This window comes from Bubalus bubalis, chromosome 11 (genome assembly GCF_019923935.1).
Source record: "Bubalus bubalis isolate 160015118507 breed Murrah chromosome 11, NDDB_SH_1, whole genome shotgun sequence".
Taxonomy (NCBI): domain Eukaryota; kingdom Metazoa; phylum Chordata; class Mammalia; order Artiodactyla; family Bovidae; genus Bubalus; species Bubalus bubalis.
The window spans coordinates 37,718,709-37,850,008 of record NC_059167.1 but is presented as its reverse complement, the minus strand read 5'-3'; the positions used below and the strand labels follow the sequence as shown (position 1 = coordinate 37,850,008).

The 131,300-nt window shown below is 39.4% G+C and overlaps 2 protein-coding genes and 1 long non-coding RNA gene across 11 annotated transcripts; 2 read left to right on the top strand and 1 right to left on the bottom strand.

Annotated features, from left to right (window-relative positions):
• The first annotated feature begins 19,152 nt into the window (after positions 1 to 19,152).
• On the top strand, positions 19,153 to 19,906 carry LOC123464726 (histone H2B type 2-E-like). Its single transcript, XM_045162157.1, has 2 exons — positions 19,153 to 19,443; positions 19,889 to 19,906. Exons 1-2 carry the CDS (start codon positions 19,153 to 19,155, stop codon positions 19,904 to 19,906), a joined length of 309 nt encoding a protein of 102 aa, XP_045018092.1.
• An 11,350-nt stretch (positions 19,907 to 31,256) lies between these two features.
• LOC112587820 lies at positions 31,257 to 77,224 on the top strand. The gene is made up of 3 exons (XR_003112290.2): positions 31,257 to 31,368; positions 64,468 to 64,556; positions 77,001 to 77,224. It is a non-coding gene; the product is annotated as an uncharacterized LOC112587820 (long non-coding RNA).
• Positions 37,130 to 116,219, bottom strand: FERMT2 (FERM domain containing kindlin 2). Of its 9 annotated transcripts, none has more exons than XM_044924957.2 (18): positions 116,108 to 116,219; positions 112,229 to 112,394; positions 85,693 to 85,926; positions 70,814 to 70,948; positions 59,027 to 59,059; positions 58,473 to 58,698; positions 58,003 to 58,105; positions 55,532 to 55,639; positions 51,953 to 52,087; positions 51,199 to 51,248; positions 49,796 to 49,920; positions 43,570 to 43,676; positions 43,082 to 43,303; positions 41,106 to 41,129; positions 40,553 to 40,573; positions 39,833 to 39,957; positions 39,369 to 39,510; positions 37,130 to 38,409 (listed from the first exon to the last, which is right to left on the bottom strand). In XM_044924957.2, exons 1-18 carry the CDS (start codon positions 116,159 to 116,161, stop codon positions 38,236 to 38,238), a joined length of 2,184 nt encoding a protein of 727 aa, XP_044780892.1. In that variant the 5' UTR covers positions 116,162 to 116,219; the 3' UTR covers positions 37,130 to 38,235. The 9 variants fall into 9 exon arrangements, with proteins under 9 accessions (XP_044780892.1, XP_006076362.1, XP_044780897.1 ...); XM_006076300.3 differs by lacking the exon at positions 116,108 to 116,219 and adding an exon at positions 114,047 to 114,258; XM_044924962.1 differs by lacking the exon at positions 116,108 to 116,219 and adding an exon at positions 114,061 to 114,258.
• Positions 116,220 to 131,300: the final 15,081 nt, after the last annotated feature.

Here is a 131,300-nt window from a genome sequence, read left to right as displayed (position 1 = left end):
AAAACCAAAGAAAATAAGAATGTGAAATGACTTATGCACCCCTATTTTCAGAGCAGCACTATTTACTAGAGCCAAGACAGACAATCAACCAGCATGTACAGAGACTGAAAAAGGAAAACTAAGTGGGATCCAAGACACTGGAATACGCCTCAGTCATAAACCAAAATGAAATAATGCCATTGGCAGAAGAATAGATGGACTAAGACATTATCATACACAATGAAGTTAAATCAGAGAGAGAGAAAAAAAATATCCTAAGATATCACTTACAGGTGGAATTTATCAATCTATACAGATGAGCAAAACAGAAATAACCTCACAAACATCAAAAACCAACTTATGCTTATAAAAAATAAGTTAGGAAGAGTGATAAATTAGGACTCTTGCATTAACACATAAACACTAATATATATCCAATAGATAATCAGAAAAGACATACTGAGTTGCACAGGGAAAAATCCTACTCAACACACTGTAATAACCCATATGGGAAAAAGAACCCAGAGCAAGAAGAGACACACATTTACGTATATCTGAATCAAGTTCCTGGATACCTTAAACATAGGATACCTGAATAACAAAGAATATCTGGATACCTAAACAAAGACAACATTGTAAATCCACGCTGCCACAATATATATTTTTGTGTATAAATGAATTTTTATGTATAAAATGAAAAATACAACAACAAAAAAAGTAGGGCATGAAGAAAGCTGTTGCCTTGTGGCCATTTTTTGCAAGAGAGCAATTTAAAAGCTGCGCTGATGGGCATTTAATGTTCACAAGGCCTGTGGGGCTATCAGTAAAAAAACACCTGCCTTCAAGAAATGTCCTAGGCATGGTCATCAAAAAAGGATTCAAAACATGGAGATATTCAAGAAGCATGTTTCACTCACACCCGTTCCAAAAAAATCACAAGAAAAAATCTCAGTATCAGTATATATGCTGCTAAGTCGCTTCAGTCGTGTCCGACTTTGTGCGACCCCAGAGACAGCAGCCCACCAGGCTCCCCCGTCCCTGGGGTTCTCCAGGCAAGAACACTGGAGTGGGTTGCCATTTCCTTCTCCAATGCATGAAAGGGAAAAGTGAAAGTGAAGTCGCTCAGTCATGTCCGACTCTTAGCAACCCCATGGACTGCAGCCTACCAGGCTCCTCCGTCCATGGGATTTCCCAGGCAAGAGTACCGGAGTGGGGTGCCATTGCCTTCTCCGATCAGTATATATAGAGAATTGCAGATCTAAACTACACCAACGTATCACCACACACTGTTCACAATGGCTGTTGGTCAAAACTCTAGAAATGTAAGTGCTGGAAAGTGTGTGGAGAAAAGGGAACCCTCCTACACCAATGCTGGCAATTAAAATTGAGGACAGTGTGGAGCTTCCTTAAACGATGAAAAGGACGATGAAATTAGAATACTCCCTAACACCAAACACAAAAATAAACTCCAAACAGTTTAAAAATGTGAACGAAAGGACAGGGACACAACTCTTCAGGAAAATATATGCAGAAAACGCTTTGCATAAATCTCAGCAAGTTGTTTTTCAACTACCACTTAAAGTAATGAAAAATAAAAATAAACAAATGGAACCTAATTAACCTTAACAGCATTTGCACAGCAAAGGAAATCCTAATCGAAAGAAAAAGACAACCTTCAGAATGGGAAAAATTATCTGCAAATGAAATAGATTTCACTCCAAAATGTAGAAATAGCTCATGCAGCTCAATATAAAAAACACACACATACATAATTCAATTAAAAACACTGAACCAAAGATCTCAATGGACATTTCTCTGAATAAGGCAGACACAGGGCCATAAAACACATGAAAAGATGCTCAGCATCACTAATTATAAGAGAAAGGCAGATCAAGTCCAAAGTGATATCACCTCACATCAGTCAGAATGAATTAGGAGATAGATGGCCTCTAGGTTAGACATTTAGAACTGGTCTCTTGTTTACATTACATGGGCACGAAGAAGTGGGCTGCAGGCTGAACACTCGCAACTGTTAACATTTCCTGAGACAAGAGACAGGTGGGCTCTAGTTAAGGCATTTAAAATCAGCCTCCTCTTTGCCCTCCAAAATGGAAATAACAACAGAAACAGGGTAAATAGCCAGTGTTTGTCTTTTGTAAACACGTTAAGGTAATAGTCATGGCAGTAATCAAGGCAAAGACAAAGAGGGGACAAAGACCCTGTGTGAATAAAGGATTAAGGGCTCTCCCTACCCCCTCTTTTCAGACAAGGGAGACACTACACATGCGCAGAAAGGCTCCTTGTGGGTCAAAAGTCGAGGAACAATGCCAGGCCACAGTGAGTCTTGGCTCCTCCCAGAAGCCTTTGAGATCCATCTTGGCTGAGGGGTGCATGCACACCCAGGAGAAGGTCCCAGGGTAGGTCAGCTCTGGCAAAAGAAATCAGATAATTGGCCTGAAGAAAGACAAGGACCTGGAAGAACTGCTGTGTGTAAATGGCTTGACCGCCTCTTTCCTGCACCCCTCCCTAGGGAGGCCGCCCACTCCCTTTCTCTCTGGGTGTGCATCTCTGCCTTGCTTCTGTCTTACCAGTTTCTCTTTGTGCTCTCCCACTTGTTGTGCTATATCTCTAATGATAAACTTTATACCTGCATTTACAGTTTGTACGTCTGTGACAAACGCATTTTTTCATTGAGGGCAAAGATCCAGGGAAAATTAGCTTCTAACTTCTAGCCCTTGCTGGTCTAGTGGCTAGGATTCCTAGTTCTCATCCAGGCTTTCCAGGTTCAATTGCTGGGAAGGGAGTTAAGATCTCACTTCATGTGATTGCTCCTTCCTTGAGATCAAGAACTGCCATCTCAAAAAAATCTCCAACAATAAATCCTATAGTGGGTGTGGAGAGAGGCAACTCCCCACACTGTTGCTGAAAATGTAAATCAGAACATCCACTAGGGAAAATAGTATAAAGGTTCTTTAAAGAACTAAACGTATGAGTTCACGGGACCTAGCAATACTGTGCCTGGTCCTGGATCCTGTGGACACCAAAGTCTTAAAGGACACCTGCACCCCTGCAGTCACGGCAGCACTGGGTACAGTAACCAAGGCACGGGAGCAACCCAAGTGTGAAAGGACAGACGAATGGATGAAGAAATGGGGTGCATAGACACGATGCAATAGTACTCAGCCATCAGGAGGGATGAAATAATGCCATTTGCAGTCACAAAGGAGAAAACAAAGGTGATCAGGCTAAGTGAAGTAGAAAGACAAGAAAAGGCTAGGATTATGTGATATCATTTCTAGATGGATTCTAAACATGGATACAAATGAACATCTTTTCCAAAGAGAAACAGCCTCACAGACATAGAAAAGAAGCTTACGGTTACCAAGAAGGAAAGGGGGTAGGGAGAAATTAGCTGGTTCATACACACACTCCTAATTATAAAATAATCCAGGAGGACCCACTGTATAGCATGCGGAACCCTATTCAGCACTCTGCAATAACCTATATGGGAAAAGCACCCAAAAGAAACATATAGATGTCTATACATAAGTGAATAAGTGAAAGTTGTTCAGTCGTGTTTGACTCTTTACAACCCCATGGACTGCTGCCTGACAGGCTCCTCTGTCCATGGAATTCTCCAGGTAAGAATACTGGAATGGGTTGCCATTTCCTTCTCTAATAAGTGAATAAAGCTGCTGTCTATTGGGGAAAAAAATCCACAACATTGTAAATCACTTATATTCCCCAATTCAAATGATACCATTAAAAAAAAGAAAGAAAGAAAAATACATGGAAATGCTGACTCTAGGCCCCTCAGACATGGTGACCTAGGCTGGTGTTACATCCCTGGAACCTGAGCAGACTTGGGTCCCAAGGTTGGAGTGTCGGATCTGCGGGGGCTAGGAAGATGCGCCAGACGATGAGCCCTCTACCGAAGGACCTGGAGAATCTCCAGCTCTGGGAGTGGAGGAGGGTGTCCTCCTGCAGCCAAACCAAGCCTACTTCCCCCAAAGGATGTTGAAACTTCTGGGATGGAAGAGCTTTGAAAAGTCCCCTGTGCTCCAAGACTCCTGGTGGTGGGGATCCCAACACCAGCCTCCTTCTTTGAGGTCACCCCACCTATGGATGACATCATCCTCCGTAGAGTGGAGTTGCAGGAATTAGCATGTGTCCGGGAAATAAAGGTTAAGGGGGAAGAAATCAAGAGACACAATACTTCCTATACCGTTCGCCAAAACTGACAATCCCAGAGCAAGGCTCTGGTTGCATAAGCAGAGTTGGACAGGAAGAAATGCTGCCGCCTTGTGGTCATTTCCAATAACAACAACTTGAAAACAATATTCTTTGGAAGGACGGATGCTGGAGCTGAAACTCCAATACTTTGGCCACCTACTGCGAAGAACTGATTCATTGGAAAAGACCCTGATGCTGGGAAAGATTGAAGGCAGGAGGAGAAGGGGACGACAGAGGATGAGATGTACTTGATGGACATGAATTTGAACAAGCTCCAGGAGTTGGTGATGGACAGGGAAGCCTGGCGTGCTACTTCGTGGGGTCGCAATAAGTCGGACACGCCTGAGCAACTGAACTGAACTGAATTGGACGGCAAAGAGATCAGATCAGATCAGATCAGATCAGTCGCTCAGTCGTGTCCGACTCTTTGCGACCCCATGAATCACAGCACGCCAGGCCTCCCTGTCCATCACAAACTCCCGGCGTTCACTCAGACTCACGTCCATCGAGTCAGTGATGCCATCCAGCCATCTCATCCTCTGTCGTCCCCTTCTCCTCCTGCCCCCAATCCCTCCCAGCATCAGAGTCTTTTCCAATGAGTCAACTCTTGGCATGAGGTGGCCAAAGTACTGGAGTTTCAGCTTTAACATCATTCCTTCCAAAGAAATCCCAGGACTGATCTCCTTTAGGATGGACTGGTTGGATCTCCTTGCAGTCCAAGGGACTCTCACGAGTCTTCTCCAACACCACAGTTCAAAAGCATCAATTCTTCGGTGCTCAGCCTTCTTCACAGTCCAACTCTCACATCCATACATGACCACCGTCAATCCTAAAGAAAATCAACCCTGAATATTCACTGAAAGGACTGATGCTGAAGCTCCAATATTTTGGCACCAGATGCGAAGAGCTGACTCATTGGAAAAGACCCTGATGCTGGGAAAGACTGAGGGCAGGAAGAGAAAGGGGCGACATGGTTGGATAACATAACCAACTCAATGGACATGAGTTTGTGCAAACTCTGGGATTTAGTCAAGGACAGGGAAGCCTGGTGTGCTGCAGTCCATGGGGTTGCAAAGAATTGGACACAACGGCTAAACAACAATAAAAATGAAATTACAAGGAAGTAGGGCATGAAGACGGAGAAGGCGATGGCACCCCACTCCAGTACTCTTGCCTAGAGAATCCCATGGACGGAGGAGCCTGGTGGGTTGCAGTCCATGGCGTCTCGAAGAGTTGGACACGACTGAGCGACTTCACTTTCACTTTTCACTTTCATGCTTTGGAGAAGGAAATGGCAACCCACTCCAGTGCTCTTGCCTGGAGAATCCCAGGGACGGGGGAGCCTGGTGGGCTGCTGTCTATGGGGTCGCACAGAGTCGGACACGACTGAAGCGACTTAGCAGCAGCAGCAGCAGGGGCGTGAAGAAATGCTGCCGCCTTGTGGCCATTTTCTGCAATAGAAACTTTTAAGGTGTGTTTGTGGCTCAGTCGTGTCTGATTCTTCGCGACCCTGTGGACTGTAGCCTGCCAGGCTATCTCCATGGGATTTCTCAGGCAAGAATACTGGAGTAGGTATCCATTCTATTCTCCAGGGGATCTTCCTGACCCGGGGATCGAACCCAGGTCTCTGACACTGCAGCCATATTGTTTGCCATCTGAACCACCAGGGAAGCCCTGAAAAGGTGTGCTGATGGACATTTCATATTCACAAGGCCTTCGGGAATGTAAGTAAAATTCACCTGCCCTCAAGGAATGTCCTAGGCATGGTCATCGCTAAAAAATCCTATACACTGAAGAAATTCAAGAAGCCAATTTCAAGAGACACATTTCACTCACACCTTTTTAGAAAATCACATGACAAGATGTCAGCGTCTCTAAATATTAGAGAAGTGCAAACCAAAACTACACCGTGGTATCACGATACACTGGTCAAAATGGCCATTGGCAAAAACCCTGCAAAGGATAAATGCTGGAGACGTGTGGAGAAAAAGGAGCCTCCTACACTGATGCTGTTAGTGTAAATTGTGAACAGCCGCCCTGGAGGACAGAGCGGAGCTTTCTTAGACAATGAAAAGAACAGTGAAATTAGAATACTCCCTAATACCACACACGAAATTAAACTCCCAACAGGTTAAAGATCTAAACCTAAGAATGGGCACTATAAAACTCTTGAGGAAAATACAGGGAGAACACCCTTTGATGGAAATCACAGCAAGTTCTTTTTGGATCTACTTTTACAGTAACCAAAAATAAAACAAGAATAAACCAATTGTACCTAATTAACTTTAACAGCATTTGCACAGCCAAGGAAATTCTAAAATAAATTCATTTCTTCTCCTCCAGAAAATAATTTAGGATGCATTATAAATGCAACCACAAACTGATTCTAATGCTTTCCTTTTTTCCAGACAAAACATATCTTAAAGAATGTTTTCTGAGGATATATATATATATATATAAAATCTGTAACAGATATTCAATCATAAAAGAGCCCCCCACTTTATTTTTTTCCCTAATCCCCACCTTTACAGATTAAAGTCTTGGTGACCAGTGACTATTTAATAAATACATTTAAGAAGTTGTTGGCAGAGATGGCTCTTTTAAACAATAACTTACAGTTATATCTCAGAATATAATATACCTAAAAAAATCACTTTAAGTATCTTGGAAAAGATTGCTTCTGTTTCCCTCGGCTGCAGGGATGGCTTTCAGAGTGGGATGTAGTCACCCTTCACACATCACCCTGGCAGGCCTAACCCTTGGTCGCTTGCTGGAATTCAGCTGCAGAGGTGGCCCAAGGTGGCTCAAGCCTCTTCTGTCAAGGGGGATTCAGGCTCATGCTCCCCTAATAGCCCACAAAACATGTAGCCAGTAGAGCTCGCTGCAGACCCCAGGCATCGCAAGGTCCTATGAGGCACTACCGTGGGAACACAGGCGGTTCAGACTTACACTCCACACCAGTTTGATTTACCAACTATGATTTGTGTCCTGAACTGCTTTTCTTTTCTTCTTCTTTTTTAGAAAGCTATTTTTCTAGTTTTATTTATATTTACTTATTTATTGGTGTCGTCGTATGGATTGTGGGATCTTAGTTCCCTGACCAGGGATCATATGGTGCCCCCTGCAGGGGAAGCACCGGAAAAACCACAGAGGAACTCCCTGGAACTGCTTTTCTTGGGGTGATTCTGCTGTGTCTGTCCTTAACCTTTAATTTTAGATTATAACCATTAGAACCAGTTTGTAGTTAAAGACAAAAGGATGATTTTTCACTGGGAATGAGCTAGTTATTTTGAAAGTCCCTTGGGAATTTAAACACTGATGGGTATTTCTATTTGCAAGCAGTTACTATGCCAGACTAAATGCCATGTTACGTGCGTGGTTCGATGATGTCATCAGGCAGAATCCACTTGTATTCGACAACTTGCTCCTGGAAGGACCTGAAAATACCAGGCCCCCCTTGTCCCAAGCCCTGCACCCACTGAGGCTGGGGGCGTGTGGAGAGAGAAAGGTTTGTATACATAATTAATGCCATAACTGTTTGATACTATTGCTTGAATGAATGCAACTTATGCAATTTCACAAACTACAAATATATTAACACAATGGGTATTAAAATACCTTGAGTGACATGACTGTTCAAGAATTAATAGAGTTGCTCTAATGAATAAGGGTATTATTATTCACTCTAGCTATAGTTCAGAGGATATTAACTGGAATCTACATTAACACCCCTACAAAGGAAGCTGATATGATAGAATAATACTTGTCTTTACTAAAGGAACTTAACTATAAATTTAATCCCACTGTAATAATTCAACATTATATATTTTACTTTAAACTAATTTTCATATTTGGTCCACTCTAACCTTTTCTGTGTTCACTTGTGTGCTATATGTCCTGCTAACAGTAAAATTACAATTGGAACTATGATTACTATTGTTATTTTTTTTCCTTGGAATGCTAGCAGTAAAAGCAAAGGAAGGGCCATTTCTACATCAAACAGGAGAAATATAATTGACAGTAAACAATTTTATGTAATAACATTGCCATGGTTAAAAATGGACATTCAAAAGGACTTGATTTTTCTGAATGCTTAATTCAGAAACTTAGAATGTGATGAATACAAAAATAAAACTAATAATATAGTAATAAGTAATGCTAATAATATAAAGTTGATCATTCTTTTTCTATTCTAACAAAACTGATCTAGAAGTCAATTTTAATAACTACTACTAAAATAAGACCCTCATCAAGAAGTGGAGTTGTATAGGAAAACCCTACTTTCTTCAATTTCAGTCTGAATTTGGCAATAAGGAGTTCATGGTCTGAGCCACAGTCAGCTCCTGGTCTTGTTTTTGCTGACTGTATAGAGCTTCTCCATCTTTGGCTGCAAAGAATATAATCAATCTGATTTCGGTGTTGACCATCTGGTGATGTCCATGTATAGAGTCTTCTCTTGTGTTGTTGGAAGAGAGTGTTTGTTATGACCAGTGCATTTTCTTGGCAAAACTCTATTAGTCTTTGCCCTGCTTCATTCCATCTTCCAAGGCCAAATTTGCCTGTTACTTCAGGTGTTTCTTGACTTCCTACTTTTGCATTCCAGTCCCCTATAATGAAAAGGACTTCTTTTTTGGGTGTTAGTTCTAAAAGGTCTTGTAGGTCTTCATAGAACCGTTCAACTGTAGCTTCTTCAGCGTTACTGGTTGGGGCATAGACTTGGATTACTGTGATATTGAATGGTTTGCCTTGGAAAACGAACAGAGATCATTCTGTCGTTTTTGAGATTGCATCCAAGTACTGCATTTCGGACTCTTTTGTTGACCATGATGGCTACTCCATTTCCTCTAAGGGATTCCTGCCCGTGTAGTAGATATAATGGTCATCTGAGTTAAATTCACCCATTCCAGTCCATTTCAGTTCGCTGATTCCTAGAATGTCTCCTTATTGCCAAATTCAGACTTAAATTGAAGAAAGTAGCGAAAACCACTACACCATTCAGGTATGACCTAAATCAAATCCCTTATGATTATACAGTGGAAGTGAGAAATAGATTTAAGGGCCTAGATCTGATAGACTGAGTGCCTGATGAACTAGGGACTGAGGTTCATGACATTGTACAGGAGACAGGGATCAAGAACATCCCCATGGAAAAGAAATGCAAAAAAGCAAAATGGCTGTGTGGGGAGGCCTTACAAATGGCTGTGAAAAGAAGAGAAGCGAAAAGCAAAAGAGAAAAGGAAAGATATAAACATCTGAACACAGAGTTCCAAAGAACAGCAAGAAGAGATAAGAAAGCCTTCTTGAGCGATCAATGCAAAGAAATAGAGGAAAACAACAGAATGGGAACGACTGGAGATCTCTTCAAGAAAATCAGAGATACCAAGGGAACATTTCATGCAAAGATGGGCTCGATAAAGGACAGAAATGGTATGGACCTAACAGAAGCAGAAGATATTAAGAAGACATGGCAAGAATACACAGAAGAACTGTACAAAAAAGATCTTCACGACCCAGATAATCACGATGGTGTGATCACTCACCTAGAGCCAGACATCCTGGAATGTGAAGTCAAGTGGGCCTTAGAAAGCATCACTACGAACAAAGCTAGTGGACGTGATGGAATTCCAGTTGAGCTATTCCAAATCCTGAAAGATGATGCTGTGAAAGTGCTGCACTCAATATGCCAGCAAATTTGGAAATCTCAGCAGTGGCCACAGGACTGGAAAAGGTCAGTTTTCATTCCAATCCCAAAGAAAGGCAATGCCAAAGAATGCTCAGACTACCGCACAATTGCACTCATCTCACATGCTAGTAAAGTAATGCTCAAAATTCTCCAAGCCAGGCTTCAGCAATATGTGAACCGTGAACTTCCTGATGTTCAAGCTGGTTTTAGAAAAGGCAGAGGAACCAGAGATCAAATTGCCAACATCTGCTGAATCATGGAAAAAACAAGAGAGTTCCAGAAAAACATCTATTTCTGCTTTATTGACTATGCCAAAGCCTTTGACTGTGTGGACCACAATAAACTGTGGAAAATTCTGAAAGAGATGGGAATACCAGTCCACCTGACCTGTCTCTTGAGAAATCTGTATGCAGGTCAGGAAGCAGCAGTTAGAACTGGACATGGAACAACAGAGTGGTTCCAAATAGGAAAAGGAGTTCGTCAAGGCTGTATATTGTCATCCTGCTTATTTAACTTATATGCAGAGTACATCATGAGAAACGCTGGACTGGAAGAAACACAAGCTGGAATCAAGATTGCTGGGAGAAATATCAATAACCTCAGATATGCAGATGACACCACCCTTATGGCAGAAAGTGAAGAGGAACTCAAAAGCCTCTTGATGAAAGTGAAAGTGGAGAGTGAAAAAGTTGGCTTAAAGCTCAACATTCAGAAAACTAAGATCATGGCATCCCGTCCCACCACTTCATGGGAAATAGATGGGGAAACAGTGGATACAGTGTCAGACTTTATTTCACTGGGCTCCAAAATCACTGCAGATGGTGACTGCAGCCATGAAATTGAAAGACGCTTACTCCTTGGAAGGAAAGTTATGACCAACCTAGATAGCATATTCAAAAGCAGAGACATTACTTTGCCAACAAACGTTCATCTAGTCAAGGCTATGGTTTTCCCAGTGGTCATGTATGGATGTGAGAGTTGGACTGTGAAGAAGGCTGAGCGCCGAAGAATTGATGCTTTTGAACTGTGGTGTTGGGGAAGACTCTTGAGAGTCCCTTGGACTGCAAGGAGATCTAACCAGTCCATTCTAAAGGAGATCAGTCCTGGGATTTCTTTGGAAGGAATGATGCTAAAGCTGAAACTCCAGTACTTTGGCCACCTCATGCGAAGAGTTGACTCATTGGAAAAGACTCTGATGCTGGGAGGGATTGGGGGCAGGAGGAGAAGGGGTCGACAGAGGATGAGATGGCTGGATGTCATCACTGACTCAATGGACATGAGTCTGAGTGAACTCCGGGAGTTTGTGATGGACAGGGAGGCCTGGCGTGCTGCGATTCATGGGTTCACAAAGAGTGGGACACAACTGAGTGACTGAACTGAACTGAATCCATTTTTATAGCTGAGTAACACTCTGTTGTATATATACATAGCACATCTTCTTTTCCATTCATCTGTTGATGGACACTTATGTTGCTTCATTGTCTTGGCAGTAGTAAATAGTACTGCAAAGAACACCAGGGTGTATGTATGTTTTTGAATTAAAGTTTTGTCTAGATATATGCCCAGAAGTGGGCTGACTGGATCATATAATAACTACTTTTTTAAGGAAACTGTATATTCTTTTCCATAGTGGCTGCACCAATTTTCATTCCCATCAACAGTGTAGGAGAATTCATTTTTTCTACATGTACAGCATTTATTATTTGTAGACTTTTTATGATGGCCATTCTGACCAGTGTGAGGTGATATCTCATTGTAGTTTTGATTTGCATTTCTCTAAATTAGCGGAGTTGAGCATTTTTTCATGTGTTTATTGGTTCTCTATATGTCTTCTTTGGAGAAATGTCTATTTAGGTCTTCTGCCCATTTTTTGATTGGGTTGTTTGTTTTTTTGATTTTGAGTTGTATGAGCTGTTTGTATATTTTGGAGACTAATCCCTGGCCAGTTCCGTTATTTGCAAATATTTTCTCCCATTCTATGGATTGTCTTTTCTTTTTCTTTATGGTTTCCTTTGCTGTGCAAAAGCTTAAAGCATTTTTTTCTTTACTGTAGGATCAAGTTATCATGACTCTCTAATCTGGAACATTTCCACAGCATTTCTTTGTCATGTATGACATAGGAACCATCCATTTTAATGCAAAACTTCCATGGAAATTGATTGCTTAGCTAATGCTAGTTTTAGCAAAACTCAGGGTCAGAGATAAATAAATTTAAAATGCAGTTTTCCTCCTAGAACATCATTAGGATCACACAGAATTCTGAATATGAAACACTCACCCTAGGGATGCCTGCTTGAATCACTTCATGTCCCATTGTTCTGCCTATTACACTTTTCTAATCAAGGTTTTCTCTGCCCTGGGCATAGTCAGTGGGTAAGACAGACTTTGTGTCTGAAGTCCTATGACTAAAGCTTATTCTCAATTAGAGCTGGGTTTGTGAATTAGAACCAGATCTGGTTTTCTGTTAATTAACTCATAAGAGAAAACTAAGGGCCTGAGTTTAAAAAAAAAAATTAATGAGAAGACATTGAAGTCACTGGGAATAGGCTTTTCCAAAATATGTTCTCTTCAGCTTTATTTAATATATTTTATTTAAAAAAAAACTAATACAATTAAGCTAGATTTAGCCCATAACAAGCTCTGGCTTTTTTCTTTCTTTCTTTTTTTTTTTTTTAAACAGAGGGGAACATTTGATTAAATTACTATTCATCTGAAAATATTATTTAATGGGGAAAAACCCATTAGATGTATAAAGACAGACAACATTAAACAGTTAATTGGGAACAAAGAATCACATGATATAATGTAGATAACTGAGAAAGAGCTCTTGGCTTTGAAATACATTTTTATGCAATGTCATGTAGTTAAAATCGCTGTCATGGTACCTTCTTGTCCAAAAATGGAAGTCATGTAATTTCCTCACTTTGGCTGACTCGCTGTCTTGGCATGATTTTTGCTGCAGATGAATATAGAGCTGGTTCTTGTCATACTTTAGAAAAACGTCATTGGCAAATAGAATGGAAGCACAAGTAAATTTCTGAATTTTTAGATTTTTTTTAAATAGAGAATTTATTTAAAAATATATTCTTGTGACCAATGAAAGTAACTATTCTTTTTAAACAGGAAAAACATTAAAATTTGATGGGTGATGATGCAGACTGGGGAGGGCTGTACACGTTTAGGTGATTAACAGCTAATTATCAGCCAGAAATCCACCCCCACTGTAGATATTAGTTTAGTGAAAAAGAAAACTTTTTGTTTGTTTATAAAACTTAATGAATAAAATGATGGCCATTTAAAAAAACTGAATACCATTCTCATTCAGAGACCAACTAATTTTGGGGCCTATAACCAAGGTCAGGAAGTTAGTAATCAAGTTCATTAAGACAAATGGCTCAGTTATCGAATTTAGCCAACACCCCTTGCTCTGGAAACCAGAATGGCCTTGGGGCTAAGAAAGATCTGCCCATACTAAGGGTAAAGCGTCTATGATGAATCAAAGGTGTCCAGACGCATCTCTAAGACATTTTGCCTTACGTACTACCCAGAAGGTTAGGCATGATGCAAGCAAAGGGTAGTTATTTTCTGTTTGTGAGAGCCACCCACATTTCCCTGGAACGCCTTTCTCATCATTTAAAGAGAATAAATTGTTTCCTTCTGAATGGGTCTGTACCCATTTGGCTCAGTGCACAAGCAGTCGTGTGCCCTGGGATAAGTTCTGGCCTCCAGCTTCTTTAAGTGGTATTCTACCCCTTAATGTACCTAAATGGAATTCTGAGAGGCGGCTCCCCACTTCCCCCCAGAGAGACAACTTCTCCAGTGAGTCACGCAGACAGACACGCGCCAACGTCTTGGGCGTTTTCTCTACTGAGCAGCAGGCTTGTGTTGCACCAGCATCCCGCGCTGCCTCCAGCGTCAGCAGCCACCTCCCGTTTCCCAGACGAGGCTGCCAACTCTGCTTGGTGCCACGGCCCTGAGGAAGCAAGGGCTGGGTCTGAGGATTCAACAGAGTGGGAGGGGAAGGGGGTAACTGATTTCCAGTTCACAACAGGAGCAGCAAGGGTAGGTGCTGGAGGTGGGTAGAGGTGGATTGGTGTACACAGTAAGTGGGTCTAGGGGATTTGAGTGCCTGCAACAGTATTTTAAGCCCCGGGCACTGCTTTTTAAATCACCACGAATAATTTCTTTTCCATTCTCTCGGGAGACCTCGGATATGAGCACTAAATTTTCTTGATTTTAGAAAATTATGAACCTATGGGCTCAGCCACTGTTGGGTTTTAATTACCAGAACACAGTTAGATGATTGGGTAAATTACTGGTTATTTTGCCAGTAGCTTTGAACTCTCCCCGCCTCCATGGGATTATTGCCTTTAAAATGCTAAAATATTTTTAAGTTCCCAAATTTCTGCTGTTGTGTAAAAGAAAGAATGACTCTAACACTTGTCTAAACAGTAAGGAAAGCTTTTCCAGGGCTGTTGTAAGTTGGAGCGTTGCAGTAGGGAAGAGAGCCGAAGTTCAACTCCAAATACAATAGACAACTGGGGATTACAGCCAAAGAGCAGAGGGAGCTAGATGGAAAATTACTGAGAGGAGAGAGACTTCAAAGGTGGGGAGATTTACTAAACCGACTTGAAAGGATTCTTGCTGAAGGCAGGTCAAGGACACAAATGTCAAAGTTGGGAAATGAAGAACTTGATTGCAGCAAGGATGAGGGTTGAGCTCGAGGCTGGTGGAGGGCAGCTTTGTCTTGTGTGGTAAATTGTTTTATCCACTGCAGTGAGGGGCATAGGGGCTCTGGTACCATTAATCTGAGAGGGAAAAGGCCCTTCTCAGACTTGTACTTGGCAGGTAATAGACACTGGATTGCTCTGCAAAGCCCAGGACTTCCCTTCTGGGCCAGCGGGATCAGAGAGTGGGCCGATGGTTTTCAGGGGCCTGACAGCTTCCAGGCCTCTGCCCACTATGCACCATCTTCACCCAGTCCAGCCAAGCAATTTGTTGTTAAACTGGATCCAGGGAGACTTAGCAGTTTTTAGTTCTATGTTCCAGAGTCAAAATGGAAGAATCAGATCAACTTAAAAATAAATGTTTTTTAGATTATTTCCTTATTACAAAAAATACACCCATTCATAGGAGACAACAAAATTGATTTTAAAAATTAATTGAAAAATTAGAAAATACAAAAAAGATAAGAAAGACAATAAAGCAGATATCATCCCGCTGCAAAAGACATCCTCTTTTTTTCTTCATTCAGGTCAGGCTACATTGTGTTAGTCGCTCAGTCATGTCCAATTTTTTGTGATCCCGTGGACTGCAGCCCCCCAGGTTCCTCTGTCCATGGAATTCTCCAGGCAAGAATACTAAAGTGGGTTGCTATTTCTTTCTCCAAGGGATTTTCAACACCCAGGGATGGAACCTGGGTCTCCTGCATTGCCGGCAGATTCTTTACCGTCTGAGCCACTGGGGAAGCCCACAGGCTATGTTATGTTGTAGTAACACACAACCCCTGCTTTTTTTTATCATTTAAAACTGTAAAGATTTATTTCTCACTCACACAAAATGTCCTTGGTGGGTTGGCACGAGCTGGGTTTGATAAGCTCTCAGTCAGGGATGCACACTTGCCATCTGGAACAGAGCTGCCGGCCTCAGCTGAGGAACACCGCATGGGGAATCACACCTCAGCTCTTCAGGTTGGCCACCAGAAGGGATCATCTGTCACATCTTACAAGCCAGACACGTGCCTGACTTCTAGGGGATCAGGAAGTACGAAAAAGACTAGAGCGTTGGCGAACACTAAGGATTACCGAAGCTGTCCTTTCCTTCTTCCTCCCTTTGTTTCCTTCATTCCCTCCTTTTCTTCCTTCTTTCTTTCTAATTCAGGTGATGTATTTTACATTGGACATAATATTTTTACATTGAACTTAATTGATGGCCTGCTCGATCCTAGTGAAATAATATCAGATCAGTTTTATTAGTTTATATATTTAAAATATTGGAAACACAATTTTAGATTATAAACTTGAGCTTGTCAAGTAAAGCTTATTCCATTTTTTTTTAAACTGAGGTAAAATATACATAGAATACACGGAATAAATTTATCATTTCAACCCTTTCTGAGTGTACAATTCAGTAGCATTGAAGTATATTCATATTCATCGCTATCCATTTCCCAGTTTTCCATTATCCCAAACTGAAACTCTGTATCCATTAAACACTAATTCCCCATCCTCTGCCGCCCCTTAGCCCTGGGCAAACATCATTCTGCTTTTCTGTGTGTTTCTGTCCTCTGTGAGTCCTTCTATCTCAAGTGAGTCCTTGATAGAAGTGAGTCCTTCTATCTCAAGTGAGTGGAATCATGCAGTATTAGTCCTTTTGTGACTAACTTATTTCTTACTTCACTTAACATATTGTCTCTTTTCATCAAAGTTGTAGTATGTATCAGAATTCCCTTCCTTTTAAAGACTGAATAATATTCCAACACATGTATATATCATATTTTGTTTATTGATTTTTCTGTCAGCAGACACTTGGGTTACTTCTACCTTTTGGCTATTGTGAGTAATACCGCTATGAACATGGGTGTACCATTATCTGATTGTGTCCCTGCTTTCAAGGCTTGTGTATATACTAGATCATTTGGTAATTCTACTTTTTATTTTTTTTTTACAGTTGAGAGTTATGTTTTATTTGGTGATCAAAACTGAGGACTTAAGCCAGGGACACAGCCTCTCAGATAGCTCTGAGGAACTGCCCTGAAGAGGTAAGATAAGGATATAGATATCGAGGACATAGAGGAGTTTTTGCAACAAAGACCAGATAGTCCGACTTCAAAAGATTACTGTCAAATAAAAAGAACTGGTGCAGGGAGGAAGCCAATTCTGACTCCGTGTTGGAAACTGTTTCTTTGACTTGCTTTTATTATTATAATCAGACTCAGTGGCTTGCCTGGAGGACCCTGCCCCTCTGCTTGACTGTAAAGGAAAGTGCCTTTGTTCAGCTCAGGGAGAGAGAGTTTGTCCTGCCCACCTGTGAATAGAAGAGATTAACACACCCAGTCCATCCTAAAGGAGATCAGTCCTGGGTGTTCATTGCAAGGACTCCTCCTCTTGAAGCTGAAACTCCAATACTTTGTCCACCTGATGCGAAGAGCTGACTCATTTGAAAAGACCCTGATGCTGGGAAAGATTAAGGGCAGGAGGAGGAGGGAACGACAGAGGATGAGATGGTTGGATGCCATCACTGACTCGATGGACATGGGTTTGGGTAAACTCCAGGAGTTGGTGATGGACAGGGAGGCCTGGCGTGCTGCGGTTCATGGGGTCGCAAAGAGTTGGACATGACTGAGCGACTGAACTGAACTGAACTTTGAAGGCTGGACATTCCCTTGGAGATTTTTACAAGACTGAGGACCCTTTCACTCTACTTCCCCACTGCATCTCCCTCTCTATTGTGCCTTTTGACTTTAGTTTCTCATTGCTTCTTTCTCTCTGATCTATAAAAGAACCTGGCATCCAGATCCCAATAAGATGGTTATTTTGAGGTGCTAGCTTGCCATCTTCTCAGTCTGCCTGCTCCCTGATTAAAGTTGCTTCCTTGCCTCAGTACCTCGTCTCTTGGATTCATCGGCCTATCATGAGGTGAACAGTGAGCTTGGACTCCATAACAAAACCAAATATCTCAAGTTAATGAATTTAGCACTTGTCTATGTATGGGAAGATGCAAGAGTTTATTATGCTCACTGAGATCACTCCTTTGATGTACACCTTGGCTGTCTGGGGCCAGTGTCCTGTGCTTTTACTTTTCACTTTAGAGAAACTGTCGTACTGTTCTCCACAGTGGCTACTCCATGTTTATATTCCCACCAGCAATACAAGAATCCCAAATTCTCCATATCCTCACCAACACTTGTCTTCTGTTTCTTGTATATAGCATTCCTAATGGGTATGAAGTAGTATCTCATTGTGGTTTTGACTTGCATTTTGATTTCCCTTCTAATTAATGATGTTAAACACCTTTTCATGTGACAGTGGCCATTTGTGTATCTTCATTGGAGAAATGTCTATTCAGATCCTTTGCTCATTTTTAAATTGAGTCATTTGTCTTTTTGTTGTTGAGTTGTAGGATTTCTTTATATATATATATATATATATATATATATATTCTGGATACTAATCTCTTATCAAATATGTGATTTGCAAATATTTTTCCCATTCTGTAGATTGGCTTTTCACTCTGTTAATTGTGTCCTATGATACAGAAAAGTCTTGGATTTTGACAAGATCCAATTTACTTTTCATTTTGTTAGGTAGTTAGAATAGGAAAAAGGAGTCCAAAATGGCAGTGGCTAAAAGACAAGGAAGGGAAAAGTCTGCAAAAATAGAACAAATGAAGGTCTGAGGACCAGAGTGAGGACCTCAGGGAAAACAAACAGCCCTCCTGGCTAGCCCAGTTTACATAGGGCAGGCCCAGAGGGGAGGAGACAAATGTATAAAAGAGGAAGCCTAGAAGGATTGAGGCCTCTCTTTTGTCTTTTGGGTCGGCCTGGCCTCACTCCTTGAGGGTATACTGTCAAGGGTGTACTATCCTTTGCTTTTCCGAATAAAACTGAGCTATAACACCACTCTGTCTATTGCTTCAGATTTTTGCTGTGGCGAGACAGAACCAAGGAAATTACACACTTCCCTGACAATTTGTGGTCTGTGCTTTGATGTCATACCTAAGAATTCATTGCCAAAATCCTGTGTCATGAAGCGTTTCTCTCCTATGCTTTCTTCCAAGAGCTTTATAGTGTTTAGCTCTCACATTTAGGACCTATCTTGAGTTAATTTTTATGTATAGTGTAAGGTAGGGGTCCAGTTTCATTCTGTTGCATGTGGTTATTTGTTTCCAAGCACCATTTATTGAAAAGACTGCCCTTTTCCCATTGAATGGTCTTGGCACCCTTGTGGATTATTCAGTTTTATTTTACACTGAGAAGGGGAAACTGTTAGAATTACATCTCATCTTTTAGATTTCAGTCAGTTTAGTTCAGTCACTCAATCGTGTCCAACTCTTTGCGACCCCATGAACTGCAGCATGCCAGGCTTCCCTGTCTATCACCAGCTCCTGGAGCTTGTTCAAACTCATGTTTAAGTCAGTGAAAACATCCAGCCATCTCATCTTTTGTCATCCCCTTCTCCTGCCTTCAATCTTTCTCAGCATCAGGGTCCTTTCCAGTGAGTCAGTTCTTCCAGTTGTTGGGTGTTGTCATTATAGACATGCCTGAACCGGCTAAGTCTGCTCCTGCCCCTAAAAAGGGCTCTAAAAAAGCTGTGACCAAGGCCCAGAAGAAGGATGGCAAGAAGCGCAAGCGCAGCTGCAAGGAGGGCTACTCCGTGTACGTGTACAAGGTGCTGAAGCAAGTCCATCTGGACACCGGCATCTCGTCCAAGGCCATGGAAATCATGAACTCCTTCGTCAACATTTTCGAGCCCATCGCTGGCGAGGCATCGCGCCTGGTGCATTACAACAAGCGCTCGACTATCATATCTAGGGAGATCCAGACCGCTGTGCGCTTGCTGCTACCTGGGGAGCTGGCCAAGCACTCCGTGTCCGAGGGCACTAAGGCTGTCACCAAGTATACCAGCTCCAAGTAAATCTAATATGCCTAGCTGCTGTTAACTGAGAAGGCAATGGCACCCCACTCTAGTACTCTTGCCTGGAAAATCCCATGGACAGAGGGCCTGGTGGGCTGTAGTCCATGGGGTTGCTAAGAGTCAGATACAACTGAGCGACTTCACTTTCACTTTGAGTTCTTTTAGATTTGCATTTCACTTTTTCATAGGTTTTCAAAAATCTATCCATCTGCCAGTTTTCACTAGCCCTTTGCTTGAGAGTCAATGGGGGTAGTAACTACCTCTATTAAGTCTAACAAAACTCTGCCAGTCTAATGGTACTTGGATGGCTTGGGGAAACCCAGATTGCTCCAAATTTTCTCTGTTGGATGTTCTACAGACTGAGCTTTCCTTCTAAGGAACACATTCCTTTAGCTTAACAAACTTTACAATGCCAGTGTACATGGGAGGTATATAAAATATTCGTTACTCACATGCCAGAGTGAATTCATTTACAACATTGCTTTCTTTCTAGTTGATACTGAGAAGATGAGAATTTTAACTTTAACTTGATTTGAGGGTTGGGGCAAAGTAGGAGAGGGAGAAATACTATTTTAAGGACAAAGCTGCATTTCAAGGCTGGCAGGCCTGGGGATGGTGTCACCCTGGGCAACATGAAGTATCAAGCATCATGTATGGACCCAGAGAGAGTGCCGTGGCCCAGACAGGGAAGTAGGAGAATCTAAAGATAAATTTTGCCTACTCCACAGCTGGGCCAGGGAGGGGCTGTGGAAGTAAGCGTGAGTAACCCTGGGATGTGCAGAGCCAAGGCCCGGCCCATTTGTGGTTATTTTTAAGCAGTAGCACATTTTCCTGCAGGCCTGGAGACATTTCTTTTGGTGTTGTCTATCTAATCCTTCTTTTAAGGGACAAGTGAAAAGAGTGCAGTGTTGAAGAACATCTAGTAGAGAAATGGGGGCTCTGGGACAGTTAACGTTTCTGTGACCCTCACCTCCACCTCCCATTCATACACACAAGCACACAACTTTCTTGGCGATTTGTCCTGATTTTGTAATAATTGTAATGTGAAATGATTGCACATATTTATATAATAGATATTTAAAATGTAGACTACATTGTTGATGCTGGTGTACCTCTGGTGAGGACTGGGTATTTTAATAGTTTCATTCATACGTTTTGAGAATTAGAATGATTTTTTAATTATTAAAGATTGACATTTTATTCTGCAAACTCCTGTTTCTAGCCAACATCGTCCTTACTATACAGTAGAGAAAAGTAGTTTTACAATTTGGTTTGGTTATCTTTGAAGCACTTTTTATTCATAAAGGGAAAGATGTATCTAGATCACATTCAAAATTGCATTAATGCTTTATTAGTCTAATTAATTTGGCCACATAAAACTTGACCTTTGCTGTGTCTTAGTCCCATAGAAACTGCTGCTGATGTCACACCCTTAGCAGGGAGTTAAGAACTGCTTAGAGAGTCCCTTGAACTGCAAGGAGATCAAGCCAGTCAATCCTATAGGAAATCAGTCCTGAATATTCATTGGAAGCAACTGATGCTGAGGCTGAAACTCCAGTACTTTGGCCACATGATGCAAAGAACTGACTCATTGGAAAAAGACTCTGATGCTGGGAAACATTGAAGGCAGGAGGAGAAGGGGATGACAGAGAATGAGATGGTTGGATGGCATCACCGACTTGATGGACATGAGTTTGAGCAAGCTCCGGGAGTTGGTGATGGACATGGAAGCCTGGCGTGCTGCAGTCCATGGAGTCACAAAGAGTTGGACATGACTGAGCGACTGAACTGAACTGAACTCAACTGAAGAACTACTCATCTCTCACTTCTCAGTCTTTGTACTGTTACAAGAGAGTTGACTTGTACCACTAGAGTGCAGGATATCACAAAGCACTCCAGCCCCATCAAGACTTTTTTCTTTAACAAATCACACTTGACTGTTAACAAAAGAGGCTATCTTGTGCCATCAGCTAGGGCTTCCACTTTCCATTATCTTTTTGTCAGCATCTTTTTTTTTCTGACTTATGTTGTCCAACACTTTGTGTGTGTGTGTTAATTGCTTAGTTGTGTCCGAATTTTTGTGACCCCAAAGACTGTAGCCCGTCAGACTCCTCTGTCTGTGAAATTCTCCAGGCAAGAATACTGGAGTGCGCTGCCATCCCTTTCTCCAGGGGATCTTCCCGACCCTGGGATCAAATCCGCGTTTCCTGCACTGCAGGCAGATTCTTTACCAACTGAGCCATCAGAGAAGCCTTGTCTAACACTTTAGGTCCTCAAATTGTGTGACTAATTTCCCCTACTTTCAGGTAGACTGTGTGACCATCCTCTTATCAACTGCAAACACACACACACACACACACAAACACACACACATATATACACCAAACAAAGATATACTTGTTTCAGTAGTACACATGTTGTTTGATTAGCTCTTATATATTGCCTTTATTTACATTTTGGGGAACTCATTTTTTCCCTATTTGAAATTATTACTATCATTTGAGGTAATCTCTGACTAAAGTAATACAATAATTAGAAAGCTTTTGTGTAGGGTAGAATAGAATATAAAGCACTTTTAACCTTGGAATAAGATTTTTCTGATAACATTTTTTTTCCTTTTAAAGATTCCAGTGTGGTATCATGGGTGTACACATATGTCCAGACTCATCAGATTGCAACATTAAATATGTGCAGGGTTTTTAATGCATCAGTTATGCCTCAGTTGTTGTTCAGTCGCTAAGTATCCAACTCTTGGCAACCCCATGGACTGCAGCATGCCAGGCTTCCCAGTCCTTCACTGTCTCCCAGAGTTTGCTCAAACTCATGTCCATTGAGCCAGTGGTACCATCCAACCATCTCATCCCCTATCACCCCCTTCTCCTCTTCCTCTCAATTTTTCCCAGCATCAGGGTCTTTTCTATTGAGTCAGCTCTTCTCATTAGGTGGCCAAAGGATTGGAGATTCAAGCTGCTTTAAATAAAATAGCTTTGTTTCTGTTAGATAAATAGCGACTCAGTCTTGCCAAAAAAAAAAAAATTCCAATAAATGGTAAGAGATACCATATTATTGATTGGAAGCCTCAATATTGTTAAAATGTCAGTTCTCTCCAAAATAATTGTAGCAATTCAATATAATCTCAGCAGGCTTTTTAATATCAAAATTGACAAGATAATTATAAAAGCTACACAGAAATGCAAAGGACCTAGACTTGCCAGAATAATGTTTAAGAAGAATAAAGCCAGGAAATAAAAAGGAAAGTACAGATTAAGGGCAGACAGAAAGTCCAGAAATAGATCCTCACTGATGTGGTCAGTTGGCTTTTTTCAAAGAGTTAAGATAATTCAATGGGGGAACAATAGTGTTTTCAACCAAGGGTGCAGAATAACTGGGTATCCTCGTGGAAAGAAAACTGAATCTCAACCAGTACCTCACAGCATTTACAGGCTTAATTTAAGATGGATCCTCGACATAAATATAAAAGCTAAAACTATAAAGCTTTAGAAAGAGAACTGTAAACATTCATGAGGTGAGGGGAGGCAACTATTCTGATAGGACTCAGAAAGCAATAACCATAAAAGAAAAAATTATGAATTAGACTTCTTCAAAATGAAATACTTCTGTTTATTAGAAATACAGTAAAGAAAATAAATAAGCATCTATGGCCTGGAAGCAGGCAGTGGCAAATGTGTATCTAGTAAAGGATTTGTATCCCAAAGATGTAAAGAACTCCACAATTTAGTAATAAAGATAACCCAGTTTTTCTTTTAACCTCATCAGCATTTATTGAATTGTGAATTATTGCAGACACTGCTAATATCTCAGACTCACTCATTCTGATCCTTCTCTCAGCTTCCCCTTGAAAAGGAAGCCTGGAGCGGGACCACCCAAACACCAAAGGGTAGAAGGGAGACACAGAGGAATGCAGGGAGTTGCGGGGAGGGGAGAGGCAGGAAGCAGCCGGACCAGTGCATGGTTAGCCTCCTGGGACACACACACACACACACACACACACACACACACAAAGAGCAGGGGTGTCCATTTCCGCCCTCCCCAGCAGCCATGTGCGCATCAGGATGGCATCTATGAGACGATTCAGTCCTTCCTATCATGAAGCAAAACACAACCCATTTTTAATTTATTTATTTATTCACTTATTTTTGGTTGTGCTGGGTCTTTGTTGCTGCATGGACTTTTTCTCTAGTTGCAGCGAGTGGGGGCTCCTGGGGCTTCTCATTCTGGTAACTTTTCTTGTTGCTGAGCACGGACTCTCAGGGATGTGGGCTTCAGTAGTTGCAGCACATGGACTCAGTAGTTGTGGCTCCCAGGCTCTAGAGCACAGGCTCAATAGTTGTGGCACATGGGCTTAGTTGCTCTATGGCATGTGGGATTTTCCCAGACCAGGGATTGAACCTGTGTCTCCTGCATTGACAGGTGGGTTCTTTACCACTGAGCCACTTTTTGAAAGCCCCCAAGACAACCCAGTTTTAAAAAGATGGACAGAAATCGTAAACACACACTTTACAAAGGAAGATAGATGAATGGTCAGCAAACACATGGAAAGATGCTCAACATCATTAGTCATTAGAGAAATGCAAATTAGAACCACAATGAACTGAGACTATATACCCATTCAGTTCAGTTCAGTTCAGTCATTCGTGTCCGACTCTTTGCAACCCCATGAACTGCAGCATGCCAGGCTTCCCTGTCCATCACCAACTCCTGGAATCCACCCAAACCCATGTCCATTGATTCGGTGATGCCATCCAACCATCTCATCCTCTGTTGTCCCCTTCTCCTCCTGCCCTCAATCTTTCCTAGCATTAAGGTCTTTTCAAATGAGTCAGCTCTTCACATCAGCTGGCCAAAGTATTGAAGTTTCAGCTTCAACATGAGTCCTTCCAATGAACACCCAGGACTGATCTCCTTTAGGATGGACTGGTTGGATCTCCTTGCAGTCCAAGGGACTCTCAAGAGTCTTCTCCAACACCACAGTTCAAAAGCATCAATTCTTTTAAAGTCAGCCACTGTTTCCACTGTTTCCCCATCTATTTGTCATGAAGTGATAGAACCAGAGGCCATGATCTTCGTTTTCTGAATGTTGAGCTTTAAGCCAACTTTTTCACTCTCCTCTTTTACTTTCATCAAGAGGCTCTTTAGTTTTTCTTCACTTTCTGCTATAAGGGTGGTGTCATCTGCATATCTGAGGTTATTGATATTTCTCCCCGCAATCCTGATTCCAGCTTGTGCTTCTTCCAGCCCAGCATTTTACATGATGTACTCTGCATATAAGTTAAATAAGCAGGGTGACAATATACAGCCTCGACGTACTCCTTTTCCTATTTGGAACCAGTCTGTTGTTCCATGTCCAGTTCTAACTGTTGCTTCCTGACCTGCATACAGGTTTCTCAAGAGGCAGGTCAGGTGGTCTGGTATTCCCATGTCTTTCAGAATTTTCCACAGTTTATTGTGATCCACACAGTCAAAGGCTTTGGCATAGTCAATAAAGCAGAAATAGATGTTTTCCTGGAACTCTCTTGCTTTTTCCATGATCCAGTGGATGTTGGCAATTTGATCTCTGGTTCCTCTGCCTTTTCTAAAACCAGCTGGAACATCTGGAAGTTCGCGGTTCATATATTGCTGAAGCCTGGCTTGGAGAATTTTAAGCATCACTTTACTAGCATGTGAGATGAGTGCAATTGTGTAGTAGTTTGAGCATTCTTTGGCATTGCCTTTCTTTGGGATTGGAATGAAACAGACCTTTTCCAGTCCTGTGGCCATTGCTGAGTTTTTCAAATTTGCTGGCATATTGAGTGCAGCACTTTCACAGCATCATCTTTTAGGATTTGAAATAGCTCAACTGGAATTCCATCACCTCCACTAGCTTTGTTCGTAGTGATGCTTTCTAAGGCCCACTTGACTTCACATCCCAGGATGTCTGGCTCTAGGTGAGTGATCACACAATTGTGATTATCTGGGTTGTGAAGATCTTTTGTACAGTTCTTCTGTGTATTCTTGCCATCTCTTCTTAATATCTCCTGCTTCTGTCAGGTCCATACCATTTCTGTCCTTTATCGAGCCCATCTTTGCATGAAATGTTCCCTTGGTATCTCTATTTTTCTTGAAGAGATCTCTAGTCTTTCTCATTCTATTGTTTTCCTCTATTTCTTTGCATTGATCGCTGAAGAAGGCTTTCTTATCTCTCCTTGCTATTCTTTGGAACTCTGCATTCAAATGGGTATATCTTTCCTTTTCTCTTTTGCTTTTCACTTCTCTTCTTTTCACAGATATTTGTAAGGCCTCCTCAGACAGCCATTTTGCTTTTTTGCATGTCTTTTTCTTGGGGATGGTCTTGATTCCTGTCTCCTGTACAATGTCATGAACCTCCATCCATAGTTCATCAGGCACTCTGTATATCAGATCTAGTTCCTTAAATCTCTTTGTCACTTCCACTGTATAGTTATAAGGGGTTTGATTTAGGTCATACCTGAATGGTCTAGTGGTTTTCTCCATTTTCTTCAATTTCAGTCTGAATTTGGCAATAAGGAGTTCATGATCTGAGCCACAGTCAGCTCCTGGTTTTGTTTTTGCTGTATAGAGCTTCTCCATCTTTGGCTGCAAAGAACATAATCAATCTGATTTCGGTGTTGGCCATCTGGTGATGTCCATGTGTAGAGTCTTCTCTTGTGTTGTTGGAAGAGGGTGTTTGCTATGACCAGTGCGTTCTCTTGGCAGAACTCTATTAGCCTTTGCCCTGCTTCATTCTGTACTCCAAGGCCAAATTTGCCGGTTACTCCAGGTGTTTCTTGACTTCCTACTTTTGCATTCCAGTCCCCTATAATGAAAAGGACATCTTCTTTGGGTATTAGTTCTAGAAGGTCTTGTAGGTCTTCATAGAACTGTTCAGCTTCTTCAGCATTACTGATTGGGGCATAGACACACCCATTAGAATGGCTAAAATTTAAAAGACTGACAACATCTAATGTCAATGAGTCTATAACCAACACCCATCAATTGCTAGTGGAAATATAAAGAGAGTATGTCCACTTTGGAAAAAGGCCTAGTAGTTTCAGATAAAAATCAAACATACACCTACCCTTTGACTTGGAAATTCCACTCCCAGAGAGAAATGAATGTCTCCCAGAGAGACACATGTTCACAAAAAGGCTTGTATAAGAATGTTCACAGTAGCTTTATTCATAATAGCTTAAGAATGGAAACATCCCACATGTGCCTCAGTAGGAGAATGGATAGACAAATTGTGGTGTGTTCATACAAACAATGAGCTTGTGATATATCCAACAACTCAGGATAAATCTCAAAAAGCCAGACGAGGACATGCTGTGTTATTCCTTTTATAGAAATTCTAGAAGAAGAAAACCTAAGTTTAGAAAAACAACAAAAGAGTGGTTGCCTCTGAGGACTGGGAAGACATGGAGGCTCTTTCCAGGGAGACAAAAATGTTCTGAATTGTATGAGGAATGTGGATTACAGGTGTGAATCCATTTGTCAGGCTGTACAGCTGAGATTCATGCATGTCAGTGAACATAATAATTGAGTGAGGAATAGGAAGAGGTAAAGGAGATGCAAAAATGATAGGATATTGGTAATTGTTAAATTCATATGATGGATACATGGGAGTTCATTATACTGTTTTCTTTATATATGTTTGCATTTTTCCATAGTAAAAAGTTTTAAAAGTGTGTATAAAACTTAAAGGGCTTCCCAGGTGGCTCAGTGGTAAAGAATCCACCTGCAAATGCAGGAGATGCACATTCGATCCCTGGGTCAGGAAGGTCCCCTGGAGAAGGAAATGGCAACCCACTCCAGTATTCTTGCTGGGATAATCCCATGGACAGAAGAGCCTGGTGGGCTGCAGTCCATAGGGTCACAAAGGGTCAGACAGGACTGAGCATAAAATTTAAAAAGTGAATTGATGGATGGATCATGGGCTGTTCTGGTTGTTGCACTTTTCTAGGCAACGTCCAAATATCCATATTAATGGGGGAGAACGGTGGTTGAAGATTACAAGCTTTGGAACCATTTATTAGCTCTGTGGCTTTGAAAAAACTCCTTAATTTCCCCATAGTTCCGATCCATCATAGGGTTTTGTGAGGTTTAAATGAGATGAAGTATGTGTAAAGTGCTTGGCCAAGTTCTTGCTCAACAAATGTTAGTTATTATTAGTGGAGAAAAATGGGGCAGAGATCACATTTTAAAAATTTGTTTGTATTTGTCTTTGAAAAAACTTTTCTGTTTAATTCCAGTGTGACTGTCTCTGATATTTGGGGAATTGACGTGATGAGATCCCACTGGGGAAGGTTTGGCTGAAAAGAAATTAGAAAAGGGCTCCTGCCCTTTCAGTGAACTTGGAAGTTAATACCTTAATTTTATCTCCATCAGATTGGCTTCAAATTCCTAGCATGAAATGATAAACAACCCCCAAATCTTTTTTTCTTGTTTGCTTTTTTAATAATACTATTTATTTTTATTTCTTTTTTGTCTATCCTTATTTAGGCATAACTGACAGATAAAAATTGTGTATAATTTAAGCTTGATATTTTGATGTATCCATATAATGTGAAATGTTTGCTTTTTTAATTTTAATTTTTTTTTGTTTTGAGGCACCTGTCTCTGGGATATTTTGCTGGGGCCAGTGTTCCAATTGGCTCTATTTTGTAACTTCAAAACAGCTAGTGGTAGGGAAGAGAAGGCTAAGATTTTTGGACCTAAAAATAGTAAAATAAATAATCCCCAGCTGGCTAATAAAAAAAAAACCAAGTATATAACCATATTCACCCTCAGGCCTGGAGTACACTTCCTTCTGAGTATCTTTCCTTAGCAACTGCTACCTCCCAGGCTTCACATTGTTAAAAGATATCTTTCCCTTTTGTTTGGAATTCCTAACCTCATTCATTCAGGGAAAATGTTTCGAGCACCTTGTTTTTCCTAGTCCATCAGGCACTGGGGAGGCATAACCGGGCACCTCTCATTTCTAAGGCTGGGACTCACTTAGTGAATAAGGAGGGTCTTGGGGGGACACAGAGGATTGTCAGGGAAAGTGCCTCTGAGACTCATGGGCGCCCACCTGTGGGAAGAACAGGGCTCCGTTGGTCTCTTTTTCTTGTTTTACATACTGTTGGGGTTTGGTGTCATATTTCTTTAAAGGACCTAGATGGAATTTGCCAGAAAGAACTCTCTTTGAAGATTTATTTGTGGTGACAGTCTTTTCAGATCCCTTCACAGAAGCTTCTCTTAGCACCACAACTTGTAGAAAAACAGAACTCGGCCCATCTGCTCACGGTCAGAGTTCCCACACACTCACGTGAAGCAGGGAGGTTCCCACGCTCCACTCTGGGCGCCGGCCTGTGATTCCCTCCTGCCCTGGATCCCTGAGGACACTCACACGCTCTGGTCTGTTTCCGCTGTCTCCCTTCTCAGCCTGAAATGCGAGGACCATCTTTTCAGATGGATGTTGGCCTTCCCAGGGGTCTTCTCCAGGACATCTTGTTTTGGAAGCTTCAGTGTGCTATCCTTCTTCATGTTGTATTTTTATAAGACCTCTTTTCTTGCTCTTGTTGCCTTCTCATCTTCGTCCCTCCACTGCTTTTTGAAAATATGGATATTTACACTAAGGTTACAGTTGATGCTTTACATGTGTGTATTATTTCCCGTGTTTCCTCAGGATGATTTTGAAGGGCTTGTCTCCCTCACATTCTGGTTTCCCCATCTATACTTCTGAAACAGGTGGCTAAATTTAGCTTCATTTGAATAACCCAAACACCACATTATTCCACCCATGTCTCTGAGCATTTTAATCATTTTCTTTTTTTTTAATCCCTCTTTTAGGGTTTCACACGTATTTATGAAGCACCTACCATTTCCTCATGTCAGGATTGGGATTTTTCTCAGTCACCTGGAACTTTGCTTCCAACCCTCTTGCTTCCAGGGCTGCCCCCCTTCCCCCACCCCTGCACCCCCTAGGCTGTCTCCATGTCCTTCAAGGCCCCACCAGTGTCCCTGTAGTCAGGCATTGCTACTGGGCTGCTCTGGCCCGTGGCCTCCTCTGCCTCATGAACGCTTATCACCGCCATCGCTGGCTTGGCAGTTAGTCGTAAATAGTCATGTGACAGGTACCAAACCTCCTGTGCTGTCTTCCACGATTATTATAGTCTCTTCATTTCTGGACCCTATGTCACAATATAGTACTTTCTTCCTGATTTTTTTTAAGTTAATAGCTCTTTGCCTTCTACTTCTCCAGCTTCAATTTTAGGAATCTACATTGGTTTTCAGATTACCAGGAAAATTTCTCCCTTTTTCAAAACACTAGTCAACCATGTGGCTTTACCTGCCTCACTGAGGAACTCATCTGAATTTATAGATTCTTGGAACAAAATGAGCTGACTGGCCTCCAGTAACTTGTGACCTCTTACTTAGAGACAGAATTCAATTAATCATGTACCAATCAGTTATTACACACACATAATAGTGTGTGTAATAGTTTTTTAAATAGTTGCCTAACAGGTTGCAAAATACTGTGACCCAGGCTTTTATGGAATACAACTTCTTAGTGCAGTTTCTCGGAATATAAATCAAGGGCAAGGTTTATAATCACATTTCATAGGTTAGAAGTCATTCTTGCTTAAAAATCAACATAATTTGATCTCAGGCAATTCTTGGGACTAGAAGAAACATTTAAAATTCATTTTGTTTGCCTAAAAATACAAACAAACAAACAAAGAACCCTATAAAATTTCTGCATTCCACAGATTTATCTTAACCAGTGAAAGATGAAAGAAAACATCTGTCCAGTCCCCTCTTTAAAGATCTTCATAGGAGGAATTCTGGGCATGTGGAAGGAGTCAGGCTCACAGTGTAGGCCTCCATCTACGCAGTACAACCAGGCCTGGATAGGGCGTTGCAAGGAACTCAGTTCCAGCTTCCTGCTAAGGATAAGTAGAAGGCATTTACTCTTCATTATGTGGTTGCTTTCAACAAAATTTATGAGAAAGCAAAAGGAAGTTTCTAAACTACTGCCAGATGGCAAGTACTTGGAGCACTGAAATGAGACTGAAACCCAATCAGAAAGAAGCATAACCTATTTAGGGCAAGACATTCAGGCTGCTTTTGAAACTGAGGCGTTTCCAAATCTTCTGTAAAGACATATAGGCTGATTATACAAACTTTGAATAATTTCTTGAGTATAACATTTAGAAATAAAAGTCGAACCTGAGTGACAAAGATGACCTCATAACAGTCTCCAGTATTTGCTGTCTATTCTATATTCTTAGGTAAGTTTCTTCCCTGTTGAACCTACTTTTGAAGCTTCCTTTTCCCTGCCTTTGGTACAGATCAGCGGTATCATCACCCCCTAGTACAAATGATGGCTTTCCCAAATATACCCTTGAAAGAACACTTGATATGTATCTTGTTTAGTCCATGATTCTACGTGTCTTTTTCTATCCTCAATGAAGCAGCACTGAATTAGTCTTACTAAGCCATTATTTTTAAAAAGTCTTCTATCAGTTTTATTTACCTATCATCATTCCTTACTCTGGTACTTTCTGTATGAATAAGAACATTTTAAAAACAACAAATCAAAATAGATCCCAGGTATTTTCAAGACTGCCCTACTTACGTAAGCAGTGGCTTTTATCTTCATTCCTATCTTGTTGTCTTCCTGATCAGATATTTATAAAGCACTTTCCAATCATAACAGCCTAATTTCTTGAGAATCAACATTTCGTTCAGAATTGGTGTCTTATAAAGTCAGCACCCGTAGAAAGCTGGATTTCAAGGACACAACTTAATACTAAAGTAGGCATCAAGGGAAAATGTCAAGTAAGTTACCTGATTCCTCTCCTAGGACCTGGCTGGTTTAATAGGGTTTTGGGTTGACAACCTCACAAATGCTTAACAATGCTGGTATTTGTATTTTGACCAGAGCCTTGAGCTAGTTTAATGTTGATTTTCTGCTTGAACTGATTGATCTGTTCTTGGTCTGTTCATTGGTCTCACTCATGTGACTCAGCCTGCATGTTTATAGAACAATGGTGCTGCCTGTGAGCATGAAACAGAGCAAAGCCAACTGGGCCACATGGGGACTGAACCCCTGACCTTGGGCTCATTAACTCTATTCATAAACCAGAGCGGCACAACAGTCAACCAACTAGTGGTTCACTTGGCACGAGGGGCCACCATGTGCTGATCTAGTTCAGACCCAGGAAAGTCTATCAGAAGGACAGAGTGTCAGCTGTCAAGAGCAAGACTCACTTGCTTCCATTTTTCATGTTAAAACATCTTGCACATTTTAAAACTAGAATCATATTATGTATTCTACAAACTAGATTTTTGATTCATTAGGTTGAGATTAATCTGTTGTTTTGTGTATTGGAATGTATTCACTATTTTGATTCCATTTTATGACTGTATTATATTTTACCCATTCTACTGTGATGGACGTTTGATTTCTCCTGTTTTGCTTTATAAGTAGCTCTGCAATGTGTACTTGCATGTATGTCTCCTGGTTTGCACATGCGCGTTTCTCCAGGTTCTGCACACATTTAGGAGTAGAATTGCTGGCTTCGAGGATACATTGTCCATTTTACAAGGTGATCTCAAAGTGTTTGTGCAGGGCTCTGTTCCAGTTTATACTCCACCAAGTATTCTGGTTATTTCACATCCTGGCCAATATTTGATATTGTCAGACTTTGAAAATTTTGCCAGTGTGGTACGTGTGAAGCTGTATTTTAATTGTATTTAAATACAACCAATTTAATTTTGCTTTTTCCTCCATTTTCTAGAGTACTAGTAGAGTTGAACAGATTATAATTTTTTTTTTTGGTAGATTGGCCATTCAGCCTTCCTCTTTTGTCAAGTACCCATTCCAGTGTTCTGTCCAGTTTTTAAAAATAATTTTATTTATTTACTTTTGGCTACGTTGGGTCTTTGTTGCTGCATGGGCTTTTCTCTAGTTGCAGTGAGGGGGGGCTACTCTCTAGTTGTGGAGCACGGGTTTCTCACTGCAAAGGCTTCTCTTGTTGGGAAGCACGGGCGTTAGGGCTCATGAGCTTCAGTAGTTGTGGCTCCCAGGCTCTAGAGCACAGGCTCAATAGTTGTGGTGCACGGGCTTAGTTGCTTCATGGCATGTGGGATCTTCCTGGATCTGGGGTGGAATCCGTGTCTCTTGCACTGGCAGGTGGATTCTCTACCACTGAGCCACAAGAGAACGGACAGCCATCACCTGTCCATTTTTCTTTTGGCTTCATCAGTATGCATGTGTATTTATATGGTAATCCTCTGTCAACTATGTGTTGAAAATATCCAGTCCAGTGTGCCTTCGTAATATCTTAGTTTTCATCTTAGTGTAACTGATTTGTACTTTGTGTCTTAATACACAAATCTTTCCTCACTGAATGATCTCTTATGCTATCTTTTAACAGTTACATGCTTTCCCATTCTCTATTTAAATATTTAATCCATTTGGAATTCACCTGGACTACTACATTCACAGATGAGGTCAGTGGTCCAAATTCCTTCCCCAAACACCAGCAATGCTTGGTGGGAAGTCCTTCTGTTTCACACTGATCTGCAAGGCTGGCTCTTGGAAATTGTTTCCCTATGTGGGCATGTTTGCTTCTGGGGTCTATTTGGGATCTCTGTGCCAATGTGACACTTTCTGTCTAGTGTTACATATACTATAGTTATAGGACTTCTTGCTGTCTGAAAGGCCATACTTGTTGTTCTCTAGGAGTGTCTTGGCTATTCTTGGCCCTTTGTGCTCCTGGAATACAAAACATGCTGTTTTCGAAATATTCCTTCTAAATGCTAACTGAATTTATAATTAGGCAAGGATAGATGTTCCAATCAATAAACCTGATAGTTAATGTGTTTACTTGAATTTTACTTGGTCATAAAAATTAAGTTCATTAAATTTGGATTTGAGATGAGAATTTATGCTAAAAAAAGTGTTTTTAAAAAATTGTCCAATATCTGCAAACCATACTAATACAGGTATGCTAAACCTGTCTGGTTGGTTGTGGTGTTTTTATCACAAATTTAATTAACATTGAACTTGGACCATTTCCCTGAGTAGTAAGAGATAATGCTTGGCCAGTGAAGCTGAGATTATAATTAGATCTCAAGAAATAATGGTCTCAAATTATTTTAAGTGCTTGTAATTTTTAGTAATATGCAGGCCCAGGCACAGACATCAAAAGAGAAACTCAACTAGGTGTGTGTGTGTGTGCGTGTGCGTGCTGATAACTGTTTATTACGAGAATAAATAGAGAATTTTAATGTACACACTCGCCTGGGAAACTTAGTGTTGTTTATTAAATAAAGCAGAGAAAGCAAAAGAGGAATCAGCACAACGGGAAATCAGGTCACCAGATAAGGCTTTTTTGCTACCCTGTTTCCTGTTCTGGGTGGCTCTGCCATCCACTGGGAGAGATTCATTCCTCTTACCCAGATTGACAATTTCCCATTTCCTGTCACTCTCTCTGCCACCTCCCTCCCCCATTCTTGACCTGCCAGGCCAAAGCAGTTCAAACAGATAAAGTTAATTTGCTGAAGAGCACAGAGCTTTCAGTAAACAACTTTTTCCTGGGCAGTTCTGTGTGGAAATGACAGGAACTTTATCAGCAGAGTAAGACTTGAATCCACTTATTATTGTACATGTTTATTAGGCCTACACTCCCCACACAGCAAGTCAGTTCATCCCTGCCTTTCCTTTGCCAACTTTATAGCCACTAAAAAGGGGGAACAGCTATAGGAGCCACAAAAACATTTTGGGAGAGGGGGTGGAGGGATTATTTGGAACCAGCATCTGCATTTTTAGAATAAAGCATAGATGGTAGGCGGCAGCTGTGCAAGGTCATGGGTGGAGGAGAGGCATTCAAGAAGTATCAGTGATGATACTATGTCACAAAGGGATGGATCTCAGAAAGTCCTGTTCTTATTTTCTGAATTATCAGAGCAGTGAATGTTACCATGTTTTGACTGATGGTCAAACACAGCAGCAGCCCTTGTCAAACAATTATAGGGGGTAGAAACAATTAAAAGTATAAGATAAGGATGCAATCCAGAGTATTAAAGAAGTTTTGAGTTAAAAAAAAAACACCTAATATTTTACTGGGAAACTACTACATTTAATATAGGTAAATTGTTGTGTACTTGAAACATTTTCTTTAACTCTGTGCAGTTATCTCCCAGATAAATTAAAGGCCAGGAACCCAGATTGGTCTGATCCCACTACATCACTAACTGATAAATGATTAAAAGCACCTCAATAAGACTTTTAACATAAAAAAGAACAAAACTATGGAATACAAAATGAAATAAGCACTATCTCTACATTGGCCAAGAACTGCCAAGTGGCTTTCCTTCCACAAAGTTCATGTCTCTGAGGTGGTGATGTGTCGAGTGTATGATCTACATCCTTCTAGATGTAGATCAAATCACCACAGTGTACACTGTAAATATCTTAGTTTTGCAAATTATCCCTCTGTAATACCCGGGGAAAAATAAGTTCATGTCTCTAAGTCCTTGACTTTCGAAGTTCGAGGCTGCGTAAAAAATAATTTGTACCAAGTGAAGATTAGTGACCGATTGCATCAGGGACTTCCAGCTGGTCTTTAAACTGCTGTTGTTAAGAGAACGAGTTACAAGAGAGCTTAGTCTCTTGTCCCCTGTGCCTTCGTGTCTACCTGAAAATGTTACTGAGCAGAAACCAGAAGCTGTTTCTGGAGGCCCTGCAGTGTTCTTTTCATTGACTGCTGTCATCTCTGTAGAGACCACCATCAATAGGGCTCCCCAGGATTCACCAAGTACCACTGGATAGGGGGATGGAAATCAGGGCTCCACTTCTAGCTCTGCCTTGGCATCTGTCAGTTATAGCCATGTGACTTCAAACAGGTTACTTGGCCTCACTGAGCTTCATCTATAAAATGAGGAGGCGGAGTTGCATGAATCTTTTAAAAAGGGCTTTCCTGGTGGCTCAGATGGTGAAGAATCTACTTGCAATCCATGAGACCTAGGTTCTATCCCTGGGTCAGGAAGATCCCCTGGTGCAGGTCATGGCAACCCACTCTAGTATTCTTGCCTGGAGAATTCCATGGACAGATGAGCCTGGAAGGCTACAGCCCATGGGGTTGCAAAGAGTCGGACACGACCGAGTGACTAACACTTTTAGAAGAGATAATGTATGTGAAAGCACTTAGCACGCCTCTTAGTGCAGACAGTATCCAAAAAGTGTTTTCTCCATATTAAACTGAGGCTGAAAAGTTCGAAGTTGTAACAACCATCACTATATTCAATAAACAAATATATGTTAATAGATCCTAGGTAGAACCATGATGCTCAGATCCAGTTCTCAAAGAAGTAATAATTTATTAGGGGCAATAGGATATACTCAATTCTAATAAGGATGACTGCTCTTAAGTTCCAAAAAGGACCAAATTCAGTGGCAGTTCAGAGGAGTAAGAGAAAATGTTTGGCTACAAGGAAAGTTGGAAGTATTCATAGATGAAAGAACATTTGACCTCTTTCTAAAATTTCTAAAATGCTAGAAAGCTCAGATGTGAACAGGTGGCGACTAGAAGGTTTGGGGAATGAATGGAGATTGGTGAGTGCAGTGTGTCTGCAGTTGCCCCGTTTGAGCGGGGAACAGGCCACAGAAGACCTCTGAGCGTTTGACTGGGGACCATTAGCTTTTATGCTGTGAGCAACCCCAGGAGTTACTAGAGCTGAAATACAGGCTGGTGCTGTGTTGGGGCTAAACTAATCTCAAAATCCCTGGGAGGGCAGAAGGGCCACCAGAGGCCAAACAATCAGCACAGAGGCTATTCTCCCTTGTGGGGATGCCGTGGGACCAGCAAGGACGCAGGTATGTGCCATAGACTAAATACATTTGGGGCTTTTAGCAAGTGACTGTATAAATTGATGACCTGTACTTAAGATGAGGAATGGGAACATATTATTACATTTTTTTTTTTAATGGGAAGGAGCTTTTAAATTTCTGAGCAAGGCCTGTTATGACCTGGCCTTAGAGTACAAAGAAAAGCCACGGAGAATGTGACATAGGCCAAAGATCTGAATTCAGGGGACAGTGAGAGCAGTGATAGAAAAAGACACTGGGCTGCATGAGCGAAATATCACCAGGGCTTGGCCTTATTAATTGCAAGGGGTAAAGGAGAAAGTCGAGAACTGAAGTTTTGAGTCTGAGTGATGATGTGATAGCAGTAACAATACAGAGTAATTCATTTAAAAAATGTGTTTTCTTAAACGGAGTCATTTTGCTGTTTAAAGTCAGCTCTCCTCAAGCCAGCAGTGTCAGTTCATCTGTCGTATTTCTATGTATAGCTACATTTCTAGCATAAATATTTTACAGTTCATCCTTAAGTAGTAGCAAAAATGAGGGGTTTCAACTGAAGTGGAAGACTCCATCTTTGAGATTAAGTGCGCCTGTCTGGTGACACTGCAGAATACTGAGCACACCGTTCTCACAAGCTGCAGGTACAGCACTTACAAAAGCCAAAGCTCATGTCTACACAGTTAATGTCATGTGAACAGTAAAAACAAGAAGTACAAAAGAGACATTAAATAAAAGATTTTGCTTTTATTTAAAATAAAATGCATTTATACAGTCTTTAAACCATGGATTATTGAACAATACTGGTAATCTACCCCTCCCTGGCACCCTTTTGGGCTATGTGAGCTAGGAATTTTCTGACTAGCACCAATGCAGGTTGTAACAGCGCAACAGACTAGAACACGGCCAGTCCAGGCATTAGAGTTAAGGACATTGTGGCAAATCATGACTATAATGAAGTCATCCTTAATTTAGCAGATATTAAAACTGCACATTAATTATATTTTAAAGAGCATTTAATTAATGCAAAGATGCTACATCTAAGCCATTTGCTAGTTGTGAGTAGATTTTTAAAAAACTGTACAATTTTATAAAATTTGTGTTTGTACATTAGTTACACAAAATGCATACTTCATAGACCTTTACTTCATATTGTAATGCAAAAGTTGCATGTTTTAGGCAGACAGTGAATATGCTGGTGAATACTAAAAGTGTTGTAATACAATATGGTGTAAAAATAAAAACACAAGACAATATACATACATGCTTATTCAAGGACAAAAACAAACCAGGCATTAACGACTAATAGCATTTTCCTTCAAGATCAAACAATGACATTATTAAATACCAGGCACCTTTTGTAGGCCTAATTTATTTTGGGGTTGGGGGGGGAACGCATGACAGATGGCTACCAAAAGTAGGATATTTGAAAAATTATGAGGTCAAATTAAACATACATTAAAACACATGCATTAAACATGATAAATAGACTTCATATAGTTTAAGCCCTGGATAGCTTTAAAGTAGATGGCTTGAGTTTCTTACAGTTCAGCTAGCTTGAATCAGTGATGTTTTGTTCCTAACTTACCCACTACTTCAGTTTCAATTCCTGGCTCTAAGGAACATGTGCCATATTCAAGTCCGTACATTGTATCATGATAGCAGATTAATAGTCGTGCTTGTTAGTGCACATATTAACTGGTCTGGTAAGGCAAAAAAGTTTTCATGATAAAATAATGAATTTCAAGCTTACTTTATTAAGCAGCATATAACAAACAACAGCTTTTAAAGTTAAACAACTGTTATGGCCATGGAGTTTCATTACACAGCATTTCTGTTCACACCCAACCACTGGTAAGTTTGTAGAACATCTCTTCATCTAAACTCTCATTTTGGTCTTTTGCACGTGTTGAGAGAAATATGTAGCCACCAATGAATTCATGAACCACTTTGCAATCTACTTCAGTGCAAATGAAGGACAACCGTACTTCATCTGCAAACTCTACAGTGACCTAGAACAAAGACAGAGAACCATCAGTCCCTGCAGAAGTCCAGATGGCTGGGTCCAAGTGAGGCCACTATACTTAAGGTCTGTCCTGATCACAAAATACTCACTGGTCCTCAAAATTTTTTTTTTTTAATCCTAAACTAATATTGCCTTCAAGTCCAAAAGCGTAAGTAGTTTACTAGCCCCTCCCCTCCTCCTTTTTAATTTTCTTGTTCTGAAAAGGAAGGCTGAATGCAAGGGGCTTAGGTCATTAAGTTCCCAAAAGGTCTCTGGTGATTCAATTAATGAGTGTCTCCCTTCAAGTCCTGGGAGAAAACCTATTTCCTGTGTTTAGCTATTTAACCTTTAGGTTTCATGTTTGAATATTTCAGAAATACAAGATTCTATGAAGTAACTGAAATCAGTACAACAAATCCAAAGACCCTAAAACAAAGGACTTATTAGGGAAATATTCTGTTTAAGTGAGAGTCATGTACTCCAAGGCGAGGGGTAGCATGATGTGCCAGGCTTTAGAGCCCCAAGTATCCCAGTTTGAATCCTAATTCTCAGTGTGTGGTCATGGACAACGATGGCCTTCATTTGTACCATGGGGATAATCCATCTACCTTGCAGGGCTGGGGTAACGTTTAGAAATAGGGTACAGATGTAAAGCATCTAGTATCATGCTTGGCACAAAGTAGGCATTCACTAAAGAGTAGCTGCTATTTGTGAGTGGAAAGGGTTTATTCATTATAGAAAGACAACCTTAAAGATTAGCCAATATTGTAACATATTATGCTCTTATAAGTATTTGGGCTACTTATAAAATAGGCAAATAGGAAATGAACAACCAAGCATGTTTCATACTTTAAGAGGAAATGGCACAAAGAATCTTAAACATTTATAGGGCCTTTTCTTCTTAATTAATTCAGTTTTAGCAGATCGACTGTGTGTGTGTGTTCAAGAAGCATGGTTACAGCTTACCATTTTTATTTCCCAGTTTACATTCCACTGTTTCATGTTACTGAAACGCCAGGTTTTAATTGCATCTCCCGTGCTAGCGTCCATCCTAATCAGTCTATTGTATGCAATTCCAATAAGTTCTTCTTTTTTGCCCCCTTGGAACCTATAGAATTAAAAACATAAATACATGTTTTAAAACAGGGGTGGTAGGGGGACATGTTGGTCTGTTTTTCTTGAAGATATGTACTTTTTAACTCTTAAAGTGCTATTCTTGCCTGAGTAAAAAGAGAAATGAAATCACTTTAAATTTTTGATGAAAAAATTATAAGCATAGAAAATACATTCCAACATTCGTTAAATTTTACTGTGTAATAGGTTAATGGGTCTCAGTAGGTAGCTTTAAATGTTTAATTTCTAATTACATGAAGTCGATTAAGAAGGCACAGACTGAGGTTTACACACCAGTGCTTAGTAGAACCACTGACCTTGCAATAAAGTGTGTGATGCCGAATTCTGGTAATGATTGCCAAGCTTGAATAAATCTCATCTTGGCTTCAATTAAACTCATCTGAGCTACATTCTGATGGGCCTCCAAGATTCTTGCTGTTATCTAAACATGAGTAAACATCATATTTACTATCAGATATTATTCTTTCATGGTAGAATCAAGACAAAAAAAGATTAAAACACTGAATTATGTGTCCCATGCCCCAAAATTATGTATTGCGAGAGATGAAATTAGAAAATATCTGAAGCTACATTTGGGAATTTTAGTAAACTAATGACTTTCCAAACTAAACTTCAATACATAGTTTTTCTTAATTTTAGTTCCATATGTCAAGAAAGAATAAGTACTACTAGTACTTATTCTAGTAGGTATATATAATTGTTGAGACTTATTCAAGTACATACACATATGATAGCACAAGTTCTAATCCTCATATACATGATGGGTTTTAAGTTCAGTACCAAGATATCTGATCAGAATGAGTGCCTGCCATACAGGTTTCTAGCACTAGAAATCACTGCAATGATTTTAAAATTTTTCTAAAGGAGTAATTAGAAAGGTTAGTTTTTAAATTTACTCACTTTGGGGTGCCTATTTGCTCAAAGAGTAGAGGGAAATTAATTCATGAGGGGAGTTTGTAGCTAGGGCTGTAAATATTTTTAATTCTTTCTTTTTTTTTTAAATATGGAGAACTTACCAAATCTCTTATATAGCCTGGCTGTAGATGGCAATGCGAGGAAAAGAAAAAGGAAGCAGAAAGAAAAAAAAGGCAATCAGAAAAAATGGCAATGAAGCAAAGAAAAAGTTGCGGTAACCTGCAAACCAAAATTCCAGCCAAAAACCATGCAAAAAAATGACTTTAGGTGGAAACCAAGCAAAGTAAATGCAAGCATGAAAATGAAAATGAGAAAGCAGCGATTACTTTTCATTTAGAATACTGAGAAACACTCCACATTATTTTAGATTGTTAAGTGTTACTAAAGTTAAGGGTAGAAATTTGTAGGGAGAAAATTTAAAACGCAAATAACCTTTTCCCCTTCATGTACCAGTTCTTACTGATTAGGGTAAAGCTAATTATTTTAGTAGCAAGATAAAAAAAATTAATATTCAAAAGCCTTTAATCTTGTCTTATATTGAGTCAAATAATATGATCCATGCACAGCTTTTCAGAAAATAGTTGAAGGCATTAAATAAGTGCAGTGACCATACTGTTTCTTTATTTACAGAAGAAAAGCAAACCCCTCAATTACCATCTTTTTTTTGCATCCTTTTTCCTGGAAGGGAAAATAAAAATATGCCATACACTACACTAGGAGTGGAGGCTACAAATGTATCAGTTCATTTCAATTTGGATCAACATGAATAAAACGAAGAATAATCGTTTCCTCTAAAATGTAAAAATCCAGTTTGGGAGTCATAGTTATGTAAAAAATATCCATAGCAAGTTTAATAGATAGTCTTGGGGAATTAAAATAGATTGTAACAAAGGCTATATGCGCCTGAAGACTTTATGCCCTGGTAGGGCTGAATGACCCCATGGCCTGCACAGTTTAGACCTACCTGACTCCTAAGTGCTACTGGATTACATAGTTTAAAAAATTCAATTACTGAGCCACTAAGTCCAACAAACAGTACAGTACATGACACACAATAGCAACTAAACTCTGCTTATCAGCACTTACTAGGTGTCAGGGCAATACTTGACTCAACCTCCTGGTTAGGGAAAGGAGAATTCAAAATGAATGTGCATTTGATAAGATGACAATGTGGAAGACAAGGCTAGAAAGCTCCTTAACCTCAGACCACACACATACTACTATCCTGTCAGTTAAGGACAGCCACACATTCTTTGTCCTCAAGAGAATCTTCAGTTGACTTGTAGTCAAGAACTCACCAAAAGAAAATTTATCTTTTTACAGCTAAACCTATCATTTTAAAGGCTTCTGGGAAAACAATTAAGTACCTGTCTGACAGCTAAACTAACATTTGGCAATCTTCACAATTATAGTTTAAGATCTTTTATTCCTAATACCTGATGGTGAAATGGTAAAACTGCTAAGATTTGAAACTATTCATTGACTTTGAAGGCAAATGAATCTACTTTTAGAAACAAGTCTCTTCATAAATAACTTTAAAATGAATTAACCTAAGAATTAAAAAATGACATTAGTACTCGATTCACTTTCCCTTGTTAACTTACAATCTACATTCCACTCAGCTCCAAGGGCATTTCCTCCATTCCTCACTACTCCCACATCATATGACTATGGGATAAACAATTTCCATGTAGCTTACACAACTTCTGCAACTTAAAAGACAAATACTTGGTGATTAAAACTTTTGAACATTTCCAGCTAAGGGATTTCAGACCCATATGATATAAACACTGTATTTAAAGTTAAGAATTAACAAGTGTTCTGGGTATATCACTGGGCCTTTCCCGTAACGTTTTAAAATTATTCCTTAACAAAGATAAAAATGAAGTATTTATTTCAAAGTTCTTCTTCACCCCCTTCCTAAATTGGAGCCTTTTCCCTTTTAAGGCATGATGCTGGGTATCAAGTCGAGAATATTGGGGGCTATCCCAAGTGAAACTCCCCTGGCAAAGAACCTTTTGTGTTGGACCGAAGAACCATTTTCCTAAATCGCAATCCTTTTACGGTAGTCATTTCCAGAAAAGGAATTCTAAATAGAGGGAACAAAAGCAGTGAATTTCAATGAAAATTCACCAAATGTTGTCACATGCAAATCTGGCTTAGGTTTTCACTGTTAATGTTAAGAAAAGGCAATGTTAAACGTGGACTATAAACCATGTAAAGTTTATTTCCAAAGCTGGAAAGGTCCATTTCGACGGCAAGAAGAGTCATCAGAGATTTGGCTGGGAAATGCTGGCTGTGCTCTGTATCAGACTTACTTTATTTAAGGAATAAAATGGCATGAACTGTGGAACACAAAGCAGTAAGACCATATTCAATTCCCTGAAAAGAATATCCTGTTAGCAGAGTGATTTCCTCAGGTGGCTCAGAATAAATATGCTCCCAACTACTCTACCTCATTATCCATCCTATTAAAATAATAAGACTTTTCTTAAATGACCAATTTAAACTGACTGAAAGCTATTTTTTCCTTATATTTTAACCACTTGATACAAAATTAAGACTACCAATTAAGACTAAAAAGTTGTGTTTAAGAGGGGAAACTAAAGTATATGTAGAAAACCGTTTACCTGCTTGTTCTTGTACTTTTTTAGATAGCGAGGAGATACCAGACATTCAGGATTTATATCAGTTGTGATCTGCTCTGGTATTAACTGAGGATCTGGATTTAAATGCTGCATCTTCAGAAAGGAAAGAATATTTTGAACTTCTAAGTTGTAAGAACTGTCTGCCATGGTCTTGCCTTTGGAGGCCAATCTGCAGGCTGCCATCCAGTGTGCATACTGTTTTTCCTGTGAAAAGAAATACCGAGGTTTGGAATCCATCACATGATAAATCCTTTGAGTATAAAACATAAGAATGAATGGTCAACTCACTAAGGAAGCAAAGAAAACCTAGGTTTACTTTTTTTTTTTGGCTGCACTGTGCATGTGGAATCTTAGTTCCCTGACCAGGGGATTGAACCCATGACCCGTGCATTGGGAGCGCAGAGTCTTAACCACTGGACCCACCAGGGACATCCCCCAAATTGAGGTTTATTTTTAATCAGAAAACTTACATTGTCACAACGAAGCCAGATTTCATTCATGCCCTCTGCAACCGGAATGAGGAGTTTAATGTTAAATTTTTGGCCTGAAATATTCACATCTGGGGTAACTTCACACCCTGTATTTAAAAAAAAATAGATTAAAATGGTTAAATTTAGACTTAAGAAACCCCAAGCCAATACAGGCAGTTCCCATTTTATGGCATCTTAACATGCTGATATTGCTATCATGGAATCTACAAATCAGGGAATTCTTTATGTTCAGTAATTTCGTTGGGGGTGGAGCGAAGACTCAACTCAGACCTAATATACAAGAGATATAACTGCACAGTTTGTGGCCCTCACAATCACAAAACTTGATTGAGAAGAGAAGGAAAGAGTTCTATTAAAAGGATATTATACAAAGAAAACTTGCACTCCATTCCCACAAGTTTCACACATTATTATTTTAATATCATTCAGTTCTTTGAATCTTAAGTTTTCAGGGTTTTTTTGCTAAGTTTCTAAATGTACAGGGATTTAAAAATATCTTTCCATAGTAAAATTCTAAAGTGTGTTCTGGTCAGAATAAATGACTTTATGATGCCTTTTAAGAAAGGCACATGTGTGGGGAACCAGCCAGTGTGAGCTAGAGTCCTCTATGAGGGCCCCCTCAGGGCCCCACTGTTTCCTCACTCAGCTGCTCTGGCCTCCTATTGCCAGTGCAAGGAAGACTAATGGCACAGACTGCAGGGGGCAGGGAGCACAGGCTCTCCTGATTTGCACAAAATTTTAGGAGTCCATCTGACACAGAAGGTAATATAAACTTACATACATGGGAAGTCAGTATGAAAATAAAGGCATGCAGGATTTCACTTTACTGGGAAGTTTTCAGGAATACGTACATTTATGGACCGTACAAAATCCCCGTAATGAACTCTGTTAACCATTAGTTTATGGCTTTATAGGAGAGAAAACAGATTTACTGAATGTATACCCAGATAGATAATGGGGCAATCAATGGTCAGCCTAAATTAGTAACCAGAATAAAATAGTGAAGAAGAGCTCTGTAAACAGACAGATTGGGGTTCCAGACCTTTCTTGACCACTTAATAAGCATATCATATTTACTTATGCCCAAATTCCCTGACCTTAAGCTCTATCTCACAGCGATGCTGTAAGGATCAGTAAGATAACAATTATGCCAAAGCTTCCTAAACAGTATTCCAATTGTTAGTACTTAGTTCATGTCACCCTCAATGCGTGTTAAGACCATCATGCAGACTCTGGGGAAGAATGCAAACTTGTTAGCAGGGCCTGCTGTTGCCTTTGTCCCTGAACTGAAGCAACTTCTCCTGACAAAGAAAGTACAAGCAACAAGATAATAAGCTTCTATGTATCTGAACAAATGTTTAAACTGTCATTTTTTCCCTCATCAAATAAATGTTTTAAATAGCAAATGAAAGAAACAAAACATTTTAGATAAAGGAGAGATCCTCTCCTCTCCAGAATTAACTTCAATCATGAATTTGATGAACTTTCCCTCCCTCTTTCTTTTTAGAATATTTACTTCACATAAATAGCCACCACATGTAACTCCTACACAATCAATTACAAACTCTCAGGAAGTTGTGTGGCAATGTGTTTAACCTGCAAAGTTAAAACAAAGAGATGTATCTTTCTTCAATCCTAAATCCCCTCAAAATCTTTGGGAGACCCAATCCTGTGACCCCACAACTCTCTCCCCATTGGCTCCATGTTTCCACCTTTTCTCTGCAGTCCAGCCTGGACCCTGCTTTACTAGCTGTCACCTCCAACTCTCCAGACTCACCATCTTTCCATTATACACACTTTGCAAACCCTTAATCCTGGCTCAACTCAACCACCTACCTCTTACTTGCCTATGCTCTGGATGCTGAGCACTCTAAGATGGGGGGTGGAGGGGTGGGGAAAACATCACAAAACTGAGCAGGTAAGTTTCACTAGAAACATGTAGATTCCCAACGTCAATCTGCCCCTGAACACTTGGAACCCTTCTGTGTTGACATCCTTAACAGTGTTTATTTCACATCTTCTCAGGCCTCCTATGCTACTCTTAGAGAACAACCTCACCTGTTATTTTTCCAAGAACATGAAAGCCATCAGAAATGAGGTCCCCCAACTTCCTGCCACCAAAGCAGACAAACCTGGCCACCCTCACTTCCACACAGAGGAAAAGGTATCTCTCCATCCGAGCAGGCAGAGTTTCCTACCATCTGTCAGGTAGCTTGTTCCATCACAGAGATCCTGTCCTCCCACCTCTCTGCCTTTCTACATGACAGTTCCATCAGCATTTAACTTCCTTGAGTCTCCCATCTTAAACCATAAAACACCTCTCCATTTTAGGCCTCTCTCTTCTATTACTGCCCTCTTTCCTCCTTGCCTGTCACAGATGAGGTTCATCAAAAAGCTATCTTTGTTTCCCATCTCAGTGACTGTACTTTGGCTCTCATGCATAAAAGCCCACTGAAATCTGCTGAATCTGTTCTTAGTAGAGGCCACGAACCACCTCCATGTGGCTAAATCATATGGAAGCTTAATCTTACTTTTTTAAAGCATTTGATGCTATTGACTGCTCTGTCCTTTTAACCTCTATCACACCTCATTTCCATGGTCTTCCTAGATAGTTGTTTGTTGTTGTTTATCTCCCTTGCAAGTTCCACCTCCTCTAATCTGCCCTGTCCCTTAAACACTGGTATCCTGCAGGGTTCTGCTCTCAGCCTTTTCATATTACAGACAACTACTACAAAGGCTGCATCTACTATGAATACTCACTGCTGCCACATCAGTATCTGCAGCATGGATCCTACCCATGCTCCAAACAGATACACCACCGGCACCTCAAATTTAAAATAACCCAATTAAATTTAGCTCATCTTCCTCCCCAAACTCTGCTCTTATATAGTCTCAATCTCAATATTACCCTATCCACCCAACTGTACAAGCCAGGATCAAGTCACTTCCCCAGCTCTCCCAGCTCAATCATCCAGTCTGTTGACTGAACGTCCTGAGAATCTAACAAAGTTGTGCCCTTTTCCCACCCATGCTGATAAGCGTAACCTGGATCAGTATCACTACTCTAAAATTACTCTTCTACATTACAGCCAATGTAAGGATGATGAATCTTATCGTATTCACAATCCTTCAGTGTCACTTCATTGCTGCCAGTTTAGAAAACAATCTCCTTAACAACTTTATCCTCTAGCTCCTGTTGTCACCTTTCTTCTTAGAAGGAATGGATTCAGCAGCTATTAGGGAAGGATTCATCCTCTCTGTTTCAACTCCATACTCCAGAAGCATACCCCCTCACCCACCCACCGCGTGACTGCTGATGATTTTCCCCACACAATTTTGCACATCAGTCTCTTTTACCAATTCTCCTCCTTCCTCTCATGGATTGTAATTTTCTTTTTGGGATCTTAACTCCAATGTTATTTCCCCTATTAAGCTTCCCCTAATTCTCTCCAAAATCACTGAAGATTGATACAGCATCCTTACCTCTTTGTTCCTTTGACCTACTGCTTACTTTTGTAAGTACTACTATTGCCCAAATTGTAGTTGTTTATTTCCTGACATTCTCTGACATCCTAGGGATGTGACTATAATCTGTTCTCGCTCATGACTTTAGTACCTGGTACAGTGGGTGGCATGGGTGACCAGTCAGCATCTGCTGACCTGCATTTTTTAGAACTGTGCACTTTAGATATCTTAGGGGTCTTAGAGAGCATCCAGTCCAACACTCTCATTACTCAGAGGAAGGTATTAAGGTCCTCCTGACAGTTATTTTTCCAAAATCACAGGGCTTGTTTTGTGGCAGAGCAGAACCTAGGCCATTTGATTCTTAGGCTAGTGTTACCCTCACCAGTGTGATGTGCTAGAAAAGTACTCCTTTGGAAAGACGTGGGAGAAGTGGGATTAGGACATTTTGTAAACTGTTCTCCATCCAGGACTTAACTTCTCAGTCATACAGAGAGAAGAATAGGGATGTAACAGGGACAGAGAAGATAGGGTCCAGAAGACAGATTAAGCCTCTAAATCGAGAGTGGATAATCGGAGTGGATCCTGGGCAGCTTGGAAGGGAAGCAAGAGGACAGCTGCAATGTATTCTCAGAGTAACAAATAACGGTAAAGATCCAAAAGTTAAAACTCCTGACCTAGGGAGAAAGGCAGTAAGTCTAACTATAAGTTTTAGGAAAATTATAGAATTTCAACACATGGGTATAGCAATCTTCTACCCCAGAGCAGAGGTTTTCCTATTTATTAAAATGTGGTGGTTGTATAGTTGCTAAGTTGTGTCCGACTCTTGAGATCCCGTGAAGTGTAGACTGGCAGGCTCCTCTGTCCATGGGATTCCCCAGGCAAGAATACTGGAGTGGGTTGCCATTTCCTTTTCCAGGGGATCTTCCCAACCCAGGAAATCAAACCCAAATCTCCTCACTGCAGGTAGATGATTTACCAACTGAGCTATGAGGGAAGCCTTATTAAAATGTATGTAACTATAAATGGGCTTTACAGGTGGCACTAGTGGTAAAGAACCCGCCTGCCAATATAGGAGATATAAGAGATGTGGGTTTAATCCCTGGGTAGGGAAGATCCCCTGGAGGAGGGCAGGGCAACCCACTCTAGTATTCGTGCCTGGAGAAGCCCATGGACAGAGGAGCCTGGCGGGCTACACTCCATAGGGTTGCAAAGAATTGGACACAACTTAGCACACACACGTAACTATAAAGCAATAGTTCACAGATGACTACTAGGCAGAATAGAGATAGGGTAGAGATTTGGACATTTTGCTGAAATATACTAAAAATATTCTAATACACAATGTACTAAAAAAAATGAAGAATACAGATCTACAGATGTAACTCCAGAGCCCGGAAACACTTAAATCCTTTCCTAATTGCCTTTCCAACCCCTTAACTCAGTTGGGAATTCATCTGACTACAATGCAAGAATGCATCTGATTGGAATCTCAGTCTCACTGGAAATGAGTCTGGAAAATGTACTTTAGTCTTCCAGCCTCTGCTATGAGGGAAGGCCAGTAAAAAGAGTGTGAACAGTGAGAAGCCAATGTGTACTGCATCCTTCAGCACACATGCTGGGGACCAAGGGTGTGGTGAGTGCTGTGTGAACCTGTAGGAGAACAGTTCTCAGGGGTATGGGTTCCTAGAGGAAGTGGTGTCTAAACTAGAAGTGAGCTGGCAGCTTTAAGTAACATCACTGCAAGCGAGAGGCTCATGGGCAATCTGCAAGCACGGCTGAAGGCTGTGTAGAGAGAATCAGAGCAAGGGGCAGCAGGACATCCTCCAGCTGCAGAAGAAGCAGACCAGCCAGGAGAGGAAATGCTCCTCCCCCTGAACCAATGCATCCAACAGGTTTTTGAAAGAGGTGAAGAAGCAGCGTGAAAAACAAACAGAAGTCACTAAAACTCAAATGAAGCTGTAACTCCACAGACCTGAATGGGGGAAAAAAAGACTAAAACCAGCAGCTCTGAGCCCTCGGCCAGACTCAGTCCAGGCCACAGGAGTGTGGGAACAGGTGCAGCAACGTGTGCTCAAATACTAGCCCCTGTTCTGAGACAGCTGTAGATCTACAGAGGCAAGAGGAAACCAACAAGATTTAGGCCGTCAGCTAGGAGGGAGCCTCAGAGGGCTCCTGGGGCTGCCCCGGGAGCTAGGATGACAGCACTGTTGAAGACAACAAAATTGTGCAGGCGAAAGGTGCTGGGAAAGGGGAAGAACTCAGTTAAAACCCTGCGGTGGCTAACCCACTGGTGAGTCAGAAAGCCAAGAGACTGGGGACTTGAGCTGAATCAGCTGGTTACCTGTTAAGGTGAGGAAGAGGAGCAGGATGTTGATGATGAAGGGAGACAGCAGCGAAAACTGGGAGAGGACTATAGCAGAGATGAGAATGAGGCAGAATCTGAAACAGATATGCGGGCGGCTCCCACAGAATGAGAAAACCTACATGTCCTCATGCTGAAGAACAGAAAAGGGACGCCACAGATTTACTTGGGATAAAAGTAGAAACACACCCTTCATGTGAGGCCTGCACAGAGATTAGAACAAAATATTCACGGGAAACTGAATACTGAACTTAAAAAAAGTACCTAAAGGAGCAAAACAAACCGCTAAAAGCTTTACCCCCCAGCAAAAGGAAGTTTAGTGAATATTAGCTAATAGATATTCTACCATCAATACGGTCATTCCAAGGCTTTCCTTACCTCTTAGGTTCATCTGATGAGCTGGTGTGCCACTGGATTCTTCTTTGCTCTTATAACAAGAAATAGATGTATCTTTAAAGGTACACCAATACTGCTTATAACCTTTTAGAGTCAGCTTTTTTGGCCTATGTGTCAAACAGAATTAGAAGGGGAAAAAAAAAAACCACTTTTGAAATAACTTTATCAATGTTATATTTTAGCAGCAAAATCTCACAATGTTAAAAGTCTGAGGCCAAGTTTTATATATGCTGAGTTCAGTTCCCTTTCGTCTAGTGTGTGATATTCAGTTGTTGCTGTTATTGGATTTTCCTCTTCTTCTCAATCTGCTCAGGAGATATTACAGTGAATGGGCAGAGGAAGACCCTAAGGATAACATTCCCGTGTTTCTGTCAGTTGTAGCTGTCCCGATCACTAGCAGGTCACATGGAAAGGACAGGAAAGTAAAAGTGAAGGAAATGTCAATAACTGGAAGGTTCCTGGGTCCTGCAGGTTCATGGTGTCCGCAGGGCTGCCTCGAGAGCCTCTCTAAACAGGCAAGTTTGCCTGGCAAGTCTCAAGTGCACGAAGTGCTTATCTCTAGGGATGTACTGCAGTGGTGACTTCCATTTCCCACTCCAATGCCAAACATGAAGCATGGGGAAGAGAGGATTAGGAAAAGTGTAGGTAGATGAAAAAGGTGGGTAAAAGGAAAACAAAGTGGAGGTAGGGAGCAGTATCTGAAATCAGGTCAGTAGCTTAGAAATGTTACTATGTGGAGCTGTTTTATGCTCAGCTACAATAAATGGTTTATTCCAGAGCTTATATTCCATATCACCTCCTTTTCTCTTTCTGCTTTATCTTGATTCTGTGGAGTACGACTAGACCAACCATTTAAAAATCTAGATAAGATACTCTGGAATCTTGTTGTAAAATATCCCATGAACAAATGAATAGAATCCAATAAATTCTGGGGCTCTGAACAAGGAAATAACCATTGAAAATAGCAGTTCATTATGTACGGCTTTTACCCAGACAGGATGATTTATATGAACCGTATGTTTCAGAATTTGCATGATGCAATCCATCTAAGTTACACAATCTCCTCCCTGCCTTAAGTAAAATGTTTATCAGATAAAACAACTTAAGTTTTATAAGTACAGGAATTTTAATTTTGTAAACGTAAAATTTTTATAAGTACAGTACTTATTTATAAGTTTTATAAGTATAGTACTTATTTATAAGTACAGGAATTTTAATTTTCTAAAGGTAAAATTTTTCCAGATTATAATTTAGTGTTCATAATAACTGGCAAATGCTTTTAGAGATGTGCATTTGCCAGTCACATAAATTTCAAGAATGTGAACATGACTATAAAACTGACATTTATTTATTAATGTTTGGAATTCCTTCTCTTTTGTACTTACTTGAAAACTTTAATATAGTCAGCAAGTTCAGGAATGGAAGTGATGTCACCCTAGGAAAAGAATGAAAACATTTTTTTCTCACTTTAAAAAAATTTGAAACTCTGTTTAGCATCTGATATTAAGAACCAGCTTGTTCAATAAACAAGGAAAATTACATAAATTACAGATTATAAAGATTTTAAAGGTATTATATACATGGCCATATAGTACAAAGACATTTTCAAATGGCATAAAAAGCTATTAAAAATTTGATCAATACAGCAATTTAGACAATCCACAAGAATGTAGTGTTGATTCTAATATGACTAAAACTGTTTATAGCTGCATACAGAAATTTTCTGACTCTTAACAGTCCTGAGAATAGTGTTTCTTCTGTAATAACTAATATCTAAGCATTTAAAAATTTTACTGAGATCTATTTATTCTTCTTTTCATAATATTTCAAATTTGGAGATCAATAAACGGATTTTACCATGGCTTGAAGTTAACTTTTCCTCTGCAGAAATGTTCTCCCACTATTTGTAAGAGAACGTGCAGACTGTACTGGCAGAGGATCTCTCTCCTCTGTGTTGGAAGCACTAGAGACTAAACAGTATTAATGTAAAAAACTTCTTTGAAAATTTATGGAAAATCTATGTCTGTATTCTCTAAAGCATTAAATATTTCTCTATATGTCCCAAACACTTCATGAAAACCTAATTCCAAAAAAAGGTATAGCATCAGACTAAATTAATAGGCAAAAGATTCACCCTACCAAAATTGTTGATGTTTTTCCCCCTTCCAAAGTAATCTCCAGGTCTGAAAGGGCAGCATCAACTTCATCAACTTCTTTGTCGCTGTTGTTCAGATGATTCTCTGACGTCATGATCGACAGCTTATTGATATGGTACTAAAACCAAAGTGACATTTAAATGATTTTTTTAACTATGAATTTTAAAGTGAGATTATTATCTGTATCTATATTGAATGCCTTTTGTCACCTAATCTGAAAGGCTAAAAGTCTCCCAAGAATTAGAAGGATAGAAAAATGATGGGCATGGCATCTGAAATCAGTGTCCTAAACTTGCTAATAAATCTTTACTCAAAAAAGGATTTTTTTGACAAACACAAAGGAATTCAGTTTAGGAATCCCTAGGATTTAGAGTTAACACCTCTTCCACTGAACTCTACACGAGCAGTGACTTTTAAGTGCCCCATCCCCACTGCAGTATTCCATGTCTAGCAAGCAAGCTAGAAGCAACAGGTACTGGATGAATTGAACAGATTATGCATAAGGTCTGAATAAATGCATTAACACCGGTTACCTTATCTTACTTATTTATCTTACTACTATTACTACTTACTACTGCTAGGTACTATTACCCTGCAGCGGGAAGTTAGTTATCACTATTATGTTGAAGACTAAAGTTCCACTGCCTCCCCCCCATCTTCAATTCAATGCTGAAAACCTAATTTACATTGTCATTTATACATAAGAATAAACATGTTTATATGTGAATACATACAGCACCCTGACACACATGAATACTCGCATATACATATATGTATATACATAATGAGTAGTGATAAGTCCTCCTATATGTATATAAAAAAATCTTTGGGTGTAGAACTAGTCATGATTTTAAACACACTTAGATAAATGGTTTAGAACAAATATTAATGATTAGATTCTGATGCTAAACTTAAGAGGTTTAATACAAAGTTAAGCAGAACTTTTAAATCACTTAATCATTTATCTTTCAGACCACTAAATAAGTAGCAATCATTGTTTCTTAAGGATTCATTCACCAAATACAATCTGTTCATGGGAACAATTAGTAAACTAATGCTGAGGCCAATTATCTAATTAACTAATAGAGGCCAATAGGTTCCTCTATTTTAAGATTTAGTGAATTAATAATGATTAGTCTCTAGCTATGGTCCCTCGTGGCTCGGTAGTAAAGAATCCGCCTGCCAATGCAGGAGACACAGGTTAGACCCCTAGGTTGGGAAGATACCCTGGAGAAGGAAATGGCAACCCACTCCTGTATTCTTGCCTGAGAAATCCCATGGACAGAGGACTACAGCCAGGCTATAGTTTATGGATTACAGTTGGGATACAGTCTATGGGGTCACAAACTTAGCAACTAACAACAACTACTCTCTGGCTGTATCTACAGTTGTGCTGAAATGAGATCCTTATAATGGTAGAAACTTTCATATTCACAAACCATGGAGAAGGAGGTAGGTTGAGGCTCTCAGGCAGTGGTCTCAAATATCAGAGTATAATAAGAAGCATATGGAGATCTGGTTAAACATAGAGATGCTTAGGTTCACCCTCAGAGATTCTGACTCAGCAAATCTGGAGTCCAGCCTGGGCCCCAGGCTGCTAAGTGCCTTAAATGAATCTGATGCAGAAGGTCCTGATGAGTTATACTGGAGAAATCCTGGCTGTGAATGGGACTGGTCATAAAATCCAGCTTTGCTTTCAAATGTTACAATACATGATTGGACCTAAATGCTTAAAAAACAGTGTTACTAACTTTTCTAACTTTTCAAAATCCACAGCTTCTTACTTTGAAGTACTTTGTTTCTTTTTACTATTGTAGATTTATTTTACACAAGGAACCAGAAGCTCTAATAAGAGAATAATTCAGGGTGCAGCCTATGTTTAAAATAAAAAATACCAGGCATCTCCTTGCCATATTTTCCGAGTTTCCCTCTTCTTGTGCTGGATGGCTTCCAAGAGGCTTTGGTCAGTCTCTGGGAAGGCTTCTAACAACTCAGGGGATTTGTAGTCCAAATTTCTCTCACTGAATCTAGATTCTAAAATGGTCCAGGGAAAGCTATGCTTTGGGGCATTCAGTCTCCATGAATTAAAATCCAGCATTCTGAGGTGTTTTTCTACTGAATTGAAATGGAATATCTAATGTTTACTGGATGGGGTGGGAGCTGGGGAAAACCGCATAATAGTCCCATTTCTGTGACAATTTGACTATGTGTATATTCATTCAGTAACTACTTTTTGAACATCTACTATGTGCTGGGCACTGCATATAACTGTTGGCTTTTTTTAAAAAATGAAATAATATATAAGAAAAGCTGTGGTTTTCTCCACTTGTAAAATATACATTTTACAAGTTTTCTTATTACTTTGTCATCAGCAAAATTTTCACTAGAGAATTAAAAGCCCTTACTCTAAGTGGGAAAATGTAGAGACAATGCTGTAACCAAGTGAGATATCTTCCAAAAACTGTTCCAGAGTTTAATTCAAGAAATTCTTCAGGTAGCCTTAATGATCCAGAAACATAAAGAAGAGTCTTAACTGATTAAGCAAGTCTCTAGAAAATAAATAATTAAACTAATTCATCTGTCATTCATCTTGCATCTGGGGTTCATTTTGATTTCCCTCTTTTAGAATATAAACAGAGAAGAAATGAGCTGTTCTTCCTCTTGAAAAAACAATGTTGTGAGTCTTAACTGAGAAACTTTTCTGGGTACATAAAAGAATATGGAAGATGGAGAGCATTTTTATTTGTGTTCTAATGAAGAATTAAAATCACTGTTAAAGTAAAAGACACTGAAAACTAAATGTTCTTTTTGCTTACAGTACTCAAAGAACATCAACTTAATCAGAACTTTACGTGAAAATGGAATTCCACCATAATCTGAGAACATTTAGATAGCTGAAATGATTCATCTAGAAAGGTTAATCTAGTGGTCAGTCAGACCTCAGTGTCTCTAAGAATGCGGAACTATGGGTGCTGTCCTAATATTACTTTACCAGAGGGGAGATCAGCGGACATCAATTTCTTAGTAAGCCCTACTATAATTCTGAAATAGGTGGTATGCAAGATCCACATTTGGAAAAATACTAGTTTAATGTTAGTTACTTGCTTCTTAAGGAATTATCATTCTAAAGACTTATTTATGTTTGGTTTTACTAGTCTATTAAAATTTTATCATATTAAAAGGTAATAATTTCTGCCATAGCCCATTTTACAAATATTACCATTCCCAGTTATTTATGAAGTTATGCAAGGCTTCACTGCAGAAATCTGATTTTTAATATGGATTTTATTTCCAGGGGAAAAATGGATAGCTTTAAGCTAATATAGATCTGGGGGTCAGAGGATATAGAAAAGTAATTATTTAAGTATGCCACTAAACTCTTAGATAAGACAAAAAGAATTAAATTCACATATTTTGCCTTCTAAGTGTCTATTAACTTTCTACATAGCAAAAAATAAAACATTATATCAAAATACTACTGGAATTACTATGCCACTTTACCATGTAAATAATCCCCTACCCATTCCCCTTTAAAGTCCAATTTACCAATACTCTTCACTACCTGCAAGGCTGCAAACATCATCATTTCTTCTTCGGTGCATTCAATTTCTTCCAAGAGAATAGCCCATTTGGCCTGCTCATAAAGCTGATTGATTCTGATTGCATCATACTGCAGCAAAAAGAGACACAATTCTTCTGTAATATGTTACCTTTAACATTAGCAATAAGGAAAAAGCTACCCTTAGGGTTATACATATCTATATACACCATCTCTATTTTTTCTTAAAAATGGCATTAAAATATGCCAAAAGATTTTTACATATTCAGTATTAGAAGTAGATTCTGTATGTTATTTTCCAGGGTAATAACCATTAGGTATGCTAGCCCTTAACAAAAGGAATTTAACTTGAAGACATTAAAGTAAGGCAGAACTGACTGCTTTTCAGTATTGTTTTGCAACTTACACTAATATGTCATAATCACAGAGTAAATTAATTATTTCAGGGAACATCTTGCTTACTGTGGAAATGCATACCCAGACAAAATAGCAGGTCCTTGGAAACAGTAATTATTTTAAAAATTCAAAATAAAGGGCACACACACATTTGTGGAAAAGACTTACTTAAGTGTTACTGAATTATCCAGTTATATTAATAAAAACTAGTAGTAATATATCTTAGAATAGTAACAAAATGCATAGCCCCTTCCTACCCCATGCAAATGTAACTGTGTTCCCAGAAAACTTTGGGTTTACCAAAATTAGGTATGATATAGCCTAAAAAAGAATTAAAATGATTTTTTATAATTCTATATACATTTTAGTGTTGTACAAAGTATTATTTAAGCACATAATTTAAGATGATAAATACATACATTAAAATCTAGGCTATAATCTAGACATGAAAAGTATGATGGGCAGACAAGAGAAGTTCCCCCCACCCACAAGGATGATACGAAAGCAAAAGATCCAAATCTCTGTCATGTGTTTTCTGGGGGAAACACTCCAGATTTTATAGCAAATTTACATCTTATCAGAAAAGCACAGTATTTCAGTAGCAGAGACGATGACAACCACTTGACAGTAAAAACATATTACAATGTTTGGCTGTGAAACTGAGAGAAATGCAGACTTAAAAAGAATTAAAAAAAAAAGAATTTTTTTGAAGCAACATCTGGGATATGTAATTAGAAATTTGAAAGTAACTGAACGGGTAATCTTTCAGAAAACTTTTCTTCTACCTAAAGTAGAGTTGAAGAGAGATGTTAAAAAAAACATAAACTAACTTTACCAACTCTGTAGTAAATACACACCATGGAACACAGTATGGAGATTCCTTAAAAAACTAAAGATGGAGCTACCATATGATCCCGCAATCCCACTCCTGGGCATATATCCAGAGAAAAACATGGTCAAAAAGGATACACGCAAGCTTATGTTCATTGCAGCACTGCTTACAATAGCCAAGGCATGGAAGCAACCTAATATCCATCAACAGAAGATTGGATAAAGAGGATGTGGCACACATATATACAATGGAATATTATGAATATTAATATCATAATATTAATTAATAATGATATTAATAATTAATATCATTAAAAAGAATAAAACAGGGTTTCCCTGGTGATCCAGTGGTTAAGAATATGCCTTGTAATGCTGGGGACACCAGCTCAATCCCTGGTCCAGATGATCCCACATACTGCAGAGCAACTAAGCCTGTGCACCACACTACTGAGTTCATGGGCTCTAGAGCCTGTGGTCTGCAACAAGAGAAGCCTGTGCGCCACAACTAGAGAAAGCCCACACACGCACAGCAACAAAGACCCAGTGCAGCCAAAACTAAAATAAAATACATAAATCTTTTTTAAAAAAAGAATGAAATAATGCTATCTGCAGCAACATGGAGGAAACAGAGATTGTCATACTGAGTGGTAAGTCCGACAGAGAAAGAAAAGTATGGTATGATATCGCTTATAAGCAGATTCTAAAAAGAAATGGTACAAAGAACGTACAAAACAGAAACAGACAGCCTTACAGAACAAACTTATGGTTACCAGCGGGGAAGAGTGGCAGAAAGAATAGTTAGGGATTGACATGTACACACTGCTGTGTTTAGAAGTTATAACCAAGAAGGACCTACTGTACAGCGCAAATAACTCTGCTCAATATTACCTAACAACCTAAATGGGAAAAGAATTTGAAAAAGAACAGATACATGTATAACTGATTTACTTCGTTATACACCTGCAACTACCACAACATTGTTAACCAACTATATTTCAATATAAAAGAAAGTTAAAAAATACAAATCAACCAACAATTCAATTATCTTAACAAATAGAAAAGGGTTTAGTTATGCTTCCAACCTACTAAAACAATAGACTTCTTTAAAATACTGGCAACTGTGTCCAAAGTTTTGAGTTTCTAATATTATATTCAAGACTTGCTATCTATATCCAAGCAATTCCTTAACCCACCAACTTCCAAGAAACAAAGAGAAACCAAAAGAGATCCCTCTAAACCCTCGGTACCTTTGGATTCAAATCAAAAAAGCTGTAATACTTGAATCGGAGCAGCAAGGCCTCATTTTCCTTCACATCTTGTTCCATGAGAGATCTTGAGGAATCAAGCCACCTGGACAAATTAACAAACACAGTGGAACAGAGCAAGACAGAATTAAATTTCTACCTCTATGTAGATAAAGAAATTCTTAAATTGTATCTATATTTTGAAACTTACCCTTGGTTGGGAGAGAGAAATTAGGAGGCTAGGATTAACATATACACACTACTATTTATAAAATAAGGCAATCAACAAGGACCTATTGTATAACTGAATTCAGTTGTACATACAGACAGACACATACACATGCATATAAATGAAATTGAACTGCTGTGCTGCACAACTGAAACGCTATATTGTAAATCAACTATGCTTCAATTAAAAAAACCTTGTAATTTATAATAGCAAAAAAACAACAACAAATAAAACAAAAACTTACCCTTGGTTGATTTTTGCTTTGTCAAGAAGGGCCTGAGGTTTGAACATTTTCGCCAAGATTTCTGGTGATGTTATCGGCTGACTGACAGCAAGTATACCAGGGTTGCCTTCTGACAAAGCACTGTCACCAAACCAAGCAGAAGTTGGTGACAAGGGGCTTCCATCATGAGCATCGTAAGTAGGGGTCATTGTTTTACTATAAAGTCCTGGGCTTGAATATATACTTCCTAATAAATAATGTGAAAAATAGGTAGTAAGTATGAAGGATAGTTATCTTAGTTTCCAGTAATACATGCTATAATGATGTAAAACACACTGTGAAACACAAACTTCGTTCTGGAAGGGAAAGCTTTAGTACATTATTTTACCTGTCTTAGAAACATGTGAAATTAACTTTACTTGAATAGCATTAAGAACATGTAACAATAAAGTCAAAAATATAATTAAGTTGGTAGAAATTCTAGGGAAAACAGTTCAAGAGAGTTAGAATAAGTTAAGGATATTGCTGAAGCAGACAGACCAACACTTTTGTTTTTTAATTGTGCCAAGGCTCACCTTTCAGAGGGCCAATGTAAAGAACATCAGTGCCTATAGAAAAGGAAAGAAAGGAGTTCAGAAGGTAAAGGAAAGGCAACAATAGAAGACAGAAACAAAGAATGAAAATGAAAAGAAAATAGGAAAAGGAAAACAGATTTTCCTGTGAATCATAAACTGAAATAAATATTTTAAGTGAATTTAAGAGAAAGAACCTTAGAAGCTATAACCTAAAATGAGCTTTTGTTCAACACAAAACAATGAGGTTGTGCCCTTGGCACATGTTTAGTGACAAACATGTATATTTATCACCCTCTGAAATCACCATACCCTGTTTTAAGACAGCTCAATGTAACTGAATAAATTCACATAAATTAAGATAATAATTTTATGTTGTTGTTTTCTCAATGAATAGTTGAACTGGCTCCAACAGTTACAAATAAAATATTAAAGCAAAAGGATATATAAATTTTGCCCTAGAAAGAAGCTAACAAAAGTGCATTTTATATTTAATTCCCTGAAGTTACAGAGATATTATCTTTTTAATCTTCAGCTTCCTTAGTGTTAAAGGGCTAGGCATACATTTTTTTAAATACTTATTTTAAAAAAAGAGGCTACATTAAAAAAATTTTTTTAATTAGTCCAGTGATGATCTATTCTCTGTCATTTAAACCACAAAAATTGAGACTTAAGACTTTTAAAAAAAATTCAGAATGACATTAAGCAAAAGAACATCCCCTTCAAAGTTTCAACTGTTAATATATTTTATCCTGTAGTAATAATTTTTAAAAAGAAAATGTGTAAATGGGTGTCACATTGTTAATGGATGCTGTTAATGAAATAGCTGTTTTCCTTACCTAACTTAGGAATATGCTTAGGAATTTCTTTCCTGTCATCTCTAACTATACACCACCCATAAACACAGAATGATAGAAACAACTACCCATGAAAAAGTGATGGTAAGGCTAGAGATGTTTAAAGTTGTCAAGACAGAGTCTAGGAAGAGAACATAAAGTAAAAAAATAAAAAAACAAAACAAAAAAAACCTTTTACTAACCACAGGGTTATCTGATTTGATACCTCTAAATGTGTTCTCCCAAAGAATACTAAAACAATTTGTAGAATGTGAACGTGTAGAATGTGAAGAAACAAAGAAGGCTGTAATGTTCCCTTTTAGCCTTTGAGGAAGAAAACTGGAATATTTAGTTGTAAAGCAAAGAACCTTAAAATACAAGGGCATTTTGTGAAAGAGTTACTTATAAAAGGGCCGAGAACAATACTCCAGCTCAAATGTGCAAAGGAAAATTCTGCTATAGAGACGATACATGTAAATAAGGTGTGGAAATGAAACTTCTTTATGAAGTTTCTAAAACAAAATGTATTTCCCTACATTATGCAACACCTAATATCAGCCATTCAATCGATTCCCTTCCTTCTTATTTACCTATACTTTATAATCGACATTCCATACTTTCATTTCATTTTCCTATTTGTTGTTAGGCAGCCTACAGTAATAGCTCATATGTCGTCATTTGAGAGGAGCAAACTGAGGCACAGAGAAGTTCATATATTTGTCCAGTGTCAAGAACTATTAAGTTGCAGAGCTAAGCTATAAATCAGCAGTCCGACTCGACTGCAGCTAAACACACTGCCTCCCAGGTACCATAACTTACTTAAGCCATTTCCAATCGGTGTGCATTTATTCATTTTAGAGTTTTATTACTGACGTCGCCACTGCTACTGCAGACAGTGCACTCCAATAACCATTTTTGTACTTTTTCCCAATTCTAGCAGCACTAGGTCAGAGGGTATGTGCATTTTAAACTCCTTTTAAGTCCCAGTTCAGTGATAATCTCAACCAGCCTGTACTCCTGATTGCCCAATTTAAACCATATTTGAAGCAGAAAACTAATAAAGGGTACGATGAGGTAGCATATGTACTCAGCAACAAAATATATGAGTTTGCTGAACACCACAGAATGATAACTTAAAAACTATAGAGTGACAAACAAAGACTTTATTTAACAAGCACTACAGTATGGGCCACCTACTATACATATTAAAAACTCTAGTTTTATAATTAAAGAATAGTTTTTTAAAAATGCTTTGATGTTTAAAATGGCAAATTCTAGTTAGGAACAATGGCATCCTACATGGTGATTTTCCTGACCTTCTCGATTATCTTAGGACCGACTTTTCCTATGTCGAGCTGCCTTTAAAATTTCCTAGAAAAGTTCCTAATGAAATAATTTTCTACTTCCATAGTAAATCTTGATTTCAGTTTAGTTCAGAAGCTCAGTCGTGTCCGACTCTTTGCGACCCCATGAATCGCAGCACGCCAGGCCTCCCTGTCCATCACCAACTCCCGGAGCTCACTCAGACTCACGTCCATCGAATCGGTGATGCCACCCAGCCATCTCATCCTCTGTCGACCCCTTCTCCTCCTGCCCCCAATCCCTCCCAGCATCAGAGTCTTTTCCAATGAGTCAACTCTTCACATGAGGTGGCCAAAGTACTGGAGTTTCAGCTTCAGCATCATTCCTTCCAAAGAAATCCCAGAGTTGATCTCCTTCAGAATGGACTGGTTGGATCTCCTTGCAGTCCAAGGGACTCTCAAGAGTCTTCTCCAACACCACAGTTCAAAGGCATCAATTCTTCGGCGCTCAGCCTTCTTCACAGTCCAACTCTCACATCCATACATGACCACAGGAAAAACCATAGCCTTGACTAGGCGAACCTCTGTTGGCAAAGTAATGTCTCTGCTTTTCAATATGCTATCTAGGTTGGTCATAACTTTCCTTCCAAGGAGTAAGCATCTTTTAATTTCATGGCTGCAGTCACCATCTGTAGTGATTTTGGAGCCCCCCAAAATAAAGTCTGACTCTGTTTCCACTGTTTCCCCATCTATTTCCCATGAAGTGATGGGACCGGATGCCATGATCTTTGTTTTCTGAATGTTGAGCTTTAAGCCAACTTTTTCACTCTCCATTTTCACTTTCATCAAGAGGCTTTTTAGTTCCTCTTCACTTTCTGCCATAAGGGTGGTGTCATCTGCATATCTGAGGTTATTGAGATTTCTCCCAGCAATCTTGATTCCAGCTTGTGCTTCTTCCAGTCCAGCATTTCTCATGATGTACTCTGCATAGAAGTTAAATAAACAGGGTCACAATATACAGCCTTGACGAACTCCTTTTCCTATTTGGAACCAGTCTGTTGTTCCATGTCCAATTCTAACTGTTGCTTCCTGACCTGCATACAGATTTCTCAAGAGGCAGATCAGGTGGTCTGGTATTCCCATCTCTTTCAGAATTTTCCACAGTTTGTGATCCACACAGTCAAAGGCTTTGGCATAGTCAATAAAGCAGAAATAGATGTTTTTCTGGAACTCTCTTGCTTTTTCCATGATCCAGCGGATGTTGGCAATTTGATCTCTGGTTCCTCTGCCTTTTCTAAAACCAGCTTGAACATCAGGAAGTTCACGGTTCACATATTGCTGAAGCCTGGCTTGGAGAATTTTGAGCATTACTTTACTAGCGTGTGAGATGAGTTTGAGCTGTAGTTTGAGCATTCTTTGGCATTGCCTTTCTTTGGGATTGGAATGAAAACTGACCTTTTCCAGTCTTATGGCCACTGCTGAGTTTTCCAAATTTGCTGGCATATTGAGTGCAGCACTTTCACAGCATCATCTTCCAGGATTTGAAATAGCTCAACTGGAATTCCATCACCTCCACCAGCTTTGTTCGTAGTGATGCTTTCTAAGGCCCACTTGACTTCACATTCCAGGATGTCTGGCTCTAGGTCAGTGATCACACCATCGTGATTATCTGGGTCGTGAAGATCTTTTTTGTACAGTTCTTCTGTGTATTCTTGCCACCTCTTCTTAATATCTTTTGCTTCTGTTAGGTCCATACCATTTCTGTCCTTTATCGAGCCCATCTTTGCATGAAATGTTCCCTTGGTATCTCTAGTTTTCCTGAAGAGATCTCTAGTCTTTCCCATTCTGTTGTTTTCCTCTATTTCTTTGCATTGATTGCTGAAGAAGGCTTTCTTATCTCTTCTTGCTAGTCTTTGGAATTCTGTATTCAGATGTTTATATCTTTCCTTTTCTCCTTTGCTTTTCACTTTTCTTCTTTTCACAGCTATTTGTAAGGCCTCCCCAGACAGCTATTTTGCTTTTTTGCATTTCTTTTCCATGGGGATGGTCTTGATCCCTGTCTCCAGTACAATGTCATCAACCTCAGTCCATAGTTCATCAGGCACTCTGTCTATCAGATCTAGGCCCTTAAATCTATTTCTCACTTCCACTGTATAATCATAAGGGATTTGATTTAGGTCATAGCTGAATGGTCTAGTGGTTTTCCCTACTTTCTTCAATTTAAATCTGAATTTGGCAATAAGGAGTTCATGGTCTGAGCCACAGTCAGCTCCTGGTCTTGTTTTTGCTGACTGTATAGAGCTTCTCCATCTTTGGCTGCAAAAATATAATCAATCTGATTTCAATGTTGACCATCTGGTGATGTCCATGTGTAGAGTCTTCTCTTGTGTTGTTGGAAGAGGGTGTTTGTTATGACCAGTGGATTTTCTTGGCAAAACTCTATTAGTCTTTGCCCTGCTTCATTCCATCTTCCAAGGCCAAATTTGCCTGTTACTCCAGGTGTTTCTTGACTTCCTACTTTTGCATTCCAGTCCCCTATAATGAAAAGGACATCTTTTTTGGGTGTTAGTTCTAAAAGGTCTTGTAGGTCTTCATAGAACCGTTCAACTTCAGCTTCTTCATCGTTACTGGTTGGGGCATAGACTCGGATTACTGTGATATTGAACGGTTTGCCTTGGAAATGAACAGAGATCATTCTGTCGTTTTTGAGATTGCATCCAAGTACTGCATTTTGGACTCTTTTGTTGACCATGATGGCTACTCCATTTCATCTGAGGGATTCCTGCCTGCAGTAGTAGATATAATGGTCGTCTGAGTTAAATTCACCCATTCCAGTCCATATGAGTTCGCTGATTCCTAGAATGTCGACATTCACTCTTGCCATCTCTTGTTTGACCAGTTCCAATTTGCCTTGATTCATGGACCTGACATTCCAGGTTCCTATGCAATATTGCTCTTTACAGCATCGGACCTTGCTTCTATCACCAGTCACATCCACAGCTGGGTATTCTTTTTGCTTTGGCTCCATCCCTTTATTCTTTCTGGAGTTATTTCTCCACTGATCTCCAGTAGCATTTTGGGCACCTACTGACCTGGGGAGTTCAGTATCCTATCATTTTGCCTTTTCATACTGTTCATGGGGTTCTCAAGGCAAGAATACTGAAGTGGTTTGCCATTCCCTTCTCCAGTGGACCACATTCTGTCAGATCTGTAAATCAACACTAAACAGTAAAGTTAATTCTTACGTGGAAAAATTGTTTTCCCCAGACATGGGATCACGCTACTTCAAATGGTTCTCTCCTCACAGGTACTTGGAGAATAGATATTTACCTAGTTACAGCCAGCAAGTGGCAAAGCACTAGAGAGTGTGTCACCTGAGCACAGCCTGTAAACAAGGTATGTAAACACTCAGAATTTTATCATATTTCTGTGTAAGAATCTGACTAAAGCCTGAGAATCGCTAATTCACTCATTTCCTTTACCTTTTGAAACATTAAATAAAAAAAGCTTTGTTGAAGTACAATTTACACACCAATATTTCACAAAGTATTCACCTTTAAATATTAAATACTGGAGAAATGATGTTACATAATGGTTCGACATATGAGTGCTAGACCCAGACCAATCTGGATTTGAATCCTAGCTGTGTCCTGATTAGCTTTGTGACCTTGGGCAAATTACTTAACCCTTGTAATGTTCTTTCCTTGTAAGTGGGGATAATGCCACCAAAATCACAGATGTTCTGTAAGGATGAAATGAAAATACACAAACACATAAATACATAATTGCCAACCATGCTCACATAGATGCTCATAATTCAGGAAGCACATAGGCACTAAAGGAAACTGAGCCTGTCTCTGCCTCAGTAGAATGAAGATTACACCTATGCCTTACCACAGCCTGCAGTACAGGAACCTCTGTGTAGTGGGGAGCACAATGTCTGACCCCCAGAAGACGTCATAAGCTGAGATGTACAGACCTGTTGCTATTTATATGAACATAATATGCAACTGATCAAATCTGTCAGCATTTGGTCCAAACATTGACTAATATGACTGACAAATCATAAAAGCAGGCAAACCTGGTATTTAGTATTTCTTTTAAAAATTAATCTCTTATTACTTTTCATGTGTGTATGGGACTTCTCTATAGATAATCAGTCCTCTACATATCACTATCTTTGTGTACTTTCTTAGTATTTCACATCAACTCCTCAAAGGTTTTTAAACTGTTTGGATGTAGACAACTAAACCTATTAAAAAAAAAAACTCCTTCAACTGAAAACAGTCACTTCACAGACACAAGAGAGCACACCAGTACATGACCCCATTCATATGAGGTTCAAGAACCAGCCCAACACTATTCTGTGGTTAGAGAGGCACAGGAAAAGGCATGCAAGAGGCCTTCTGGGGTCTTGGTATCATGTTACATGCTATACCTAGTTCTGGGTGGTGACAAGTTGTATGCATTGGCAAATATTCATCTATAATTTAAAATCTGTTCATTTTACTATATGTAACACCTCAATTTAAAACAAGAAAGAAAAGAAACCCACAGTTACTTACTCTAAAATATTTGTAGCTTTCCCTTGTCTTAATTCATTATCTTTTGTCTTCTAATTGTCTTTTCTTAAAGCACTATATAAAAGCTCTTCCTTGCAGTTCTAAGACCAATCCTGCCTGATTTCAACCACTCTAAAACCATCCCATAAATATACCTTTCTATGTAGTTCTTCATCTTAAGAATTGAGTGAGTTTTCATTTAAACTAAAAAAAAAAACAACAACAAAAAACCCAAACAACTGAAAGCAGAAATTCTGTCTACTGTCACATGGCTTCATCTACATAAACCATCAAGTCTAAATCAGATTTTAATTGTATTCTAATGACAGACACATTCTTTTACTCTCTTTGATTCCTTAGTCTGTAGGCTCTATCACTACTCTTTCCTCTCATTCCCTCCTCCACATTTTACTGGAATTAAATTTGATATTCTTTCTAAGTAATGATTTGCTCATTTTGTACCATATTCAGAAACCAGTGACTCTACAATCACTAGCCTATATTCCTCAGCCTGACATTAAATACCCTCCAGTGTGATTCAAAAGTTCCTTGGAGGTCTCTCCCCCATGAACTGGCTCAAATGGTTTATTTACACATCTTGTACTTTTCTTTTGCCAGGATGTTCTTTGTTAATATCATTCTTTCTACTTGGATCACCTATTCTTTCTATCAAAATCCTAGCCACTGGAATCCTAGCCAATTCACAAACTTACTTTCCCAACCTGAAAACTGAATACACCCTACTTGGAACTGTTTTGTCTTCTGAATTCTTACAACATTATTTCTATAATATTCATTTAACATTTATGTATTAGCTCTTTAAATACAGTAACTATGGTTTCCCACTGCCTATAAATTACTTAAAGTGTAAGGACTACCTTATTTCTTGGTAGCTCCCAGATATAATCAGTACATGAGCAGTGACATAAAGGTTACAAGGTATGTGACCTTAGATATTCCTAATCTTTGTTGTTCAGTAGCTATGTCTGACTCTTTGCGACCCCATAGACTGTAGCACGCCAGATTTCCACGTCCTTCACTATCTCCCAGAGTTTGCTCAAATTCATGTCCACTGAGTTGATGATGCTATCTATCCATCTCATCCTTGGCTTCCCCCTTCTCCTGCCCTCAGTCTTTCCCAGTATCAAGGTCTTTTCCAGTGAGTTGGCTCTTTACATCACATGGCCAGAGTATTGGAGATTCAGTATTAGTCCTTCTAATGAACATTCAGGATTGATTTCCTTTAGGATCGACTGGTTTGCTCTCCTTATAGTCCAAGGGTCTCTCAAGAGTTTTCTCCAGCACCACAATTGGAAAGCATCAATTCTTTGGTGCTTGGCCTTTTTTATGGCTCCTAACCTTACTGTTAACAAAGAGTCAGACATGATTGAGCAACTGAACTGAATCTTACTGTGCCATATTTTCATCCTTATATGTGAATAACAACAATCCACTTTGATGGGTTGTAGTGAGGATTAAATGAGTTTCCATGGGTAAAGTGTGTGAAATAGTTCTGGGCATACATAAGTCTGTGTTCATTGTTTACTATCATTGCCATCATCATGACCCCAGAATTTTAAAAAACAGGAATGAACTGAATTAGTAAAATTAGTTTATTTATTTGCTTCTAAGATCTATCCTAAGAAATGGATTTATAAATGTGCAGCCAATGGAAACATGGAAAATAAATTTTCAGGAACCAAAGAACCATGTAATCTAATTGATTAGTCATCTAACTTCTCAACAGACACTGTCCATGTTCCCACTGTATGACATATGCTGTTAGTTCCTAGTAACAGAAAGGTAAGAAACAGTCTCTTCATGCAGGACCTCACAATTATTAGGGGAGAACACATCATATAATACCAAACACAGAGAAGTCTGGTGACTCACGACAGCAGGATACCTAATTCAGGTTGGGGAGGTAATGGAAGGAAATCTGAGAAAGCTTCTTCAAGAAACAAGAGAGGCACTAAGACATTAGCGTATGCAAAGCATAGAAGTTTTAAGTAACCTGATAAAAGTAATAATGTCTTAACTAAATTAGTGGTGGTTTCCACAAAATACACCCAAAATGGAACTAAATGCTAAAAAACCCTCCAATTTCCGCAATGCCGAGAACTGAGGCAAGTTAAGGTACTGTCTCCTTTTGACTTTTCCTGAGCACAGAACCAGCTTTTCTTATTATTGATTCAACTACTAACACCTGACACGATGATCCACACGTGACAGACTCTAGTGATGATTTAAAGATCGAGGGAAAAGATGCAGAAGGAGAGCGTTCTTTAACCTGACCACTCTCCAGACTATTCAGTCCATTTATACTGATATCAAAAATACACAGGATGGGGAACACATGTATACCTGTGGCGGATTCATTTTGATATTTGGCAAATCTAATACAGTTATGTAAAGTTTAAAAATAAAATAAAATTAAAAAAAAAAAAAAAAAAAACACAGGATGACCCACTGTACAGCACAGGGAATTGTACTCAATATTTTTTAATAACCTATAAGGGAAAAGAACCTGAAAAAGAATATATCATAACAAACACCCTCTTCCAACAACACAACAGAAGACTCTATACATGGACATCACCAGATGGTCAACATTGAAATCAGATTGATTATATTCTTTGCAGCCAATGATGAAGAAGCTCTATACAGTCAGCAGAAACAAGACCAGGAGCTGACTGTGGCTCAGACCATGAACTCCTTATTGCCAAATTCAGACTTAAATTGAAGAAAGTAGAGAAAACCACTAGACCATTCAGGTATGACCTAAATCATATCCCTTATGATTATACAGTGGAAGTGAGAAATAGATTTAAGGGCCTAGATCTGATAGACAGAGTGCCTGATGAACTATGGAATGAGGTTCGTGACAATGTACAGGAGACAGGGATCAAGACCATCCCCATGGAAAAGAAATGCAAAAAAGCAAAATGGCTGTCTGGGGAGGCCTTACAAATAGCTGTGAAAAGAAGAGACGCGAAAAGCAAAGGAGAAAAGGAAAGATATAAGCATCTGAATGCAGAGTTCCAAAGACTAGCAAGAAGAGATAAGAAAGCCTTCTTCAGCAATCAATGCAAAGAAATAGAGGAAAACAACAGAATGGGAAAGACTAGAGATCTCTTCAGGAAAACTAGAGATACCAAGGGAACATTTCATGCAAAGATGGGCTCGATAAAGGACAGAAATGGTATGGACCTAACAGAAGCAAAAGATATTAAGAAGAGGTGGCAAGAATACACAGAAGAACTGTACAAAAAAGATCTTCATGACCCAGATAATCACGATGGTGTGATCACTGACCTAGAGCCAGACATCCTGGAATGTGAAGTCAAGTGGGCCTTAGAAAGCATCACTACGAACAAAGCTGGTGGAGGTGATGGAATTCCAGTTGAGCTATTTCAAATCCTGGAAGATGATGCTGTGAAAGTGCTGCACTCAATATGCCAGCAAATTTGGAAAACTCAGCAGTGGCCACAGGACTCGAAAAGGTCAGTTTTCATTCCAATCCCAAAGAAAGGCAATGCCAAAGAATGCTCAAACTACCGCACAATTGCACTCATCTCACATGCTAGTAAAGTAATGCTCAAAATTCTCCAAGCCAGGCTTCAGCAATATTTGAACCGTGAACTTCCTGATGTTCAAGCTGGTTTTAGAAAGGGCAGAGGAGTCTACGGCCATACCACCCTGAACGCGCCCGATCTCGTCTGATCTCGGAAGCTAAGCAGGGTCGGGCCTGGTTAGTACTTGGATGGGAGAAAGGGCAGAGGAACCAGAGATCAAACTGCCAACATCCGCTGGATCATGGAAAAAGCAAGAGAGTTCCAGAAAAACATCTATTTCTGCTTTATTGACTATGCCAAAGCCTTTGACTGTGTGGATCACAATAAACTGGAAAATTCTGAAAGATGGGAATACCAGACCACCTGACCTGCCTCTTGAGAAATCTGTATGCAGGTCAGGAAGCAGCAGTTAGAACTGGACATGGAACAACAGACTGGTTCCAAATAGGAAAAGGAGCACGTCAAGGCTGTATATTGTCACCCTGCTTATTTAACTTATATGCAGAGTACATCATGAGAAATGCTGGGCTGGAAGAAGCACAAGCTGGAATCAAGATTGCTGGGAGAAATATCAATAACCTCAGATATGCAGATGACACCACCCTTATGGCAGAAAGTGAAGAGGAACTAAAAAGCCTCTTGATGAAAGTGAAAGAGGAGAGTGAAAAAGTTGGCTTAAAGCTCAACATTCAGAAAACAGAGATCATGGCATCCGGTCCCATCACTTCATGGGAAATAGATGGGGAAACAGTGTCAGACTATATTTTGGGGCTCCAAAATCACTGCAGATGGTGACTGCAGCCATGAAATTAAAAGACGCTTACTCCTTGGAAGGAAAGTTATGACCAACCTAGATAGCATATTGAAAAGCAGAGACATTACTTTGCCAACAAAGGTTCGCCTAGTCAAGGCTATGGTTTTTGCTGTGGTCATGTATGGATGCGAGAGTTGGACTGTGAAGAAGGCTGAGCGCCGAAGAATTGATGCTTTTGAACTGTGGTGTTGGAGAAGACTCTTGGGAGTTCCTTGGACTGCAAGGAGATCCAACCAGTCCATTCTAAAGGAGATCAGCCCTGGGATTTCTTTGGAAGGAATGATGCTGAAGCTGAAACTCCAGTACTTTGGCCACCTCATGCGAAGAGTTGACTCACTGAAAAAGACTCTGATGCTGGGAGGGATTGGGGGCAGGAGGAGAAGGGGACGACAGAGGATGAGATGGCTGGATGGCATCACCGACTTGATAGATGTGAGTCTCAGTGAACTCCAGGAGTTGGTGATGGACAGGGAGGCCTGGCGTGCTGCGATTCATGGGGTTGCAAAGAGTCGGACACGACTGAGCGACTGATCTGATCTGATCTATATATTCTACACATGTGTGTATAAATGAATCATTGTGCTTCAATACCTGAAACTAACACAATTTGTAAATCAACTATATTTCAAATATACACACACTCACAGAGGCATACAGCTCTCATGGTTCTCACACTGAACCCATGCTTAATCAAAGACTCACCTGATCCAGGAGTGATAAGAGGCCCCTCTAGTTCAAGTGCCTCATCTTCAGATTGGTCATCTAGCTTTTTCTTTTTTTTCTTTGTTGGATCTCTGGGTTTTTTCAATAGAGAAAGCTCTTCAGGGTGTCTGATGTCTGTTACAATTAAGAAAAAAAACATTATTTTACTGGGATAATGGAAAGTTTAAACATATTACACTTGGTAAATCTATGAATCCATTTCAAACCAAGAACCTGTAATTTCCTCCTGTGCATGTTTGTATTTTGCCAGATACTAACACCATGCAAAACACTAGAATGTGACACTTTCAAAAACAATATACCAAAGCACACTTAATTCATAACTATCCAATAAATGTAGTTACCTAGTAGAAAGATAATACTATGGTACAGAAAGAAAATAATAGAGCTCTTATTTATATATGTTTTAAACCAAAACTCTATGGAATTAAGGTTTATATTATATGGTTGGTTCATTCTGTATACAAGTTATACTGGATATATGAAGTAAATGTAAAGAAAATATTTTCACACCATTACCAAATCTCAAAATTTTAATCAACTCAAACTTTCCTACCTTCATACCAAATGTCTACAAGTTTCTGTGTTTATTCTATTCATTTTCATGTGAAGAACCTGATGTGTACACATAATGAAAAATGGGCAAAATAATGAAGACTGATATTTTCCTGTGTCTGCTGTCTGGTCTTCTACAATTCCGTATCTCTAACTGTACAGTTAGTGATAGCTAGGAGTATAAAGTTGTCGCCCATCAAAAAAAAAAGAAAGAAAATCACCAAGTGGGTTTTAAAAAACCAAAAAATATATAAGAAGCAAAGTGGCTACACAAAAAGAATTAAAAATGACCCCAATAAGTTTATATATTACATTACATATTATATACCATGTCCATAAACAGCAGGAATGACTCAGAAGTCAGTGATGTTGTTTAGGCACTAAGTCATGTCCAACTCTTTCCACCCCATGGACTGTAGTCTGCGAGGCTCCTCTGTCCATGGGATTTCCCAGGCAAGAATACTGGAGTAGGTTGCCATTTTCCTCCCCAAGGGATCTTCTAGACCCAGGGACCAAACCTGCCTCTCCTGCATTGGCAGGCAGATTCTTTACCACTGAGCCACCAGGGAAGCCCAAGTTATGAAGTCAGTTCCTCCCAAATTGAGCTAAAGATTCGATGAAATTCTAATCCAAATTCCAGCTTACTCTTCTGAACAATTTGATTGTAGAATTGTTTTCATTTCCTTATAAATTTTATAATAGTGAAAGCAATTTTGAAAACGAATAAAATTGGAAGACTTAAACTACCTGATTTTAAGACATCATAAATCCATAGCAATTAAAACTGTGCAATTACTGGCTAAATTATAAGACATATAAATGAATGGATCAGAAGAGAGGACCCAGAAACAAATCCAGACACAGCCAATTATTTTGGACAAAGGTGCTATGGCAATTCAAAGGAAAAGGGAAATCTCTTAATTCGGTTAAGTCGCTCAGTCGTGTCCAACTCTTTGTGACCTATGGACTGCAGCACACCAGGCTTCTCTGTCCATCACCAACTCCCAGAGCTTGCTCAAACTCATGTCCACCAAGTCGGTAATGCCATCCGACCATCTCATCCTCTGTCGTCCCCGTTCTCCTCCTAACTTCAATCTTTCCCAACATCAGGATCTTTTTCAATGAGTCAGTTCTTTGCATCAGGTGGCCACGGTACAGCCTCAGCAGACTAAAGTCCACGGGGTCGCAAAAAAGTCGAACATGACTTAGTGTCTTCAGCATCAGTCCTTCCAATGACTACTCAGCACTGATTTCCTTTAGGATGGACTGGTTGGATCTCCTTGCAGTCCAAGCGACTCTCAAAAAAGACTCTTCTTCAACACCACAGTTCAAAAACATCAATTCTTCGGTGCTCAGCTTTCTTTATAGTCCAACTCTCACATCCATACAGGACTACTGGAAAAACCATAGCTTTGACTAGACGGACCTTTGTTGGCAAAGTAATCTCTTTGCTTTTTAATATGCTGTCTAGGTTGGTCATAGCTTTTCTTCAAAGGAGCAAGCATCTTTTAATTTCATGGCTGCAGTCACCATCTGTAGTGATTTTGGAGCCCCCCAAAATAAAGTCTGTCACTGTTTCCCTGTCTATTTGCCATGAAGTGATGGGACCAGATGTCATGATCCTAGTTTTCTGAATGTTGAGTTTTAAGACAACTTTTTCACTCTTCTCTTTCATTTTCATCAGTTTCTTCAGTTCTTCGCTTTCTGCCATAAGGGTGGTGTCACCTGCGTATCTGAAGCTATTGATATTTCTCCTGGCAATCTTGATTCCAGCTTGTGCTTCATCCAGACTGGCATTTCTCATAATACACTCTGCATAGAAGTTAAATAAGCAGGGTGACAAGATACAGCCTTGATGTACTCCTTTCCAGATTTGGAACCAGTCTGTTGTTCCATGTCCAGTTCTAACTGCTGCTTCTTGACCTGCATACTGATTTCTCAGAAGGCAGGTAAGGTGGTCTGGCAATCCCATCGCTTTAAGAATTTTTCACAGTTTGTTGTGATCCACAGTCAAAGTCTTTGGTGTAGTCAATAAAGCAGAAGTAGATGTTTTTCTGGAACTCTCTTGCTTTTTTTAATCTCTTCAATAAACAGTGCTAAATGAGAGATTCATGTATTTTTCAAAAAGAACATTAGCCCTCATCTAATGCAATATGCAAAAATTAATTTTATGTATCATAGGCCTGGGCTTCCCAGGTGGCACAGTGGTAAAGAATCTGCCTGCCAATGTAGAAGGCAAGGGTCTGATTCCTGGATTCGGAAGATCCCCTGGAGGAGTAAATGGCAACCCACTCCAGCATTCTTGCCTCAAAAATCCCATGGACAGAGGAGCCTGGTGGGCTACAGTCCATGAGGTTGCAGCGAATTGGACACGACTGAGCAACTGAGCACATCATAGACCTAAAGAAAATTTAAGTAGACAAATATTTCTTAGACAGGATACCCACACTCCTCATAAAAACAAACAAACAAACAAACAAAAACCACAACAACTGCCCTTTACTATAAGAAAAAAAAAACTGTTGTGAAAACAAAAAGGCAAGCTGTATACTGGGACAAAATATTCACATAATATATTATATCTGACAAAAGACTTGTATCCAAAATATATAAAGAACCCATTCAACTTAATAATAAGCAGACCAGTGGGCTGAAGATTTGGATAAGCATTTCACCACAGAATACATAAGAATAGCCAAGAAGCATATGCAAAGATGCTCAACATTAATGGTCACGAAGTGCAAATTAAAACGACAAGACACAAATACACCCATCAGAGTGGCCAATATGAATAAGACTGATAATACCCAGTGTTGGTAAGGATGGAAAGTGGAACTCTTATACTCAGTTGCTGGGAACATGAAATGAAAAAATTTGAGAACACCTTGGCAGTTCTTTATAAAGTTAAACATGTTCTTTATAAAGTTAGACACTCCCCTCTTATTTAAGAAAACGAAAAGCATATTTATAATAGTTTTACTCACAAAACTCAATAGAAATAACACAGGTGGAAGAACATGTTATATTTTCGTATCAGTGAGCACTACTCTTAGAATGTAATACAAGTCATCAGTAGTAAAAAAACCCCACAATACTACTGATATATTCAATAACACGAATGCATCTCAAAATTATTATCTAAGTAGAAGAAGCCAATTAGAAAAGGGTACATATACTGCATGATTTCATTCACAACATTCCAGAAAATGACAGCAAATCTCCAGTGACAGAGCAGATCAATGACTGTTAGGCTAGAGTTTGATAGTTAACGGAAATGTTCTATATCCTGATTGTAGTATTAATAGTTTCAGAGATGGAAACATTTGTCAAACTCATTCAACTGTACACTTTAAATGAGTCGAGTTTATTGTACATCAATTATACAAAAATAAAGTTCATTAAAAATAAAATGTAAAGAGAGGGAAAGCCAAGAAAAAAAAGCAGCAGAAAGGAGAAGTGCTAGTTGTGTACCTGGAGTGTTTGGTGGCATCTACACCACCTGTCAGTATGAGGAGAACAGACAATGAAATCCAAGTCCCTGCCTAACTTGTAATGCTGCAGACTGCTAAGTCACTGGATCAGAGTTTGACAGCAGGTAATCTGTACTTTCAGAAACCCTCAGCCACCCAGTAGTATTAGGAACTCAGGAAGCTTTTTATCTGGAGGAAAATTAGAACTAGGATCGGCCACACTGCTGCAGAGGTGATGATGTACAATTTGAGGCAGAAGCACACAGCCAAACTACCTGGATTCACATCTCAGCTACACTATTAGCTGCATGACTTGGGAAAGCTACTAATTAGCCTACTAGGACCCAACTTTCCTCATATGTAAAATGAAACTACCACCACAGGAGGTGTTTATGAAAATTCAATGATTGCACAGGGCCTGACACACAATAACTACTTCGTAATATTAGGTATTAATGTTTTTTTTACTAATTTAAAAAAATATACAATCATGGTATACATTTGGAAATTACAAGAAAGTATTAAGACATTTAAACCCTGTTTGTGAAAAATGGAATATGACTGTGAATCAGTGATTCTTAACAGATGTATAAAACTGTGCCCATTATAAATAATGGTTCTACAAACATCTATATATATCTATTTTTTCACATTTTATCTCTTTAGAAATTCACTGGAATAGAATTACTGGATCAAAGGTTAAATGAATTTTAAGGCCAAAATGTAGCAACATTGGGCATGTGTATTATTTTTTTAAAGCTTTATTTTTAAAACAGTATGTTTATCTCCTTGTTTTAATTTACATTTCTTTGATTATTAGTGATGATCTATACGTCCCCATGGGTTTTTAGCTATTTATATTATTCCTTCCTTTGCTCATTTTTCTACTGCTGCTGCTACTGCTAAGTCACTTCAGTCATGTCGGACTCTATGAGTCCCCACAGACGGCAGCACACCAGGCTTCCCCGTCCCTGGGATTCTCCAGGCAAGAACACTGGAGTGGGTTGCCATTTCCTTCTCCAATGCATGAAAGTGAAAAGTGAAAGTGAAGTCGCTCAGTCGTGTCCGACTCCTAGTGACCCCATGGACTGCAGCCTACCAGGCTCCTCTGTCCATGGGATTTTCCAGGCAAGAGTACTGGAGTGGGGTGCCACTGCCTTCTCCTAAATTTCTTCAAATCAGGTCTTCCCAACCCAGGGATAGAACCCAGGTCTACGTCATTGCAGGTGGATTCTTATACCAGCTGAGCTACCAGGGAAGCCCTGATTTGAAGAAATTTAGGAGAAGGCAGTGGCACCCCACTCCAGTACTCTTGCCTGGAAAATCCCATGGACAGAGGAGCCTGGTAGGCTGCAGTCCATGGGGTCGCGAAGAGTCGGACACGACTGAGCGACTTCACTTTCACTTTTCACTTTCGCGCATTGGAGAAGGAAATGGCAACCCACTCCAGTGTTCTGGCCTGGAGAATTCCATGGACTGTAGAGTCCATGGGGTTGCAAAAAGTCGGACACAACTGAGTGACTTTCACTTTCTTCAGATCAAAGTTAATTTGCATATAAAAGTTAACATGGTAGATACCACTGCAAACCACACTGAACTTTTTTACTTATTTACACCTTGAACCATGTTTAAAAAAGAAATCCAAATCTTTCAATAACTAAATGGATTTTTGTTTGTTTGTTTCTCTGTTGGTTATTTAAAGTTTATTATTAGGAACACTCTGGTATACATTAGGTTTTGTTTTGTACTTACTTGCTATTTCAGGGTGAATACTTTTCTGAAACATGAACATGGAATTAGTAGTAAAATTGCAGCAGAGATGATATTAAAAATAAATGTTTGTTCCTTAAATTCTGTCACTTAAGCTTCCAGGCAGGTCTTTTTAAAGTTAAAAGTAGTACAGTGACTTCTTTAGCTAAAGTCATAAAATTAAAAATCAAAGATTTTCTTCAGTCTTGTATATTCAAGATGAGATAGGGCTGGGACCTCGGACCCTTTACCAGAGTGCTTGCACCTGGACAAATGTTTCCTCAAGCAACAAAGAACTTATAAGGAACTAAAAACAACTGCATGCATGCGCAATCAGGGCAATTATGAACAATAAGATACAAAAAGGCCTCAAACCAACTTTCATTTTGCAGGTGCTGGGAGCTGAAGGAGGGTACTGAGCATGATCCCTGCACACAGCACCAAGGGGTGGGCAGATCACCTAACCAGCCCTCCAGCCCAACCCACAGATCTGCTCCCACCAGATCCCCACTTAAGGAACCAGCCCACCCTCCCTCAGAGAATGAGCAAGGGGACTTGTTACCTGTTTTTGCTCTGGAATAGCATGAATCCCAATAAAGCCATGCCTGAATTCCTCTTTTCAATTTCTATTGATTAAAGAGCCCAAGGACACAATTCCATAACAAAGGTAACCTATTTATCCTTGAAAGTAATTTTAGGGATTTGAATCAGTAGTGTTAAGTTGTACTATGTAGATTCAGAAATTCAGAAGATATTTCAAGTATGTCTTTTGAGCCATATTTATTTAATTAACAGAACTGAATCATAATTTCCTAGAATACTTTTAAAAGAAACAAGATTTAGCATGCTAAGAGCTCTAATGATTTATGGATTGTACTTCCAATTCTCAGTGTACCCTCAGCTCTAAATGCCACCACTGCCATGCTGGGAGTAAATAAAAACATTAGAAAATTCCAAGCTTCTGAACAATCACTTGTCTCCTCTACTTCAGTATTAAGTGGGGGCAGGGTGGTGGTGGTAATCTGTCTCTCCACCCATTCATTTCTCCAAAGCATATCATAAACTGGTACAGGGTGAAAAATCTAAAAAGTACATAGGACATAAAACTAATCACGCCTGAGAGATATGACCTACTTCTACCACAGTTCACCATTACCAAGTTTGGTGGGAGAGAGGAAAGCAAGCAAAACGCCTCCTAAATTTCTAGTATGTCCTTTCTTCTTGAGAATCACTGCACTACATGATTCATCCTTTGAGATTTTTGTTCATGGGCCATTTCCTGTCAGCTCACAAACCAGCTATGAACATTTTTAGAAAAATGAGTACTGTTAACTGTTAACTAGCTTTTCTCTCACAGGCAGATGAAGCAGCTCCTAACTATATGTGCCCGTGAGAACTGCTTGTGATGTAAAAGTAATTATATTAAAAACATGTTTAGGTCACACCCCCAGATAATACTCTTAGTGACTCGGGGGCTCCAACAGCTTGTTTTATAAAAGTTCTAGTGATGGATGTTAACTAAACTTACTGTGGTGATCATGTCACAATACATATAAACACAGAATCATTATGTTGTACACCTGATGTTTACATTTATGTGTCAATCATATCTCAATTTTAAATCTCTACAGTTAATTTTGATTCCAACTTTTTCTTGAGAACTTGCAGCTAAGGGAAAGGGTAGGAAGAGGAGAACGACATCTTATTTCTCTAATGATAGGCAGTTCTATATGCAGCAAGGTAGCTGTTGGCTACACATGAAGTCTGTGAGTAAGTGATTTTCATTTCATTACAGCAATAACCAAAAAAGGTAAATCCATATGGGATACTATTTTAATGCTACAGGAACTTAAGACTTATGTATTTACTCTGTGTCTTACATCAGGAAGAAATTAAACTAGTGAATTTAGGAATCTGAATCACATGTGTAAGAGTGGGCTTGGTGAAGAACACAAATAAATAAGATTTAGATTAAAATAAAATACACTTACAGGACTATGAGATGTAAAATCTTTAAAATGGGCATACCAAAATACAATGCTGCCTTTCCTTTATGCTAAATTATAGTTCAATAATAAAGAGATAGCAGCATTTATGAGTCACTACACAAAACAGTCGGAGAAGGCAATGGCACCCCACTCCAGTACTCTTGCCTGGAAAATCCCATGGGCGGAGGAGCCTGGTAGGCTGCAGTCCATGGGGTCGCACAGAGTTGGACACAACTGATGCAACTTAGCAGCAGCAGCAGCAGCACACAAAACAGTGATCCAGGATCTATTTATAACAAAATGATAAACTATACAGCAATAAAATCCAAGGTTCAAAATCAATGTTATCAAGTACAGTACAAGTCTAGTGGAAGACAGGTAACATAAATTACCTATATAATTATGTAATATACATAGTGCATATGTATCTCAAAAATTATGGGGCTGAGGAAATGGGAAATGAAGGAGTGGAGAAGGGTACTCAGGTAAAATAATAAAACAGATTTTGTTTAAAAGCAGAATTTTCTTAAGAGTTTCCAATTAAACATGTAGGTTGAGTTCTTGCATTTACTTTCACTCTTTTCGAAAAAATCATACCAAAATGTAAAGAAATAAAATATGAACCTAAAAGGACAAAACAGGAGAAAAACATCAGATCAGCAACATCAGAAAAATGTTGAGACAAAAGCCAGATGGGAGACAAGCAAATACTTAGTAAACACAAAATCAAGGTGTCTGCAGGAAACACCAATGGGAAACACATGGACTCACTATGCTAAACATCAAGCATGATCATGTGCTCAAAAAAGAGACAATAAAATGAATCCTGTCCCATACTAAATTACACCTACCCCTTAGATACAAACCCTTTAGGATTCCTTAGAGGAAAATCTGAAAAGCCCTAGAGAAAAGATCCTTTAGATACTGACATTTGAAAAGGTTTGCTCAATGTCTAATACCCCTTAGAGGGACAAGCTAAACAAGCTAAACCCCATTCAACTAGAGCTTCCTATCAGGTATCTGTATGAATGGACAATCAGTGACTGATAGACATTATAGAAAGGAATCTGTGGCAGGCAGAATTCTAGAGACAGCCCCTTAAAATTCTTGCTCCTGGTTATACAATCATACACTAATCTAGCAACTGCTGTGAGGAGACTCTGCAAATGGAATTAAGGTTACTGATCAACTGATTTTAGGGAGATTATCCTGAATTCTCTCAGTGGGTCCAAAGCAATCACAAGAAGCCTGCCTAACAGAAAAGAAAGGCAGAAGGAAGCAGAGGAGAGATAAGACAGGAGAGGTCATATAGACTTCAGAAGTAAGAAGAGCTGGACTTGCTGTTGCTGACTTTGAAAAAGGAGGAGGGTCATAAGTCAAGGAATTTAGGAGGCCTCTAGAAGCTAACAAGGAGATCAAACCAGTCAATCCTAAAGAAATCAACCCTGAATATTCACTGGAAGGACTGATGCTGAAGCTGAAGCTCCAATACTTTGGCCACTTGATGCAAAGAGCTGACTCAATCATTAGAAAAGACCCTGATGCTGGGTAAGATTGAAGGCAGGAGGAGAAGGGGGCAACAGAGAGGATGAGATGGTTGGATGGCATCATCAACTCAATGGACATGAATTTGAGCAAACTCCAGGGGACAGTGGAGGACAGGAAGCCTGGTATGCTTCAGTCCATGGGGTTGCAAAGAGTTGGACACGACTTAGAAACTAATAACAAGATAGAGTAACAAGAATGTGATTTACCCTCCTGCTTTATTTAAACAATAAAGGAATAAGAAAGAAAGTTTTTCAGGTATTAGACAACAAGGAGCACAGGAGAGGAGAGAAAAAAACAATGAGCTGTTTGAGTATACCAGCTTACTGTCTAGAAGTAGTTCAGGGTGGGGAGGGGCAAACAGAGTCAGGTCTTGCTGAGTTGAGACATCTGAGATGGAACCCAGGGAGGCCAAGATGACTAGAATTTGTGGGTCAGAGTACCAGAGAGAAGAGAGCTCTGGAGATCTGCAGTGATTCTCTGGGATTTGGGTGAATACAGATCTGTGCACCTGTGAGGTAAAGTTTTCCTAATACACTGGATACTGAGAAGAATCCCCAGAAGAAAATTAGCTCCAGACTAATGGACTTGCCCTTAATGCTTAAAAGCAAGTATCAAAAGGATCCAACTGATTCCAGGTAATCTGACTGAAAAATCTAGCAGAAAAAAAACAAAACCCCAACATTACTTAAAGGAATACACAAAGAAATCCAGCCAACAGTGTAAAATTAACAGACTCTAACATTCAAACAGAAATTACCAGACAAAAAAGAGGCAGGAGTAAAGTTGGAGGGGGCGGTATAACAGATTATATAATCGATTATAGAATTGATTATATAAACAATTATAGAATCAGTAATCAAAGATATGAAAATGGCTATTATAAGTACACTCCCCGTGTTTAAGGAAAGGCATACAAATAATGAAAACAAATTAAAATTTATGTATTTTTAAAATGCCAAAACCAAACTTCTAGTAATGAAAACTACATCTGAAATGAACACTGGATGGGATTAACAGAACATCAATGAATTTGAAGATAGCAATGAACACTATCCAAGATGAAACTGAGAATAAAGACCAAAAAAAGGAAAAGAACATCAGCAACTTACGGAAGAATAACAATTGCTCTAGTATATATGAAACAAGTCCAACAAATGATAGCAAGTGTGGGAAGGGACACCAAAAATTATTTGAAGAACTAATGGTTGAAAATTACACAAATTTGATAACTGTAAATCCATAAATCTAAGAATTACAATAAAAACAGAATAAACTTAAAACTATGCCAAGACACATCAGAATTTGAAGTAAAGTCAGACAAGGAGAAATATTCATATATCACTTATATGTGGAATCTAAAAAAATGATACAAATGAACTTTCCATTTACTCTTAATAAGGCTCTTCACTTGTAAAGCCTGCATGTCAGAACTCACCTTATATCAAAGAACTTGGCATGCTTTTGCCAGAAGTGTTTCTTTAAAAAAGGAAAGTAAAATATAACAAAGAACCTCATTTAATCATGACACAGGAGCATTTTCTTATATAACAAAAGAAAACCAAAATAATTTTTACCAAATAAAAAACTAGGAAAGTAGTCTGCCAAAAGTCACACAAGAAAAGAAACAGACAATCTGAGTAAGCCTTTACCTATTAAAAAAATTGAATCAATAATAACCTTCCAAAACAGAAAGCACTAGGGCCAGACAGGTTAACTTAAATTCTACCAAACATTTTTTCTAGTTTTATTGAGGTATGCCTGACATACCTCAGGTATGTCATACAACACTGTAAGTTTAAGGTGTACAGCATAATGACTTGATGTACATATACTGTGAACTTACATATACTGATCACCACAGTATTTTCCTTGCGTTAAGAACTTATGACCTACTCTCTTAACAACTTCCAAATAAACCACACAGTAGTGTTAACTCTCATCAACATGCATATACCACCTCCCCAAGTACTTAACTTATCTTGCACCTTTTGACCCTGTTTACATGTCTTGGCTATTATAAATAATGCTGCTGTGAACATGGGGGTGCAGTTACCTCTTTGACCTAGTGTTTGAATTTCATCTGGATATGTTCCCAGAATTGGAAATGTTGGGTCATATGGTAGTCTACTTTTAGTTTTTTGAGGACCCTCCACACTGTTTTCCATAGTGGCTACACCAATTTACAGTCCCACCAAGAGTGCACAAGGGTTCTCTTCTCTACATCCTTGCCAGCATTTTATCACTTGTCTTTGTGATGATACAGCCATTCTAACAAGACTAACATCGCTGACTCGATGGACATGAGTTTGAGCAAGCTCCAGGAGTTGGTGATGGACAGGGAAGCCTGGTGTGCTTGTAGTCCATGGGGTTGCAAAGAGTCAGACACGACTGAATGACTGAACTGAACTGAATTCTAAAAAATGTAAGCTATATCTCCTGTGGTTTTAATTCGTATTTCCATAATGATCAGCGGTCATGTGCACATTTTCACATACCTTGTTGACCATTTGTAAAACTCCTTTGGAAAATGTCTATTCAGGTCTTTTGCCCATTTTTTAAATTGGGTTATTTGGGGGATTTTGATATTGAGCTCTTTATATATTTTGGATATTAACTCCTTATAAAATATATGGATTGCAGATATTTTTTCCTATTCCATAGATTATATTTCATTTTGCTGATCATTTCTTTTGCTGCATAGAAATTTTGTTGTTTGATGTAATCCCACCTGTTTATTTTTGCCTGTGCTTTAGATGCTATATCCAAAAAATCATTGCCAAAACCCATGTCAAGGAGCTTTCCTCCTTGACCTTTGAGGAAGAAATTATACTAATACTCTACAATCTCTTTCAGAAGACAGAAGTAGAGGAAATACTTCCTAATGCATTCTATGAGGCTAGCATTACTTTTAATGCTAAAATCAAACAAAGACACTGCAAGAAAACTATAGAACAATATCTCTAATGAACATACATGCAAAAATATTTAATAAACTATTAGGAAATCAAATTCAATAATGTATTTATAAAAAATAATTACACGCCATACCATTAAAGAAATAACTGATAAGCTAGACTTTATAAAAATTAAAAATTTCTGCTCTGTGAAAGAAACTGCCAAAGAAAAAGAAAAGATAAGCCACTGACCAGGATAAAATATTTGCAAGTCATATCTGACAAAGGATTGTTTCCCAAAGTATACAAAGAACTATCAAAATATAACAGTAAAAAAAAAACAAAAAGCTTGACTAAAAAATAGGTCATAGACTTTTAAACAGACACCTCACCAAAGATGTATAGGTGGCAAATGAACATATAAAAATATGTCTGACATTTTATGTCATCATTAAAATGCAAAATTATAACAGTGCCAAGCCACTACACATCTATCAGAATGTCCACAATCGAGAACACTGACAACACCAAATGCTGGTGAGGATTTAGAGCGCTACCGAATGTGAACACAACATGACATAGCTACTCTGGAGGACAGTTTAGCAGTTTCCTACAAAACTAAGCATTTTCCTACCATATGGTTCAACAACCATTCTCCTTAGAATCTACCCAAAGGAGTAAAAGACACATGTTCACAAAAAAATCTGCGCATAAATGTTTACAGCACCTTTATTATAGCTGCAGAACTTGGAAACAACTAAGATATCTGTCAGTAGGTGTGGAAAATAAACTGGCACATCCAGACAATGGGATATTATTCAGCGCTTTAAAAAAATGAGTTATCAAGCCATCAAAGGACATGAAGGAAACTTAAATCTGTATTACTAAGCAAAAGATAATCTGAAAAAGCTATATATTATATGATTCCAATTGTACGACATTCTGTAAAAAGCAGAATTACGGAAACAGTAAAGAGATGAACTGTTGCCATGGGTTGGTAGTGGAGGGATGAAAAGGTAGCACACTGATTTACAGAACAGTAAAACTATTCTGTATGGTATTATAATAATGGTTATACATTCGTCCAAACTTGTGGACTATACAATATCAAGAGTAAACCCTAATGTAAACTATGCAGTCTGGGTCATAATGATGTGTTAATGAAGGTTTATCATTATAACAAACATCCCACGCTGGTGTGGAGTGTTGACAGTGGGGAGGCTGTATGTGTGGGAATGAGAGTAAATAGGTACTTTCTGCTATGAGAGTAAATAGGTACATTTTTCTGAAAGTAAAAATGTACTTTCTGCTCCATCTTGCTGTGAACCTAAAACTACTCTAAAAAAAGTTTATTAATTAAAAAAAATTGATAAGTGATATAAATAAGCAATTCAAAAAAAAAACTGAAATGGCCGGTTAAGACATAAAAACATAGTTATCTTTATAAACTAAAATTTTTTTCACTCAGAGAAACAAACAATAAAAACTGACAACATTCATGTGTTAGTGATGGCTTCGGGCAATGGGTTTTCACACAGTGTGAGTTGGAATGTAAACTGGTATAACCACTTGGGAGTGCAATTTGGCAGTATCCGAAATGAATTATGTATACACTTAAAACAATTCTACCTTCTACTTCTACACAAACACAAAAGAGAAATTCCACCACACTTGTACAAAATAATGTAAGATACTGTACAACAACTACAGTAACATATTTTTTGAGTATATACACTCACAGATATGAATATGTTTATGTGTATGTATGAGTATTTATGTATTTTCAAAAGTACTGGAAAGATACACACTAACCTTATGACAGTAGCTGCTTTATAAAGGGAAATTAGACAAGAATACGAATCAAGAACTTTACCTATATTATTTGACTTTAAAAGTTTAGCAAAATGACAAAATATCAACTATTAATTCTAGATGGTATTTAGGTGGATGTTACATAGGTCTTAGTATTTTTCTGTATTTTTATTTTTCTTCTTAGAAATTCCATTAAACATAAAAAAAACCTTGTAATTTGAGTTATTAGATCAAAACAGTAATGTCCTGTATTTCCCCCAAATCTATGGAATGACAGAATTATGTACTAATGATGACAGTGATTCAGATTTTCTCTGATGGTTAAATACTTCCTGTCATAGGACAGGACTGGCTCAACCAAACGTAATCCACATCTCATTTCAGAAAACATAAACACAACTGCTACAAGAATGGTCAAACTGTAGACTGGTTAAGGAAGGATGCCAACACATGTGGTCATTTCCTTAGGAACTGTGTCAGCCCTTCAGTGAAGGAAGTGACACAATCTGCCTGAATCAATGCAAATACTGATTTGCACTGAAACACTACAAAAGCTACATTCCTCTGATTGCTCCCTTCTCCTTTCCATAAAAATAAAGTCATCAGAAGGAGGTATTCAATAATAATAAATATTCGATATACTTCTAGAAAGGAAAGAGCTCTACTAGACTCCTAGTTTAACTCAGTATTTCTTTATCTTAAATATAAAAACGTTAAAGAATAAAGTAATAATTTCATATACACACACGCACAGATTGCTCACCCCAATCCCTACTCCTCAATGTCAGCCATATACATATCATAAAACTCATAATTTCATGAAGAATTGATATAGTACTTACTAAATGTCTTACAGATGTCAGAAACAGCTTTGAAGACTCTATCAGAGAAATTCACTTTCACCTTCACATACTTCATGTTGGGAAGTTGCAGGCGGAGCAGCTTGTGCTGGGGGGTGAACTGAAGCTTAGCATCTGCCTGAATGCCATACTTATCCAAGGTCCAATGTGTCTTGAGAAGCCAAGTTCTCTTCTTTTCCCACCACAGAGCATGGTCAGACCAATCTTTTTTTACATCTATTAAAAAAACAAACAAAACACTTAAAAATCTGCAGGACTGCCTTGAGAGAAATTACAAGCAAAAAACAAAGCAACTAGGTATTTAATATGAACAATTAGTTAAATACTAAGTGCCCGTTATGTGATAAGTAATACTAAAGAAATCCTAAAAGAAATACCAAACAGCTGAGAAAACACTCTGCCCTTAAAAGCTAATATAGAAGGCAGCAGAGGCAGAATACACAGGGTAACTAATAATGCTTAGACACACACATGACAAAGGAAGCATGACACACATATGACAGAGTATGTACTCTCTGTAAGCATTCAGAGAACAAAGAGGACCCTGGGGACTGGAATCAAAAGGACGTATAAATAATGAGATGGAGTTGGTGGATTCTTAGCCCAGCTTTGAGCAAGGGACATTCTGATGATAAAGTTGGTGAGAAAGCTGAGGTATATGAGGCTGCAGAAGCATGTTGAGGCTAAGGGGTGGTGAGAAGTAAGATGGAACGAAAAAGAACAAAAACCACTATCCTAGGTAAAGAAGAGCCTGGAAAAGAAAACATCCATGAGTAACACTTAACTTGAGAGAAAACAAAAACAAAAAAACTATATCCCAACCACACACCCAAATATATCCCAAGAAAAGTAACTTTTTCCCCCCAATATATTTTGGCACAAGAAAAAACGTTAATACCTGTTAAACTATTTAACACTCATATACAATTAAATTAAAAGAAACTAAATAAAGAAAGAGTTGGACTATAAAGAAAGCTGAGTGCTGAAGAACTGATGCTTTTGAACTGAGGCGTTGGAGAAGACCCTTGAGAGTCCCTTGGACTGCAAGGAGATCCAACAAGCACATCCTAAAGGAGATCAGTCCTGAATATTCATTGGAAGGACTGATGTTGAAGCTGAAACTCCAATACTTTGGCCACCTGAGGCGAAGAGCTGACTCATCTGAAAAGACTGATGCTGGGAAAGATTGAAGGCAGGAGGAGAAGGGGACAACAGAGGATGAGATGTTTGGATGGCATCACTGACTCAATGGACATGAGTTTGAGCAAACTCTGGGAGTTGGTGATGGACAGGGAGGCCTGGCGTGCTGCAATCTATGGGGTCACAAAGAGTTGGACACGACTGAGCGACTGAACTGAAATAAAGAAAAGTGTAATTTACAGAAGATTTGGCTCCCTCCAGATACAGATCATAGCAATAAATTTACAAATAAAATCCAATTTCAGCTGGTTATTAAAGTAGCAATAAAAGTAAAGAATGTGGGGATCAATTATATGATGAACTAAGAACCAAAAAGGGGGGGGAACAGGATATTAAAACAACAACAACATAGCAAAACAAAGCTTTCCAGAGGGGGGAAAAAAAGAAAACTATCATCATGATTCTGAAATAAAGCTCATCTGAATACAGTTTTAAAAAGAACTGGTCTATTTTAAGAAGATGAGTTTAAAAGTATATACTAAACCTGAAACTTTTTTTAGCACAACTTGTCTCCCTGAAAGCCTCAGATAGTAATACATCAAATTACCACACTATGAGCCTAGAAACACCTTCTATAATGGTGAAAGGTAACTGATATAATTCTCCTCATTACTGAAGAAACAAGTCACAAGAGGGAAAAAGACCTTCAATTCCCCCAGATAGCAAAAAAAAATATTTTAATGAGTAAGTACTTTAATGGAAAAACTGTTACTTGTGATTTTACTGCATTTTGAAATTTCAGTATTTGTTTTGGGAAAGCCCAGTCAATTATGTTATTTGAAGTTTGGCTGCAGAAATACATATTTTACAACTACTTACTTGTGACACAATGTATTCAATATATAGTACCTGGTCTCTTAAATTACTTTCCAGCACAGAATTTATCAACTTTTAGAAACAGTAAATCCAATCTGGCTCACAAGCAGATAACCAAGACTAGGACCTTTTGTGTATACTATGAGGTAAATGTCTCACATGTTACAGATGGTTTACTGTTTTCTTTAGGAACAAAGAGCTGAAGACAGAAAAGGATCATTTGTAAAGAATGACAGTAACCACTGACTTCCCTGGTGGTTCAGATGGTAAAGCGTCTTCCTACAATGTGGGAGACCCGGGTTCAATCCCTGGGTCAGGAAGATCTCCTGGAGAAGGAAATGGCAACCCACTCCAGTATTCTTGCCTGGAAAATCCCATGGATGGAGGAGCCTGTAGGCTATAGTCCATAGGGTCGCAAGGCTGAGCTGAACTGAAGAAATGGTAGATTGGTATCTAATACTTTCTTCTTCAGCTCATTTACTTCTGCTACCAATGTCAATCATTAAGGAAGCCACAACATATATTTCCAGTGCAGGGAGAAGAGAGGAAAAAGCTGTATGCTGCTAATAATAATAGTTTTGTTAATACTGACTTAAGTTATTTGGATTTCCTTTGTCTTAAATCAAAAGACAACCCTGAAATAACTCTGGTGCAAGTAGCTTATTGAGGTGGGATGGGGGAGGGGGAGATCCCAGGAAGCATACCTTAGGGGATTAGGAAAAGTGAGACACGGGAGAAAAGTCTATTAAGAACTCATTAACTTCTGTGGAAAACTGGAGTTCAGTCCTGCAAGAACCCCTCTGAGGAATCACATAAAACATGACTTGGAATTCTCCTCCTAAGGAAAGAGAAAGCTGGAGGATCTATCCAGTTGGTTGAGGGTTGCTCTTAGGGCCATTAAATTCCAGCATTTCCCCAGCTGCCATGCATGGGGTTGACCACCCTGCACTCAAGCACTTAACTCACCAAACCCTAAATATTTACTACATGGATTTTTACAGAAAGATTTTATAGGCCCAGATTCAATAAAATCTCAACCTTGCATCAATTAGGCTTCAAACGCTGACCTCAGAAACAAGTACTTCCTATGATCTTCCTCTTTAGAATCTAACCCTCCCCATCAATTCCATCTTGGTTTTTTACACCAAAGGAACAGCACCCCCCACCGCATCTATTAAGAATAAACACAGGGGAGAAGGACATGTAATCTAAAGATTATGTACTAGAAACACTATGAACAGTTTGTTTACCCACAGAAAGAGAAAGACTCTCTTACTGACTGGAAACACTGGTAAGATCAGTCTTCTTTACCGACAGAAAACAGTGGGTAAGTGTCAATATAGGAAAGAAAAATTACCCCAAATAAAAACAGAAGCAGGACACCAGGAAAGATCTGAAGTGTCAACACTGCACACACCAGCAAACAAAAACAGAAAAGCGGGCATTCTGACAGTAAAAAAAGCAATCAGTTTTAGAAGATGGAATAGTTAAAAGGACTATAGTCCAGTGGTTAGGAATCCGCTATCAGTGCAAGAGAGAAATCTGTGCGATGCAATGAAGACTCTGCGTGCTGCAGCCAAGACCCAAAGCAGCCATAAATAAATAAGATGGAATGATTAGCCTGTGATGTTTGTTCCAACAGTATAATTTTGGTAGCATTCCTAAAGACTCAAAATGCCAGCAACCTAATCAGCACTAATCACAAGATAATCACTATTACAGAAGAAACAAACAACATCTGTAAAATATTCATTAATTACACAAATATCTACTGAACATTTACCAGAAAGCACTATTCTAGTGCTAGAAATACAGTGATGAGAAGAACAAAGTTCCCACATATTTGAAGAAAGCCAATATGACTCGAATTGAAGAGGTGAAACACCAGGGAGCTTGGCAGGAGCCCTGTATCCCATAAGGTTGTTCAGCTTTTACTTTTTCCGAGTGTGAGAGAGGCCACTAGAGCAGTGTTTTCCAGCCTGTTTGGCATTAGAATTATCCCAGCAACTTTTCAGAGTAATGCCTGGACTCAGCCCAGACCACTTTGCGTGTGGGTCTAAAACTTGATTTTAAGCAGGGGAGTGATTTTTTATTTCAAAGTCATCAAATAATTTTGAAGAATGCAGGGGTAGGGCTGAGCATGAGTGAAATTCAGAGGCCATGCAAGAAGTTAGCATGGGAGTGGACAGGATGAAAGTTTGAATTGTAATGGCTGGGCAATGAGGAAGTAGAAATAAGGAATACAGACAACTTTTCCTGATCATTTTGTTATACTGCGGAGTAGAATAATGGATGGTAGATGAACAGAAAGGGGATAGCAAGTCCAAGAAGCACTTTCAGTCTTGTTTTTAAGAACAAAAGGTATTTCAACATTACTTAAATAGTGATAATCCTGTAAAACTTAAAACACATATCCAATTATTCTTTAACTTGACTGCCCCTCCAGAGAGTCACTGTGTCACAGTGTCATTTCAAAACTTGTTAGAGGCTTGACTGAGCGCTCTTAAATATGCAAGACAACATTTTCCTACTTACTAGAAAATCTTTCTTTAGTTTTGTCTCTGTATTACACTGTATATCTTATTTTGAAGCTAATATCTACACGTCATGTCCCACAGCTGGCTCCACTACAGGTATCACAAGAATATATTTATTCTATTCAGAAGTAGCAAAAACAACTTTACATTCTGATGAGAATCCTGAGGAAGATGATGATAAACCAATTGAGACTCATTCACCAAGGCAAATGTAGAGCTAACAACACCTCAAAAATACTTAACTATACAAATTGTGTGTGTGTGTATGTAAAGCTGTGTATCTTAATGTAATAGCTCCCTCATTTCAACCCAGGCAGATTGAAACATTATAAATTTAAGGCCAACAGGATCAGAGCTAGTGCTGGGCAATCCTACTACGTTTCTTCTGTTCACCACTGCATCTCAAACTTGCCAACCCTCCTCAAATGCCTGTGTACCCTCCTTCTCCTCAGCAGACAACCATGGATTCTACTTCAGAAGATAGAGACGCCATCAGATTGAAACTATTTCACCTAAGGGCCAACCAAATGTACAAAGCTTCTTGCATCTGTGCCGGTACGGGTCTCCTGCCTTTGAGTTATGATGAAATGTCTCTCCTCCTAATTATCTGAAACCAACCCAGCTACATATGCTCTGTTGCCACTCCCACCTTCTAGAAACCATGCACTCCTCACTCTGGCTCCTAGGTATCTCATCCATTCTTGTGACTTTACATGGCCTCTATGCACTTACCTTCCTAGTTTTTATCTCCAGCCTACCCTTCGGCTTAGAGCACCAGTTTATACATCCTACTGACTACCCCACATCTCCACCAGGATGTCTCAGAAGAATGTCAAACCTAATATATACAAAGTGTGTTGGCCACTCAGTCATGCCCACCTCTTTACGACTCCATGGACTGTAGCCCACCAGACCCCTCTGTCCATGGAATTCTCCAGGCAAAAATACTGGAGGGGGCTGCCACATTCCGACCCAGGGATCGAACCCAGGTCTCCCTCATTGTAGGCAGATTCTTTACCATCTGAAGTACTCAGGAAGGTCCAATATATGCAAAACTTAATCCAATTTTCTCCTAGTTCTACTGTCATTAAGTAGGCCTAAGAATCAACCCAAGCTGCTCATGCTAGAAAGCTAAAAGTAGTGAATTCTCTTTCCCTAGTCTGCACATTCATCAAGCCCCTCAGTTCCACTTCCCAAAATCTCCACTTCGGTCTCCACTGGCACCATCCTATTTCAGGTCATCATTATTATCTCTTACACCAACTACTGCCAACAGGCTCCTGTCTAGTCTCCTTGATTCCATCCAGCGCTTTCTATGCGACTTTCATGTTAATCCCCCCGCTGAAAATCTTTAACAGCTTGCAACTGCACTGAGAATGAAATCCAAATGACTTCTAGTCTACAAACTTTAACCCAGTACAGCCCGTCTACTCTTCCACACTTATCTTGTGCTACTCTTCCTCTGCCAAGGCCACACCTACCTTCTTTTTATTCCAAGAACTGTCTAGTAAGGAAGCTTTTTTTGCCTCGGTGGCTTTGCAAGTGTCACTACACTCTCTGAATGTCTAGTTTTCTCTTGTCTTCCAAATTTTAAGTTCCATAGTCTCAGAGTTTTTCTTAACCACTCTAAGACCTCCGGTGTCCTATGCCCCTCCTTTATTCTCTATGTCAGTACACTATAGCATCACTTATCAAAATGTGCATTCATTTTGTTTGTTGTTCCTGGGACAATGCCTATTTTGATCACCATTATATTTCTAGCACATTGCACAGGTGACTGGTACACGTTTGATAAATGAATCCTCATACTGAAAAATTTAAAGATCCTTCATTAAGGATCAAGAAAACATTAATCCCAGAATAAACCGATGAGATGGCTGGATGGCATCACTGACTCGATGGACGTGAGTCTGAGTGAACTCCGGGAGTTGGTGATGGACAGGGAGGCCTGGCGTGCTGCGATTCATGGGGTCACAAAGAGTCAGACACGACTGAGTGACTGAACTGACTGAACTGAAGAAGACACAAGACTTGTACTCTGAAACCTGTAAGATGCTGATGAAAGAAATTGAAGAAGACGTAAACAGATGGAAAGATATGCCATGTTCATGGACTGGAAGAATCAATAGTCAAAATGACTATACTACCAAGGTAATCTACAGAGTCAATGCAACCCCTATCAAAGCACCAATGGCATTTTTCACAAAACTAGAAAAAAAAATCTCAAAATTTGTATGGAGACACAAAAGACCCCGAACAGCCAAAGCAATCTTGAAAAAGAAAAACAGAGCTGGAGGAATCTGGCTCCCTGACTTCAGACTATACCACAAAGCTACAGTATCAAAACAGTATGGTACTGGCCAACAACAGAAATATAGATCAATGGAACAGTATAGAGAACCCAGAAATAAGCCCATTCACCTATGGTCAATTAATCTATGACAAAGGCAAAACTACACAATGTTGGAAAGACAGGCTCTTCATCAAATGGTGCTGGGAAACTGACAGCCACATGCCAAAAAAATGACATTAGATCATTCCTTAATTCCAGACACAAAAATAAGCTCAAAATGGATTAAAGACCTAAATGTGAGACTGGATACTATACAACTCTCAGAGAAAAACATAGGCAGAACACTCTCTAACATAAATTACAGCAACATCTTTTTTGATTCATCTCCCAAAATAATGAAAATAAAAGCAAAAATAAACAAATGAGACCTAAACTTCAAAGCTTTTGTATAGCAAAGGAAACAATAAACAAAATGAAAAGACAACCTACAGATTGGAAGAAAATATTTGCAAATGATGTGATCAATAAGGGATTAGTCTCCAAAATTGAGAAACAGCTCATGACACTTAATAGCATCAAAACAAACAACCCACTCAAAAAAAATGGGCATAAGAAAGACCTGAATAGACATTCCTCCAAAGAGGACACACAGATGGCCAATAGGCACATTAAAAGATGTTCAATATCACTCTTATCAGAGAAATGCAAATCAAAACTACAGTGAGATATCATCTCACACCGGTCAGAAAAGCTATCATCAAAAAACCCACAAACAACAAATGCTGAAGAGGTTCTAGAGAGAAGGGAAACCTTCTACACTGTTGGTGGGAATATAAATTGGCACAACCATTATGGAGAACAGTATGGAAGTTCCTTAAAAAAAAAAAAAAACTAAAAATAGAGCTACATATGACCCTGCAATCCCACTCCTGGGCATATATCCAGAGAAAAACCCCAATGTTCACTGCAGCACTATTTACAATAGCCAAGACATGGAAGCAACCTAAATGTCCATCGACAGGGGAATGGATTAAGAAGATGTGGAACATATATACAAGGGAATATTACTCAGCCATTAAAAAGAATGAAATAATGCCATTTGCCACAATATGGAGAGACCTAGGAGTGCCATACTGAGTGAAGTCAGTCAGAAAGAGAAGGGGAAATATCATATGACATCCTTTACATGTGGAAACTAAAAAGAAATGATCACCTGAACTTACAAAACAGAAAGGGACTCACAGACTTAGACAATGAACTTACGGTTGCAGGGGGAAGGGATGATTAGGGACTTGTGGCATGGTCATGTACACATCGCTATATTTAAAAGGTATAACCAACAAGGACCTATTGTACAGCACATGCTCAGTGGTACGCGCCGGGCTGCATGCGAGGCAGGTTTGGGAGAGAATGGAGGCATGTATATGTGCCTGAGTCCCTTTCACTGAAACTACCACAACAGTGTTCACTGACTATACCCTAACACAAAATAAAAAGTTTAAAGTTCGGGAAACAACAACAACAAAAAGAAAACAAGGAAGTTACTCTTAAACCAACATGAAAAATAATATGTAAGATTTATTTATTTCTATGTTCAAAAATTCACTTTTTCTTCTTCAAATTCAGAATTAAAACATGTCTACACTAAGTACGGCACAGATTCTCCTAGACATGGGGAATCAAACCATATCAACTTCCTCTTCTTTCTTACATCTTTTGCTCAAGACAATCCTTATAGCATGAAATGATTATGTTCAAAAAATTCCTTTGAGTCTTAGAATTTAGATTTGCCACAAGGAAACATTATAAATAGATTCCAAATCAGACTATTACCCAAATCTAAAATAGTCCAAAGTATACTACAAGAAATATTCCACTAAACTGATATCATAAGGCTATTTGCAGAATATATGGTCAAAAAAAAAAAAAAAAGAATATATGGTCAATGTTCAACTAGAGATGTAAGGAAAACTAAGTGGCACCTGCAGTGTGGGCTGGAGGGAAGAGAAGCTTAAAAACAATGGAGGTGTTAAGTGGTGAGGGAGAGCTCTTCCTGCTAAAAGTAGCACACTTGGCTACTTCCCCCTCATCCTTCATTTACTGTAGGAATTAACTGGCCTCCTTCTTCAAAGTTTCTTTCCTCTGCTAAAAAAAAAAGTTCCTCACAATAGAAGAGCTTTACCTTCTGCTTTCCTCACCAATTCCTGAAACATAGTACTCTGAAGTTCTTGTCTTTGTAATCACTTAGACTTTCAAAAAAGGAAATAGGCAAACTGGACAAAGTGTTGCTCTTTGGATACACAAACAATAAACGAATCGATAAACATTTTCCAAGGACCTACTATATGCCAGATACTAAGCTAGGCCATGGGAATATATACTTAAGTTACACTTATCTCAGAATTCCCATCCTAGAGGTTCTTGCTGTTCAAGTGAGGGAAACAGATAAATTTAACGAGCTAAAAAGATAAAAGAGCAAAATGCAACAGGAGCAAACAACTTTAAACATGGAAGACTGATTAGGCTCTGAAGAAAAGGGGACATTTTACCTGGGTCTTAATGTGGGAGTTCTAACACGTAACTGTTCTATAGACAATGAAAGTGAAAGTGAAGTCGCTCAGTCGTGTCCAACTCTGCGATCCCATGGACTGTAGCCTACCAGGGTCCTCTGTCCGTGGGATTTTCCAGGCAATATTACTGGAATGGATTGCCATTTCCTTCGCCAGGGGATCTTCCTGACCCAGGGATTGAACCTGGGTCTCCCGCATTGCGGGCAGACGCTTTACCGTCTGAACCCCAGGGCTTGCCAGAGGGACTGGAGAGTATTGAGAAGTGAAATATGGAGGCTGTATTTCATTCCTGCCCTTCCTTAACATGGTACCTGCCATTCCTAACTCAGAGCTAAGTGGCCTGCACTGGTAGCAGGACTATTGTGCGGTAGACTTCAAGTCATCTTGAAGGCAAAGAGCCGAGTAAAATTCTGGTGGGAGTTTCAACATACTTTCCATAAGTCTGACATCATGGATCTTTCTACAACTTGCTTATTAGTTTGTGCCTTTCCCTGCCAGTATCACAGGGAGGCTTACAAAGACCCACATAAACTGGGAACTGAAAAGGTCCTTAGGAATCAACCCAATCTAAATTCTTCCTATAGATAAGGAAACCAGGTTCAGTGGGGTTAGGTTCTTGCTTGAGGCTCTACAGATCCTCAGGGGCAGAGAGATCAGATTTCAGTTCTAATAGGCACCTAACTGAAATCTCAGCTAAGAAGTCGGCAAGATGAAATGGGTTCACAGTCTAAAATTATGTTCACTCAGCTCTGCCCAAGGGAAACAAACTCCAGGCGGAGAAACCTTGTCATCAGAGACTGCTCTTTTATTAGGGTCTCAAAGAACTATGGGGAAATAGTCACTCAAACCACTCCATTTCTCTGTTCCAACACTATCCATACACTGGAAATGTCAATTTGTATATAATGGACCCCAGTCCTCACAGGCACCAAGAAGCTAATCAATTCAAGATATATCCTAAGATACATATATATGTATGTGTATATATATATGTGTATGTGTATATATATATATATATATGGCATTTCACCAGATAATAAGAACTGGACCATGGAAATTGTGATTCAAGTAAGACTGGTTTCAGGAGGTCGTGCCTAGAACCAGCCAACACTGCAAAGTCACTCATCAGTTCACTCTCAAAACACCAAATGTGAAGGAATATTTATATTATACATATATTCAATTGATTTAATAATGACAGCTATAGACAATAAAATTCAAAAAGGTTATGGCTGGTAGCTATTTAATTATTTGAAGAATACATATACTACTAAACAAAATTAAACTGAGTTTAAAACAAGTGAAGAACAGAAACAGATTATCAACAGCAAAGAGGCAATTCAGAAAAATAATGTAACTAACCACTTCTTATTTTATATTAGAGATTAAATAAAATTATATTATAAACTGAATATTCTGTATCACATAAAAATAACTGAAACAACTTCTAAATCATTCTTCTCTTCCTTAAGACTGTTTTAGAGAGACCAGAAGTAAATTCCTCAGTTATTTTTAATCTTATTCTAGAAGAGCAACCCTCCTTCCAGAATCATCATTTACTCTAGAAGAATAATCCAAGAGATTCTCAGCAGTGCATTCTATACTACATCACTACAACATGATCTATGACTTAATTCAAGTACCTATAATAGGATTACTAGTATACCAGAAATAAGTATATTCCTGATTTTCCACAGCTATGAAAAGCGGAAAGAAACTGCTTTTAACCAACCCCAGAGCTAACTCAGCTGACATACACTTTTAGTAATCAATAAAATGACAAGAGCAAACACTGGCAATGACGCATGTAAATATTCCAAAACTCAGTAACTGTTGCCCACTCGCCCCATCCATTCAACAAATTAAGCAAAGACTACCAAGATCATGGAGGAGGAAATGGCAACCCACTCCAGTGTTCTTACCTGGGCAATCCCACAGAGAGAGAAGCCTGGCTGGCTACAGTCTATGGGTTCGCAAAGAGTTGGACACAACTAAGCGACTAACACTTTCCCTTCATACCAAGATCATGTGTGTTTGCTAAGCCACTCAATCATGTTGAACTCTTTGCAACCCCATGGACTGTAGCCCAACAGGCTCCTCTGTCCATGGGCTTCTCCAGACAAGAATACTGGAGTGGGTTGCCAATTCCCTTCTCCAAGGGATCTTCCTGACCCAGGGATCAAATCCGTGTCTCTTATGTCTCCTGTACTGGCAAGTGAGTTCTTTACTACTAGTGCCACCTGGGAAGCCCCTCCAAGATGATACAAGGAGTAATTATATTAACCTAATCTTTAAAATCTTTAAATTCAGTTCAGTTCAGTTGCTTAGTCATATCCAACTCTGTGACCCCATGGACTGCAGCACACCAGGCTTCCCTGTCCATCACCAACTCCTGGAGTTTACTCAAACTCATGTCCATTGAGTCGGTGATGCCATCCAACCATCTCATCCTCTGTCGTCCCCTTCTCCTCCCACCTTCAATCTTTCCCAGCATCAGGGTCTTTTCTAAGGAGTCAGTTCTTTGCATCAGGTGGCCAAAGTATTGGAGTTTCAGCTTCAGCATCAGTCCTTCCAATGAATATTCAGGACTGATTTCCTTTAGGATGGACTGGTTTGATTTCCTTGCAGTCCAAGGGACTCTCAAGAGTCTTCTCCAACACCACAGTTCAAAAGCATCAATTCTTCGGCGCTCAGCTTTCTTTATAGTTCAACCGTCATATCCATACATGACTACTGGAAAAATCACAGCTTTGACTATACAGACCTTTGTTGGCAAAGTAATCTCTGCTTTTTAATATGCTGTCTAGGTTGGTCATAACTTTTCTTTCAAGGAGCAAGCGTCTTTTAATTTCATGGCTGCAGTCACCATCGGCAGTGATTTTGGAGCCTCCCCTCAAAGAAAAATGTTGAATATATTTCTCTAAGGCTGAACTTACAACTTCTCCCTGTTTTTCTTTCTATGCAAATACTATGGAATTTACCTCTCAAATGGCTGATAAATGTGTCCCTTTCTTTCCTTTTATTACATTGCTTTAGTTTAAGTCCTCAACATCTCTTGTCTGAACTATAATATCATTTTTTACAAAACTATCTGTTACTTTTTAAAATGCAAATTTGATCATTTTACTTCTCTACTTAACTTTCCAAGTCCCTCTGTTGCTGAAGTGTTTCATAACCTCTCAGTAGGTTACATAAATCCTAACCTTCTGTGCACCTCGACGCTTAGTTGTCCCCAGGTTCTACAACTCACTTTCTGGCCTAGTTTGTGAAACAACTTGATGTTTTCTGCCTCCTTGGTTGTATGCCTTTCTCTTTCTCTTCTCATCAGGCTGACAAAATCCTACATAAAAACCAAATATTACCATCTCTATGTCTTCACTAACCCTCTTGCCAAAGCAGTTAGGTACATCTTAGCATTCTGAATAATGTATCCCAATCAATTATAATTGATTTTATGTAACTCCCTTCCTCCACTCAATTAAGGGTCTTTGGTCTTATTTATCTTGTACTTCAAAGGCAAAGCCCAGGGCCTTGTACACAGAATTAAACCAATAAATATCTGTAATATGCAAGTAACATGAAAACTCTTAAATGTACTCCTCTGTTACTGACATAGTGAATTGCAGACTGAAGAGTTAGAAGCAAAGTTGGTATTTTATGCAATTAAACAAAAGTATGGTGGTAACTAAAACATGAACCATGTTGTTAGATAACTGGTGTTAACTAAACCATGATAACGAAAACTTGTATGTTGAAACTGTGCAAAATATTGATGGTCTCCAAAATTCTGATATGTCCTATTCTTAATAAAATGTTTGTCATCTGTTAGTAGAAGCAATAAACCATTTCAAAGTTTACATATCATTCAAACTGCCAAAATATTTCAATTAAAGTACTCCATTCAATTTTAGCATAAGAAAATTATTGTTTTACATTAAGATTTCAATGAGTGACTAAAACAGATGCATCAACCAGTGATTAAAAACATTTAGAAACTAAACTTCTGATACAAAGTGACTAATTGACATTTCTTTGACATAGCTAACTTGATTGAAAATTCAGGAATTCGCCCATCAAAGCAAAACACAATCAACTAAGTTTACAAATCGCCTTCTGAAGTTACTCACAAACACAAAATAATGTTTATCAATTTCAGTACCAATTGAATACTATTTCAAATAGCAATAGTATTTGCTATTACAAAATACACTAATTCAAGTAGTTAAGAAGTTTTATCAGATGACATAAATCATGCATGCAGTTACAGAGTGCACACAAATAGAAGGCATGTCAATTATTCATTTCCAGAGGGTGGGTAACTTTCTATCCAATCCTAAAGGCTTACTACAAATTTGGTTCAGTTTGGCTTAGTTCCTAGAAGACTGGACTCAGAGTCCATGCAATGTCAACATCTGACAAATTCTAAGAGTAACATCAAGGCTGAATTTATCAGTTAGTGTTTGACTCATGGAGTATTAAAACTGGATTTGTTTTTTGAAGTTAGTCAAAGGCACTAGCTATTCTATACTTCAAAAAAGAAGTACGGAAACAAATTCTAATACGGGACTAGAGCACAAGCTACGGAAAAAAATATTTCTTGGAATCTAAGAGGCTTACTCGGAGAAGGCAATGGCATCCCACTCCAGTACTCTTGCCTGGAAAATCCCATGGCTGGAGGAGCCGGGAAGGCTAGAGTCCATGGGGTCGCTGAGGGTTGGACACGACTGAGCGACTTCCCTTTCACTTTTCACTTTCATGCATTGGAGAAGGAAATGGCAACCCACTCCAGTGTTCTTGCCTGGAGAATCCCAGGGACGGGGGAGCCTGGTGGGCTGCTGTCTATGGGGTCGCACAGAGTCGGACATGACTGAAGCGACTTAGCAGCAGCAGCAGAGGCTTACTACTGCTTGTATCATATGTTACTGACATATATGAACACGATGTACTTCAAATTCGTAAAGATCTGATGTCTCTTTCCAGTTTAAAATCTGTTATTGGTATCTCACAGCTCTTACCACAATACTAAATCTTTTAAATTTGGTTTACAATGCACTTTAAGCATTTGCTTATTTCTTAAGCATGTCAAGTCCCTGGTTCCCCAGGACCATTCCTCTATCAACACAGACTCAGTTCCTCAAATGGCGGCCCTCCCTCATCCCCATGCTTGCATGCTCGACTTCTCATGTTCTCCCACCTGCTGTTCTTTTATCCTACACCTCCTTCCTAAGATCTTCTGCCACTCACTCATCTGGCTCTTTCCTACTCCACCATCGGGCTTCCCTGGTGGCTCAGAGGTTAAAGCGTGTGCCTGCAATGTGGGAGACCTGGGTTCGATCCCTGGGTCAGGAAGATCCCCTGGAGAAGGAAATGGCAACCCACTCCAGTATTTCTGCCTGGAGAATCCCATGGACAGAGGAGCCTGGTGGGCTACAGTCCATGGAGTCGCAAAGAGTCAGACACCATCAGCCCTCGATTTCAATGTAATGTCCTCCAGAAACCCTTCCCCATATACTAGGTTGGGTTCCCCAGTATATATGCTCTCTGATAACTATTTTAATTATTATAACACTCACACATAACAGCAATTACTTATTTAAAGACTGTCTTGCCCTTAAGACTGCAGGTCGAATGAGTCTAAGGATTAAGTTAATTTTGTACACTTCTTGGTCTCTGCCATTCGCAGTATGGTATCTGGCACTCTAGTAGGTTCTCATTTAAAGCAAGTAGGTGAATGAAGGAATAACAGAAGAAAATAGAATATCATTTCCTCACTTAATGATATATTTCCTCTCTATAATCATATTTTCTACTTCTCTTAGTCTCTAATACATCATAAACATCACAATTTTCAATCCAGAATACCTTTCTTCCAACCTTTTCACCCTGGCTCTCTTCAAATAAAGTCAGTCAGTCTAGGCTCATGCTTCTAAATCTCCACCATCTTCCTGAACCACGTATTTGGTGCTTCACATTCAGACTGTCAATTCAAAGCAATCTTCCATTTTCACTGTTACTAGAAAGTTGTTCAGATTTTATGTGGGGACTACGTCCTATTACCTAATATAATGCTTCAGTTCAGTTCAGTCGCTCAGTCATGTCCAACTCTTTGCGACCCCATGAACCGCAGCACGCCAGGCCTCCCTGTCCATCACCAACTCTCGGAGTTCACTCAGACTCACGTCCATCGAGTCAGTGATGCCATCCAGCCATCTCATCCTCTGTTGTCCCCTTCTCCTCCTGCCCCCAATCCCTCCCAGCATCAGAGTCTTTTCCACTGAGTCAACTCTTCGCATGAGGTGGCCAAAGTACTGGAGTTTCAGCTTTAGCATCATTCCTTCCAAAGAAATCCCAGGGCTGATCTCCTTCAGAATGGACTGGTTGGATCTCCTTGCAGTCCAAGGGACTCTCCAGTCTTCTCCAACACCACAGTTCAAAAGCATCAATTCTTTGGCGCTCAGCTTTCTTCAAAGTCTAACTCTCACATCCATACACGATCACTGGAAAAACCATAGCCTTGACTAGACGGACCTTTGTTGGCAAAGTAATGTCTCTGCTTTTGAATATGCTATCTAGGTTGGTCATAACTTTTCTTCCAAGGAGTAAGTGTCTTTTAATTTCATGGCTTGGCCCTCCATAAATGCTTGCTTGCTGCTACTACTGATGGGTCAAGTTCACCACCTCTTTGATCCTCACAAATGCCACATGTTATAAGCCTCTCTAACCTACCGAAACAAAAAATGCATGTACAGACTTATCTTTGGGTAGGAATATTTACACGTGAATGTCTCCTTTTGTTCTCAAGTCTCTCTTTCCTAGTCTAAGTTCTTTTAAAGCATTTATTCCCCAAATTCATCAGAGAAAATATTTAGTAGTGAGATATCCTAGCCATCCATTAGGATCCTCAATAAAATAACCACAGTCACTCTGAAGGACAGAGAAGCCTGACATGCTTCAGTCCACGGGGTCACAAAGAGCTGGACAAGACTGAGCAACTGACTGAACCACCACCACCCCCCTAACAGTACTCTCTATACACCACTGTGTACTTTACACATATGTATTCATTTAATCCTCACAACTCATATGAGGTAAATATACTATTACCCTCATTTTACTTATAGGAGACTAAGCCACCGCAAAGCTAAATAACTTAACCCAGGGTCACAAAGCTTATAGGGAGTAAAGCCAGTATTCCCACCCAGGCAGTTTAGCTCAGGGAACGTATTCCAGAGTTCAGAGCCATTAAACAAAACTTACAAAAGCAAGAAAATAAGAAGGGGTTTTGGCTAAGCACTACATAAATACAATGAAAATAAACCAGGCTACTTCAACCCACAATTCAAAACTAGGTTTACATAGTATTTGAAGGATAACTGAGGGTAACATTTTTTTTGAGCTCTTAATATAGGCATTCTACTTATTACCAGAGATTCTGTTAATATTGGGGTGGGTGGCCAAAAGGTTCATTCAGGTTTTTTCGTACCATCTCATGAAAAAGACCTGAACAAACTTTTTGGTCATCCCAATACTTTTTACATCATACTTAGTTCTTATATTAACTCTAAGAAGCAGGGAAGTAAACAAAGGTTAAGTGAGATTAATAATCAGGAGAGGTTAAAACAATATGCCAAGGTCATATATAACTCTAAGTGGCCACGTCTTGGATTTAAGTCCTTAAACACTGACAAAGTTCACCTTTTAAAAAAGGCATTTGCTTAAACCAGAATACTAACTTGGAATAGCCTCCATTTAAGGATGGTTTATCTGTAATTTTGTATATATTGGAATATAAAATCTACTGCTTCTAAACCATCTTTGTCATATCCAGGCAAGAATACTGAAGTGGGTAGTCAGTATACCCTTCTCCAAGGGATCCTCCTGACCCAGGGATGGAACACAGATCTCCTGCATTACAGGCAGATTCTTTAAAGTCTTAGCCACTAGGGAAACCCCATAGTGATAAAGGTAAGCACAATAATGTTAAAATATATTCCTAATATGGTAGAGAATAAATCAGTACTATTTGGCTCACCTTTATAAATGACACCTTCCCAATCTTTTATAAAATATTATTTCTCTAGCTCAGTAAAAGGGAACATTTTACATAGCTACACTTCATCAACATAGCTCCATTTACAGAGGCTATTCTAAAATACTTCACATATATTAACTAACTGAGTCCTTCTAATAATCCTAGGATAAAGACATTGTTATTATTTCCATTTTCAAGATGAGCAACCAGAGGCACAGACAGGTTAGGTCACACACCACAGGGCTGCAAAATCAGGATTGTGACACAGTCGGGAGGCCTTCCCACAGTCCATGCTCCACAACAAGGGCATTCTATCATAGCAACAGACTGCATCAACACCTCGCATAAAAGCTTAAACTGATTCAGCAACTGTCTGCATTTTTCAAGTTATTTTTAATTTCAAAGGTTATGAAATTCAGGAACCTCATTAAGGAACAATAAACTGGGAGGCACTTATCCAACAGACATCTTCATCTGCAATCAATAATGCTAGCACGTCACTGGTGTTTTATTCATAACCTTGAATGCTCCATTAAGAAAAGATATCAAAACCATCATCACACTGATGCTTTAAAGCTGATCTTTAAGATACGTCATGTAGCTTTTAGTTACAGCATAATATAAAAATAAGATAGGTAAATATCTAGAAAAGATTCACTACAGATTCCAAAGCAAATGTCACCTCCTCTGGGCTGAAGGTTACCGGCTCTGTTACCTTCAACACTGCATAAGGGCTACCCACTGAAACTGGATGGTCTTTATAACTAAATAATAAATAATCAAGTCTGCAGACTGAATCATGAAAGGAAGGGAAATCTAAATGTAAACTTCCCATTTCAACCATTTATTGCTTATCATCTTCTCTTAAGAACACTAATTCACTGAAAAGCAGAATTATTGAAACTGAGAAAAAGTATCAGAAAATAAAATTTTCATCATTTTACACATAACTCTGAGTCACTATGAATAAATAGAGTAATAGTCTCAATGAAGGAAGGCAGACAAAAAGCAAAGAATGAAGGATTCAAATAATGACCCTTTCTACACAACGATACTATTTAGAGGATATTATATTTGAAGAACAATTTTCAAAGACTTCCAATAACACTACAAAGGTAAGGTAACAAACATAAATGAAGGCTTCTGTCTTTATCTGTATTGTATAGATAAGGAAACTGAGACCCTTAACATGAAAACTCTGACTTAAAAAATTTTTAAAAATCACAAAGCTATTAAGTAGCATGATCAGCATTATAATCCAGACTTAATTCTTTTTATAACATTAAACCCTAAAATTTTAATTATTCAATGATGCTTTATTACAACAGATCTATTTTTATGACTAAAGTTCTAAAATATCTAGGTTTTCTAATGGATTGATGATAAATTAGTTTTCACTGGCCTATTATTTTATAGCTTAGATTTTACCAAATAAAAGTTGTAATTACATTATTTCAAATTGATATGCAATTATTTCCTTTCTGATACATTATCACTACTATATTTCATATATTTCTCCTTTCAACATACAAAAATAAACAGAAGTTATACAACTTATAGGGCAAAAAGTTTCAAACTTTGACTAAGCCAATTCCCTTGTGGAAGACAATTTTTTAAAAGTTCAATCCAGAAAAAACTTGATAAAATTGGACTTCCTCAAAATTTAAAAATTTTGCTCTTTGAAAGATACTGTTAAGAAAATAAAAAGCCACAGACTGGGAGAAAATACTACAAAACACCTATCTGATAAAGTACCTGTATCTGGAATATATTAAGTAATCTTAAAACTCAACAAGAAAACAAATAAAACAATTAAAAAAATAAGCAAACAATATGAAGACAGTTTACTAAGATATACAGATGGCATATAAGCCTGTAAAAAGCTTCCCATCATAGCCATTAGGGAAGTGTGACTTACAATCATAGTAAGATATCATTACATACTTTATTAGACTGAATAAAATTAAACAAAAATAAAACCAAAAACACCTGACAATACCAAATGGTACTGGAGGACTTGGAACAATTGTTAATTCTCATAAAATCTCTGCAAATGAGAAACAACAGTGGTACTCTGAAAAGACTGGAAACAACTGGTAGATAGACAAACTGTGGTACATACTCATAAAATGAACTACAACTGGACAATAAAAACAACTACTCACACACATGAATCTAAAATGTATTACGCTAACAATTATTTTTAAATAAAATGTACTACTAAAATGTAAAGAGCTTCCCTGGTGGCTCAGACAGTAAAGTGTCTGCCCGCAATGCAGGAGACCCGGGTTTGATCCCTGGGTTGGGAAGATCCCGTGGAGAAGGAAATGGCAACCCACTCCAGTACTCTTGCCTGGAAAATTCCATGGACTGAGGAGCCTGACAGGCTACAGTCCATGGGGTCACAAAGAGTCGGACACGACTGAGCGACTTCACTTTCACTACTAAAATGTACTAGTCACTAAGCTGTGTCCAATTCTTTTGTGACCTCATGACCTGTATGTAGCCCGTGCCAGGCTCCTCAATCCATGAATTTCCCAGGCAAGAATACTGGAGTGAGTTGCCATTTTCTTCTCCAAGAGATCTTCCCAACCCAGGGATCAAACCCATGTCTCCTGCATTGCAGGGGGATTCTTTACAGCTGAGCCACCAGAGTGAAAGAAACCACCCTTAAAGCTCAATTTATATGACATTCTGGAAAAGACATCCAGTAGTTTTTCAGGAGCTGGAGTTGAAGGGGTGGGCTCATTATAAAGAAACACAAAGACAAGTTTTTGGGGTGCTGGAAAAGTTCTGTGTCTTGATTGTGGTTGTTTTATGACTGCATGCATTTGCTATAACTCAGCACAGTATACTAAAAAGTATGAATTTTATTGTATGTAAATTATACCTCAGTTAGCCTGATTTTAAGAAAAATTAACAAGCAAAAAATGCAGTAATTATGCAAAAATTTGTTACAAAAGAATTATGGTAGATATGACTTTGTAACCACAAACAAGTGTAAAATATTATATCTCAAAAATTTATCTTAAAATATTTTTTTAGAGTATCTGTTTACCTCACACTGGGCAAATATACCATTTTGTAATATATTATGGCATCAGCACAATTTTTAAATTATTTCAGCAAGATAATTATCTAAATAAAAATATTGCATATATTAGCTTTTTTCTTAAACCATTTCCATTAATTTCTAAATGGGCTCAATGTTTTCACATGCCAAGACACAATGGTATATCATTCCTTTGTTACAACTGAATAAAAAACATACTACTGAGGCCTTCATGGTTATAAATTTTTCAAATCTCTGGAATACCATTGTCCACTTACTGGTCCACTCCATTTCAGAAATCTCATGAAAACAGTAGTTAAATAGCTCTTTGCTACATTACAGAGGCACGTATGCTTGGAAGTGAGCAAAAGGGTGGAATGATAGCTATTTTCCTTGCTGCTGGGGGTTGAGAGCACAAAGCAGTCCCAAACTAGACTCCTTCTGAGTGGTGTAATTCTCCACAATTAAAGCTGGAACCTTTTAAACAGTCTAGATTACATCTGAACTCCTTTTAAAAGGAGTTCCTCCCCGACCCCTGCCTCCACTTCAGGATATTCAGGGACTCTCAATGCCGCTGAGAAAACGGCCACTCTTATCTGTATAGCACAAATAGTCCATATAATGCATTTTCACATGTATTATCTCTTTTCTCACCAAGACCTAAGAGACAGTTTTTTTAAATTGGAATTTTACAGATGTCAAAACTCACTCAGAAGATTAGATTAGTTGTCCAAGATCACACAAGCCAATACATGGCAGAGCCAGAATATTATTTATTATTCTGTGTATCTATTAGCGTCTACTAGCCTAAAGACAACTAACACGATGGAAACCTATACCCAATGATGTATAAAAATACTGTATACCTTATCCAATAGTAAGCTAAGAAGAAAACTAAGCTTTAAAGATAAAGGTGTATGAAGAAGAACCTACAATCATTCTGAAGTGAAATTCACACTGATAAACAATTTTATTGTTGAAAAAAAGGTAAAACAATGTCTTGAAAAGACAAATGCTAAGGAACTATTCCATAGGATGGCTGTGAAGTCTGGAAACAGGTACTATTACTTTACATATATCTCAATGTAATATTAATAAGCCACATATTACATAATCTCTTATGGTTCTAAACTTGGTAGCCATTGTGTATATTAAAGGAGACTAAGTAAAGAAGGCAATTTACTGACAGCTAAATGTAGAATGAGATCTTGGATGGAAAAAACAAAGGCTAATACTGGAACAACTGCCAAATATGAATCTGGATGCATGTTAGACAACAGTATCAAATCAATGTTTAATTTCCTGAACTTGATAACTGTAATGTAATATGAAAGAGAAAGTCCTTGTTCTTAGGTGACACATATTTTAAGTACTTAGAGATGAAGGGTTATGATGTGTGTAACTCCCTCAAATGGTTCCCAAAAGTGTGTGTGTATATGCACAGAGAAATCAAATGAAAAATGCTAACAGATGATCTAAATGAAGACTATAGTATTCAATTATCATTCTTGAACTTATAAGTTCGAAATTACAAAAAATAAAGAGTTGAAGATAAAAGACAAAACTTCAAATTTTCTGTTTTTAATAGCTAATAGGCATTTCCAACACTATCATTTCTAACAAACTGAGTAAAAAAGATACATTCTTTTTAGTGCCTCTATAAATATAAGTTAACTCTATTTGGAATCAAACAGTATTTGTTGACTTTTTAAAAACTGGGTATAAAACACAGCAGCAAACAACCCATAATGTATCCAAAGAATAGCTTGAACTTTATTACATGCTATGTGAATTTTAGTAAAATTAGTGAATTTAGTAAAATTCACATAGTGTCCTTTATTTTTAAAGAGCTTCAGATGTGCTGAGAAACATAAAATTCAATGTCCAGTTCCAATGGATCATTAAGAGTACTCTAATTACTGAGTAAGCTTGCTCTAAGATAGTACATATTTAACTAAAATTCAACTTATTCTAATATATATGATTTCACCATTAAGTGCTTCTCCCACCCCACTTCAACAGATTTTCAGAAATTTTATCTTGATATAGTCACTATGAATGCACTGATGCTGCATCATGCTGACATTTCACTTCCATGAATTCAATCATAAGCCCTCAGAGGAAAAAAACTGAGGATTTCAACGACATAGACACCATTTCACTAAATAAGCACACCCTCCCCAAGGAGCCCTAAGCAGGAGTATAAGGGAGCTGTCCAGTAACATAAGCGTTTCTCCCTATGTGCATCTTGCCAAGCTCAGATCCTAGTATTTAAAGTATTTTTGTGTAACAAAGCCCCGAATGCAAGCCAATTTCTTCATCTGTGGTCCAACTAAAGAAATTTATTTTTGGAATTTCTGAAGGAAAAACTAGCTATTTTATAATTCTATGAGATGGAATGAATGAATGGAAACCATACTTCATGATCACTTATCACTTTAAGGGATTTTTAAGGTAATCTGAAGCAAAAGCTTTGGGGGGTGGGTCATCATGTGCTAAAATCACAGTTTAACTTAATCCTAACACACAACTCCAACATAAATGTATTCTATTATTATAGAAAGAACATGATACATGATAAAGTGAGGATGACTTCTTTCCAAAGGCTACATCCAGAAACAGTAGCCTTTTGCTATGCATTGAAACAAAGCATCTTTTGGCATTTTGAATCCTCAATACTTACTAAGCTCTGAATTCTACAGAGTAGAACAGTTTTAATACTTCTTGGTGATCTCCAAAGGAACATCAGGGAATCCCATAAAACTGAGACTCCTCCTTACCTGCAACATTTATTTTTAAACACAACTATTTTTATAATTTTATTCTCTGGTGTCTTATTTTTATAATCCTTAACTTTGATATTTTATATTTTAACTCTTTTCTCAAAAAAAAAAATCTATTAGCTTTGAAAATTGTTTTCAACAAAAAGTACAAAAAGTTTTAAAAAATTCTATTTAAAGCTTTTAATCTGGATTAAAAAAATCAAGTGTAATAACTTTTCATTTTCAGAATGGGGTATAAACATTGGGAAGATTGATATGGACATTACTTGTCTAGTATCAACCTAAAATCACAGATTGAAGAAGTTTCTGTGACATCAGGATTTAATTCCCTAAAGCCCACTTTTTCATGGTGTACACTCTATTTTCAAGATCTGTGCAGAATAACAAATGTCTTGTGTACTAAAATTTAAAAGGGATCATGTAGATCTTTCAATTAAAGTCATAAATCTAAGAATCATGGTTGAATGATCTTACCTGAAGCACACAAGTTCTTTATAAAATTCTAAATATAAAGATGTTGCTGGAAGCATTATTTACTTTTTTAGCTTGCTTCATTAAAGTGCCTGAGTCTGAGATGAACACTGTATCTTCAAAATAAGGCTGACTTTCAAGGGCCAAATCATTGTTTGATCATAGACCTCTTCGAAAACCTAATGAAAGCTAAGACTTTGCAGAAAATAGAATTTTTTAAAACTTTTTGTACTTTTTGTTGAAAACAATTTCATGTGTGCACATACACACAAAATTTTAACACAATGTTGAAGGAAGGAGTCATCATAAAATCTACCAATCCCAGAGAAATAACTGTTATCACTGATTATATGCAAGACAGCCTTAAAACATAATGCTCTGGTATTCATTCATACACACTATGATGAAAATAAAAAGGGTATCAAACAGGCATGTAAAGTTTGAAAACAGGTGAAGGTTGCTCTTCGGTACCATAACTTCTCTGAGTGCAGAGCAGCCTGGTTCTGCTAATTGTCCATCCCTGCTCTACAACCCCCTCAGACATGAGATCCTGTACCATCTGATCTGTGCCATGACCTCCACCTCTTTTCATCTAAACTCTGCAAGCTTCTTTGATCCACTTCAGCTGTTGACATGTAACTATCCAGTCTGCCCAATACCTTCAGTAACACAACTTAGGGCTTCAGAAGGTAGGCCATTCCAGTTTTAGGCAACTCTGAAGAACTAAAAAGTTCTTTTCTAATCTGACGAGCCTGATTTCTAAGTCAAAATGCTGTCCAGAATTTCTCCTCTATTTATTTGCCAATAGATAACAAAATAGCTTGCCATTCAAAATATCTAATCCTAAAACCAGGAGCAAAAATTCATTAAGCCCTACTTTTACCAAAGGGGAAAGTCAGAATTACGCCAAACAACATTTTCTACTTGAAAATCAAAATCTAAGAGGATCAATATTGTTCAGTTCAAGAAAGATGTAAGGCTTTTATGTACACATTTCCTACCTTACTGCGTTTCTTTTCACTGCATAAAAAAATTTAAAATATATCAACATTAAAAGATTAACATTATAGTCACTGCAAATTAACATCAGTTCTGTCTGCAAATAGTTTATTCTGTATTTCTATTTATGCCTGTGATTCTATAATAAACAGCTCCAATCAATGCAACATAGTCATTATTTATTCATTAGATAAAGCCTGGCTTTCAAGAACTACAAGTTGTCTCAGTCACCTTCAACAGCTCCTTTTTCACAATAATATCTCTTTTTGAAACCAGTGTATTAATAAGGCCCATTTGTCATATACAAAGCAATCTCTGAAGCAAATGCTTACTCCCTTTGAAAACAAAGGAAATACAAACAATTATATTTGATATTTTCTTCCTTAAACAATCCCTTACTAGTGCTGGACAAAAAAAGACTCAAATATTTTGCGCAGTGACTGACTTAGTCAAATCAGATAAGAACAATGATAACTAACAGTTATGTAGGTAAACACACAGCAGAATCTCCTTTTGAAAGGGCTACAAAGCAGGCGGGCTCCCTCCTGGACTATGTCTCAGAGACAAACAACGCATTCCTAAGGAGGCTACCCTCTAAGGAGCTTCTTTATGGTCCTTCAATAATTAAACTCCCTGCACTGATCCAAAAAAGTTCCACCTAAATGAATGCTGTCTTATACTGGGGGCACAATTTCGCTAAGTTTATATGGAAGGTATACACTAATCCTTGGTAAGAAATACATTTCCTGATAACGATTTTTCTACTTTTTCCAGAGTGGCCTGAAGAAGGAATGCTGTATTTTAAAAAGACACACAAACAAAGCCTAAAAAGATAATGCGACACACTTATCAGAACTTGTACTACAAACAAATGACACATTAAAACTCAGGAACAGTCCTCCGAGCATTTCTCTTGTAATAAAAGCATCTATTGAATAGTTTTAGTTGATTGTCCCAGCTGAAAATGGTTTCATCCATCACAAATGTGTACTGAAAATTTTCTTACACTTCACATTGTTGGATATGCTAGTATGACTGAGTCAGTATTAAAATTAATCAACTTAACAGTATTAAATCAATATATTTGTACCTAATCAAATATTGCCAATCTCCAGTCAATACTATCTGTTTTTTAAAACAAAATTCTTTCACTAGCTTGTTATTTACATAAATCCAACGCTCGAAATAAAAGCACGGACTATTATAGACAGTCAAATATTGCCCCACCCCTTCTAATAGTGGATGACTGGAACATTTTAATATACTCCATCACGTAGTAGCATAGCTACAAAACTTTCATATTAACGCCAGAGGTTGAACATTTTTCAACAGAATTTAATTTTATATAGATTTTGCATCATCCTCAATGTCAAACGTCACCAACACTCAGGTACACTGAAGGTAAGGAACTGATAACCACAAACCCTGTAATATAACCCTCTCAACCTTCACTTGCGCACTCTTCTCACTTACTTTAAGAATTAAGTTTTTTCTATTTCCTACGCAAATAAGAGTACTAGTTAGGAGACTGAAGTCACCAAATTATTAAAATTTCAAAGAGTTACTATACAAAAAAGAGGCAAAGGGGGAAATCCTATTTGTTTAAATATTAAGGAATCTTACACTAGGGGGGAAAATAGCATTTGCGGGATGCCAAGCAAGACTTCCAAAACCCACCCCTCCTCCCGCCTTAAAGTCCCCCCCTCCCCACCCGCGCGCCCAGCCTGAGAAGTCGTTACTTTGACGCGGCCGGGATGCTACTCACCGAGTTTTTCCACCAATTTGAGCATCACCCCTCCAATGTGCACCTCCCCAGTCACTCTCAGGGTGACATCGCGGTTCAGGTCCGTCACATGAACACTCAGTTCCCACGTCCCATCCGCATAGCAGCCATCTGGCATCCTTATCCCGTCCAGAGCCATGGCTCCTTCCTGCGAGCACGGAGGAAATGGCTCTCGTCAGCGTCACTCCCCCAAAGGAAAGCAAATCCCACCGAACTCGCCGAGTCAGCCGCGGGTGAGAGGACGCGAGGGTTTCCGCACGAATTCTGGAGAGCCGGCGGCGAGGCCAGCTCCCGGCAGGACTCTACGCCCCGCGCCCCTTCCCGCGGTCACCCGGCTCCCGCCCCGCGGCGGCCCTCGGCGGACACGGCGCCGCCCGCCCCGCGCGACCCCAGCCTAGCGGCCCTCGCCTAGCGGACCGCGGCGGGCTTCACCTGCCCGCCTGCCGGCCGCACCCAGGCCCGGGAGAGGCCGTCCGCGGGCTCCACGGTCCTCCTCCCCGCCCGCGCTCCCCCTCCCCGCCCGCGCTCCCCCTCAGTCCCTGCCGGGTCCAGCCCCTCACCGAGCGCTTCTTGCGCTCCCTGCCCGGACTGGAGCAGCAACAGGCGCGGAGCGGGGGATCGCCCAGCAGCGGCGGTGGTGTCGGGTCCCCTCCTCTGCCGGGGAAACGCGGCGTCCTGGCCGAGCGACTAATGGAGTCCGGCCGTCGCTGCCCCTCGCCTCTCCCTCCGCGCTCCACCCCTCTCTCCCCGCCCCCTCAGTCCGAGACCAGCTCCCTCCTCCCCGCCCCGCCGAGCCGTCCTCCGCGGGTCCGGCCGCCTCGCCCCTCCCCCGCCGTCCCCCCGCCGCCGCTCTCGGGGCCGAGGCCGCGCGAACTCCCGGGCTGGCGAGGGGTGGCGCGCGGCGGGGAGGCGAGCCGTGCGGGGGAGGCGGGGGCGCCCGCGGCGGCAGCAATCTCGGCCCCGCCGAGTCGCTGCCCTTTTATGGAAATGAAGGACCCGGCGTAGGGATTGAATCCAACATCCGGGCTCTCGGCGGCGGGACCTGAGGAGGGGGAGCCCGGGGAGCGCGGCTGCCTCCCACCCGGGTGCGGGAGGGAGCCGGGCGCTCCTTTCCATGCTCTCGTCTCTGGCTCCGGGAGGGCATGCAGCGGTGGGTGTCGGTGCTTCCAGCCGGAGGAGAGGGCTCGTCCGTGAGAAATGGCCACAGGAAATTCCCAGGGCAAGGTCGTTTTCGGGGAACAAAGTCCCCCCGCCCCCTCCCCACGGCTGGAGCGAGCCCAAAAGTCTCGGGGCGGTGAGAAGTGCCGCACTCCGGGAGCTGGAGACAGGGGATTGGGGAACGTAAAAACTTTTTAAAAAAGTAAATGCCCAAGCCAACTCCGCGAACCTCCAACAAAAGAATGAGAAAAAGCGGAGAGAGGTGAACCGCAAAATTGCTTTGCAAGCAATGTCCGGCATAATCAGCAACTCCTACCGGACTCCCAAGAGTTTACTTGCGCTCTTAACCCATTCGGAAGCTGCAACCAAAAGTGAGTCATTTAGGTCCACGATGCTGTAGTTGGGGGGCGCGGGGCGGGGGCGAGGATCAGGGCAGTGAGATTTTTTCGGAAACTCTTTTCTCCAGCCTTTTCGACTCTGTGTACGTATTTGTGTATTTTTATTTGCATTTTAGCAATCCCAGTCTACTAAGTTATTTAGATGGCTGGACATCCCTCTACCCCACCCTCAGCCACACCTTGAAGGAATTTTAATAGCTCTGAACCGGTGCCAGCAGGTACGGGAGGAACTAAAGAATGTTACCTGTTGAGACTGACCAGTGATGGAGAACGGTCCTCCAGCTTCCCACTTCACTTCCACTTCCCCCTTTTACTATCGCACTCAACCGAGAGGGCTCCAGTCAAAAACGGCTACTGGAAAACTGCCTCGCTGGCAAATACAGGGCTCGACGAATTTAGGTCAGGAAGACGCAGATAAGATATCCCAGATCCCATAAAAGACCCCCGGTTTTAAAAGCCTCCAAGTCTTCTTGAACTGTGTCAGACTCTTCAAAGAGGACACCCCCACCCCCACCCTAGGCAAATAATCCTGTGTTCAGCAACACTATTGGGAAACGAGGTTAGAGGCCTCAAGAAAGGGGTGGGACCCATAAAGGAGTAAAAGAAAAGCAGCGAAGTTTAGTCAGATCCCAGAGGTTTGGCACCAAAAATAGGGAAAACCACTACAGCATTTTCAGCTAGTCATCATGGAGAAATTGATGCCTCGGAGTCTGTAGGCTCTCCACTCTCCAATCATTTCTTCTCATGGAGGTTCTAAATAGTTCACTTGGAAGCAGTATGAACGTACAGAGAGGAGGCGATGTTTATGTAAATTGGGTGTTGCAAGTATAATAGGAAAATGTTTTTAATAAAATAGAGAGTAACTTGTTAGGGTAAAAAAAAACTGTACAGAACTGTACATGCAACTGTAAAAAATCACAAGCGTATCTAGTTCTAATTATTAAGAGAAAAAAGAGCGAAAGGAAATACACCAAAATGTTAACAAGCTCTCTGGGTGTTAAAATCAAGGGAGGTTTTTTTGCCTCTCTATTTTTTATTTTCTAAAAATTCCGAAGCTTTGCATTCAGGACTTGTCTGTCACCACCTTTAATTACATCCAGCATCTCAGTTTCTCTGGGCATGCGATTACCTTCACAGTGATAGACACAACTGATAGAGCAGCTGCTGGACACCTGGACAGGATCTTCAGGGGTTTCCTTTTGTGTTTTTAAATATCCCCAAATAAGATATGAGTTCTTTGAGAGCAGAGACCTCAAGTTCTTTGTCTTGCCCACAAATTTACAAATACCTTGGCACAAAGAAAATGAAAGACATGCTAGGAGCAAATCAACTCAAAAGGCTAGGAAACACTATGTCTGCCCCATGGAGATATTTCATTCTGGGGGGAAATCCTGGCTTGGAAATGTATGTGCTTATTTCTACACCTTATCCTCCGAAGATTTATGGCAATATATAATGATGCGCAAACCATGAGATAGCATACATTATAAAGGGCACAAAACAACAAGGAAAAAAGGTGGGACGTGGAGGATTAGAGACTTAAAATTGAGCCAGGAATGAGGCTGAGAATTGTACCTCAACAAATTGTGCAAGTGCTCCAGCAAGCTCTGAATGACTATGACTTCTTAAACATGCCTTTGTAGAACCAAAAATATCCACGTCCTTTCTGAATATTCCCTTTCCTTCAGGCAAATTTGTCTAAGCCAACTGTTGTGTCTCAGAAACTCTTTGAATGCTCAGTTTCCACATTCTAGTTCTCTTTTTCGAACTCTCCAGTGAGTTACTTTCTGAACAGCCTCCCACCACAATGCCTACTCCTCTGACTGCTGCTGACTTCAGTGAATGTTTCCTGCATTAGGATGGGGAGCTGGGAGCAGGGTGTTAATATTGCAAATATCAGTCCCGTTTCTTAGCACTGAAACAGCTTAATTATAGCTTTACAAGCGACTTTACTAGCTTCAGATAATCAGCAGTTGGTGTTCAAGCCAACTGGAAGCACAGGGTAGACAGTGACCCCCTAAAAGAACTATTAGAGGAATAGTTAGGCTGAGTTGGGTGCAGCTGGTCCCTGTAGGCCCTCTTTTTGAGTGTTTCAAGCTGTTGCTTGCTTTGAAGATTAAAGAGGAGTCAGACTTGAATCTCTGAAACTGGGGATTTTTTTTTTCTTGATTATTGAGTGAGACCTTCAAATACATTTCTTAAATGTTTACTTCCACCTAACGTTTCCCAGTGTGTTCAGATGTGGAATCTCATCTGAAATGCCCCACTAGAACCTCTAAGACAATGCAATACTTGTGGTACTTACATCATACTGAAAAGTAGCCGAGAACTCCAGTGTTTGGAAGAACAGCTCAAGCATTGAAAGCAGCAATATCCAAATAAGGTACCAAGCACTGGGCTTAGGTTTAGACCAAATGATACCTCACAGATCTGCCGTCAAACGCAGCCCTCCGGCTTGGTAGTCCGCAGGTTGACTTCAGCTTTTTCTCTGAGCCCACTTAAACTGTGCTTTACAGTCTTAAAAGGTTCGTAGCAAATATAACCACTGAGTTTGAACTATAGAGAGGTTGGGGGATAGAAGAACATAAGGGAAGGTTTGTGTGAGTAGGAATGTGTAGAAGTATTTTAAAACGCACTTAAAAATGCCATTTGAGGCCAGCAAGATGAAATGTAATGAATTATTCCTGTCAAATACCAGGTGAGCAGAATTCTCTGTTTGTCTCAGGGATTACCAAAAATGGAGCTCCCTGTGAAAGCTACTAAGGAGGTAGAAATCAAGGGGCATGGAGTGTGAACTAATAATGGGAAGGAAGATTGCAGGGGCCACTTTTTTGATATAAGTGTTATTCAAGGTGGACAGCAAGGAAAAGTCTGGCAAAACGAGCAACAAGGAAGACTTGCTTCAGGGTGGGGCTGTTTTGACACAGACCTAAAGAAAGCCTCTGAGATAACATTGAACTCCACTTCAAGGGGAAAGAAATACACTCTTGTATTTACTGCTCTAGATTACAGAAAGCTGTTTGGTAGAAAATCATGCTGGTTGATCCTTAGGAAACAGTTTTTGAACATCACATTATCTTGTGAAATGTTCTGCCTCTGACAGAAATATGAACTGTTCACACACACACACACAAACACGGTGGCTAGCTGTGTGCTTAGCACAGTGCAGGGCCCTGAGACATATCTGTAGATGTATAACACATGTCACAAGCTCTTAAGGAACATGTTTCTAATAGTGGAATATTTAAAACACCAGAAAGGCTATCCATATGCATAAAGAGTTAAATTAGACCTTATACCATTTATAAAAATTAACTGAAAAAGGATCATAGACCTAAATATAATATTTAAACTGTAAAATTCTTAGAAGAAAACATAGGAGTAAACCTTTGTCACCATAGATTAAATAATGCCTTCTTAAACAGGACATCAGAGCAAAAACAATGAAAGGAAAACTAAGTTGGGTTTTATCAAAATAAAAAATGCCAGTATTTCAAAGGACAGTAACAAAAATGTGAAAAGAGGCGGGGAAGGGTTAGGTAGAGAGTTTGTCATCAATACACACACACTGCTTTATTTAAAATGGAAGACCAGTAAGGACCTACTGTATAACACAGGGAACTCTGCTCAATGTTTTGTGGCAGTCTAGATGGGAGGGGAATTTCAGGGAGAATGGATATACGTATATCTATGACTGGTCCCTTTTCTGCCCACCGGAAACTATCACAGCATTGTAAATCAGGTATACTCCAATATAAAAAAGTTTTTTTTTTTATTTTAAATCTCATTTTAAAAATGTGAAAAGAGGGAATTCTCTGATGGTCCAGTGGTTAGGACTCTGTGCTTCCACTGGAGGGGGTGCCTGAGTTCATCCCCGGTCAGGAAACTAAGGTCTCATATGCTGCAGAGCAACTTAGCCCATATGCTCCTACTACTGAGCCCACGAGCCACAGCTAGAGCCTGTGTGCCACAGCAAAAGATGCAACGAGAGATGCCATGTGACACCACAAAGATCCTGAGGGTGGTAACTAAGACCTGACACAGCCAAGTAATTAAGTTTAGAATGGGCAAATGATCTGAGTAGACAGTTCTTCAAAGAACATTTACAAATAGGCAAAAAGCACCTAATGAGATGCTCAACATTAATAGGCATCAGGGAAATGCTAATCAAAACTGCAATGTGATAACACTTTCCATCCACTAAAATGATATAAGAAAAAAGATGACAGTAACAAGTATTGGCTAAGATGTGGAGAAACTACAACCCTCACGCTTTCCTGGTGGGAGTGCAAAATGGTCAGCTGTTTTGAAAAATGATCTGGCACTTCCTTAGAATGTTAAATATGGAATTCCCATATAACCTAGCAATTCTGCTCCTAGATATATACCCAGGAGAATTGGAAACATATGTCCACACAAATACTTGTATACAAAGATTGTTGTTTTTGTTCAGTCGCCCAGTCCTGTCCGACTCTTTGCGACCCCATGGACTGTGCAGCACACCAGTTCTCTCTGTTCACCACCATTTCCTGAAGTTTGCCCAAGCTTATGTCCATTGCATCGGTGATGCCATCCAGCCATCTCATCCTCTGATGACCTCCTCAGTCTTTCCCAGCATCAGGGACTTTTCCAATGAGTCAGCTGTTTGCATCAGATGAACATAATACTGGAGTTTCAGCTTCAGTGTCCGTCCTTTCAACGAGTATCCAGGGTTGATTTCCCTTAGGATTGGTTTGATCTCCTTGCTGTCCAAGGGACTCTCAGGTGTCTTCTCCAGCGCCATAGTTTGAAGGCATCAATTCTTTGGTGCTCTGCCTTCTTTATGATCCAGCTACATTAATAATAACCAAAAGATAGAAACAACCAAATGTCTTTCAAGTGATAAATGAAAGACATTTGGGTTATTTCCACCTTTTGACTATTATTAATATTCATATAGAAGTATTTCTTAGTGATTCATTAAAAAGTTCAAGGGGAGGGGCGTCTCTGATGGCTCAGTGGTGAAGAATCTGCCCACCAATGCAGGAGACAGGTTCAATCCCTGATCAAGGAAGATCCCTCATGCCTTAGAGCAACTAAGTAAGCTGCAACTTTTGAGCTTGTGCTCTAGAGCCCAGGAACTGCAACTACTGAGCCCATGCGCCACAACTACTGAAGCCTGCGTCCCTGAGAGCCGCCACAATGAGCAGCCCCTGCACCACAGCTAGAGAGTAACCCGTGCTTGCCATAACAAGAGAAAAGTCTGCACAGCAACGAAGGCCCAGCATGGCCAAAAATAAATTATTTAAAAATGACATTAAAAAATCAGAAATGATAAAAATTCTATTACTGTAATGACTAAATTATGAAGTACAGACCCACTTTGAAGATTGTGATAACCTAGCCTCTGAAAGAGAGTCATGGGAATGTGTTCTGAAGATAAATCTAAACAGATCTGAAATAGTAGATGGAGTTAGGCCTATCCAGAGGTGTGGTATGTGAAATCATGAGACAGAAGTGAGCCTGGCATGATCACCAGCCAGAGAGAAGAAAGGAAGAAATGCCACAGAGTTGCACTGGGGAAGAGTGAGCATGGAGTGAGGCTGACTAGTGAGTTTAGAGTCTGAGAAAGAGAATGGGGAGCCATTAAAAAACTGGCTCACAATAGTAACATCATGAAAGCAATGTTCAAATGAGATTAATCCAAGAAAAATATGCATAATGGAAGAACAAGAGACTAAAGTCCAGAAGTTTGCTTGCTTATTACTTAGATGCAAGAGAAAGTCTTTGGCTGGTAAGGTAAGTAATAGGGGGTGAGAGATGGAGGGAATTCAATGTGTCAAAAGTTTTTGTGCATTTTTGATGTTCTAAGTGCTGTGCAGGACACTTTACATGTACCTCACAATAACCTTGAGTTTTTATTATTATCCTTATTTAATGTGAGTTAACTGATAGCCAAACTGATTATCTGGTTGTCTAATTTGTTCTAAATCACATGGTTGGTACTTGGAAGAAGAGGGTTTAAAACAGGTTTGAAAACAGAAGATCATAAATGCTTCAAAGTTTTTACCACTGGGTGACCAGAAAAAACAGTGGAGTTACTGAACTGGAAAAGAAAAATTGGGAGGAGCTGATTTCAGGGACCAGGGAAATGGGAAGCTTTTTTTTTTTTAAAAAAAGAAAGAGAAATATTGAACTTGAGGTAAGAACCGTACATCCCAGTGGAAACGCTTGGAGGACAGTTAGATAAACAAGCCTAGTAATTTTGTGAGAGGATCAGATCACACAGAGAAAAATCATTAACATTGAGGCAAGCCTTCATGGATGTCTCAGCTTCCCAAATGAGACTGACCCTTGGGGAACTGCTCTCCAAGGATGGAAGCAAGAAGAAGAGACGTCTAAGGCAACAGAGAAGAAAGGATCGGAGTAGGGAAAAGAATCAAGTTAGTCCAGTATCATGCCAACCAAAACAAAGAAAGAAAGAAGCCATTCCAAGAAGGAAAGGTGGTCAGCAGTATCAAATGATGCCGAGAAGTCCAGGAGAATAGAGTGCCAAAAGAAGATGAGGCTGGTGAGAATCATTGCTCACCTTGGAGAGATCACTTTCCAGCTAAACCACTGAAGACAGGGTTCAGACAGCTAAAGAAAGGGAAGTTTATCAATAAAAGGAAAGCAAGAAATAGGATGGTAATTTGGGGGTGCCACAGGAGCAGAGATGCTTTTTCAAAACAAAGGGGGCCTGAGCATTCATAAAGACCATGGAAGACATAAGAGGGAACTGGTTGCTTAATAACGAAACCAAATTACCTCTGGGATTATCTGGGATTTTACCAAAGCTTCAAGGGGAATAGGAGCAGCTCTTGCCAAGACAGAATACAGACTCACAAACTTGCAAGGATACAACTGGTTTATTGGAAGGTTCTAACCACCTTGTAAGAGTGGAAATGCATGGCAGGATACAGCAAATTGGTGCATAAACTTATTTAAATAAATAATGTCTATATTAGTCAAGAAGAGGGTGGGGCTGCCTGAATTATTGTGCTACTCGGATGGACACCCTCCCAGGAGGTCAGATTGGGGCCAGGATGTAAGAAAGGAAGGATGTGATTAAGAGATTATTTCAGTAGGACAAGGACAGAAATTCAGAGGCCTGTAAGAGAAAACCAGTGGTAGCAGCACAGATGCCAACTTTCCTGCTCCAGAGATGCTGCAGGGGCTCAGCTGGCCTGGGGACAGTATAGCTGTCACGTGTAAGTCACTGGAAGGCTACATGTCAAGAGGTCAACCCCCACAGCTGCCTTCTGCAGTCAATTCCTGCAACACAGCAAAAACTCCCACTAGATAAGTGTTTCCCTGTTAATGAACACACTGGGCTCCTCCCTGATTTTCAGTGTTATTTACTCTAGCCAGTTCCTCCCTGTTTTTAGTGGCAGGTAAATTGCTGACTCCCAACCCCCATTCGGAGGAAGGATCCCTCCCCTTTGTGCTTTGTATCACAATGCCCTCTTCAAATGCATAAACCCTCTATTCTTCCCAAACTAGGAGTTGCAATTCCACTAAAAGAGCCAAACCAGAAAGTCACCCACAATTCCAGTTGCCCTGAGGCCAACTCAGTTCAACTTGGAAGGACAAAAGTGTTTTTATCCACTTGCTCCTAAACAGGTGCTCAGGTGACAGAGAATTGACCACAGCTGAACATCACCACCTGGTGCCTGGGAGGTGTCACTGCAAATCTTTTCTCCCCGTTGAATTAAATTCAACATAAATTTCATTATGAAATTAGTGAGCAAATGGAAAAAAAAAATGCATCTATGAAAATATAAACTCTTCATTTTGGGATCCCATTATTTTTTAGGACTGTGTTCTTGGAGATATCCACACTATTCCTGCATCAGCAATTTTTCCTGCTTCATCTAATTCTCCACCTGCTTCAAATCATTGCCATCACCATATAGACAGACTCTGTGCTGTGCTTTGTGCTTGGTTGCTCAGTCTTGTCGGACTCTTTTCGACCTTATGGACTGTAGCATGTCAGGCTCCTCTATCTGTAGGATTCTCCAGGCAAGAATACTGGAGTGGGCTGCCATTTCCTACTCCAGGGAATCTTCCCAACCCAGGGACTGAACCCCTGTCTCTTGCGTCTCCTGTACTGGTAGGTGGGTTCTTTACCACTTGTGCCGCCTGGGATGCCTCTACCATTTCGCACTTAAAGAAAGAACTTCTTCTTTCTTGATGACATATATCCCTCCACTACCCATCCTGCTACGGTCCCCTTGAACACAAAACCACTTATATGAGATACTTATGTGCAACATATCTATTTCCTCGAGTCTAAATTACTTTTTAATTCACCCTCAAATTAGTCTCTGTGATCACCTCTCCACTGACACTCATGACTTCTCTGTTGCAAAACATGCAGTGCCTTTTCCATCTTCTTCTCACTCAAACTTTCAGCAGCATTATATGCTGTCTGCTCTCTTTCTAATTTCTTGCTCCTCTTGGACTCTGGAAATCACCATCTCCTTATTTTTGTTCTACCTTTCTGTCTTCTTTTTTCAGTCTCCCTTGCTGGCTCCTTAGCCTCTAGCCAAGCCCTAAATTCAACCTGGGACCTTTTTTCTTTTCTATATGCATTTTCTCTCTAGCCTACTTTCTTCTACTTTGAGACTTAAAATGTTGTCTCTATGCTGATGATTCCACGTCTCTAGCCCAGATCTGTCCTTGGAGCTCCAGACTTAGAGATTCATGCATAAAAAATATTTCACACTAATGTGTGCAATTGACACTGACTTTCCTTCAATATCTGTTCCCGCTCCAGTGTTTCCCATTTCAGTAAATGACACCATCATTCATTCATTTGCTGAGCCTAAAAGCTGGGTTTCCCACATTCCTTCACCACCACTCCACTAAGTACATGCTAAGTCCATCTGTAAAATAGATCCTGAATTCATCCACTTCTCTACAACTTCACCATCACCATCCTGGGGCTGGCCACCAGGCTTCTCAGTTGGGTTATTTATTCAAGAGCCTCCTGAGTGGTCTCTCCACTCTTCCCCACTCCAGTCCATTTCCTACAGAGTACCTGGAGTGATCCTCTAAATATGTAAATCACAAGATTTACTCTTCTCTTAGAAACATCAACAACTTTCCATTGTGCTCAGAATAAAATTGAACTCCTTACAATGATGGCTTAAATGGCTGTCCTCTGCTCACTGTCTCCAGTCAGAACATTTTGTCTTCCTTTCCTTATTACTCTCTTACTACTGAACCCATTTCATTCTTGTGTCTGCCTCCTTACTTCACTGAAGTGGCTCATGTTAGAATTGCCTCCATGTCACTAAACGCAAAAGGCATTTTTAACCCTCATCTTGATTTATTGGCAGTTCTTAACATTGGCGATCACGTTCTCCTTGCAACATTTCCCTTGCCTCCTGTCACACCATATTTTCCTGGCCCTTCCTTCCTTTTTAATGGAAAAGTTGTCCTTCCTTAACCTACTCATTCACTCTTTAAGTTGTGCGTGCGTGCTCGGTCGCTAAGTCATGTCCGACTCTTTGTGACCCCCACGACTCTAGCCTGCCAGGCTCCAGTCCATGAAATTTTCATTCATTCTTAAATAAGTCACTTGTGCCCAAACCCTTGTCTTAGGGTCTGCGTTTAGGAAAATGCAGATTAAGATACACAATGCAAATACTCCATGTAAGGGAAGCTTTCCTTCACTCCCAGACTAAACTGGTTTACTCTGCTACAGGCTGTTTTTAAGCCCTCTTCTTTCATATCATAGCACTGCTCACAGTTTACAATTAGATATTTGCATGATTTTTTGGTTAATGTATGCCATCCCTATCTTGAAGGAACAGTGTCTATCCCACCCTGTTTTGTCCTCAACACCTGCCAGTACCTGGCACAAAAATAGATACCCAATAAATATTGTTGAATGAATGACAGCCAATGGATAGTATGTTTTCACCCATAACTTCCTGAAGGTCTAGCTGAGAAATTCTCAGGTTATCTGTCATTACATTTCAACATATTTTTCTTTTACATTCCTTCTAGTCTCCTTCTCTTTCCTTTAATAAATTTCAATGTTTTCATTTTATATTTAGGACAATAACATTCTCCACATAATACTAGGACTCTCCCTTAATTTGATCCAAATTTATCTTATCTCCTTTCCAACCAAAATATTTGTCCTCCTAACTATAGAAACAACTCCTTCTGTGATAGGACTTTAAATTTCAAGTCACAATATTTCTGGACATCTATCCTCAAAGCCTATAAAAGCTTTTTTTTTTTTAAGTTTTTTATTGAAGAATAATTTCTTTACAGAATTTTGTTGTTTTCTGTTAAACCTCAACATGAATCAGAGTATAAAGGCTTTTAGTTGCAGGCTTCTATTGGCATTCCAGTACTCTTGCCTGGAAAATCCCATGGACAGAGGAGCCTCGTAGACTGCAGTCCATGGGGTCGCAAAAAGTCAGATGCGACTGAGCGACTTCACTTTCAGTTTTCACTTTCATGCATTGGAGAAGGAAATGGCAACCCACTCCAGTGTTCTTGCCTGGAGAATCCCAGGGATGGTGGAGCCTGGTGGGCTGCCGTCTATGGGGTCACACAGAGTCGGACACGACTGAAGTGACTTAGCAGTATTGGCATTCCACTCCAGTATACTTGCCTAGAGCATCCCATGGACAGAGGAGCCTGGCAGACTACAGTCCATGGGATTGCAAAGAGTCAGACACGATTGAGCAACTAACACACTATTGGCATTCACAATTCTACAGGATGTGAACATGTGAATTTGTTGTTGTTCAGGTACTAAGTCCTGTCCGACTCTTTGCAACCCCATGGACTACAGCACGCCGGGCTTGCCTGTCCTTCACTATCTCTTGGAGTTTGCTCAAACTCATGTCCATTGAGTCAGTGATGCCATCCAATCATCTAGTTCTCTGTCATCCTCTTCTCCTTTTGCCTTCAATCTTTCCCAGCATCAGGGTCTTTTCTAATGAGTTGGCTCTTTGCATCAGATGGCCAAAGTATTGGAGCCTCAGCTTCAGCATCAGTCTTTCCAATATTAAATAATTTTGCATTCCTGAGAATTGGCCCTTATACATAATTTATTTTTGAGTGTGAGAAAATGGGGAAAGGACATATCTCCCTTCTCCCCACAACTCCTAGGTCTTTGCCCAGAAGGGAAGAGTTGTTAATATGTAGATTAGAGCCCACATTATTAGCTGGGGAGGTTTGTTAACAGGCAAGTTTAGTGTTTGTCCAAGTTGGAACCTATCTCCAGCATCTTTTATGTGGTAGCCTTTCTCCACTTGGGGCAGACTCCGTGCCTCCTCTCTTCCATTCTATACGCCCTCCAGAGGTGCAGGCTCCTCCTATTTGGAAGAAAGAAATGAAACCTTACGCAGAAGCCACATTCTCCAATCCAGCCAGAGACTCCCTCCCTCTCTGTGGGAGTATGAAGTGCTGGCTCAGATGTTAATGAAAGGGAACTTCGCTGTGAATTTGGATCTTTCTTTTCGTGTGGTTGAACCAACTGAGCATGAAGGATGCTTGGCAGTGCAGGATCTGAGCATGCCCGGGTCTCTAGTTTAATACATTCAAAATAGGACTCCAATTGATGCTGAAGCTGAAGCTCCAATATTTTGGCCATCTGAAGCAAAAAGCCAACTCATTGGAAAAGACTTTGATGCTGGGAAAGATTGAAGGGCAAAAGAAGAAGTGGGCAGCAGAAGATGAGATGGTTAGATAGCATCACCGACTCAATGGACGTGAATCTGAGCAAACTCCAGAAAACAGTGGAGGACAGGGGGGTCTGGTGTGCTGTAGTCCATGGGGTTGCAGAGTCGGACATGACTTTGCCAATGAACAACAACAGTCCTGTCTCCAGTCTCTATTAACCTACTGTTTTTTTTCAGGAACTCTGAATAGCAGTTTCAGAGTTTAGGCCTAAGTTGAACATATGGATTTTGCTGCTTGGCAGCATCTTTCAGATAAATAATAGAAAAGCCCCAACAAGTCTTCCAGTCTGTCTCCCCAAAACCAGGACAGGATCATTTCCTACATTAGGCCTGTCTGATGTTTTATCTGATTTAATTTTTAATATTTTGGATGATGACTTTCACAATTTCCCTGAAGAGACCATTTCATAATTCAATATTTATCTCCTAGACAGGGAGTGTTTCCAGTAATCAACCCAAATTTCTAACTTTCATCTTGTTCTCTTGGAGGTTATTTCCTCTCTGGGAGAAGATACAATTTTTATATATGGTATAAATGTACCAACGATGTTTCAGTAGGCAATATATTTTAGTCTCTTCAATGAAATTAATACCCTTAACCATTTGTTTTTATTGTTTTTTCTGAACACTTATCATTTTTTTAAATCCTTTTCACATCTGTATGAACTTATTTTCTACTTGTAGTCTCATTATTTTATTTAAATTTTTAAAAAATGATACAGATAATCAGAAGACTTTCTTGTTTGTTTTTAAAATATTTATTTATTTAGCTGCACTGGGTCTTAGCTGCAACCCATGGGATCTAGTTCCCTGACCTGGGATCAAACCTGGGCCCCCTGCATTGGGAATGTGGAGTTTTAGTCACTGAACCACCAAGGAAGTCCCTGATTCTTTTTTTTCAATTAACTATTTTTAGTAGTGACTTTTTGGTAGTAAAATAGCATAAGATAAAATTTACCATTTTAGCCATTTTTCAGTGTACGATTTAGTAGCATTAACTACATACACATTGTCCTGCAACCAGCACCACCATCTGTTTCCAGAGCTTTTTCATCTTCCTAAACTGAAACTCTGTACCTATGAAGCACTAACTTGCCATCCCCTCAACATCCCTTAGCTGTTTTACTTTCTGCCTCTATGAATTTGATGATTATAGTCACTTCATGTAAGATCATTTTTATTTCTGTAAGGGACTAACACCGCTAAACTCTAACATACCATGATTTTAAATGATGAAAAAACTAAAAATAACCTTATTACAGTTGTATTAATTTGAGAGTGATAGTCAAAATAGTTAACAACTGGCATTCTAGGGATCCTGGATCCTGGTGGGATCCAGGAACAGAGGATCCATGGAGTTGCAGAGAGTTGGACACAATTGAGTGACTAACAACTGGCACGGCAGTGACGCTGGGCAATGAGAACAAAGCTCAGCCCAGGCAGAGTGGATGATGGATGTAAAGAACAGCACAGTCTAGCCTGTTCCTACAGCTCCACGGCCACTCTTTGTTGCTCATATAATTCACTCTTCTAATGTCGCTGTTTGTTTTATATTTTTAGGTATTTTATTTTCACCTAATATAATTGTGCAGTTGATTTTATTGGCTTTGTAGATTTTTTTTTTTTTTGCAGGACTAATGGAATTTTAATCCTTTAAAATACTCGAGGGAGAGAAATAAGTTACATGTCTCAAGGAGAATGATGGGTAAGAAAACTCCACTGGAATCTTCCCATGCAGGACAGAGTTGAAGGCTTGGTGTAAAAGAGCATTTTGATCTATAAATTCTATTAAGAGAATTTATGGTGATAAAAGAAATATTTTTTTTTTTCAAAGGAAACTAGGAGATAGCAGTCTGGAGGAGGTCGCAATATAATTTTCAAAAACATGACTTATACAGAAATACACAATATGTCAAAGATTTATTTAATTATTAATGAAGAAACAGGAGGATGGTGAAAGTGATCTAAAGAGGATCTAGGAAGCTGATATATAGGATCGGTTAAAAAAAGAATGCTGGAATAAGATGGCAAAATTAGATACAAAACTGGTAGATGTCCTAAGAGTAAAACCATAATCTTTGAGATTATTATATTGACTGGGCAAAAATCATTATCAATTTTCTATGGTAATATTTAACTTCACAGAGTCTAGGCTCGAATCAACAGTAAATGGCCAACCAAACAAAATTACATTTCCTAGACCATCAGGCTTGTTAGGCAGTCTTGTTAGAGATAATGCTCTAGGAGAATATTGAAAGGGCACACAGTACTTTCTGTTTTATTTGTTAAGTTTGGGGTACTTTTCTTTACAGTGATGTGCAGAGAGCGTGTGTTCTCAAATCTCCCCACTCTTTACTAAAGGCATGTTTATGTTGGTGGAAAATCCTTCCTGTCCAAAATGAGGTCTGAAAGTTGGGAGAAGACCTGAGAGGGTCACCATGAGACTCGAGCATAATGACCTTAGATAGTTATCCACCTTTAACAAGTTATGTCACCTGGTTCTAGCATTTGGGGTCCAGGTGCAGCCTCTTATACTGTGTCACCAATGCCACAGGAAAATTGCAAGAATTAATACTATGAATACCCACATATCTTCTGCTTAGAGTCACTAACTGTTAGCATTTTGTAAATTTGCTTTATCTCTTTCTCCAATTCCCACAAGTATATTTTCTGGAGCCATTTGAAAGTTAATTATATTTATTATGAAATTTCACTCCTAAATACTGTGACATGTCATCTTAAAAATAGGAAGGTTTGGACTTCCTTGGTGGTCCAGTGGTTAAGAATACACCTGCCAGTGCAAGGGACACAGGTTCAATCCCTAGTCTGGGAAGATCCCACAGCAGGCTGTGCACAGCCTACTGAGCACATGTGCCCTAGAGCACGTACTCTTCACAAGAGAAGCCACAGTAATGAGAAGCCGGCACACCACAACTAGAATAGTCCCTGTTTACCACAACTGGAGAAAGCCTGTGTGCTTCAGTGAAGAACCAGCACAGCCGGAAATAAATGAATATTTAAAAAGAGAACTTTTAAAAAGCAGAGTAGATACTATGATGCTTTCCCTGGATTCCCCTTCAGGGATGAAGAACTTATTCCCCCCTATTTTGGGAGTGCCTCTGGCAGGTAGCTCTTAGCTGTTGGCCTTCTCTGGAAGTTGTCTTGGCTGGGAAGACCATGTAACCCAAAGTCACAACCTCTCAGGGGCCATCTGCGTCCCATGACTAACTGATGTAGAAGTTTAAAGGCCTGGACTCCTTCCTGACTGAGGACAACTTGGAAGGATCATTCCAGCTTTAGCTCCTCAAGCAGTCACGAGGCCATAGCTGAAACATTGCATTGCAACCCAAACTTCCTCTCTTCTCATGTCTGCTTTGTTTCCTCTTCTGTTCTCTTCCATAAGTATTAATTCCAAGAGCACTTCCCAGTGAAATTCCTGCACATTCATCTGTTTCAGAGTTGGCTACTCAGGATCCTCAACCAGAGAGGTGCCAGAAATGGTTTGAGAGAGCTGAAACTAATATTATTAATTTTAGTGACTTATTTCAAAATTTTTATCATCAGGGAAGTTAAAAAGTACTTTCTCATGTTAGATTTACAACTCTGTCATTTCAAAGGTCTCCACGATGTAGTGCGTGAAAAAATTAAAATGCAGAATATTGTATATCATGAGCTTCCATTTGTGAAAAAAAAAAAGAAAAATGGAGAATACATTTACATATAAGCCTCTTTGTGCATGGGCTTCCCTTGTGGCTCAGCTGGTAAAGAATCTACCTGCAGTGCAGGAGACCTGGGTTCGATCCCTGGGTTGGGAAGATCCCCCGGAGAAGGGAAAGGCTACCCACTCCAGTATTCTGGCCTGGAGAATTCCATGGACTATACAGTCCATGGGGTGGCAAAGAGTTGGACATGACTGAGTGACTTTCACTTCACTTCACTTCTATGTGCATAGAATATCTTTGTAAGGAAATACAAAAAATTTGCAGTAGAGGTTGCCTTGAAATAGAAGATTAGGGGTCTAGGGGTAGGGAACTGACTTACTTTAAGCCCTGTCATATTATTCTAACTATCATGTACTGCATGACCTTTTATTAAAGGCTGGAAACAAAAAAAAAAAGACAAAATGATAATGGTCACTAATTCTGGCTGATAGGAATGAATATGGGTTTCATTGTAATGGTTGTCATTTTCTGTAGTTTTAAAAATTAACATTTCTAACACCCAAAACTCATCTGTTTAAATTGATTTCTCCTTGTGGATATAGAGACCATTCTACTTATTGAAACATTTCATTTATTTGAACATGTTCTGTGAATGAATGAATGAGAGTTCATCTTCATCAATTATTATACAAAAAGGGAAATATGCTATCATCTGATACAGGGCTATTGAAATTGGGCCCTGTGCCAGGGACACAAATGTGAGATGTCACAAAGCGTTTGTTAAAGCCAGCTGAATCCTTTCCCTTCTGCTTCCAGTTTGAACAAGTGTGCACGAGGCAGAGCTTGACGGACTTCTCCGCTGATGAGAAGGCTGGACATTAAACCACAGAAAAGGGAAGAGCTAGCACTGCTTTGCAGTCAGTACATGTTTTTTGACTCACTGATGACTACTTGGACGCTATCAATGGATTCTAGTCTCTGGGCGGGTCTTTTGTCTCTTGGGACGCATCATGAATTAGTTAAGGTCACAGTGGTGTTGCTTTGCTTGCAGCAGCTCCTGAGGACTAATACATTTCTGAAAATGGGAAAAAGGCCAACTTCATGTCTTTCTGAATGAGGGATGAAGGAGATGACTATGAAAAGTATTAAGCCTGAGGCAATATCCTGAAAAGTAGTGCAATAAATCGGCCAAATATCACTTTGGAAGCACTGAGAGGTGAACAAAGCATAAGGTATGGTTTTATAATAAATGATCCTTGTTCAACTCATCTAATTTCCTTTTAGGCAGAGGGATAAGCCTGGCTGAGGGAAAAGAAACAATAAATTAAACAGTTTTTTAACCTAAGAAAAATTTTCATTTTAACAAATTAAAATGAGAAAAACATTTTCTAGGCAGATATACTGGTAGAAGGATTAAACTCTAAGAAGAATCATTGTCAACCTTACAATAAATGTGTTTTAAAGGAATTTCAAAGGGATTATGTAGATACTGGCTCTACATTCATTTTAAGCAAGACATGTTTATTGAGCACTTAATGTTTTCCAGGCTCTCTCTATTCTAGATGCTGAGGACATAATATTGAATAAAACAGACTAAAATTCTTGCCTCCGTGGAGCTTACATCCTAGGGGGAAGATAATATATACATATGCTTTGTTAGATAATGTTAAGAGGTAAAAAAAAAAAGGTAGTGACAAAGGATAGGAAGTATGGGGGAAAACCTTACAATTTTAGATAGAACGGCTGTTGGAAGGCCTTATGAAAAGGTGATGTTTGTGTAAGGATTTGAATAAGGTGAGAGAAAGTCATGCAGATACTTAGGTAAGAGCACTTTAGATGTGAAAACGGCATGTACAAAGGTCCTGAGGCAGGAGCATACTTGGTGTTGTACATTGAGGCTGCAGCAGAGTGAATAGGAATTGAGGTCAGAGAAGTAGCAGAGGCCGGATCAGGATGCTTTATTGACTTTAACCCCAACCTTTGAAGGGGGAAAGGACCCTCTCCTCACCTCCTGGTCAATGAGGGAGCAGGTAGACTGGACAATTGATTGTTCTTACTCAGGACTTGGAGCCATGAGAAAGCCTTTGTCACAGGTGTGGTTGCGGTG

Excerpts from the sequence above, each read along its gene's own strand:
- LOC123464726 (XM_045162157.1), top strand. The coding sequence starts at position 19,153 with ATGCCTGAACCGGCTAAGTCTGCTCCTGCCCCTAAAAAGGGCTCTAAA.
- FERMT2 (XM_044924957.2), bottom strand. The coding sequence starts at position 116,161 with ATGCTTGAGCTGTTCTTCCAAACACTGGAGTTCTCGGCTACTTTTCAG. Across the intron at positions 51,249-51,952 it reads GAAAAACATCAACAATTTTG|GGTGACATCACTTCCATTCC; the intron begins GTAGGGTGAATC and ends TTCTTTTCCTAG. Across the intron at positions 40,574-41,105 it reads AAGGATGCAAAAAAAAGATG|CCAGGCTATATAAGAGATTT; the intron begins GTAATTGAGGGG and ends TGCCATCTACAG.